The following is a 121,896-nucleotide window of genomic DNA, read 5'->3' on the forward strand; positions in this document are numbered from 1 at the left end:
AGGGCAGTACTGTATCCTCCGTTAACTCAAGTGTGGCGGAGTAAGTGAAAAGGCCATCAGCTCTGCCTTGGTTAAACCCTCTCGTCATTAATAGTCATGCATGTCTTCCCATCCTTCGCTGTGTGGGTTTTACTTCTCTCCAGTTGACAATTTAGACAAGTTTTTAACAAACTTCAGGAATTCTTCATGTGTTGATGGCGCCTACACTTAGAGATGGACCTTTTCAAGTATTTGCCCAAAATCTGTCAGGTGGGGGGAACAATTGTGATTTTAGGTTGTGTTCTCTAACTAAATGTGTCCCTTTACCCATCCCGTCTACTAGTTAGGTGTAACAAGTTCTCGTTAGCCATATGTTCCTTGTCTCAGCCACTTGTGTCATGTGTGCCTTGTTGCCTCATTGGTTTGCTTGTGTTTAACTCCCTGCATTCTGTCAGTCTGTGCGTGGGCATTGTTGCTGTCACCTGTCACGTAACTGCTGTTGTCTTTTTTTAGGCTTCAGTGTTGTTTTGGTTCTCTTGCATCTCTTTATTTATGAGTGATTTTTGTGACTTTTAATTCAGTTTTTGCACTGGAGAAAACCAATTCTCAATGAAAACCAAGAATAGCCTCAATACACAGTATGAATCACCTGACAAAATTCAAATATAATGTCTTTGATAAAGTGAGGTGTTCTGTCCAACTTAGTTTGTAATAGATAGGGAGAGCGCCAAAAACTAGCAATGGGAACTGCTGCTTGAGCAGATCCAATCGAGGTCTGCTTTCAGGTCCCCGTTTGAGCTGTCATTCTCCATTATGATATCCTTCAGGAGGCATTTGTGGGTGCGTTCAATGATGCTGCACAAAGTTCTTTTGAGGGTAGAGGACCTGACATGGTCATTCATACTAGATTTTTAAATTAAATTTTCAACCTACCTATTTGTTTGCATTTACAATATTTCAATGTTTTCTTCATTCATCACCGAGTTCCCACAATAAATGGATGTACTTTCTTACCTCCCTGATCCTTTTCTTTACCTGCTCGATAAATCTGTCTCTAAATTTATACCTGCCTTATATTTACTACCCTTAAAAGCCATTTGACGGCCCCACTATCAATTTTAGTGGCATTTTTATCAGTAGCAAACCACACCCAACGTTTAAAGGAAACTATCCTTAACAGATACAGCAGTTGTTGTTCGAAAATTGCCTGGACTCCAACTGTAAGAAATTCACAACAAGAGGAACCATTATCTTTTTTTTTTCCTTGGCTCCAAAGACACTAACATACAGCATGACATTAAAGTCCAAGACCTAAGGGGAGCATTGTCCTTTTTATAAATGCTGAGAAGGCACAATGGCACCCCCCCCCCCCCCTCCTCTCATATGCGGGTTGTTTACAGTAGGCTGAGTAACAGACTTTAGGATTTATTGGCAGTTGTGCTATGGCTGAGCACAAACACATGAAAATGTCACACTTTGTTAAATGGCTTGACCTGAAAAGAGAAAAAAGGGGTCGAGCAGTGGAAGCAGCACGGTGTTCATTATAGCACAATGACCACAAACAAATACCTTTTATTTGAATGCACTTTTGCATCAAAGGTTCACTAATATGCAAAATAGATGTATTTTCTCCGTGTGAATGTACTTCACGGTCCTCCAGCAGCTGTATGAACAAAAACACAACATGTAGTCTTTTGCATGAATAACCATTATTTTCCTGCCGCGTTAAATTAATGTAATCTTGCATGTGGACAGTCACTCATTCCACTGTCAACAGAAATAATACAAAACAAGCATATTCAAATGAAGCACAGGGCGCCACTTTCCTCCCAGCTTAACAGCATTTCATTGTGACAGAATGAATGGCACCTGCATGTGTTTAGCCCATTGCTTTGCAATTATCTTCTGTTATGATCCCCCCTCGGAAAAAGAAAACATTTCACTCTCAGCCGCTAGAATAAATCGTATCGTGTCGATACATTTTTTTTTTAAGTACACTTCTGCATAACACTGGATCCTTATTAACATTAAAGGGGATACAAATACAGATCAACAAAGATGAACTGCGTCAACAACTTTTAGTCTAAAATAGAAATCAGGTTACAATCGACATCATTAAGTCAAAATGTATTTTCACTACTTATGATGATGATGTGTCCCATTACTTTTGTCTAAAGCGGCCTGGGGTTTCATTCTACCTCCTGGATGTTATCGCTTATCCAGAAACTTTTGTCCACAGACTGGAAATACCGTAAGTAAAGATGATGCTGTCTTATGAATTATAGAGAATAAGAGTGCCGTCTTTGTATGCAACTGTACAGAACGACTGAGCTAGTGATGCTGCGTCGTGATGCTGCACTGCGATTTCTGCATTAGCACACAGTTCATGAACTTTTTCTTTTAAGTTTTACATTCCCCACAACAGAGAACAACCAAAAAAAAATGAGGTGTCATAATTACAAACTATCTTCATTTCAAGGGAAAGTAATACAGCGAGCCATTATCCAAGCATTAAATTGATAACTTCATATTGCTGTGTTCTGGACCATTTCTTAATTTGCTTGTAGAGATCAATTATGGCTAATGAATCCTGCTGAGTGGGCTGTGGCATTGAAGGAGAGACAGCTGTGCAAATCTTACGTTTGAAAAACTGATTGTTCCGTGGGAGGATCAGCTTGTTTTGCATCACTGTCATTTTTTACAATCAAATGATGAAAATACTGACAATTAGTTTGGTTCACAAATATTGCTTAGATGATTAGGGTCACAGGCAAGGTGTCCCTACAGACTTTAAACAAGATGTTTGTAGACAGGCGCGCAATGCACCATGTTAGCCATTTGTGATAGTCTACGTCTGTCTAATTCACCCGCACCGCTAAGTCTCCAACATACCTTTGTCACTTTTCTACCAAACGTCTTCTGCATATTTGTAATATCTATGATACTCGCAGGCAGGTATGCCATCTTGACATTTTAGGCCGGTATTTTCACATGCCAGTACCAATAAGTTTCTCTCGCCGTCTCCCCATTCCCACCTTCCGCTTGAAATTTGTACGCCCACATGGCTTTGAAGGAAAGTGAATGTCAAGACATTTCACAAAGCAACAATCAACCTCCTGGTTATGAGTGCTGCCTGAAGCGAACTTTCTCTGCGTTTATTTTTTCCCCCTCCTGCTGCTTTTGTTCCTGCTTGTCAACACCTTTCACCACGCTTGTCGAAAATAGTGACATAGCATTGAAGATGGATACGAGACAAAGGGTTCAAGTCCTAATTATCCATACCCTTATTTTTCTTTTATTCTAAAGCAGTATACATACGAGTACATGTACCTATTTATTGTATGAATGTATGCATTTATAGTACTGTATGTATGTGTGGCTGCAAATTACAAGAAGCACGTGCCCGGCAAGACAGCGATGTGCACAGATAGACCCCTAGTGGTGCTTGCACCTCATGTATGTCTTCTTTTTTTTTTTTTTTTAATATTATTCAGAAGCGGATATTCAAGATTTGCTTTTTGCAGATACTGATGGCTTCATGGTTCGTTTGTCTGACTTTTGTGCAGGTAAGTGTGAGTTCATTTCCCTCTCAGTGACTGTGCAAATGGTTGTCTTTCTCTGTGTGTGCCCTTTTGCCCAGTCAATTGGGATAGGTTTCAGTTCTCTGTAAATCTGGAAAGGAAGAATATAGTTGAGGATGAGTAGGTGGGTGGTTCATTCTTACGTTGAAAATGCAGAATATAGCAACACTCATTACATTTTACATTGAAAAAGAAAATGTCTTTTGAATGAGACTGGCAGAGTATGTTGTCATAAATGCATTGTGTCTTTACAACCACAAGATGACAGCAAAGCTCGTGGGTTTGACAACTGATTGTGGAGTGATTGAATGAAATTGATTTCTCAAAATGATGCAAATCAAGCCCAAAATGCGAATCAAGTGTCATCAAAGCAAAGTCACCTTGACCAAATGCAAACATTAATGTAGGGTTTAAAATATCAATTTGACGTGTACCATTCGTGTAGTTTTGAAGTGTACCTTTGCCTTTAATTTTGTTGAAACTGTACCGACAATCAAAAAAACAATCAAAACCCCCACCCAACCATGTGCATCTGCAAGATTGTGCGCTTAATATAATAGTCTGTAAAGAATGTAAGAATGAAACTACCTTTATTTTTGTGATTGTAGTTTGCAGTAGCGTGCAGAATCATGCAGTTCTCTTTGATAATGCAAAAAGAGTGTCTCGTGTCTGTTACATTGGGCAAACTACTACGTTTGACCACTTGATGGCAGTGCAACTAAAGGGATGAAGACGCTCGATTTAATGCCGGCTTTGTGATGAAAACGTAGTCAAACAAGATATATGAACGTGCATTCACTAGTCGTCAATCAGAGAGATAAAGCAATATGTTATTTGTATGACACAAATACAAATGGCAGCCTATGTTTGCTTATTTAATAGAAAATGGAAGTCTTCATTACGGAATATATTTAAAGAAATGTTTTGTGTTTTTTAATTATTCTTATGAATCTTCTTCCTCATACTTGGACACACTTGCATGTGCATCTTTCTTGTTCATTGGAGCAGAATTCCATCAGGCAAAGCTGTGTTTGAAATACAACAGTAAACAGCACCGCAGAGCTTGCGCCAGTGTTGGGAAGAGTCTGCAGCCTGCTGGCCACATTTTCATGTTAAACACGCCAGTGTTTACTATGCCCATATGAATATTTTACACTGCAGCAGCAAGCAGTCTGATGACCTCGGCGTTGAGCAGAATTTCATTATTAGCATTCTGTGTCTATCTATTTTGATTGCTATGATGGGGTTTTATAAGTCAGGTAGGCAAAAAGATAAATGTTGATAATGTTATGTTAGCATCTGTAAATGAAAACTCTTGAAAGCATTGAAAGATTTGAGGCCATGAATAAATTCCTTATAATTATAATTGCAAATTCGCTCCGTTTTTCCATCGCTTTTTAACTCCAAGAGAAATCAAGGCAGCTAGAAATGTACGTCAATCCAGTCGAAGAACAGTTTTCACATGCTTCTGTGTTCTGCCAATCACACGTCACCTAACAAAAACAACTTAGCACAGCAGGGCATGTGAGTTTGACCTCTGAGGTCAGAGTCCTTTACCCTCAATGAATTTCAAATCCTTTATTTTGAAATCCCAGAACTGCTCTTGCAAAGTCAGCACTCATGTCCAATACTCCCTTTGCACGCTGCCTCTATGCGTTGATGGCCTCTGCTTCCATTTTCATTAGCATCTCCAGCACAATTGACCACAGACATATTGACATTGTCTAAATGCTTTGCTCTGCCACTTGAGTATTTTCATTTTTTCGTGGTAGCATTTTATTGTGGCACAGAGTGGTTTGGTTAACTGAAAACCTCGGTGTGCACTTGTGTCAATGTTTAGGGTAAATTAACTTTTCTCAAGTTCTTCCTGTCATCCCAAGTTAGACTCTGTGGCTGTCATTCAGTGGGGAACATGGGCAAGTAGTACAAGGTGTGTCAGTGAGATAGCGCAGAGTCAAAAGCCCTCGGCGCCGCGTCTGCATTAAGGTTAATTTGAACTGATTAGATGAAGCAGGAGGGGGTTGTTGCTGTGGGGAGGGAAAGCATTGTCATGCGTCTGGCTGCGAACTGGGATTTATAGTTTTTTTTTAAGTGTCATGTTGGAATTCCCGTTGGAAAATAACAGGTTGAATAGGTTCACTTTTTGATAGCTGGAGTGGCAAGTCTGTGAAGGAGCACTTATTCCTCCATTCTCCCCTAAATGTTGATTGTATTGAGTTCCATTTCTCAGTGCATTCCCTTGATGTATCTCCAGTGAAGTCATTTCAAGGTGAATCTTTCATTCTCTCAGCACATATTTCATTCCATTTTTCTTCTTTGATACCATGCCACAGTCTTGCTCTACATGCTTATTTTAAACCATGTTTATCTTGTGCACTCGCAACCTTAGAAGATCTAATTTTCCCTTTTGAGGTTGGTGGTCACTTCATAAACACATTACTAGAAAGTAGAACTTGAATTTCTCCAAGGTTAAACGTGTCCAAACAAACCTCGAACATGCCACATTGCCACACGTGCACTAAAATTCCCTCACCAAGCGATTGTTACCATAAACTCAAGAGTCTGCCAAAAAATAAGACTAGGAGATAATTTATGGTAATCCATCCAGCAGTTGTCAAGACGGTTCACAAAAGACTCAAACGTCTGCCTGTGGTGGCAGATGAATTTACTCTGGTGTGAAAAGTCTCACAATGACCATTTTCTTCTTTTATCATTTAGAAGCTGAAAGATTGGGCACAGCATGTTGGGACAAAATTATCATAAACAAATATGTCGATAAAATATCAATATTTTCAGCATGCATGGTAATGATTTCTTTTTATTTCTTCTTTTGGCTCAGTTAAACTGTTTTATTTTTAAGGGTTTGTTGTGGTAATTACACATGAATTAAAAATGAGAGAGAGAAAGTAAGCAATATAAGTCAATACAGATCTGCATTCAGTAAAATGCGCGCGAGAGAAAAATCCTCCAAGATGCTTGAAGAAACGATTAGCAGCTTGGATAAGCTGACAGGTCTTAAATCTGTTTGTGCTGCGACGCTGTATGGTGGAATTTTGCTCACGCCTGCTCAATTAGAATGATGGGGACAGATGGGAGTGGCAGGAAGAGGCACAAAGCACAACAAATTACCTGAAATTATCAATATCGGAGAAATACGAAACATGAACTGAACACACTAATAATAGTGTTCATTTGGCTTGCATTAGGCTTTGTTAGGCTAGGTTTTGTTAGCATGTTTTCAAGGACGGTGAATTGAACTGTTGTGAAATTTGTTTTCGATTGTCTCTGTGGTTACATATTTCAAGCCTTCTATGCAGCAGGACACAGATAACCTGTTTTTGTAAAAAGTCAAAATTATCATTTTGTTGAGGTAAAGTATTTTCGTTGGATAGTAATGATAAGAACCCACTTTGAATTTCTTAATCCAAAAGTTTGAGGATTACATCTCTTGCAATTTTAGAATATTTCTCGCTCTGGACTTTTTCGCACCAAGGAACTGTATATGTAATAGGATGGCAACTTTAAGCTGAATTTAAAATCTTCCTATCACGAGAAGAAATGAAATCTCACAGCTACAGGGTGGATTTGGGTGGTTCACTTGCATTAATGTTAACATGCATTAATGTGAAAATTGCATCAGCCGGGATTGAAAGTGTCTACATTTTCTTTCCAACGAGGCTGCCTGTAGTACGTATTAACTGCTCAGCATAAATTGTAGATATTGTAGGATGAAGTTCATCTTCACTTATTTGCAGGATGATGACATCCCTACGAATTTAACTTTTTTTTTTTTTTTTTACAAATATAAATGTTGCAATGTATCTTCATAAAAATACAAAGTAGGTTCTCCTGGATTTTTTTCTCACTTTCTCGTAATTGGTTTATTACCAAGTTTTACGTTCCTTTTTAATTGATTACAGGACATGAAGTCAACCCCTTTAAAATTGTTGATTTTATGATAATTACTTTCTTCAAGCAAAAATGTTTGGATTTTTCCATGCCATGGAGTGAGACTGCGGATTCTTACGTATATGAGCGCCTTTGCTTCCTGAGCAGAACACCATATTTTATGTATGTGGAAGGAATATCATTTTTTCCCCCTGAATAATCTAAGAATAGTCAGATTTTCAAGCTAGATATGCAGCGCGCCTCTCCTGGGAACGAATGCAAATGTGTTGGATAAATTCCTTTGTTTTTTTTGCAGTATTGAGAGTGCCATCTATTTTATATTTATGTTTCAGCTTCTTGCGTGTCTGTTTGACGCCCAAAACAAAAGCACTGAAGTGTTGAGAAGCTACTGGAAACGCTAACATCTTCTGTCGTCTTTATTTTTGTACATTGTTTTGCATCAAATAGCAAAAAAGGTCTTGTATATATTTTAAACTTTCATTTAAAAAAAAAAACTCAGTATCTTGGCATTGGATATTTGTGAGATTTTTGAAGGACTGAAATAAACGTTTCATATGTTGCAGAGCTAGTCATAAAGACAGCGCTTGCAATCAAGTTGGACCAAGGATATCGCATGGAATTCACAAACATTTATTTATTTATTTTTTACTTGTTTTTATTTTTCAGTCATGTAGTGCTTTTATGGATACCCTTGGGGCCATTTGACGGACAGTCAAAGCTGGAGAAGCACCCTGCAGACTAGAGCCTGTTAGGTGGCCATCTGAGCCAGCTCAACAATTGCGTTAGCTTCCCGAAGGCCTCAGGGACTTTGTTGTTGATGCTTGGGTCGCTCAGGACAGCTAACCACTTGGGTGGGAGCTGAGCAGCCTGTTGGGGATCATGTGTGCAGTGCTTAACAACATCGCTTGTGGTTGTTTGGCATTGTGGAAACTTCCAGGTACTAGGTGTGGCCTTGTGGTCCCTTTGTCTCTGTCTACTCCAAGCTAAGTACTGTATGCTCGCTGCTCTTCACACTGTCACACACACACACCATCTGTCTCCTCAAGCGCTCCTGGCTTGAATAAACATCGTCATAAGTAGGTAATGGCCCAGACACAACTCCTGACCTTGACATTGTCTCCTACGTGTGATCAACACCGAGAGAGCAAGTGTGAGAGAGCTACATCAGATTGATGAGAGAAGTCAGGAGCCCTTTTGAGTTTGGCTTGTGTTTGAGGCAGCATCCCACGTTGCCTGGAAACCTGTCCACGGGTGATGAAAGATGAGGGAGTCTTATCTTGATGCAAATCAAATCACATCACTCAATACGAGACATGGGCTACACCATTTCTTATTTCAACCCAATGTTGGAAATTAAATGCCATCATGCATTCATAATTCCGACATGGAATTTTCATCTGGATTCATACATTTTAATGCAAAATTAAACCTTACTAGAGTGCACGTTGCTTGTTTTCAGTCAAACATAAGGGAGGTATTTGTGGCTCAAGCAAAGATGTCCCACATTGTCGTCAGTCAAGCGCTGCAGTGAGCACATATATTTATCATAAGATTTACATGTATACAATAGCTAAATCCAATATAATTAATACGAATGAAACAACATTGTAATCTCAGCTGAGTATGACGAGTGCAGATTTTTCCTCAAATGTCTGTAAGCCTCATCATAATGATGGCGGAAGACGTGTGGGAGTGGAAGACGATCAAGTGCTTATAATAACAACTCATAATACTGCAGAGCACTGGGTAGTTGGCACAATTAACATAAAGAAGTTTCCTCTTCATATTATTAAGATTCTCTTGGATTGATTTGGTGAGTCTTTATTTCTTTAGAAGCCAATTTATCATTCTCTCTTCTTGCATCACTGAAGAAAAAGACAAGATGAGCTTTGGGTTAAGGTCAGATAGAAGCGCCTTGCATACATTGACATTATTTTGCTTTAGTGCAGATCATGCCACTTAGCTGCACTTGAGATCTTGCAAAGGCGTGGACAATTCTGCTCAAAAGCCATTGAGTGCAAAGAGGCTTCCACCACATCACAACGTGAGCTGTCACCATAAGAACAATCAAAATGGGGAACGCTGTTGAACACATCGTTCCTTGATGAGTGAGATTGCTCCAATTTTAAAGACTGTATTCACTTTCCACCCTTAGCCACATGCATGACTCAATTTAGCTATTGTCTGTAATTGTTATTCGACCCACTGCCATGAACACTGTGCCAAAAATGCTTTAATGTCAGCTTCTGGATCAATAGCAGCTCATACAGCCATTCTTAAAGCTGGCTTTTGTATCATCATTGACAATATTGAGCGATATTGACAACCAGCACCTTGGGCAGTGGGAAAGACTCACCTGCCATTTCTTTTTGCTATACACTCTTAATGACTCTTGCTAGCAATATATTAAATCAGCAGTGTGTGAAGCCAAAGATTTATTTCACCTTGCTTATTTTGCTTAACCGACTGTGTGATTTGATTTTTCGTTTATAAATTAGTATTGGACTACTGAGAAAAGCTGTTACTCCAAGACCCCCTCCCCCGCCCCTTGTATACTGCGCTGCACAAAATATTGTACTTTCCAAAAGCCACCTAGCTAAGACTTCTATGTAAACACAAGGGGGGGAAAGCAGTAAACAAACTCATACGAGTTGGACGTGTTTCATTTCTTATTCACTTGGTTCCATTCTCCGTTTTTTGTTTTTTTTTCTGCTCTCCCAAAGCATCAGCGTGGAGAAGGAGGGGCTGTGCGAGCTGCTACGCGCGGTGCCCCTTCTCCTGCATAACCCCAACAGCGCTTCTCATCCCACAACTTGTCCCGCATGGCCAAGGTTGCGCTTCCCCGTCTCGAGAGCCGCTAAAAAAAAGTCCCGGTGGTTGAGAAGAATGTGTTCAGAGCCGGTCGGATCCGCCTTAAAGTGTAGCGCGCGGGGCGTCGCTGGTGTTGTTTGCAGTTGGTGACTGCAGAAAGAACACCAACGTGTCCACAGACCGCCGCTCACCGGTGCGCTTTTATGGAGAAGATGAATGTGAACGAGAGCGCTGCTGTTTTTTTCTTCCCTCGCTGAACCGAGTGTCTTGATGGCTAACTTGAAACGGTAGACATTTCAAAGTCACAAAGGTGAAGACAGGATTGATTGATGAATTGATCGCTTTTTTTCCGCTTGAGGAGAAGGAATTCATGCGCCGCTAGCTGAAGGGGTCAATATGCCAGAATGGGTCCTATACAATATTTGGTTCTCTGTGGACTTTTATACGCCAAAATGAGCAACGGTAAGACCAAAATTATTCCATTTGATTTGTATAATCGTTTGTCTCAAATGTATTGTTATTAATACTCCATTATGTGTATGGAGCCATTACAAATAAATCATGTTTTACGTGGATGGCATTTTTCTCATCACACGCGCTAAATTATATACCGTGCACACAAATGTGTCGGATCAGCTATTATATGCATATTTTTTTACCATAATGGTTTGTTGTGTGCGCTGGTAAAACTTGAATGATGACTTCATGGAACATTTTCACTCACTTTTTGCCATTACAAAGTGCTACAAATAAGGTCATGATTCAAATTATGCGCAGCTTTCCCCAATATTGCCTTGCATGGGTCATTACTGTATTATGTGACTCAACAATTCATTTGCACAGGCAGATGATAGAGTTTATGTCCTGCAGTAATAACGGCTAATGTGCTGTGGAGAAGGTGCTTAGTTTGAAAACTGTCCCCTTGAGAATTTATATCTACAGGTTACTCATAAAGTAAAAGGGCATTCTGGACTCCCAGAGTTTGGATTATGGACTTCTTCCTGGGTTCTACAAGTCTCCCCCTCGTCCACTGTGTGTTTGCTATTTCACGACTGATTAAATTCAGATGACACAGTTTGTGAATATGTACATAATAAAGTCATGACAATATGGTAATTTCTAACTAGCATCAACTTGAGAGTGACTCATCGGAACTGTATTGCTATGTAGAGTTGACGCCACCTCTATTTGAAAGTATCCCCAACAAGATTGCGACCCAGCATTTCAGCACCACGGATAGGTCCCGACAGTAGCCTAACGGAAAATCTGAGTTTGAATGAGAAAAAATGCGGTACTTGTGGACTGCAATGAGAGAATATTGCTTGCTCAAGTTTGGGTAACATTCCATCACCACAAATTATTGATGTTTTGATGGCTCCACTGCTTTCCTTGAGTTTGTACTCATGGCTTTACAAAATGGAATTGTACTGTGCCTTTTCAGCCCTGGAAGAGCTACAAAGAGTTCACTTTAATTCCAATAAATTATCTCTTTGAGGTGCATCAGTGTAGGTTGTAGCTTGAAGGACAGAAATTGCATTCTTCTGCACCCCTACTTCCGACAAGTAAACAAGCTAAATGCACCAACCGACTGAAAAAACGGATGCAAAAAGGTTCAGTAATAACATGAACCTTCGGTTTACCTTCAGACAAACTAATATGGCAGCAACGGATATTAGATTGCATTTCCGAGGTACACATTCATCTCCTAAAAGGAATTACATCACATTACAGATATACAAGAGCTTGCAAAGAATGACGGAGAGGCTTGCTGAGATTACTCTCCTTTAAAATGAGACGTGTACTGATCCCATCTGTAAATGAATGAATCAAAATGGGTCACATTCCGACAAAGACACAATTAACCAACTTTCAAAGTAGAGTGCAACTGCCAAAGTTGAACACAATGACAAATGACAATAGTGTAAAAAAGTCATATCATTGGTGAGGATTAAGTGTAACAATAAGTGTTACTACCTTAAAATAATTTAACAGACTCCAGCTATTAATTAATAACAAGCATCACAGCTAGCTGGCAAGCAAATGTTGTCTGTTTGTGTCACGTCACACATGATGTCAGTAATGATAGTGTGCTTGTATTTGATTGGATGCCTTTGTTGCCCAGCAACCATTAACCAGACCAACGTTTGCAGAGATTCAACAAGAACTACTTATGTACTATTTTCCTAAAGGTCCTTTGAATCATACTCTTGTTTACGTCATGAATACAATAATGGTCATGACGCGTTCACATATTCAAACGGAATGCTTCAACATTTTGGTCACCTGAGCTACTTGATCAAATAAATAACGCTATTGAATGATGACAGACAGAATGTAATGTTTCCTTGTGAAGACAGTCCATAATAGTCATATGCAGGATGCTGAATGTTGCAACATATCCATCAAGGACAAAACAAAGTAGGCGAAGGCATACCTCGCTATTGTTACAGTACAAAGTGAACCATCTGATGTACGGCTCGCTCTCTGTTGTACACTCACAGTGACAACATCTTTGATGATGCCAGCGTTTGATAGAACCCGTTAATGAAAAAGTTAATGAGACGTAATGACTTCTCAGTTCCTGCACGTGATGGCAAACATTAAAGCCTGTGTGTGAGAAAACTGCGCAGCCAAAAAGACCCCGATGCTAATTAATTTGGCTCTCGAGGACAGGACCCAAATGATCATTTCTTCCATCTGCAATTGGATGTACAAATTGGTATACATTGATTTACAGTCAAATTCAATCGGGACTGGATTTAGATTGGATGTTTGAAGTTATCAATAAGGAAGATGTGACAGTGATGTGACACCATTGACTTCTAACGGAGTTTTGTGCTTTCTTCTGGCCCTCAAGGGTCTCGTCTTCGCCAGGAAGACGCCCCTCCCCGCATCGTGGAGCACCCCTCTGACCTGATTGTGTCCAAGGGGGAACCAGCCACTCTCAACTGCAAGGCAGAGGGCCGCCCAACCCCTACGGTGGAATGGTACAAGGACGGGGAGCCCGTCGAGACGGACCGCGACAACCCTCGCTCGCACCGCATGCTGCTGCCCAGGGGGTCCCTCTTCTTCCTACGCATTGTCCACGGGCGGAGGAGCAAGCCGGACGACGGCAGCTACGTGTGCGTTGCCCGCAACTATCTGGGGGAGGCTGTGAGCCGAAACGCATCTCTAGAAGTCGCGCGTAAGTCTGAGATTTCCTCTTACGCTTCTGGACTAGTGATGACCTGGCTAACACAGCGTGACAAGAGTGCAACATGAAAATAAATGACAGTATAATAGAATCATGCAACTTGAGGATGTGTTGGCACTCTGATCTAAAGAGGTAGATTTCACACTAAATTAAGCATAACATTTTGTGGCTTTGGGATCCATAGATTCCATCTGTCATAATATGTGCAATGTCACCTATTCACTGAACCTACAAGTGAGTGAGTGCATGTGAATGTGTGCTCAGCATGCGTGTGCATATGTGTTTGTGTGTGTGAATATGCTTTCACCCTGCAAGTGAGACCTGTTTGGATGACCTGTTTGAGTAATGTATGGGCAAAGCTGTGAATTGCTCCAGGGGAGGAGAGAGAGAAAAAGGAGCCTAGATTTTAACCCGGCAAACTCCCTTTCACTATTTGGATTTGGAAAGATGCATCGTGCTCGCAGCCAGCACTCTCCCTGTGTGGGAGAGGGGCTTGGGGCTATTCACATTTCCATTATGTGCTAAACTGAGCTGATTTCTTGCCATGAACAAGATGCACTCACGCTCAGATGCGCACACACTAACACCACAGATACTTGCTTGCACACATGAACACCCACACTTATTTCTCCTGCTCTCAATTTCTCATCTCACAGTGAAATGAAATAGGTGGGAGCGGGAAATTCCACTCAACCAGCATTGTCCTGACTGAGAATGTGATTTAACCACACTGCCGGTGACTGCTGATGAATCCAGGCTGCTCAGTCAGCTGGGTTTCAACTTACTGCCACCCATAACAGGTCACGGTAGAAAACGGTGAGACCTATTGTGCATCAATCAAATGCAGTGTGTTCGCCAACCAGCCACAAAAACAATTGAGCAAAATCCTGCATCAAAAAAGGATGAACGATTGAATTGTGCTCCTGCTAAGATGAAGTCATACAGCTGGTTTTTTCACTGAGTTTATATTACATGACTGGAATATTGCTGGAAAAACCTTTTTATTTTTCTCTACACAAGTCCAACCTTTATGTTGTCATGACTTTTAGTTGGGGCACACACACACGCACACACACACACATGCACACGCACTCATGCACAGACATGCACTCACACACATTCACACACATGCACACATGCATACATACACACACACATACACACATGCACACAACTGAGAAAATGATTTTTAGTATAAGCAAAATTATCTGGCAACAGAACAAGAAAGATTTACTTGATGTACTTGACAAGATTTTGAAAAACAAGAAAATGATACTAGGCCCATATGTACAGCATTCTACAAACAAATTTGTAATTTCAAACTTACTAATTTCAACCCTAAGTAAAATATTTAAAATCTTAAAATAAAGGAAATCAACATGAAACCACATTTTAGGTTCTTTGTTGTTGGACAGTCATCTTGTTTGAAGCTTCATAGTAATTGAAATTTGCTTTTAATACTCATTAACAAGACTATAAGATCAAATAATATAATCAAGTAATAAGTATCTTGAAACAAGCAGAATGATCTTGCCTGACAATTTTATTTCAAGTAAAAATAACAACACAGCAAAATAAGCTTTTAGCTTGAATTTAAGAAATCATATCTTACTTAAGAGTTCCCTTTTTACAGTGTATATGTGAGTCTAGCATGCAGTAAATGATGTTTTTGTACTCAACAGTGCATCCTTTTCATATGGCAATATGGAATGGCACTTGAAGAAAATGGATAATCTTCCAAAGAAAGAAGCCAGAGAATCAGGATTTTACTCCTCTGATCCCTTTCAATGAATAGAAGCCAACTCTAGGCACGACTGCTATGTAATGGCTGAGACATTTTGTGGAGATTTCCTGGTTCTGCTCTAAAGCTAATTCACATTTGAAATTCAAAATATCAGTTAATCACCACATACCGTGCCTTGTCTGCCTACACAAGCTTCCAGTATTTTGCATGTTAGTTTTAGACTGTAAAGGGGCTTTCAGTATTGGATGAAATTTACAGGATGTAAATCCAAATCATGTTTGTTTTAACACAATCTGGAATTATGTAGCATATCCTAATGAATCATTTATGAGGCTTGGCTAACGTGTGTTAATGAATACATTTATAGTGTTAGGTTTATTTTCCCAAGAACATATTGTGAGAAGAAGTGGAGTGAAACCTTTTTCTCCCGCATGACAGATAAAGGCCTGAGTGCCCACATCCCCAGTGGACATTAATTTTCAAGCATCTGCTGATGACTATGTGGGAATTTAATTGTCATCTTTCATCAGGACGGATATGAGTGGATGGTAAAGCCCGTCAGTTTTGTTGCCGTAGTTTTAATAGATGTGTGTCAACACCTAGACATTGGAGGCTGCAGTACAATGTGAGAAATAAAAGTTGTATTCCAGGCATCATCTATTTTACGCGCTAAGGCTTGTCATAAATGACCTTGACCTCTGCTTGTGTTGCGTCTTTCCTGCCGCGTCTCATTCTCTTGCTATGATTCCTTGTCACTGCGTTCTCTTCAGCGTTGAGCATTCCTTTGAGTCGTTCAGTGCCGCGGACTGTGCAGTAAACAACATTAGCCTAATTGGCATAATCTGAGAGTCAACGCCATGCTTTCCCCAGGCATGAAATGGTGTTCGCGCACAAAACGCCTCGCATGGATGGAATCATTTAGGCCCACCTCCGTGCAGTATTTGTGCTTTAGAGCTGGCACACACCATGTGGGCGGTGGATTACAAAGTATTTCTGTTTGGTCTAGATTCCAATAGTCAAGCCAGACTTCAAGGCGGATGGGGATTGCAAACATAAGATTGTGGTCAATCCATGAAAGACCGTTTTGGTGGCTATCTGAAATTTTATACGCTACTTTAAAGTTCAGAAGGGCTTGAGCTGGGAATTGGTCTTTGGTGTTTTGGAAGGTGGCACATTGCCCTTCATCAGGCATTTCACTCATAGCTGTTGCAATAATCCAAAGTGTTCTGCCTGCCAGCTCTGTGTGTTTCTCGGCAGATTGTCAATGTTTTCTGTGAGTAGATATGTTGGCCACATTGCGCCATCTGTTGTCAGTCACAGACAGTCAGTCCTCTTGTGTACTTACAGTATCCACCAGACTTTATCATCCATCTTATAAACTCTTGGGATGGAAGTTTCGTCCAAAACGTTTGATGCAACTTTGTGATAAGAACTCATTGTAATGTTTGTGTTATTTATGAAGTTGAATCTAAACGGTATCGGAATTACTCACTTAACAACAGCTGTGCTTTAAGCATTTTTTACTTCAGAACATTTGGAGTCGAGTGAACAGCAGACATAGCACCCCGAGAAACCTACTAAGCTCGCCACTCAGGAAAAGTTTTCCAACCATGCAAATATTAAGGCTGTGATGGTAAATATAATCATATAATCGTGTCTGCGCTCATGTAGGTGGCAAGATAGCTGTTGCCTGGGCAGTCAGGAAGGACTCAAACATTCTTTTTCTTTTCTTTCTGTTGGCTCAAGACTGTGATAAGGGGCTAGCATCTGGTGATAACTGGACCATGCGTACTCCTTGGAGGCCTGCACATTATGAGAAATGGTAAGTTAGCTGAGGGCTAGCATCTGTTGTTAACTGGACCATGCAAACACCTTGAAGAGCTGAGGTGTACTTTCTTACAGTTGGTTGGGGATGAAAGCATATGCCGGATATAAAGAAGCATACAAAATGTTTTGTTGCTTGTAGCCTTGTTTCAAGTGTTGGGTAAATTCATTATGCAACACAAAAGGTAGCGATATATGTGCTTTTCATGTTTCTGCAGACAAAAGAAATCCCAGAAAATAATTTGGGTGTTTTTATTATATTTTGTGCAGCTTTTGCAACAGTATGAGACCTAGCAGGCTGTCAAACAGTGTAATGTACTGGTGACAGAGATAGAGCGATCCCTCTAGCACCAGAATTGTTTTTTTATTGTCTCAGCGTAACCATGCTGTCCATCTAAAAACACAACAACATTCACACGCAGAGGCACACGCAGGGACACACGCACACGGACTTAAGCTGAAAGTGAGCAGTATCTACAGTACATAATGCCCGACCTTTCCATGCCCTTGCAGATTTGTTTACTTTTTTCCACATTTATGAGACAAAAGCCACAATTACAAACCCACTTGACAGACAGAGTCATTGATTAATTCAAAGCATAGTTCGCCAATTGCACGCAACAAGGTCGGATCATGGATCAATAAGCGAGGCAGTCTAGACGAACCAAGCTTTTTCAGCAAAACACCCCTTTGCCCCCGGACTCGTTGCAAACTGGGGCTTGAGTGTCAGGGGCTGCATCCTATTTTCTCCAACTCCCACCTAAAATGTTTTTGTCTGAAATAGCTGCCTTGTTAGCCGTGCCATCAATTGTTCTTCAAATGCACTGACAACCCATTAAATAAACGACACATCATCCCAAGTTTTCTTAGCAAACGGAAACTTTTTTTCAGAATTGCTGATCTGTACAATCAGTTTACAAGGCGACTTTTTTAAAGAAATTAATATTCTATACTGCTGACTACAAACATGATGCCATACATTTTACATTACTAGGTGTAATTAAACGATGTAATATCCTAACATTATATTTTGAAATATGACTACATATCCCATTTTAGATGACTTGGCAGCGCCTTAAACTACTCCATTAGAACAACTCGGTGAGCCTTCATACGATACTGCGACGGCAATAAATCATTGCTGCCGTCATTGCTGGAAAACGTGTGGCACTCTGTTGCCAGGGACTTGAATCAAGTTATGTTTTATCCTGATTATGTATTCGGTTATTAAAATATAAAGATGTTCAATGGGGATGATGTTAAAGATGTAAAATGACTTTGGGAATATTAAAACCCGTGTTTGTCTGCTGGGAGGCAGGACACGGAGCACTCATGTCAACTTGCTTGGATCACGTCACTGGCTAAAAAGCCACGCAATGAAGGGGAGTTTGCCAAAAGAGAGCTAGAGAGTTTTATATTAAATGGGAACAATGAGTAATATGGTTGATGGGCTCAGTCATGGAGCGGTTTATACTCCAGGTACCTCAGGAATGTCTTTAGGAACGTAAATGACTGATCAGTCTGCCTTATTGGTAAAAGGAGCATCTTCAGCCAGTCAGAGGGTCTCCATAGTTCATTATTCATGTGCCCTATCCGACAACCAATATAATCTAGGCCAAAGCACTGTTAGTAGCGCTAAGTGTCCCATTCCAGACTTCCGCTTGTCCATTCATTCATCCCAAATGTCTCAGTTTGCCTTTAAAAGGTCAACCCCCCATCCATTGCATCTTTTGATTCATAAGAAGTCAACATCAAACGTAACAGCATATGCACCTCTGTGAGTGGACAACTATCGGGAACCTTTATTAATTCATGGAAACTAGTGAATGCAGCATCTTTCTTCAAAGGACATACACTAAAGCACCTGTTTTCTGGTGTGTTTTACCTGGATGCTTCATAAATGCATCCTTTATTCAAGACAAGAGTGACCTAGGTGGTCTTTTATAGCAGTGACTGTTCAGAGTGCTGCGGCTTAACAGCCCTTTATGCATCTTGGTGTTTGCGGCCATGCTATGCTTAATTCATTCTGGCTGTGGTGAACTAACGTGAGGTTGAAAACATTTCATACTTTTCCGCAATAACATGCCATGTAGTTGTATTTGTTGCACCCCCACCCCCTAAGTCTCTGAGGAAACTTTTTTTCCTATCAGCTATTTTTGTATCATGATTCCTCCTTTTACATTTTCATGGCTCTCTTTATACTCCAGGCACAGGCTTGGGAGCAAACCCTTAAAGAGTGTCAAGACCATTCATCGTATTTTAGCACTCATGCACTTAAAGGGGGAGCTGCAGTGAGAACATGACACGAGTTGAAAAGCATCCTTACAAATGAGGAGCTGAAAAAATGGAAGACAAAATGGAACTGGTCAGTTGTAACTTCTAGCTTCTAGTCTTTTGAAAATAATTTCAACAAATTTTAAAGTTTACCAGTCTGAATTTTGTAGATTTTAGCTGCTCATAATCTCAGGTCTTCAGAATGTCCCCAAATGTTTAAAACCTGGCCATCGCCGAACTGTGTATTATTTTAAACGTTGTGCCTCAAAACTTTTAGTCTCAGACTGTATAGTCCATAGAGTGTCCTACATAACTTTTGATTGGCTTTAAGTTTCAGAGACCAAGACTAAGTGACGCCTCACTCCTTTTAATTGGCCATCTATAATGCTGCCAATGACCTTTTGAATGTCTATTGGGTTTGATCACTGACACGGACAAAAACTAGCCTAAGGGAGGAACTTTTATCTTAGTGGAGCAATTAACTCTTGTAGATCAATGTTAAAATTGTATTTGAGTTAATGAGCTGTTCGATGAGAGTACTATGGATTTATTGAAAATAGAAGAAGACAGAAAATGATTTTGAAATGTTGACAATGAAAGAGAATGTAACACCACTTGATAGCGCCACGGTGTTTTGCGTGTCGAGGATAGCACCCTGGTGTTTTGTGGGATAGCTTGGTGTCATGCTCCAGTAGTTAATGTGCACTAGTTTATAGCTGCAGATGTTTTCCGCATTGGGGACCAGGACTGAGGAGTGACCAACACCGCTCAGCATGTGGAGGAATGGACCGTGTGCTGGAGAACAGATGTTTGCAGCCTCTGTGCGTTTGTCATTCGGGCTTTAATCTGGTCAGTGAAGGGCATCAAAGGCAATGTGCAGGGCTATTACATGCATGGGGACCCCACGTCTGCCCAAAGCTCCCAAGTCTTAAATGTAATGCCAAACATACAGACAAATCAATAGTGACCGTACACATGCCGAGCAAAACCATCTACTTTGTAATTGGCTCAGATTTAGGCCACATGTTGTATTGTCAAACCTGTGGAGATTATGCTTTATGGTTAAATCTGCGGAGATTATGGAGCGGGAGGATATTATGCCTCCATTTTCTCTGATTGCTTTCTTTGTGTCGTTTCCCCTGCATGTGAACATCCAGCTTGTTTCATCCCTTGCTTTCTCCCCTAATGGTGCACCTTGTTCTTTCTCAATTCCCATCTGTTGTTCTGTATCCCCAGCCCTTCCAACCCTGCTACTGTTCTCTTCTTCCCCACCTCCTCCTCCTCCCCTTCTTTCCACCTCTTCTCCTTAGGGCCTCTGGCTGTCTCCCCACAAGTGATGTTCTCCTGGCCAGATGATGCATGCATATCTCTTGTGTCTTCTTGACGCTAACTCACGTCGACATTTGCACAGCATTGTGGGATTCTGCTCTCGGTCATATTTTGTGTAATGATGAAAATGATGATGGTGATGAGGAACTTGGGGCGGGGGGTGGGTTGATGGTTATTTTTTGCCCTTGTCTTTTCTTCAATATCAGCCAATGCGCTCGGTGGAGAGGGAAGATAATGAGTGTTTGTGGAATGGTTAAGCTTTAACTCTGCATGTGCTTATTTTGAGGCCCAATATAGTACATGCGGAGTACGTCATGCTTGTCAGGCAGCCATTTCAGTGTTGCTCAGTGTTGAACATTCGCTAATGACAAGAACTGTTCCTTACACCGGATTTGCCTCACAGGCCACCGCATTTAAAGTAACACCATGTGACAGGGGAGGGAAATTATCGTAAGGAGAATATTTTCTTTTCTTGTAAATGTGCAAACAAGGGGAAATTTGCTCCCAGTAAAAACCAAGTGAGAATAAACACATTCCGGGAGAGACGCGGGGGCTATGATTATTTGACTAACGCTGGAAAGAGAGCACGAGTGGGGTTACGCCTGCCTTTTTGCCCTCCAGCGGTGTCTCCTCGATGTGTGTGTGCGGGTGCGGTTAAAGTGCGGGTGGTAGCGTGCATAATTCAAGCATCTCTCTGTATGCAAAGCTGTGTCAGTTGAATACGCCACCTATGGAAGAAAGATTTTTTTTCCCCCCCTGCAAACTTTGCTACACCCTAATTAATCTGCTTAAACCTGCAAGGCCCGTTTCCAGCACTCTTACACATCAGAAAAGCCAAGCAGCACTGAATCCAACCAGGATTTTCTCCATGGATGCTGCCAGTGGAAAATCACCCAAGCCTCACAGCTGACAGCTTTCTGTCAGAATGCGGCAAGACGCATATAAAGTAGAGCCAAGCATAGACCTCATCATTTCCCATGATAGATGTTGGGGGTTGTCACGAGGATCGTGAAGCCCCTGAAACTCAGGCTGTAGGGTTTATATTGCCTAAGTGCATCCCAGTGTTCACCGGGGAGGAGACACTTTGGTAGCCAACAGATGAAACAATTTACGGTCATCCGTGTTCCTTTGGTCTTGCCTTGGGCAATGACTGCGATCTGGTTCTCACACAAATGTCATGGGTTACAGCCATGTTGTGTCACTTTCACTCTCAGAGCTGGAATTGTTGGAAACAAGTCTCCCGGGGATAGCTAATGGAGTGAATCGTAAACTATGCAGTCGACTGCTTGTGGTTGCTGTTGTGGAGAACTCGGCAAGGATGATCTTGAATCGAGCAAAACCCACATGATTTTGATTCATACTTTGATTTTACCATACCAACATTTTTACGTGTGTATACGTATATAGTATATATACATATATGTGTGTGTGTGTGTATTTTTTGGCTGGTTTTACATAAAGGATCTCTTTTCTTCAATTACATTCGGTGCATATGTGTCACAGATTCACAAAGTTCCAATTAATTTCAATCATTTTAAGATATCATTTCCCCCCGTCTGCATGCTTAATATTTCCAAGCCCCCACAAAAACTGGGAAATCCTGTATGAGACGGGTTTACAATATAATAGCTATGGCTTAATCTAGGTAAGTGTGTTGTTCTCCCCCATTAAAATTCAATTTCAATAAAGCCTGAGCCATTTTCATTATGCCAGGACACCAAAGTGCCAACTTGCTGAATATTTGACTCCTCCTTTTTGCTTACTGAAGATGACACCACAACGTATTCACAGCACATAGTAATTGAATTAATGTGACGTGTATTCAAAACACGTATGCCCAACTAAAGAGGTGGATTAAGCGGCACCAAAGAGAACTAATCTGTAGAAAAAATGTATTTCATGCTGTAAGTTTTCTGTGAGTGTGCTGGCCTCAGATAACCAGCTTCTGTGTTGACTCAGCTTCAAATTTGGTCCCTTGCAGTCACTCACACTGAATGATTTTCAACATCAAATGTGAATATTCTTCTTGTCTTGTTATGCACATTTTACTGAGTTATTTATAATTGCATCAAGTATTTATTGTATTTTTTATTACATGATTTGATGACTTATTTAATCCCTCCGTGAGATACACACCCAAAAAGAGAAATTATGTATATTCTTGTCTGGATAGAAGGATCAAGGCGTATCAGTCATTGCTTGAGTTGTATACATCATTTAAGTTGCCAAACAGCTCGTTATTTTAGTGAATTTGAAGTAGAATGACAAAAACAAATTACCGTATTTTCCGCCCTAAAAGGCGCACCGGGTTATAAGGCGCACCTTCAATGAACGGCCCATTTTAAAACTTTGTCCATATATAAGGCGCACCGGATTATAAGGCGCATAAAATAGAAGCTATACTGCATCAAACTGAGGTTGACTAGGGTTGCGGTATGCATCCACTAGCCAATAACCAACGAGCCCTCTGTAAACAATCGCGTTTCTCAAACGATCTCCTATAAAATGATCAGAACTGACTAAAGTTCGATCTAACGCATTGGTACTACTTACCTATGTTTCCCTTCCACATCGATCCGTAGATTTACTCGAAACATTAACAGAGCAGCCTATTTTGACATGAAATAGCCTGGTACGTATAGCAGCTATCGCAATAGCATTAGCCATCCGCAAAGTCTCACGAGCCTCAGCTCGCAATCTCCCATGAGCCTCAGCAAAGTGTAAACAATCGCGTTTCTCAAACGATCTCCTATAAAATGATCGGAACTGACTAAAGTTCGATCTAACGCATTGGTACTACTTACCTATGTTTCCCTTCCATATCGATCCGTAGATTTACTCGAAACATTAACAGAGCAGCCTATTTTGACATGAAATAGCCTGGTACGTATAGCAGCTATCGCAATAGCATTAGCCATCCGCAAAGTCTCACGAGCCTCAGCTCGCAATCTCCCATGAGCCTCAGCAAAGTGTAAACAATCGCGTTTCTCAAACAATCTCCTATAAAATGATCGGAACTGACTAAAGTTCGATCTAACGCATTGGTACTACTTACCTATGTTTCCCTTCCATATCGGTCCGTAGCTTTACTCGAAACATTAACAGAGCAGCCTATTTTGACATGAAATAGCCTGGTACGTATAGCAGCTATCGCAATAGCATTAGCCATCCGCAAAGTCTCACGAGCCTCAGCTCGAAATCTCCCATGAGCCTCAGCGAAGTGTAAACAATCGCGTTTCTCAAACGATCTCCTATAAAATGATCGGAACTGACTAAAGTTCGATCTAACGCATTGGTACTACTTACCTATGTTTCCCTTCCATATCGATCCGTAGATTTACTCGAAACATTAACAGAGCAGCCTATTTTGACATGAAATAGCCTGGTACGTATAGCAGCTATCGCAATAGCATTAGCCATCCGCAAAGTCTCACGAGCCTCAGCTCGCAATCTCCCATGAGCCTCAGCAAAGTGTAAACAATCGCGTTTCTCAAACGATCTCCTATAAAATGATCGGAACTGACTAAAGTTCGATCTAACGCATTGGTACTACTTACCTATGTTTCCCTTCCATATCGATCCGTAGGTTTACTCGAAACATTAACAGAGCAGCCTATTTTGACATGAAATAGCCTCGCGGGTACAACAGCTATTCGGTGACGCCCCCTGACTACAGTTGCCGTAATGCTGGGAAGCGATGCGACCTTGTAATTTACTACTCGTACTAAAACGTACTGAAACATTTTGGCAGAGCACTGTGTACAACCAGTATGGATCAACAAATTCATCAGTTGATCCATATATAAGGCGCACTGGCCTATAAGGCGCACTGTCGGCTTTTGAGAAAATTTTAGGTTTTTAGGTGCGCCTTTTAGGGCGGAAAATACGGTAACCTTTGAATGAAATTGGTCGGATATGTACTGATTTGACCAGACAGACATGACATTTAAACAGATGAGGGTTCCTGCTTATATATTAAGAAATAAATCTCTGATCTTAAAGCTTTGTAAAATTATCACAATGATCTTATTTGATTTGAGTGACATTCAAAATAAATATGGTTCTTACAGTTTTGAAGAACATAGTACAGGCAATTGGTGCGCTGAGATATTCTGATTTCACATATAGGAGAGAAAATTACAGTAGTACAAGCTTTTCAATGTGGATTCCACATACACTTGCAATCATGTACAAACATCTGCGTCCTCGCTAATTTGCAGGAAAGAGGCAGGCAATCACTGTAATGATATCTTAATCAGACTTACAAGGACAAACGCGTGCACAAAATAATTCCAAAAACACCCTACTCTTTTTTTTTTTTTTTTGGTTCGATTAATCCTTGATTGGCAACTGTTCTGTGCAAACTCAATCTGAGGCAACACGGAAATTGGTTTAGCATGCTTGGCCACGTTTGTTTCACTTACTATTGCCAGACAAGTTTCTCAAGTGTCAAATAGCTTACTTGCTGCACCTTCCTGTCGGTCTTTGATTTGCCATCTTGGCAAGTGAATATTATGCTGACGTTAAATGCTTTAAGAGATGTTCCCACTCACTCCACTGTCTTGCTTTCCTAAATTTGCACTTGACGTCCAACACCCATTAGAACACTCCTGTCTTCATTCAAATAGGCTATTAGCAGTTCCTGAATGAAAACAAATGTAAGCACATGATCAGAATGCAATGTGAACTTGGTAGCAACACATTTAGCGACACTTAATTAATCCTAATGGCTTCTGAAATAAGCCAGCCAAACAAATATCTTAACCATAAATTACTATTCACGATTCCATACCACTCAAGGCCACAAAGCACTCCCCACGGGCACTTTAACTCCCGCATTAATGTATGTGAGTGTACCATACTCGATTCTACACAGTATGTATGCTCAAATGGACACAGCGGACATGACATGAAACACAGTCCTACAATCATGACAGTTTTCATCCCACCGAGTTAGATGAAAACATTTGATGAGTGTTTTATGTTGACTAGATTTAGTTTTGTTTCATGTTGTCAGGTTTTCGTCACCACCCATGTTCCTCGTCTTCTATCAGCTAACTCTGGCCACTCGTGCTTCGTCCAGATGTACCTCATTGTCTTGTCGGTTTGTTTGCATTTAGTTTCCTGGTTTCTTTCAGTCTGTGGCTGTTAGTTGTTGACGTCATATGTCACAGCCTTCATTGTCATGTTATCTCAAAAGACTTGAATGTTAAGTGATTTGTTAAATTTTTGATTTGAATGCTTTTGTTTTGTGTTTTTGGCGGCTACATTCCTTTTCAATTTGATCAAATTAGTTCCAATGCAGAATTATACAGGCATACCCAATGATGTGCCAGTGAGGAGAGACATTGTCCAAGTCGACATTTTTGTTGTCGATTCCATTTAAACGCAGTCACGCTTGAATAGAAGTTTCCGCGTTTTGTATTTCTTGGAGTATGTTTGTTTTTATGTAAGGTGGATATGTGTGTGCTTTTGTGCACAAGGCATCTGCTGCAGCTTCCTTATCACCTCCTCGCACACCCGCTTAACTTGAAGCCTGAGCTTTTCCTCTTCTTCATGTCTCCTCATCAAAGTCAGATCCCACCTTGTTTGCAGCACACCTCCCCCACCGCCTGCCTGCATGTGTTCGCTCTTCCCCTGCCCCTTCTACCTGTCCTGGCTTTCAATCAAAAGCTCCACCTTGTCGTCCAAGCAGACCTTGCTATCGTATCATCGCCGGGAGGAAAAGTCATGCTGCTCCGACGATTTACACCCAGGTGTTGTGGTCATCGGAAGCACTAATAAGGATTAGCAAGGATGACGACGTTGTTGGAAATGGAAGGAAGGACATTTTGTTGCACACTGTGTTTGAACTAAGCCCAGCAGAGTTAAAAATGAAAGTCATATACTGTAAATGTCATAAGTGATACAATCTTTTAACCCTATTAGTAACACCATCACTAGTGCCGGGTATATTTTATCCAATATAATATCCCAGTTTTCATCAATTCATGTATGCTAAATTGTAGTTTGCCAATAGTCAGATTCCCGTAAACAGATAAATAGATGCATGGCAGCACTCGTGCCAGCGTCTGGTAAGACATAAACAATATTATCAGACAATTTTTGAGAACTGATTGTCGGGTAATAATATTTGCACCACGGTCTCGACTTTCTGCTGTTTCCTTTATTGCAGCTTGGGACTTCCTTTGAACTGAAGACATTTGAGGGTTTGCCGTCATTCCCCTTCCCGGTTCAATATCAATACCATTTACACAAACCAATGACATGGAGGGGTAAAAACGGGAGAAAGGGAGCTTTGACGGCTCTTGTAAAGCCTTCCTTCAATCTGATATCCACATGCGATCATGTAATTTGCCTTGCCATTAGTGTACATACAACATGAAATTTCCAATCACTTATTTTCTAACTCGTGCTCTCGTATGTTTCCTTCCACACTTCACATGTAATAATTGGATGGCAAAAGTGTCCACATTTTTAATTAACTGTGGCCAAAGATGGAACGTCTTTGGATTTCTAATTAACAAGGCTGAGGTTTAAGTACATTGGAAAAGTAAAATGGAAAATGTTCCTTCTTTGTCTCCCTCTTTTAGTAGTAATTGTGCATGGGCCATTTTCCATGTAGTGCAGGGTTATCATATCTCAGCATGAAGCGCTTTTCTGCTGGAGTTGATTAAAAAAAATGTCAGTTAAAGGATTTTTTTTTTAGTTATGCTTTTGTAGTGAATGTGCTATTCCTCACTTGATGGGAACTGTTATTTTCTACTTGTGCCCCTGCAAATGACAGTTGTAGATTGGATTGTCAAAACAAAAATAAATGTAGAACTCATCACTGTACTGTGGGGAAAAAAGCTATGAGAATACTCAATGATATCAGATTCATTCACCACACAAATCTATTGTTCCTACACTCTAAAATTTAGAGTGCATGTTTATTTGTTATTACTTTATTACATGTTTAAATAAACATGTAAAAAGAAAAGCGTATTCAGACACCCTGGGTTATAAGGTTATAAAGTCAAACTTTATTCAACTTCACTTCAACATCCCTATATAAGGCACACCTGATTATAAATACAATGTACACCCCCACTCACACATTTATTACTGAACTTTGCATTGAATCCATGCATGGAATGCAAAAAAAGCAAGTCATAAAGCTTATGGGACAACATCTGTCTGAGCAGCGTGTGTCCCTTCCTCATTCCCTAATTCCCCCCTCCCCCCACTCCGACCCCTAGGGAACAGCATTAATAACTGTAAGTGGATAATGCCCTAGCTAGAATTCCGATCAAGGTTTAATAAGAGCGTGATTCAGTTTGCCGCTGGAGGCAGGAACCACTTGTGTGTGTGTGTACGTGCCTTATATATTGTAGCTGAATTCTTGCAATCTTTACTGACATTTTGACTCAATTACAAAACCCGGCCAACAACATAATGTGCCCTTGATAATATAACTGGGAAGATAACGTAGCCATATTCTATTTGGTTCCAAACCACAACAGTAGCACGCTTTGGACTCTTGCCAGGTTGACAATGATGATTTTGTCTTTGCTTGATCTTGCGCATCGACGCGCTGGCTTCGTGCTTGCGGTTGTTAATTGCACACCATTGTGACACTGTTGATGTAAGATACTAGATGTTATAGCTCTCTGCATACATGTAGTCTCCAGTGATGTATGAAACAGGCTCCCAAGGGTTAATTATAGCATCGCATGGATTCCATATGTGCATGTCATTAATCGAGAGAGACTGGTGCACCCAAATACAATTTTGTATTTACAGCAAGTTGAACATGAAACTAACAGCGGATGCCATTTCGATGCAGAACTATAATCCGTGTTGGGAAGAAGTGTTGTTTTGCTGAGAGTGGGAATCACTGTGAGAAGCATGCTCTCTGTTCATTGCCATTAACTCCAAATGATGCAAGAGCCAACCTGACTCTGACATCTAATCCTCTTACTCGGAAGAGGACTAATGCGTGCAAAGTATAAAGTACATAAAGTACATCCGACAAACAGATTCATTTTTTATCTGCGTGTTTCAAATGCTACAGTATTGACGAGCCGAAGACCTTGTTTACTTTGTCTCCTCAAACTCGTTGGACTCCCCTTCTCTGTTCCCTCAATCGTTCCAAGCAGATGGCTTCCCTCTAACAGAGCAGTGACACCAGATGTGCAGTTTCAGTGTCAACTCAGGGACCAGCTGGGCCGAGTGTGCCAGTGGTTCTTTTAATGAAAATGGCTTCACTGTTACTGTGTGCATGTGTGGGTGGGTGGATGTGTGTGTGCTGTTCACAATGCTTCAGTGGCATGTGACAGTTGTGGAAGTCTCTGTGGGTGGAGGCTTTGAGAGTGAGCCACAGCCAGTTGCACTGCAGCTCAACTCAGCCATGCAGTTGCAAACAGCACAAGCACTGAGCTTGAAAGAATCCAACTCGGGTCCAGAATAAACTCCACACCACATCCTCCTCAATATCACCTATTCCCACCCTATTAATATATTCTTACTTTTAACATATTTAGCAATAATGAGACCACTGGGCGTATTGCTAATTAATGAGTTAAAAGAGTTCAAGGTGAGTTTTCATTTCTTATGAATACAATAGAGTTGAAACGTGATTGCCAGGTACTTGATAATGAACACTTCCTACTGATACAATCTGGAGACCTGCCTAATAAAGTTGCCACTACATGCTGCGCTCTGTAATTTATGTCTTTGCTCTGAAACAATTCATTATTAAGCGTCATTCTTCTGATCAATTAAATGATAACGAAACACGTGCCATCCTGTTTGCTTGGCTATTATTCTGACTTCTCAGTATGAAGACCAACTCGTCAAAGGGGAAGAAAATCCTCCAAGTAATCCAAGGGGGAAAAAAGTGTTTCTTGGGTTGGAAAAAATAAAATATGTAAGTGATACATCTTGGTGAGTCAGTTTTCTCTACTGAGAGAGATGTGCCCTTATTTTCCAGCAAGATTATTAGGTGTGCTTTTAATACCCTCACCAAATGGCTGACCATTGTCTTTTAAAAGCAGGGCACTTATCATTAAGGTTTTAGCAGCAGAAATGGCAGAATAAAACTTGAATTTAAAAGCATTTGATTCAGCATATAACACCAAGAGAGTCCGGGTAAGGATTAAGGACATTTAGTTCTCGAGTAATCACTTTTGACAGCACCACGGAATACTTATCTATAGAAACGAGTAATTGGGTTTTTCCTTTGCTTCCCGTGTTTTTCTGCTGCACTGTGGAAATCTTTGGAGGCAGGATACACTGATGACCTGGTCTTGATGGTGCCACATGGACAACACAGTCAAACACATTTACACCTTCAAGCTGTTAAGAGCCTCGCTAACCTTAGAGTGACTTCTGTATCTTTTTGATAGCCAGGCAGAACATTTGAAAAACACCAGTCATATAGGCTCAGCCAAATAATACTTTTGCGAGAGACAACATGCTCCAGTGGGTGTGGTGATCCATTGCCCTCATCAATTACATTCCCCTGAGAGAAAACGCGTGGCGGTTTTCGGTTTCTTCAAGTACTGGATTTAATGGTGCTTCCATCAAACGCCTCTTCAAGCCAGTAATTGGTGCAGCAAAACAAACATACTCTTTCAGATGAAAAGGCTGAATAGAGCCTTATTAATAATATCCAAACCTGTATTGATCGTGTTTTCCCTTTTAAACCATCCGTTGACATGATTCCAGACAAATTCGAAATTACACTGAATATTTAGGAACTAGGGGAAGATTAGCCGGATATTTTGTTGTGTTCCATATGGGGTTGCAGTTTGATTATTCTCATCCACAAGATTAAAATGAGCTTTGTCAGTTTCCTTACGCCTGTTACCTAGAGAATATGGCTGGCTTGCATCTTTCAGTCATCCGTTGCGTGTCTTACACTACTGACCTTTCCTCTCGCAGAAACGTGACACAGATGTTGTCTCGTCTCTTTCGCCTGCTTGTTCATCTGTCCACAGACAATCGGGTTTGGCACGTGGAGTTGCATGCAGATCAGACGACAAGACTGGCTGCAGTATGTCACTGTCAATTTTGACAGTGATTCAAAGGACTTATTACATCGCCGGAAGAAGCCTCCCTGGGTGCACTATACTTTATTTCATGTCAGTCAGAAGTCATATTGACACGCTGTGGAACATCAGAAAAATGATTTGATGTTGATGAAATGTGTTGACGCTTGGTTAGTAAATCAACTGATAGTGATACTTTTTCGCTTAAATTGAAACTGTGCATAGCAGCAAGCATTTACACATTTCTGGAACATTGTTAATTGAGGAAGAATGGACCAAACCAGCTCCAATGATATAAATACCGTACATACGGTGTTTTGGTGATATCTAAAAGCAAAATAATTGAGGCTGCGCGTCAGGCTCCGCAGACCCACAGCTTATTATGCTGGGGGAAAAAAATGGGCACGGGAGCAGTCTGCTGGCTTTTTAGCCCAATTGGCAGCCTGGTGGCTGTTGCTCATCTGTCCCCAAGCCAACAATGAGCACATCGCAGATCTGGACCAGGATTAAAGGACCTCACACTAACAGCTGGCCTGAGATTAGCCGTGTCAGTATTTACAGTTATTTTGTTGACTTGCACACCGCTTTCTGTGCAAATAATGAACTACTATATCATGTTACTTTTTATTGAACTCGATTGGACTTGGTCTTATTTTTTCCCCCAAGGTTGTCGGATAGCTGGATGCAGGGGAACAGGTTGAGTATTTTCTTTGTTCATGAGCCTGGCTGTCTGAATTGGAAAACGTTGAGTGAGTGTTTACACAATCGCACAGTGGGACCTCATCACCCGATGATGGTCCATCTAAGAAAGGTTGAACACATTTTTCATACCTGTCTGTCAACACAAATATCACCGAGCGCAATTTGACAGCAGCACTGGCTGTTCGTCTTCTAGATGTTTGGATGCTTTATGAAATTGAAGACTTTGAAAGACATCCAGGGAAGCTGTGGGAGAGAAGGTCAAACAAATGCTGCTCCTTTACCGTCTCGATATGAGTCTGTTGGGTGGTCTTGTGCCTAGCAGAGGGGCTGTGCACGGATGTGATTAACAGAGATTTGGGGTGAATCATCTCCTAAGCTGCTCATTGGTGCTGTTGGCTGGCGAGTGCATGGGAGGAGTAGTGAGATACTGACATATATCCTCTGACACTCATTGAGCTCAGAAGATCACATGAAGGGAATTTTTAGATTCGTTAGATCATGTAGAAGCGTTGCAATACCACATTTCAGGTTTTGCAGCAGTGTGAATTAAACAGTTCCGTTTATTGAAATGAATTCATCTCTATAGCATTGCACTATGTAAATAGTGTGGCCCATCTGCATGTTTCCATGGAAAGCTAGGATGTTGTGCAAACAGAGCTCGGTGCCACAATCTCTGGTGGCCATCATGGAATGTGTTTGATCATGCTGGATGATGCAGATGCACAGATATTCTCATGGTTGAATTCTTTTCCAACGAACTATAATCAAGACAAAAGATAAAATGTGACATTGCCATTTACATGAAACATATTCAGACTTACATTGAGTGTAAGACAAGTAAAAATGTAATTACGGCATTTCAAACCTTCAGGTTGTGTGAGAGGTAGTGTTCTTTAAAAGCCGTGTTCAATTACAAAGTGATGACGACAAAGATGACTATGGAACAGAGCAGCATACATAATTTGGTTTGGAGAAGACGACTGCTTGTAAGACAGCACTTTCTCCCGCGGGTGACCACTTCTTCAGTGAAATAAGGCAGATAAAAGGCTAAATTCTCATCTCTGACTCACTCCTTCCCCAGCCCATGTACAATATTGCTGTTAGGGTCGATGATTTTCCTTTGTCTCACAGACTCGACTTGCGCTTTTATTTATGAACTCTGGAGAATATGTGCATCATATTCACGGTCACTCTCAAACAGTTAGATTAGCAGGATGGAACTTTATTAGGTTGAGTTTAGCATTCTTAAATGCAAAAGCATGACCTTTGCATAATGCTGTGCGGACGCCTGCATTCACATTTGCAGGTGTAACTTGATGAGATAGTCCGCGAGGCAGACATAAGCAAATTTACACAGTCTTGGAAGCGGCGGAATGTGCTCTCTTGAAAAAATACATGGAGACAGGAGTAATTAATTATAGATGTGGAAATGTGGTCCGAGGGAACGCTGTTACAGTAACTGGAGGGATGGCAAGCGAGAGATGTGAGGATGAAGATGAGGGAGGAGGGGAGCGGGAGAACCTTGGTCCTATACCATCCACAACTCCCATTTTCATTACATGACAGGAGAATGAGAGTTAATTAAACATGACAATGGTGAATCGTTTATTGTTAACCCTTGGTGGTGGCTTCACATGCAAAGGCCAAAGAATGCATACGAGATGTGTTGTGTTCTCGCCTAAAGTGTAAATCCACATTCAAATATGGAAATTGTGGGGAAATGACTCATTGTGCTCTATGTGGCACTGAACTGAAACTAATGATTGTGTTTTAATTTGACTTAAGATAACAAAATAATGTTTCTTGTCTTCGGGTGAGCCACAAATGGAATATTTGACTGTAATGATGGTCTGCAGAAATGAAACCGCTTTTAACTGATGACGAGAGCGACTCACCATCTTTTCACCTCATCTATTATGTTGATGCTGATTGAATTTGACACTAATGAGCCCAAAAAGCAAAAGCAAGCGGTGCTACTTGCTTACAAATTCGAGGATGTCTTATCCCCTTCCGCCACTGGACATTCCGGTTTTATTTTACTGGATTAAAAAATGTAGCACAGTAATAAATATCAGATTCTGAAATCGAGCTGTGAGATAAATATTAGTTTTAACCTTCATTATCAGCAGAATATTTTTTTTTCCCACAAGGCCAGGCTTTGTGATTTCTTGATTGCCCCTATCTTGTGTAAGATGCTGTTGTTGAATGCAGAATGATATTGGATGAGGTGATGTACATCTGCTGGATTTGTAGCCTTCGGGGGACGTTGAGTAAATGCTCCTCATATCCCGGCGCATCACCGTCCTGACTGATTGCTGATGACTTTTTTAGGGCACAAGGATGTTAAGTTGTTTATGTATTCAAATAAATAAATAACAAAAGGCCAGATATTTGCTACTCCCCCGATTGTGTTGGCACAACTGTCTCTCTTTTTGTTCCGACTTCCTGAGCTGGGATGATTTGTTGTGGTCATCAGCAAAGTTTGCGATAAGAACAGGGCAGCTGTTTTTTTTTTTGCTTGTGCATGTGTGTGTGTATGCATCAGTGTGTGTTTTCTGCTTGTGACAGATATGGGACAGCCTTGACTCCAGTTGAGAAAGTGACACACCCCTACAGGCTATCGTGTTAAAAAACAAATCTTCAGCAAACTTCAATGTACTCCTGTCATATGAAATCTCTCAACTACTCTAATGTGTTTAGTGCGACTGGATCGTCACATACCTGAAATCAAATGCATACATCGTCTATTGACTTAAAAAAGAAAAAAAAAAAAGGACTTTATTGCTTTTTAAACCTGCTGGCTTTGTTTGCACGCTGCATATCAATTCTTTGCACGAGATCCCCAAATTGAAATGCAGCCATCTGTTATATGCGGCAACTCACAAGGTGTCTTCATCTTTCCTCTCCACTCATACATTATTCTGTTTCTTTCTGCCTTTGCTGTGTTGTCGTACCAGAAAAACACAGTTGGGTTGGGCTGGGCTGGGCTGGGAGCGCTGAAGCAGTATTCCTGTACTGGACCACCCACCTTCCTTCATGCACATCAACAAACACGCACACACTCATAGTCAGTCACACATGAACGTGCTTGGGTAAGGAATTCCTGCATAGGGTTTATAAATTAATTGGGTTGTACATCTTTCACCCATAACCATCTGTTTTTCAACACATGGCTATTTAGCATTTTATGTTGGGAAGTCACTGCGGTATTCTTTTAATTAATAAGCACTGTTGCCCCCCCCCCCCCCTTCTTAAAAAAAATCCCTCTCTTTAAAGGTGCATAAAATGATTTGTTAGCCCGGTGCACATGAGCAGGTTTAAAGGTGGAAAGGGTAGAAAACGGCACTCGGTCTGTCTAGTGTACATGATTCACAGTTGCGCAATGGAATGGACAGAGACACAACAACAAAGCAAGGACATCAGGAGAATGCAGACAAAGGACAAAAGAACATCCACCCAGAATAGTTGACAGGAAGTTGCATGGAAAAAAATATACTCCACCACCACCTCAGCAGGTTATTTTGTTTATGTAAAAAAGGTTTAGTTTTTTTGTCAAATTTTACAATACAATTATACAATAAATTATACATTACTATATAGTATTTCTAATATTTAAATACTCTTCCATGGCCTATTGTGGACAAAAACAAAACTTGAGAATGGGATCCAAAAATCTATTTTAAGCTTGACCTCTGAAGGCAACAACACCTTATGTCTCTTCTCACCTTTTTTGAGGGTGTTATCTTAATTTTACTTGCCACCATTTTCCCTCTTACAGCCAATTACTGCTGTAGCTCTTTCAGATCCTTTTTGAACCATGATTACACGATTAGTTCTAAAAGCCTAAGAATATAGCTTTAGGTTTGAAACTATATATTTTTTCTCTTAAGAGACACGATGTAATATACACAACAACAACTTTGACTGATTGTCAATACAAGCAAGCAAGCTAATGGATACACCTGGCATTAATTGTACAAATGCACCGTCTGGTAAATGCAGCGTCTGGGTAGGTTGTCAACATGTTTTTAAAGCAGCGTCAACTTACTGTATATGATTTATGATGATCATCGCAAGAGCTTTCAAGCTTGCATCAACATGTAAAGTTGAGACCTCACGGAACATCAATAATGCTTATTCAGGGAATATTAATTCAGGAGACGATACGGAGGAAACTGTACCCCAATCCCCAGCACATGCATGGTGACGCTTATTTGTCATGGTTTTGCCCACCAATTTAGCCAATTAAAAGGCAACTGAGGCTGCCAATGGGCTCTCTTGAATAATTGACCACAGGACAATCAGACAAGCATTCTTGCATGCTCCCCACAGTCTGAAATTACCACCCGGCAGCAACCTACACATCAGTGCTTCCTGGAGTGGGGCTCAATAGATTGGAACGCAACCCCCCACCTCACGGCTCATGTGCCTCGGTTTGTACACACAGCGAGCACCTCATTAAGCACCCCTTTCTCATATTTATTTCCTCAAATAAAAGGAATTTGAGAAAGTGCGCTACTGTACACACTTGTGTTCTTTCACCATAGCAAATAACAACCGATAAATTAAATCACATTCTGATGACAATCGCACTGGCATGAGCATCGTTTTCAAAACATAGACTGCTATCACTACAATGCCCCCACCCCACACCCTTTTTAATTCACCATAGCTGATGACCAAGAAATTACATTATATCAGTCCCTCACTTCTCATTTATTAAAACATGAAATCGTATGTACATCATCAATCAAAATAGGAGGTAGGTGACAGAGTGTGATCCTCGCAAAGTGAGGGTAATCTCTTGAAATTGCTCCAGTGCTGACGAAAATATGACCTTAGATCTCAACTATCCCATACATTTATGGTTCCGTTAGAATACAAAACTATAAATCAAAATTATATTAATTCATGATGTATTTTTATGGTGCCACCGGTTCAATGTCATTGTATTTAGATATAGCAGTTTGATGGCTTTCATTTATCAGATTCACAAGTGTTACATTAGCATATTGTAATTTGGCATTGTGATTGCTGCAACACAACACTTAATACATACCAAAGCGCTGTTCGGCTAATACTGAAAACAGCATGTCAGAAGCTATTAAATAGAAGTGGAAATACTTCTTCACAGGAGCCAAATGATTTTTTGGGGACAAACATCCATGTAGCCACTCTGCAGAATTATCTTTGCAAATTATATTTAGGGTAACAGCTTTGACAGAATTGGGAAGATTTCAAGCATGTAACTGAGCAGCACATTCAGCGATGCTTCTCTAGACGCACCGGTGTGGCTGTTAAGTTGACAATTCTTGAAGACTAGATTTCTTTGAGTGCACCAAATAAAGTGCAGAACTGTTTGTAGAACAGAGGCACACAATTGTAAATGCTCATAAATAGAATTCTGCTGAACTGAATATGTCACAGCTTAGAAAAAGTACTATTTTTTGCTGGTAATGTTAATTAAGATGGGTCCTTATATTCAAATACTGACGCGGCATGTCTTTAAGAATATTTCCCAAGAGTGTGATGTGACATGCGGGTAGCGAGATCTGCCGAGGACGCATTTGAAAGCTATTTTACCAACAAATCCCTACACATTAGCATCAAGACAAACAAATGTATGTGATATATTCCTTAAGAAACAAGAATAATTGAAGCCTTTCCAGATGGACTCAATACATATTCATATTCTGTTTACCGCTACAATTACACAAAAGTGCTTGTACTTGCTCAGACTCTAAAATGAAACCGATAACTCCTTCACACTCCTAAGAGGATTTTTTTTTTTTTTAAAGATAGTTCGTTGGATATAGTGGCATTTATCTATGGTAGGACACTCGTTGTAGGGCTTTAGAGATGTAGCGTGTGAATTATTAATGCTCAATTTCCCACTTGCTCCTCTCAACTCCCTTTCCCCCTTGCTCTTTTTGCATTCTTCTTGCACTCTGGGTATCTCTTCCTTATATATTGTCGTGCTAATTCTGCGAGGCTGTACATCTCTCGTGCCTACAGTTACTGCTATAAGGGAACAACTCTATAGGCTTCCACCTAAACAATGTATTGTTTACTTGAATGTGTAATATGTCTTGTCACCGTGGGATAGTAGGAAACACAATTTCGATCTCTTTGTATGTCTTGACGTGAAGAAATTGACAATAAAGCTGACTTTGACTTTGACTTTGAATGATCACGCTTACAGTACACTTGATATCCACTTGTCATATTCTGGTTGAAAACAGTCAATACTGGGCTGGACAACTTAGCACCTTTGTTGTGCAAAAAATAAATAATAATTGGTGGTTTTATTGCCCACTGAAACTGAGACTAAATCCATGTTCACCCAGTCATTACCAGACTGCAAATGAGTTACGATTCCTACCAGTGGCTGATTAAAATAATAATATACCTTCACATATGAGTGATTTTTTTGGTGTCCTCTTTTGTATTTTAGTGTTACGGGATGACTTCCGACAGAACCCGCAGGATGTGGTGGTGGCTGTTGGGGAGACGGCCACCCTGGAATGTCAACCACCACGTGGGCATCCTGAGCCCACCACCTACTGGAAGAAAGACAAGGCTCGTCTTGATCTTAAAGATGAAAGGATCACAGTGAGTTGCTTGTGTGTTAACAATGAAATGTTAAAAAAAATTTAAATGGAAATTCAAATTGTCAAACAGTATCTATAGTTTCTATGCTTTTTTCTTCAGGTTCGTGGAGGAAAACTGACTATCTCCAACACTCAAAAGACTGATGTAGGGATTTATGTGTGTGTGGCCGTCAACATGGTCGGCGAGCGAGAGAGTGAAAAGGCTCAACTCTCCGTGTTTGGTAAGAACTCTGGGATATAAAGTTTTCAAAAGCAATAAAGCATGACTTTCTAAGGTATATACTGCTCACCATCCCATTCAGTATTTATCACCGTCTTACAAGTAAATTTAGCCTCCCTTTATATGTGCACATCCAGAGAGACCGGTGTTTGTGCAGCGGCCTGTGAACCAGGTGGTCTTAGTGGATGAGAGTGTGGAGTTCAGGTGTCAGGTCCACGGTGACCCACCTCCAACTCTGCGCTGGAAAAAGGAAGACGTGGATATTCCCCGGGGCAGGTGAAGCAAATGCGTGTGTGTGTGTTGCGCTCGTTTAATGAAGGCTTGTGTGCACATCAACGTGGTAAAAGTGATGACGTGGAGGTGCTGAAGCGAAGCTAATGAGTCCCTCAAGAAGCAATTTGACATGTTACTCGTGGACTTTCATCAGTGCGGCAGAAATCATTTATTAGCCACAGAGAATCTCATTATTTGCTCTGTGAACGGCTGTGCTCACAGCGGAGCATTTGATTGCTTCAAACTCTCCAAACAGCACTGTTCTTTTGATGTTGCACATAAGGCTCATTTTGGTCCGGTCAGACCCGACGTTATATTGGCCCTTGTTTCATCTGAAGTAATCCGATACCCGGCCCACAAGGATTTGTTTCTATATGAAGCGAACGTTGTCTCACTAATACAGCCAGCCAGATCTTTACTGCTCAAAGTTTGGAAGCCATTTGTCGAGGTGTGCAATGTTTCAACCGCAGTATCCACATTATAAAATACTTGAATTGCCATTTTCTGGCACTAGTTTGCCACTTCAACAACTTGCACTCATGTCACTTCTCCACATTTGTTGTGGTCGTCAACAAAGGATGTTGCAATCCATCACTGATCTAATCAATCCTAGACACAGACTATGATCAGCAGCAGGGGCAGTCTGGTCGTTGTCAATTTTTTTTGTGTGCCCTTTGACTGAAGAAACATGTCCTGTTTCTCGTCCAGCCTTCCACTTTTTTTATTCTTTTCCCGAACCTGTCGTCCTCATGGGAAGTGTGTATCTGGGTCAGAGATGTTCTGTGAATCCGGTCCTCGCCCAACTCTGGAATGACCCCACCCCCACATTGATGCCCCCCCCACCCCTTGCACGCTCCTTCACATCTGACTTTTCTCACCCCTTGTGCCATTTCTCTGCCTGACTTGTCTTCTATGTGGAAATCAACATGGCTGACTGCACAATTTCACAAGATGTCTCATGTCAAAGAGACCCCAGAGAGGTGGAGCTGACTCCTTTGCCCCTCCACTCATTCGGAGTCTAGCCCCTCTTATCAGAACCGGCTGAGATGTCCCTCTGAAGCAATTGTGCCCTTAAAGTAGAGAATTCTGCACTGGTGGCTGCACAATATGAATTTATAGAATTCAGTTTGTCAGAGTGAGCCACTCCTTTTCTCGCAGACACTCTGTCCGTCTGACTCTTATGTCCTTACGGCTTGCACTCTCCCTCCGTCATTGCAAACTGCACATCACAGTGGGTGCTTGATCGTTATAAATATTGAAAGAGTGGCACAGTCAGGGTTCCATCTGAAAGCCCCTTTAATTTTGCCTTTGTGATGGTGTAATTGCTTTGCTCATTTTGTTTCTGCAGTAGTATGTGCACGTCGGGGAGTCTTAATCTGTTCAGAAAGTGAGGTGCCTTCAAACAATCATAAATGACAAAACCTTTGGAAATAAGTTTTGGGTCACTGTGTTTGGAGAAGAAAAATAAGACTATTCCCATTTGAGATTGTGAAACTTTATCTGGTTTCACTATATCAACCAACATTTTTTCCACCATATCATTTATGTTGAAATGGAATCATTTAATTCGTTTTTTATTCCATGCAAATTGAAAACCGACTTTCTATCAGTTTTTGTCACACCCCTATGCACACTACTTACTGTGGATGTCAATTTATTTTTTTAAAAATTGAGGTTTCAGTGTTACCACTTTGTCACCAGGTATGACATCAGATATGAAAAAGAGGATCTTTTGCTGAGGATAAAGAAAGCCAGCGTGAGTGATCAGGGGACCTTCACCTGCCTAGCAGAGAACCGCGTGGGCAAAGTGGAGGCCTCCGCTTACCTGACTATCAGAGGTGCGCTCTCATCAATCCTATCTTTTATTGTCACTCCCAACTCACAGAACAATCACTCCTTTATTGCACATTTTACCAGTGTTATTGCCCCCCCGCTGAAAGGTTGGGCCTGGCCTGGCTTCAAGCTTTCTTTTCACAGACAGAACAAAGCACTTGACAGCTTTACATTTCAGACCACCACTAGGCAGTTTTAAGTGGGAGGTTTTCATTAAGCCCACTCTCTCCATATTTTTATTCACTAACTGCGTTTTTTTCGGGATATTTTTTGTATTCATTGACATTGATTTGTTTGTTTTTGACTATATTGAAAGGGAATGACGAACCTATCTAACCCAATTTCAATTTATTTCATTTCTACATGCAGATTTGTTATTGTTTGCGTGAATGTGAATTAAGGGTAAGGGTCTTTAAGGGTGCCAAGCCAGTGATAAGCAATTGTGACCCGAATTATGCTTACCATTAGGAATTAGTTCATGGCATTGGTTCTTTTCCTTCTACATACCGTGGCAATTGAGAGCCATCTGTCCTCCAAACACCATGGATGGAAACCCAACACCATCTCATGAATTTCTGATTTTCATTATTTTGCTTTCTTTCCCTCTACTCCTCTGCTTTCGTTCGCTCTGTGTTGTGACTTAATCTCACCCACACTATTGTTGTCACCAGTTCGCCCTGTTGGTAAGTAACAGCTGATCCCATTGTGCATGTGTTTTTGTTTTTCTTTTGGGGTTTCACCCATTGAGCACTGCTGTGAGATTCCATATACTCATTCATCAAAATGATATTTTACTGGCACATCTCTCAATCACTGACTTTCCCTGTTCTGAGCCACTCCATGGATGTAGTGTCACTTTAGGATTGTATTTTGACTTTGAGGCGTTATGGGCACCCTTATATATGTGATGTTCAGTTTACCGGTAGTTTGAGAAATACCCCTTGTGCATGACCGCAAATAAGCTACTGTATTGCATGCTACTGTAATATTCAGAGGCGCCCCAGTTTGTGGTGCGACCCCGTGACCAGATTGTGGCTCAAGGACGAACGGCGACCTTTCCCTGTGAGACCAGAGGCAAACCTCAACCGACTGTGTTCTGGCAACGAGATGGCAGCCAGGTGAGATTTTGGCGAGATGTTTTCTATAGTGTGCAGACAGCTCATGGTGAGAGATATATTTGGTGTCATGCTAGGAAAGACATCAATATTGCAACAGCTGTATTAAAAAAATAGAAAAAATGAAACGGTAAACTGATCAGACCAGGGTGACATTGTGGGTGGGTTTTTGTGGCTCCCACAGATAATAAAGCGGTCATTCATCATCAGTTGATGCTGTTCTGACCAGCCGGCTCACATTAGAGTCATTAATGAAAGCAGGCTAATGTCCTTTCCTGCCAGCATGTCTGCTTGGGGTGCAGAAACAGACAAAGCTGATGCCTCAACTCTTATAAGTGCAGTAGAAACACTGCGGGGGGACATTGAGGTCTGTCAGAAGCTTCTTTGCAACTTGATGGTGCATCATTTTGGGGGAATATAAAGTCTTGAGAATCCTTTTTCAACAAGACATCTCATAAAAGCAAAAGACATTGTCAATGTGGATGCCAACATGGATTTGTGTCATACTAGTCCTGGTCGTATTGGGAATATTTGTTTTTTCATTTGACAATATGCCCGTGCAGATTTCACAGATCCATAGAAAGAAACGATGTACCGTCATTTGGGTGTTTTACTTTCCAATTTCACCCCCCGTAGGATCTTCTGTTTCCCAGCCAGCCAACACAGGGTGACAGTCGTGTATCTGTGTCTATGAATGGAGAGTTGACCATTTCATCAGTGCAGCGTTCAGATGCGGGCTATTATATCTGCCAAGCCCTCACGGTAGCAGGCAGCATCTTGGCCAAAGCCCAGTTGGAGGTGGCAGACGGTGAGTAAGGAGACCAAAGCGTGCACACCCACTTCATCCGACACATCAAAGTTCATCAACACAAGAAACAGAACAAAATGTTGGCATTTTGCATTCCCCCAAACAATGCAATGTCTGTTTTAAACAATTGATTTTTTGTATGATTTCTTTCGGCGCTTAGTATGTCTTGTTTTACCAAAATCTACTGACAACACAACACAGACAACAGCATAGAACAAAGTTATGTTAGTTTGGCTGTATAAGCAATGTCATGTAGTAAAATGCATTATAGTTAATGACTTTTAATAATTTAGGATTCTTTTTTTTCATATTGCGGCAAATTGAGCCTTAAAATCGCATAAAACGCATAAACGGATCAACTTGAAGCCTTGTTTAGATAATTGATGACAGTATTTAAGGCCGCCCATATTTTCATTTGCAAGCCTCCATTTTCATGCCGCAAATGCCAAGCAGTCACCAACAATTATTATTTTTACAACCTCTCGCTGTGATAAATGTAAGTGGTCCAAGAGCACATAAAATGAAACTCTCCTTGATGGAACAGACACATTTTCGACAAATCTTTAATGTCAGCAGTAATTGCTAAGCTGTTTCCTTATCAGTGCGGTTGATGCCCTTATCCACTTTTGTGTCTTTTAATGCATATAAAGAAAGAGGCTGAATGAAACATGCAGGATGGATCGTTGCTAATGTACTTCTGTCAGGTTGGGGTGAGAGTTTTAACAAATCTGACGAATCAATTTCACCCAACATAGAAAGAAAGAAACACATCTCCAGCGTAGTCGGCGTGCTTGTAATTATACGACTACTTGCATTAGCTTTGCGTACGTTCACAGACTTAAAGGTTGAGAAGTTCTGTGCCACAAATGCTCTGGATATCTCTTGACTTGCTGTGCTGAAAACATACTCATTTTATGCAATAGTTTAAAATTATTGCAGGTTAGGAGCCATTCCTATCAACCACCATTCGGTTGTAACATTAACGTACACAATCTAAAATTAAAACAGCCAACGACAAGTACTGCAATTGTCACTCTGTATTTGCAAAGTGTTTCAATTTATTCATAATTAATTCCCCACACTGTTCATTCCAAATGCGGAATTAAGCAGTACCACATGTATTGATTAGAATGTCCGCTTGAACAGAGGAGTTAATCAATTGTTGGCGTATGTGATGGGTCAGTGAAGCATTTAATCTGAAATCGTTAATTATGATATGCTTTCATACTTACTGTGTAAAACGGTGTCAAACGATAATGATGGAGCCTTACCGAGGTGTGCATGAATATCTGTGTTGCTTTTAATTTGGTTCTCACGAGTATTCTGAGCTTGATTTAAAAAAAAAAGCAAAGGGACCTGTTGTAAACACTTGTGAATATGGAGACAAACCTGATAAGAGTTGAAAGCAATAGTGAGAAAATTGGAAGCCGGGGAGTTGTTACAAGGCCTGGAGAGAGCCAACACTCCAGAAATTACTGTTGCAGAGTGCACACGCTGTTTTCTGGATGATATAACATACTTTAAAAAGCTTTTAAAGCGATGCATTGTTGTCCTCCTTGGCATGCTAATTTAAGAGTTTAATTTGTTGTGGTGGAACGGAGAAAGAAAAGCCATGGTTGGTTGAGGGGAAGTCATTGTAGGCTTCAACCGACTGGATGTGTTGAAAGGCGTTATAAAGAAGGTACGGTAATTAGCGCCACAGGTTAAGCATCATTAATCCTCACCTAGTAATTAAAACTGAAAGGTGTGATGCAGTGCCATGAGCTCACTGCTCGACTCTGGAAAAGGCTCAAAACAGTCGCTTCCTTTTCCAGCAAATCCATCAGATTGAGTTTTAACATATTGGGACTCCAATTATTTCAATCACTAATTAGCACCTTTTTATGAGCTCTTGTTTTTTTCTTGCAATATTTTGCCATTGGAGAGAGTAGCAAGTCGACAATTGATGTTGAGACGGTGCCATCAAAATTAAAGTTTCAATGACGATAACGCCTCGTCCGTCATGATTATCCTCAGCCCTGAAGGACCGCCCACCGCCAATCATCCGTCAAGGCCCCTACAACCAAACACAGGCATTAGGGAGTGTGACGATACTCAGGTGTCAGGCTTCAGGGGAGCCACAACCCACGATTACCTGGCGAAAGAACGGCATCAGTCTTCTTGGCAAAGACACGCGGTTTTCGCTGCTGGAACACGGCAGCCTTCAAATACAGAGTGCCAAGGTGAGTTCATTCACCCTCATTATTTTTACAGTATTTACATTTCTACACTAACTGAGTAAACTCTGAGTCACACCTTTAAACGTTAAAATAGCTCAGTTGTCCGTGTCAGAGGAAATCATTAAAAATATCATTGTTGTTGTATTTGTGGGCTAAAAACATTCCACATCGTGCTGAGAGCTCTATCTAATAACTTGACTCTGATGAAGTGATATTTACATTTGAACTGAATTTACACTACGCAGCATCTCTGAATTGTTTCTGAATTATTCTTGAATTCCCTCTTAATTGCCTCCAAAGTGATGCAATTGAATCAAACCATAGATTCATTGTCCAGTTTGTATCGCTCATGTGACATCATAAAGCCACTTAAAGTTGACAATATCGAAATGATATTTTATTTTCTAATTAAAACGTTATTTAACAGAGCATTAGCATTATCTTTTTTTCGCAATTTCAACTGTGATCTGTATCAGTGTCTGTGAAAATCTAATCGCATTGTCTCTATAGGGGATGAAAGATTTATTGACACAAACAAAGAGTTCCTAATGAATCTCTTTATCACAAACAAAGTAGCTCGCAGCTTAATCAAGTCGATCTATTGCGCATACAAGCATAAGTTGTTAAAGACTGCCGTTTGGTGGGAACCGTGACGTACCAACCTGATTCAAGGACTCAAGGACAAGAACTGTTAAAGGCATTCTTACGGGGCTGATATAATGGAGGGACTTAAATATGCAGGGTCCTGTCTCTGTGTCAAAGTGCTCCGCTTATGTCGCTCACCTCCTCGAGAGAGTGAGAGAACCCAACTGCCTGCGGTCCCAAAGGCTTTGCCAATATGAGCAAGATGATCATATCACTGCTTCAGTATTTCCCGTGTCAGCACTCCTGATGATAATGTTGATGGTTCTGGGAATGGAGGACGACTATTATTGGAGAAAATCAATTAAGGAAATTAATGTCAGCTTTTACTGTGCTCTTCTTTTTTTTTCATTGGGTGGCTTTAAGGTTTTCTCTCATCCACTCTCAAGCTTGTCTCGAGCCAAATGCAGGCCAGTGAAGGTTAATGCATTTTTACTGTACTACTAGCCGCAAACCTCCTTCCGACTGATGCAAGAGCTTGTAGCAACCAACTGGGATCACAGTTGCAAAGACGATTCGATTCACGCTCGCACACCTACGGAACATGTCTGCAAGCTATGCTTTTTGCAGTTTGGATGCGCAAAGAACGCTGAGACATCTGCGATTAGAAAAATAGAGTACCAAAAGCTTAAAAAATATTTGCACGCCAATCCCAGCATCTTATACTATGTAAATTAAAATTTACATTCAAGCAAGAAAATGTAAACACTGTTTGATAATCATCACTTTGTTTTTCTTCTTAGCTCTCTGATTCTGGTTTGTACACGTGTGTGGCAACCAGCTCCAGTGGAGAAACATCATGGAGTGCTTACTTGGATATCACAGGTATGCAACAGAAAACGTTCAAACTGTTGCTATGTAACTTTGCTTCATTTGCATTTTGGGGCTTGTATTATTATTATTTTTTCTTCTTCTTTGTCAGATTCCACTGACCCCATTGACTTCCTGTCCACCAACCTGACAGCCCTACCGGGGCCGCCCTCCAAGCCAGAGGTCACTGATGTCACCAAAAGCAGCATCTCGTTGTCATGGGAACCGGGGCCAGAGGCTGGCTCCCCGGTGTCCTCCTATGTCATTGAGGCCTTTGGGTACGTCTGTGACCCATGGCCGTCAGCCATGTTTAGTGACCCCAAAAAAAAGCAGATGGGAGGGGGGGTTGTTTAAAGCAGACCTAATAGATAGTCCAAGTAGCGAAGATTTAACTGTTAAACAATAGTCCCATTTATTTGTTTTACCTACCTTTTGGTGTGCACTTCAATTTTCTGTCTGGTAGATACAAAAAAAGTATTCTCTCCAGTTCATGTGAATTAATCTTGCTTTCCCAACAGCCAGTCAGTAAGTAACAGCTGGCAGACAGTGGCAGACCATGTGAAGACCACCGAGTTCACCGTCAGTGACCTACGACCGAATACTGTTTACCTGTTCATTATCAGGGCAGTCAGTGTTCAGGGGCTGGGAGATCCGAGCCCCATGTCTGAGCCTGTGCGGACACAAGGTACCAAAAAAAAAAAAAATCTCAAGGATAGTCCTTAGAAATAAGACACACATGCTCTTCTTGCTATTGCAGACATTAGTCCAACTGCGCAGGGAGTGGATCATCGTCACGTACAGAAAGAGTTAGGGGACGTGGTGGTCAGCATGCATAACCCCGTAGTTCTCAGCTCCACTTCAGTGCAAGTCACATGGACTGTAAGGACACAGCGTTAAAATACTGTTCCCATCTACATGACGAGAAGCTAACTTATCTCTTCTTTCAGGTGGACAACCCATCCCGATTTATTCAAGGCTACCGTGTTCTGTACCGGCAGACATCGGGGCTGCCTTCCCCAGGACCATGGCAGATCCAGGACTTAAAAGTCTCCTCGCAGAGGGACATGACTCTTTTGGGCCTGAAGAAAGGAATTGTCTATGAGATTAAAGTGCGACCGTACTTTAATGAGTTTCAAGGCGCGGACAGTGAGTCCATGACTGCGCGGACTATGGAAGAAGGTAAATAATTGTGCACATCGCTCACATCTAGCGCTTATTATGTTCAGGATTGATAATGATTTGATGTTGAAAAATGATAGCTGACAATCCTTGGGCAAAAATCCAATCCTAACTTTTTCCTCATGTAAAAAGATCAGTATACATGATAACTAAGCTGGCGCTAAACTGGCTATTAGGAAAAATACCCTGGAAGGTTTTTTTTCAGTCGCATTTGATTTGATAAAATAGTATGTCCGACCGTTAATGCTGGATCAAATCAAAAGTGATGTTATTTCCAGTGAACAAATCTGAGAGCAGATCTACAGACTGGCTTTCTGGTGGGTGTGACGATAGGGAGTGTATCTCCAAATGTATTTGCAACCTGGCCAGGTGCTGCATCAGCCGAAGCGGGCAGGGGTCCAGCTCGCACTGAGAGCTTGTCAAGATAAGGCCATTAATGTGAACGAAATCTCCAACTTGCAGAATTTATGTTTCATGGCAACACATAAGAGGGTCTATCTGGGATTTTGAACACGCACGTCTGCAAAAAAAAAAAGAAAAGAACCTTACCTCACTGGAGCCCAATTAAAATGGCCACACGGGATTACTGAAGGATTTTTCCAACTGAGGTAGCAATTTTACTTCCTCTGGATCCTGGAAAAGGTATTAAGGAACAGAAAAAAATGTCCATTAATCTAGAGCCAGAAATGGATTGCACAGCAGAATCTTTTCAGAAAAACACTTATTATCTGCCTGTGGCAGATATTCACAGCATTTGTTGAACCTTGTGGGGGGGCTTTGAGGGCTAACAGAGAAAGCACATGGTCAGGTGTTCAACTGTTAAATCACAGTTTAAATTTAAATATGTCACGTGGCTAATGTTGGCAGCAAAGAAGGAAGACAATGTGATACTTTTCCCCATTACCATCACAAATGTGAGGGTGGGGGCGTAATTCACATCTCAAGTAGCTTGCGCGATGGGCTCATTAGCAGAGCAAGTTATGTTTACCAGATTGCATCCTGCAAAGAAGCAAATTAAGCAGCTTTCGCACATTTTGTTCTTGTGGCTACGATTTGGTGGTACGCATCATTTAGATCAGTTGTGTATTTATTTGCAGGCACTCCATATTATTAAGGAGCATATTTGTTTGGATTTAGTGATATCGTCCTGATTCAATGTTTGAATATTAGTATTTATTATGATTAACTATTCATTCATTGGCAGACAGACTCAGATATTCTATGTGTGGAGAATTCAAAACAAATCTACAATTTCAACCATTTAGAGATAATGAGCATTGGTGACATTCTCCCTCCCCCTTTTGTCAACTGCAAACGTCAAGTCACAGTGAGCATTTTGCCGTGCAGCCAGGTGGCGGACAATACAATCACAGCACGGCCCACCTCCTTTGCACATCTCTGCAATGTTGTACATATCAGAGCGTTGCCTAAAGATAGCATTATTATTTTCTATCTTTTTAATTGGGTTTTTGCTCATCAAAAGAGTCGAATGGAAAGTATGGGCCCCAAGCAGTTTAATGGTCCATTCTGAGAAGATAATGTGTTAAATTGCATAGATTATAGTGTTGGAACCCAGCTGGCCACAATCTCATTATATCTCATGTGGGTCAACAGTCCAGGTAGCAACATGTCGAAATTAATTTGAATTTTCCTTGCAAAGCATTACATGTCTCAAAAGATAAAGCACAATGACCATTTCTATTTATTTAATTTTCTTTTTGACCCGTCAGCACCCGGTGCACCCCCTCAGCAAGTGACAGTGTTGACTGTAGGAAGCAATAATAGCACCTCCATCAGCGTGTCATGGGACCCTCCACCCTCTGAGCAGCAGAATGGAATCATCCAGGAATACAAGGTAGAGTCGGTGTGATTGCACAAAAACGTCCCGATACATTTGAATATATATTGTAACCTTCAAATGGAATCTCTCAACCTCTTTGTCTTTGTCAGATCTGGTGTTTGACAAATGAAACCCAGTTTCATGTCAATAAGTCTGTGGATGCAACCATCCGTTCAGTGGTTGTCGGGGGTCTGCAGGCTGGAGTGCAGTACCGCGTGGAGGTTGCTGCAAGCACCAGCGCAGGGGTGGGGGTCAAGAGTGCGCCCCAGCTCATCACCTTGGGTAATCCACTCGTACACACACGCGTACACACAAACTCAAGTTGGGATAAAATGACCAAATAATGGGGAGACCAAGGTGTCCATCATGGTTTGGGGTCTGAGAAAATGATTTATCAATTTAGCACCCTGCAGAAAGAAGATTGCTCTTTACACTGTGGACATCTGCTGAAAAATCAATAGTGGTTCATTACATGTAGTGTTTGGTAACACTGCCAAGTACTGTTAGCCGTATCAATAATCCACTTCAATATATGGGCTGCAGTCACTAACAAAGTAGAATGATTTTTTTTTTTTTTTTTTTTTTTTTTTTTTTTTGCTGGAGCTTATCAGCCTATCACTCCTTATAAGATAGCAAAAGGATGCTCAGACTCTATAAGCCCAGAGTCAATATTGGAGCCCAGGACAGATGCTCCTCATCTATGACTCTTGACTGATAAATAATAACAGCCTTAACAGACAGGGGAAGGGAAACACAAGCCTGTGGGCTGCGGTTTAATGACGTGTGTGCGCGCGCGTGTGTGTGTGCACGTGCGCGCGCGCGCGTGTGTGTGTGTGTGTGTGTGCGTGCGTGCGTGTGTGTGTCAGTGTCAGGATTGGGGGTTCCTGCTGGAGACTGTGAATCTAATTTCACAGCACAGTAGCTGCAACATAAAATCAAACTCTGTCAGAGCTGCTCTGTCAATCTCGTGTCTTTTAGGCTCAACTTGATAAGTGCTCTGCTGAATTGATTAACTCTGCCTGTATATTGAATGCACTGATGCTGTTTATTTGTATTTAGTTATTTTATTTATTGTTTTCCAAGCCTCCAAGTTAGTTTTTTTTTTTTTGTTACATGTAATATTTTTGTCCAGTGACTCTACTGACATGCTCCACTTCCCATGGAAACGTTTTATTTGTATGTCTTCATTTTTACGTATTTTTCCATTGGGGGTCCCCAGGTGCAGAACAGAGGGATGTAATGACGGGATCGGAGGGCAACAATAGCATCTCAGATGTGGTGAAACAACCGGCCTTCATCGCGGGGTTGGGCGGAGCCTGCTGGATTGTTCTCATGGGCTTCAGTGCCTGGCTTTACTGGAGGAGAAAAAAGAGGAAAGGACTCAGCAACTATGCAGGTAAAAAAAAAAAATCAATTTACATGGATCCGCATCGATACGGAATCTCAAAGCTCATTTGGTCTCTCGCCCCAATGAGACTTGATGTCATCACAGATTTGACTCCATTTGAGCTGGCTAAAAGGCAGAACGATATGAATATATTCAACACTGGTGGAAATAGGCTGTATTTACTTTTACCCACTGTGCATTGGTGTGCATCAAATGTGCCACGCTCTATCAGTGGCGTGCTTCAGCACTGTCATACATTCATGCGAGATAAGTCATTTAACATCACCCCCCATTATCAGACCTTTGACAGCGTTGTTTGCACATTAACATGAAGCGCATCTAGGTTTAAAGATGAAATGTATATTTTTAGCCATTTGGTGAGCATGGCCATTATCATAATTTGTATTCCAGCAGTGACTTGGTTTCCAGGTTTAAGAGGGATTTACATAATTGAGTGATGCATCTGATCCCTTTTCTCAATCTCAATTAAATATATTATTGTACAACAATAAATAAATCAATGAATAAATAAAACGAAAAAATCTGACTTAAATGGTTTGCTTCATCGAAATGAAATGTCATACTCTGCACGGCGTAAACATGATTAATCCTGACAATACACAGACAGGCTGAAATTCCTCAATAGCTGTTCTGATTTGTGTATGAGTGGAATCTGTTTTGCCCTTTTTGATATGCATTACTCTTTTTTTATCATTGCAGTTCAATCTTTCACTTTTACCCGAGCAGGTATGCATTTACACTGTTATTTATATATTGCAATTTAGCTTTATACCAAAATGGCAGCAATATGTATGTATTCTTGTATGTGAATATCAAATTGACTTGTGTGTTTTTTTTCCCCTCTTTACTTTTAAGTCACATTCCAAAGAGACAGAGGTCTGATCAGAAATGGAAGGTGAGTTGTTTTTACTTTCTAGAATGACCTTCACTCTGTCTACCTTCTCAATAAGTACTTATTTTAATGCCTCAACACAAGTCATTTCCTGAATCCAGAATTAGAATTTGCCAATCTTTCCTTCTCAGACTTCTCAGTGTAATTTTCACTGATGTACTGTACACTCTATCATCAATCACCCCTTTCCTTATGAATGCTGCTAATTAATGAAGGCAGGCTGCCGTATTTCTTCATTGCTAATATAAGGGCGAGCGAAGAGGTCATGAGACGACGGGAGAGGTGATGAATGTGCTATTTAAAAAAATGTCAACCTATTTGACTTTGTGCTCCTTCATAAAAGTTTGAAAGAACAGAGTTCGAAACTCTCTGATTTATGGTTGAGGTAGCCATGAGCCAGAAATTTCCCTAACAATACATTCGTACAAAAAAAAAAAAGCTCTGGCAACTTTAGTTGGCTGCAAGAAAACATGCTCATGACAATAAAAGGGTCTTAATCTGAATCTCAATCTTAATTAGAAATATGTGCTTGCTAAAAAAAATCTTAAATTAGGCCTCATTATGAGTGTTTCAATTTACCCAAAAGTAGGCCAATCATTTGAGCGGAAAAGGAAATAGATAAGAAAGCACAATTAATGCGACGCCAGCTAAACAATCAGATAATTCCATAGCCATGATGGACTAAAATAAACATCCTGACAGATTAACAAACACACAAACACACGCACACGTTGTTACGGTAACATTGGCACGTGCTTCATGATGTATGCAAATGTGTATTTTACAATGGAAATTATTGATACAATTGTTAAACACCTTTGAGCTATCACCAAGTCAGCTGTAAACAATTCCCTTGGTTCTCGGCAAATCAGGCCCAGTGGAAAATTCCCTGCGTGTACGAGCGCATTAAGTCAACATGCGACCAGGACACGTGAACCATGCATATGTTTTGTCATTTTTACAGCATGCAAGTTTTTTTTCCTCCCTGATTTGCTGCTCACGACTTTTATTTTCTCAAGTCAATGCTTGTATACATTACCACTGTATTTCACAGCAACAAAGTCAGCGCCACATTTCCGAAACCCCCCGATGGTCCTTTTCTGTCTCTGTTGCCATGGAGACAATGCAGCCATGTAGTTGCTCTGCCAGAGGCGGTCCATGATTCTCAATTTAAAATGTAAATTTTTGTTGTGCTAAGGCTATAAAGCGGATTAAGTGTGTATTCAGGCCTGCCTGGTTTCTCCTGGGAGAGTTTTGGCTTGTGGAGTTGAAGGGGAGGCAAAAGTCTGATATATAGACCTGCCATGTTATGCCCCGCATGTTTTCTGCACTCTTGTTTGTGCTTCAGGCTTTTTTGATGGGCTAAAATATATTCACTTTGGGTTCATTTTATTTTTACCACAGTAGGAAAAACATTATTAAAGTGCATGCTGATATTTATTTTATTATATAAGCCTCTAATCTTCTAAGGTCTTCCTTTCTCTGTGAATATCCGTCCCTCAGTCGTCCAGGGCTGTTGAAAGCGGGTGACCCTGGTCTACCCTGGCTGGCGGACTCGTGGCCCTCCACAAGCCTTCCAGCAAACGGAGGATTGGGAAGTCCGAAAGGCAGCAGTAACTTTGGCCGAGGAGGTAAACATGGCTGGCTGATGGGAGTTCTAGCGCGCGTTGCCCGGTCCGACAGTTTTGATGTTCGTCATTTGTTATTCACAGTGACAAGGCCTGACATTAAAACAAACACGCAGAGAAATTAAAAGTGCCTTTGAGGGCTACACTTTGCTAATGTGATTTGACAAGCCTGATATTTGGGATTCAATTTGTGTTATTACATTGACTTTTTGCCCCCGATTTCTCTCCTGCTCTGCTTTTGTGAGACGAGTTTGAGACTTTAATAAGGCTTTACATGCATCCTGCGTTTGCATGTTCGTCAAGCTCAGGAGAGGTCTGGTCAGCTGCAGGGCTGAGCATCATCATGTGAGCACTCCACCGGGCTTCCTCAGCATGATGCATGTTAATTATGGTTGCAGACCATCACTTCCATTCAGATCAAGTCTATTTGCGAGCTGTTTTTGTTTAACAAATGGGGAGAGCAAGAGCAGCGGGGAGCGTTAATGACCTTAAAGATTTTTAAAATCATGTCATCTAATCTGTGGATGATCCCTGTAACGCCTGGCTTCTTTGTCGTAGATGTCTTACCATCCGCAGCGGTGGAGAAGACAGGCACCATGCTGTCGGATGGGGCCATCTACAGCAGTATTGACTTCATGGGGAAAGCTGCTTACAGCAGCCCGGTGCAAGACAGCCAGCCCACCCCCTATGCCACCACCCAGATACTGCAGTCCAACAGCTTCCACGAGTTGGCTGTAGACAGACCAGATCCACGCTGGAAGGCTTCTCTGCAGGCCCAGCAGGAAATAGCCAACCTGGGCTACTCGCTAACTGATAGACGCCCGGCCACCGGTACAATTTTGTGCTTTTGTTTTGCATGAGTGCTTGACAGAATTGCCCAGGAAGAAAATAGTGTGTGACGGTTATTTTTTTAGAAGTACAATTCCTGCAAGGGAGTTGGCAAACGGAGCCACAGAAAGTGCAAAATGGAAAAGAGTGTATTTATTTACATATTCACTGCAAATGAACCCTTAGGATAATGCTCTTAATTAGTCTGCCATCTTCATCAGAGTTCTACCCTGGGAGCTTATCTAGCCCAGAAATGTCAGACAATCATGACGCATTTCTTTGGGTTAACTTGATTGGCAATGCGTTATGAGTTATGTATAGGCTACTGTGTTCTCATAGTTAGTAGTATCATGGAGGCATTTCTGTGCGCGCCTTTGACGATTCACAATAAGCTTTGTGCTCAGCTAAATGTCACGACGACCAGAGATAAAGCAGAAGAAGCTTTACGGAAGAGGGTCGCCTCAGGTTTTGATGCCTATTTAAGAAATATCATAACATTTTGAAATCATCGTATGCCTTCAGCACACCAAAAGGTGGTTGATGAATACAAAAGGTTGGATGGAAAAATATAGACTAAAAGCCAATTCTTGGTGCATAGAAACGGGTTAACTGTCATCTGCTAGCATGGCACCAAACAAAAACACTTAAATCTTCTTACCCACCCTCAGGTGCAAAGGTAGGGAAGAAAAAGAAGGTGAAAGGTGGAACAAAGACCCCTAAATCCAACGGGACATGTTGGGCGAACATGCCTCTGCCTCCACCACCCATGCACCCTCTGCCTGGAACTGAGGTTGACCTTGACCATTACCCTCAGGAAAGCCACAGAGGAGGGTAAGATGTGTTCACATCTCATCAGTTGACTCACATGCAAACATGAAACAACAAGCACACTTCTAAGCTCACATAGAAACAGAGGTCAGATCTCCACCACCACCACCTGTGTCCCCGTCATTCCAACATTGATATTTTATGTTTGTTTGTTCCAGCGTTCATGTTGTGTGGTATTCTAACTCTCTACCTACCAGATACGACAACAACAGTTGGGCCCCGCCTCTCTCGCTCCCTTCTTACCGTCACCAAAGTTTGGAGAATGATGTTGAGGAAGAAAGGGGACCTACTCCACCTCTAAGAGGAAGAGCCTCCTCACCGGCGACGGCAGCATCTTACAACCAGCCTTCATCGTCGTCTCTCAGCTCAGCCCACCATGAGGAAATGCAGTCGATTTTGCAAGCCCATTTGGATGAGCTAACCAGAGCTTACCAGTATGAAGTTGCCAAGCAAGCCTGGTAAACAGCATGACCGGATTTAATTTCAATTTGATAGAAGGGAAAAAGTGCATACGTCTTGGACAGATGAGCATAAAACCTATCAGACGGTGGCTGTACACCTCCAGCCAATGTCGGAATCTTCCATCCATAATGCTTCTAATGGAACCTTGTAAAACAACATAATGGACATGCATGCAACGGAATACGTGGGTTTAGAAAAGCTCTCTGGTCTAACGTCAGTAAATAGAGTTGATAATTAGGCATGCATTGCCTTGATGGCGGGCGGAGAACTGTCATGCAGAACAGCTGTAGAAGAGATAAAAGCCGTGTTGGTGACAGCCTTTGACCACCCAGATACCCTTTATCCACTCCATTTAGAACCCCACTGTTTGCATACCACCCACCAGCACTAAGCATGTAATCAGTTAAGTGTCTGCAGACTTTTTGGATGTGCATCCTGGTCTTTTTGTTGCTTTATATGTAGTAATTCTTGTGTTGGGTTTCTTATAAGTCCTTTTTATCTATTAGGAACATGAAGAGCAATTCAAATATGTCCAACACTACCATTCCTCCGATGGACTTTATGTCTTCAACGCTGGGCTCAGATTTGGGAGACACCCGCCTCTCCGAGGATGAAGAGGAAGACAGATACGCTATGGTGTCAAAGAATTTGTGCAGCTTTGATTACACTCCTGGACAAACTATGGATAACCTTGAGGTCTCAGGTACGTTGACACTGTGAAGGCAAACCAACAACTTAGGTTGCACGTCTAACAACCTCATTTGGATTCAGTGCCGACATGGGATTTGTTTTGTTTGGGTAGACGTGTCTGTGTGTGTGCTGATTATGTCAGGGTCACATTAACTGGGTTGATTCAGTGTGTTAGTGTATTCGGCAGTCACATTGACAGCTTGTCACGTGGGGGATTTTGTTGTGGTGGGGTGCAGGCAGCAGGCAAGGGACATGAGCACAGGTAGTCCGTTTTTCCGTGATTGGCCACCCGTCTGTCATCAGTCCGTTGTTATATTAAGACAAACCAAAACTGCGTCTGTCATCGTTATCTTAACCGTGCTTCTATCATCGGAACATTTAGAGTTTGACACGGCTTTTTTAGGATTATTACCCAGCCTGTTAATCTGTCATTGTTGTTTTAACCGTGATTCTGTCATTGCTAAATCACATTTTGTCTCCATAATTTTAGGAATAGTCAGATATTGCTCATCTTTTTCTTGAAATAAAACCTACAATCATCTTCTAAAGTATCCACATTCAAATGAGGTTCCTTTCTGTCACTGTACAGTAAATATTTGTTAAAGTTCAATCTTGACGGGTTTCTAGAATTCCTTTGAAGTTATTTAAGAACATCAAAACCATATATATAAGTGCAGCGCTCTGCTGAAAAGTTTGATATTTTAAAGTTATAAATAAGATTCCTTTCTGCACAGAGAGACAAGACAACGTCTCCCACAGGGATTAAAATACACCATTTTTGATGCACTTGTTTGATAGGGTAGCAGGAGGACTCGTAGTGCATCTTAAATATTTGTTTTTATCGTTTAATATGCTATTGTTGGACAAAATACAGATCAGTGGGACTAAAAATAATCACATATATTAGCAATGCAAACAGTAATTATTGTTTGCTCGGCTGTCAAATTTGGTGCGAACAAAGCCACGATTGATGCGACAATTTTCATTTTTATACTTGAGCAACACTGACCTTGTTTTCAGTCAACGTCTAATCTTTCTTATTCAGAAAGACAAATATTCCTTTTTATTTGTAGGTAAAGGCACACAGTTGTGTCGTTCAGACAGCCCCGGTACAGCAGATTGTGGTCCGCAGAACACACACAGCCTTGGTCACAAGAGGGTACAACTAACCGGCCTCAAATCACAATCAAACAAGGTTGGGACACTGCCCAGACGAAAAGACACTCATCAAGAAGGTAAGCTAAGTCTTCCTAAATTTCAGATGCATTAGACTGGAACATTAACATGTCCCCGTTGTTTGCCAAATGTGTCTATCCGCTCAGCAACCCATGCACCTCAAGTGAAGGGCCTTCACAGTACCAGTTCCCGCATGAACAGCTCATGGGCCAGTGCGGCCTCGGAGCCTCCAGAGGAGTGCATGGTGACCGTTTCCACGCTAGAGCGGCAGCACATGGGTTCCTGGGGCGACACCTCAGCATCCAACAGGGCCACGCTGAGTCGAGCTTCCCACAAGAGACCTGCCGCAGAAGCGTCCCAAAACGGGCATCTTCTCTCAAACAGCAAAGAGAAAAGGGATCACTGTGAGTGTCAACTATAGTATGTTGTGTGTTTGTGGTGCTGCGGCTACCGTCGTATGTTGGAGTTGTCATATATGACTACCTTATATATGCATGCTGCCTATGTACGCTATATGGGCTGATGACTAACAGGTATGCACATAAAATTGCAGCAGACAAGATTTTTTTTCCATTTCAGCTTTTGCAAGTTTAATGGCCAGTTATTCCACTTTACCACATTGTGTGATAATACTGCACCCCAACCGCTTTTGAAGATGCAGTCAATGCAATATTCTTGCTGAGATTTTATACTGCTCTCTTGCTCTTTCAGAATCTGTTGGATACATTTCCCTGCACACCTTGTTTCCAAGTGCTCTGAGATTGTCTCTCTGTGAGTGACTCGCAATGATGATAGGAAGCCAGAGAGACGACAGGGTGAAGTCAAAGGAACATGCAAATGAAAATAAAGAACTGTAAATTTCATGTACAGGACACAGACACCAAACTCACAATGTTCCCTTCATAGCCCCTATTTGAAACGAGTAAACCGTGTGGCCACTTCTGTTACGTATCTCTCACTTGGTGTACAATAATTCACACAGAGGGTTGAAAAATCACAACAAAATGACAAATGAAAATGAAAAAGGACTTGCATAATTTGTAAATACATTTTGTATGTATCTGTATACTATTCTTTTGCTTTGCTATGCAAGCTACCCTAATGTCTGTCTTTTTTTAATTTATTTATTTATTACGTTGACTCATTTTTCATTGGCGCTCAAACCATTTGCTTATCTTGATGAAGCTACTGTATTATTGTACTTTGCACAGAGCGTTTTGGTGGAAATAAGCACAAACCCATTGTTTGCTAAGCCGAAGAGAAGAATCATGATGTTGGGAATACTTACTGAAAACACCTCCTATGTTGAGCATTAAAAAGAGAGCAACAAAGGTGATAATGCGGTTTTTAATAAGCCAAGAAACGGTGTTATGTAATATTTGCTGTGAATTTTATGATGCATTAACGACTACTTGCAAAATGTTCCACTTTTATGGTAACAAAGCGACACATCACCTGTGATATCCAAAGCAAGGCAAATGGGTATTGTATGTGTGTGTGTGTCCCTTCACGCCCTTTCCTTGAAAGTATGTTAATATAATATACAGTATATATATTTATTACTTTGGGTACTTCATTTTCAATTGCTTACAATGATATGATAAGAGTGCAATATTCAAAACACGATGCCACTATACAGTAGATTGTAATGCTCTGTTTTAAATACCGATATTTGGCAGAACAAAATTCTGATAACCGACTAATCGGTTAACTTTTTTTACTTTGCTTTATGTCTTTGTATTTGTTTAGTTTAACAACAGAGGGAAAGATCGTCAAATTTTTTTGTTTCTTTGTGTTCGGGGGTGTTTGAATGTCATATTTGTATTATGTTGTAGCTGTTAATGTGTATGAAAAAAAGAACACAATCGGCAAGTTTTGCTGATTAAAATGTCTAATATGGGCTGATTAAATCGTGTGAATCAGTCAGATGTATGGTACAAACCCCAATCCCAATGAAGTTGGGACTTTATAGTAAAACATACCGTATTGGCCCCAATATAACACGACCCTGATTATAAGAGGACCCCCTCTTTTTCAAGACTCAAGTTTGAAAAAAGACTTTTTGAACACCAAATTTAATTTTTATATAGAGAATAATTACATTACATCTGAAACAAATGATTATAAAAATATATTCGAGAGAAAAAGCATGTTATTTTGCCTCATTCAAATCATGCAAAAACTGTCTACCGCTATTCGTATTTTTCTTCTTCGTGACAGGGGTTCGCTTTGGCCTGGGGAGTTATGTTCAGCATTCGCTTTAAATATATCTGGCGCCATCTAGCGTTGTGAATGGGTATAACGTCTAGACCCCGAATGTAAGACGATCCCCACTTGTTCAGTCTTTTTTCAATGCAAAAAACACCGTCTTATATTCGGGCCAGTACGGTAATTAAAACTGGAATACAATGATTTGCAAGTTCAATGTTGAAACTGATGAACTTTATTGTTTTGCAAATATTCACTTTTATTGATTTGATGCCTGCAACACATTCCATAAAATGCTGTGACAGGGGCATGTTTACCACAGTATTCCATCATCCTTTTAAAACTGAGGACGTTACTTGGTGGAGCTTTGGAAGTGGAATTGTTTCCCATTCTTGATTCAAAGCTTAAGTTGCTTAACATCCAACACTGTAGTATTTTGGTTTTGGATTGTTTATTTCTGGTAATGGGAATCTTTACCTGCCAGACTGGTTTGCCCTCAGGAATACACAACCACACACAGTAGGGGCAATTTTCAATCCTTTGATGCAAAATAAAATGTGTATGTGAAAATGAGCAATGTTTCCTTCCATTTATTCTACTTGCCATTCAAAACTGTTGGAAATCGCTTTATTGTATACAGAAAAATACAAATTTAGTGATGTATTTGTATTTCGACAATCTGAAGCAAAACCTATGATGGTTAATCTTTATTCAAAGTAATTCAGGAGTATCTATTTTTTTATCATATGCAGTTAGAATTATTGTGCTGGGTTGGCCTGAAATTATTGATCTATTCTTATTTCATTCCTTAAAAGCAGCTTATGAAAAATTCATCCACAAGGTTGACAAATGCAAGTGCTATAGTAGAATTTAAAATGCATCATCATACGGTCACTTTGTAAAAGGCATCACAATGAATGTGATTTTGCACAGCCTCGCCCATTACAAGCTCTGACTGCCACATTGTATAAATATAAAAAGATAACCCAAAACACGATTCTGTCTCGGCCGTCTCATGAATTTTGTTTGGCACGTATGCCATGGCTTGGTTGAAAAATCACATTGTTTCTCGTTAAACGAGAGCCAGCAGAGATTTGCTTTGGTTAGCTTGAGGCTATCTGTGAAATCCTGTCTATAACAATGTCTCCAGATTGATCGACCGAGATCAGAGATTGTCTGCAGATATTGTGCAAAAAACTGGGAATTATTGGCTACACCTCACTAATGCTTTAAATCCAGGTGGGTTGCATTTTTCAGAAGTAGTGTGAAGGCACAGAGTGAGTATTTTTTTTTCTCTTTTCTTGTCACAACTTGGCTGAGAAAATAAAAATTGTTAAAAACAGTTGTCAGATGTGTTATCGATGTTCTGTTCCAAAGACAATCATTTGATATAAATATTTTAAACTTACAACACTTTGTAAAACCTTTTGGGTTATTTTGAAAACATTATCATAAAAGCCCATGACCATGGCGGATTTTTCTTTGTATTATTATCCCTGAATATAACAATGCTACCAAGAATAAATTATAGCCACTGAGAAAATAAAAATTGTTAAAACAGAGCTGCTTTCCTCCAAATTTGCTCTTGCTTTCACACACTATCCAAACTTGCATCTGAATTTAAAATGCAGTCCACAATCACAAATCATGAAATTCTTGCTGTACTTTGACAGACCTTTTAAACTTGTTTTGAGCACACGCACTTATTTTCTTTTATTTATTAAGTCGACGCAAAGAAAAAGATCAGTGGGCCAAGAGTGGGCACAAGTAAAAATAATGAATCCATCACATTAATGCATGTGCAGTATTTTTTTATACTGATGCTAATATGAGGATGTTTGTGGTAATCTTAGCAGTATAATTCCACAGCTACTTGGTTAAAAAAATGCGTTTTTTTTAAAATATATATATATATATATATATATACTATATATATACATACTTTTAACAGCATGTTTCTTTCTTAGACAGCAATACTGTCCACTTGGCATCAAACTATGCACACTCCCATTTCACAGTCAGTGACAGACAGCCTTATATCTCCTTAAACAAATTTAAATTTACTACTGCTGCTGAAAGCTCCCTCTCACCCAGCACATTGATTATCTCCGACACGTCTTAATTCCTCACCAACTGTCTGCTTGAACAGAAACTAATCTTTCTCAAACAAACCTTCCATCAAATTGAAGTCTTACATCCCAGCTCCATCACTCACCCTCTCGGAGACACATAACTCATGAGCTTCACACGCACGTCGCCACGTTGTCTATTGTTCTCAATGTTTTTCATTTGAATCACTTTAAATTACAGTGTTCCCTTGAGAAACGAGTCGCAAACATTTTCAAGATATGACCTGTCATTTGGCAGATTTTTTTTGCTCAAATGAGATCGCTTTACAATCAGCAGCAGTTTGGCAAATATTGAACAATGCAAAAGTTTCAATCTGTTCAATGTCCCGTATGGCTGAGTTCATCTGGTGGTGCAGAAGAACCATAGCTTACGTAGTTGTCTCATATAGAATGCAAAGAGTTGACAGCCCCCCACCCCCACACATTTCTGCAGTTCCGCCACATTTGCTTTGACTTGTCAAGGCCAGCTCTTCGTCAACAGATTGCAGAGAAGCTGCTGGATAAACTTGGTATAATTTGAAAATGAAACTTGGCAGAACACACACACTCAGATGAAACACACACACAGTCTCTCAGAAAACAAGCACGTCTGAATAACCGCCTGTAGACAGCTGTCCTTGGTGAGAAGCAAAACAAACCAAGAAAGCAAAATAGAGGCAGACATCCACAGTATAGTGAATTTCCGTAGAAGAATATTTCAAGCAACATTTGAACATTTCTAACTGTTATAAAGTGGTTAAAGAGTTGAATGGTATACAAATGACAGGAATGGGTTTGCACTTAGCATGCTAAGTGGTAAAATCTTATCCCTTCTTTACTCATCACATTCCTCACTACGGGTTTCCTCAACTCCTTTCACAAAAATGACTCAATACATATTGAGCGTGATGACACATCTGACAAAAAAATCCAATGGCATTGGTAAATCAGGTTTAATTCATAAACAGTGGGACAAAATAATTTCCAAGTAAATGTATACAATTCTCTAGAATACTACAGTGGTGCCCTAAGAAATGAACCGAAAATTTTCCACAAGATTGATGCTCCCTCTTCTACTGTTTACAATTCATAAGCTTTCGATACTGTCAGCTGAAGCATAAAATAAATAAACTTAATGAGTTGAATCTTTTGCACATGACTGGTTAAGGAAGATTAGAAAAGTAGAAAACGGGTGCAGACAAGTGTGTAGCTCAAGCAATCATTGATGAGCAGTCAGGACCGACCGTTGGTTGATAATTGCTTGAATGCTGTTAGAAAAGCGAAATTACCTTTACCCCAGTTACATCCCAAATCCGATAAAATTAAAAATGTCATATAACAAGTCGACCTTTGGCCTCAGTCACATCACTGTCAAAATACAGAAATCTCAGCGAATATATTAGCGTGATTTACATTCATGTTCTTGAAAAGATAACACGCCTGGTTAGCCATGATGCATTGGTGTGTGTGTGTGTGTGTGTGTGCGTGTGTGTCTGTGTGTGTGTGTGTGTGCGTGCGTGTTTGTGTGTGTGTGTGTTTGTGTTACATCCTTTTTAGCATCAGCAGAGAAAAACAACAACTATATAGTGTGTATGTATCCATATACCGTATTTTCCGCACTATAAGGCGCACCTAAAAACCTCCAATTTTCTCAAAAGCCGACAGTGCACCTTATAATCAGGTGCGCCTTATATATGAACCAATATTGAGCCACTACAGCAGGCGTGTCCAAAGTCCGGCCCGCGGGACAAATATATATATCTTATATATGGACAACGTTTTAAAATGGGCCATTCATTGAAGGTGCGCCTTATAATCCGGTGCGCCTTATAGTGCGGAAAATACGGTAATTTCTTTTGGTTCTAGATTATGTAATTTTACTGACCATTGTTTGCAGACAGAAGAAAATTGTAAGCATGTGACTTTATTCTTCAAAACCTAAAATCAGAGCACAGCACGGCAAATCACAGAGAGAGCGATCGAATGGAAATTAGAAACGATAACTGGGTTTACTTCAAGTGACAGAGTACCGGTAGTTGTTCCTATGTGCATTATAGGCATCAGACAAAAGTAGACCTGTTAGGTTTTGTTTTGTTTACCATTCTGGAAAATGTCATTCAAGGTGACTTATAGGTAGCATTGACTTTCATTTTTTTTTTCATAAATGAATATTGTGATATTGTTTAGATGCACTTTGATATTCACTTAGTTCTGTATTACTGTCATGGAGTACAGCGATTGTATCATACTGAGGCTAACCCTTCTGATTTCCCAAGCTAATGACATTTAATCAATTTACTGGCAAACTGTTTCATGAATCCATTTAGGTCAGGATGAGTAATAACAGAATGGAGACAGTAGATTTAATTTGAAGAAGTTTGGGACAAGGTTAAGTGAAGAGGGGAAAAAAAGCAGGTGAATGAAAATAATTATAATAATAAAATAAAGGTCCAGGAGCAGAATATTTTAGTAATCCATCCATTAGGATAATGTGCATGCAAAAAATACTCAAAAACAGAGATCTCACTTCTGAATGAAAGCAGCTTAAACTGTACGCAACTGGATGCACAATTGAGATCAACATTCATTTTCTTTGAATCAAGTCAAAAGATCAAATGATTTACACAATTCCACAAAATGCGTACAAGTATGATCATAAAAATAAGTGATTGTGCTTTTCTAACCCAAAGTAGAACAAACCATACAAGGACGCAAGATGTACATCACTAAGAAAACATTAACACTGTCACATAAAATTTCAATTTGAAGCACTTCTGTGGCAGTTAACAATTTACAAGCTGTCTGGAGATGACACAAGCTTTTTTTTAGAATACACAAGTAACGCTCATTATGAAGAATAGTTTTGTAGACAATCACATCAGCCATAACGTGCGCATTTATCTTACATCATCGGCTGAGCCTTTTGTTCAGGTCAGCCAGAATAAAGTCCACAGACATAAACATGAACACTTTTTTTTTCAAACCAACACTGAGTGAGAAATTCAATATAGAAAAACAGCATTTATTGTGCAGTAATTTACTAGTTGTGTTTGTTGTTTTAGTTTTGCCCACACCACCGACCCCAAGTCGTTCAGTGAGGCAGCTGTCGGAGCAGCTGTTATGGTGTCATCAAAAGGCTTCTCAGCTTCTCAGGAACTAGGAAAAGAGAGAACAAAACAAAGTGTGTTGCTAGACAAAATGTTTAACTCAATACTAGTTGTTATTAATTTATACTCCATTTATCTGGCACTTAGAATCCTTTATTTTCCCTCAAGAATCAGCAGTGTGCGTTTGGATGTTGACTTATTTGTTGTACTGGTCTAAATGTACAGAAATGTGCCTTCTAACCTGGTGTGCCTTATATCCCGTGCAGGCTAAACAATGGACATTTCCAAAAATACACCCGTTCATTGAGACTGGGCCCTTATAACTCACCTCACCTCTCTGCTAAATGTTTCTGTTATATCCTAATGTGTCTGTCTGTTTTGATTCCTGGCTTACCTCATCTACTACCGGAGACTCCATCTGTCCTCTGTGTTTGATCCTCGAGTCTTCACAAAGTATAAAGCTGGATGCATTGCGGTCATCAGGCTCGTTTTCAGCTGGACCTGATGGTAAAGCGGTACGATTGTACAGACGAATGTCCCCACATTCTGATGGGGGGGGGGAGCATTTTGAGGATGACTAATCCATAGATGCGACATGCTGAAACACTTTCCATCTGGTACCTGAGTGTTGCTTGCTTTTGCCACCTTCATTTCCGCTTGGTTGAATCTTGTCAATGACCTGGCTCTCTCCCTCCTCAAATGGAGCCTCTCTGACCCGGTGAGTCCCGGTGCTGCCTCTTCGGCCTCGGGTTTCTCCAGATCCCATCCGGGGTAAGGTGGCCCCCCTTACTCTCGAGTCGCTATGGGACATTTGACTGGGGAAATTCAGAGGCATGAACGAATCTGGAGAGGCAGGGGAGTAATGTAGAGCACAGGCAAATTAATTAGATCACATTTCCTGTATCAATTATTTTTCCGTGTTTTACCGTCATTGAAGACATCTTTGGGATGGTAGCTTGGTGGCACACACTGGTTCTGCTTAAACCTTCTGGGCCTTTTCTGCATTATTGCAGGACTCATGTTGCTGTCTGTTGACATGGGACTGCTGGGCCGCTGATGTCGCTGCCCTGAGGTGTAATTTAAAAATTAGTTTGTGTGGTGCTAAGAATTTAAACACGCAATATCATTGAGCCATACTAAATAGTTTGTGGAGCTATTTATCTTATTTTTGAAATCTGACCCAAAATATGCTTGCTTGGGCTCCATAAAGTCACCTCACCTGACTCCTCTGGGTATCTGCACATACGCACGCCTTCTGGCTGGCTGAAATCTCCATCCGTGAAGAAAGATCCTTCTGAGGTGCTGACAATGCTGGACCTGCCTGATGATAAGTTCTCCTCAGATGCAGAGCCCCAGCTGTTTACCATGGACCCTGTGACCGATCTATCCAGCTCCCCTGTGCTGGAGGCTGGGGTCTGTTCCAGCCTGTGGAAAAGCAGTTTGTGCGGGGAGTTATGAGGCAACTTTTGTTTGTGCTGTTGGTTTTTGTGCAGATGGTAGTGGTTTTCGGTAAGTGTTGTCTCGTCTTCCGCGTCATCGTCTTGTTCATCACTTTCCATGTACAGGGGGTTGGAGCTGTCAAGAGATGGCAAGAGTGATTTGTAGCTTTTAAAAGCCAGTCACTGTACATTTTCTCTATAGTGGCAGATTTTTTTCTTTATATTGGGTATCATAAAATGCACAGGTTGTGTTTAATCTCTATGTAATATTTGATTGTTTTGTTACCTGAGATGATTGTTTCCATCATGCACACCATTGCTCATGATTCCGTGTGGATGTGTGGCAGTATGGCAACTATTAGACATGTCAGGGGGAGATGATGCTGCCCCTCTAATTGGTGGAATTGGGCAGCCTTCTGTTCTTTTCTCTGGATCATAGCTGGGGAAAAAAGACTCCTTACATGAGATGTTGACCAACAGAGTAAAAATTGAGTGTCACTCAATATGGGTGAATTTAGTGTAAATCAGTACAAAAAGACTGTCTGCCCATTAGCGGTTAACATTTTTGGTTGCAAAGTGAAAACAACTTTCCTCAATGTCTCTTAGTACATCAGATTTTATTTGAATGCATCATTTTTGCACTCGTGCATCCGACGAAGAGATTTGTTAATAATGAAAATAGAAGTCCACCTCTTCTCCATGGGGAGACTGTACTCATCACCGTTCCAGGCAATAGCATGAGGAGGAGAAAGAGCATCTCCCCAGCTAACCGCAGTATGTTTTGGAGTCTTCATGGCCCGAGGTCCTTTCTTTTGGTTTTGACTTCCTGAGAAATTAGTAGAAGAGTCAAAGAGTGCACCTTTTGGCTTGATTTGTTTCAAAGCGGTATAGCCCTGAGCGTTCGTTACCTGAGGTGCTGTTGCTACCCCTGTCTGAGCTGTGATGCGAGCCTCCCATACTGTGATCTTGGTTATGGTTGTAGGGGCTGCTTTTGTGATGTACTAAGCCTTCATTTCCTTCTAGATGATCTGAACAAAGAGGAGTGTTAAAACGTGGTGTTAATTTTATTCTCTCTGTCAAATTTGATCCTACTTTACCTTTATTTCGAACGTTTTGCTCTATGATGTTGTATTGCATCTGTGTGGCCATCTCTTTTGGTAGTGGAGGAGGATTTGGTGGCTGATTCCAGCAGGGCATGTTCATAGACTCCGATGGATGAGTCTTGTTTTTAATATTGGCCTGAATAAGTTGGGTGGTAGCATAGGGGATCGGTTCATAGCCATCTGAGGAATCTCCTCCTGGACTTGCATAGCACAGGTTGGAATTGTTGAATGTCTTGATTTCATTGAGCTTGTTGCTGAGGTTGACATCCGTATAAAAAGTTGTCTCTGAGCCAAGCTGTCCCCCGTGTGTGTTGTCTGGGTGCTTTCCATAGTTGGCGATGCAATCGGCTAAATAGGACATATAACAGCAGCAATAATAGAAATGAAAACACAGTTGTTCCCAGTTGTTATGATTGATGACACAAAGCACGTCAGAGACCCGACACTCACTAACCTGGTCGGCTGTATGTTGTCATGTTACTGTCACTGGTGCCGTTACCGTTATTGCAGCAGTTGATGCTGCAGTCCTTATGATTGGCGCATGCATTCGGCCAATTATCCGGCAGCCACAACTGGTTCAGAGGTTCACCCATGCCGAGAAGGCCGGGCCTGCAACCCAGAGGGGCCATCACTCAAAACCTCCTTCTTTCATATCTTTAATGAGCATGACAACTTTTACAATAGGTAGACAACACCTCCTAGCGTTTCAACAATGCAGCTGCAATACAATTCCAAAAAGACTCAAAATACCACTTGCCTGCCAGCGCTGCACACAGATTCTCCTCTTTGATATGCAACTGAAAAATAAGGTGGAAAACATTTATTGTTGATGAGCTGTCACAAACAGGAAGTGCCAGAGGCAAAGAAGAAATACGACAGACAAGAAAAGTCAGGAGTTCATGCCAACTTTTTTTAGGGCATGAAGTCTGACTTGGTCGCATTGGAGGGAAAAAATAAACAAATTGTTTAAACGCAATGTCTTAATGTCACAATTGATCTGAACATCTTAACAAGTGATACAATTGTATTGTTTTTACCTGTTGGTGTGAAGGTGAATGATGGCACTGAAGAGAAAGAAAAAAAGTTAATTAATTAACATGGTAAGAAGCAACAATAGCTACTCATCCCTTCATTTATCTGATGCTGTGTGCCCACCATATTGATGATGAGCTCTAAGTCAAAGATTTAAAAAGCACGCAATCAATCATCAGTATCTATCTTAGGCATGTGAAAAGGTTAATCAGAGACTTGAGGGATAAGGGAAATTTAACACTGGAATTGCACTGAAGGTAATGGCAGGTTGACAGGTCTGTGTGTCCAAACACAGCAGTGAGAAAATGACGTTCGAGCATCGAAAGGTCAGCCTTCAAACGTCTGTGTTGCGTGCATGCGGCAGCTCTTAATTGTGTCTGAAGACTCAGTGCCAAAAGACAGATTAGAAAACATTATCCCCTCCTCTTTGACTGACTAATCACCAATTTGAAACGTGTTTTAATGTCATTAATAAAAATAGATATCGTGTTTAAACACAAGTCACCTCTAAAGGATGATTATTAGGCCAATTTCGTAGATCTCGCTTTCTGAAGCCTTGTATGTTCTATGTGGGTGTTAGTTTTTACTAATTATTGACCAATATTAAGTATTGATAAGGCCTTACTCTCTGATGATGCAACATCATTTGTTGAACGGTTCTTGTCTCCTGATAGGTGATTATTATGGAGGAACGTGATATGCACATTTATTTATCTAAATGTATCATCGACATAAAGATCACAGACCCTTGCGGATGCCGGTGTACGTGCTGCTGAGGCCACTTCTCTTCTTGCGGTGACGGTACAGCCACACACTGAAAATCATAAGAACGAACCAGCAGGTGGCGCCAATGCCTGCAATAAATGCTGGTTGCTTCACCACGTCTGAAATGTGTGACAATGTGTCCTTTTCCTCACTCAGATCCATCATCTGACCAGCAGAGTCTAGGAAACAAAAATACATTACACATGGGTCAAAATCTAGTAATGATGCTTCAGGTTGATGGTTATACAACACGGTGACTATTCTTTAGCATCTGCCAAACAGTTTTGAGGTTACTCTCGCTTCCTCCAGGTACTGAGTTCCCCGCCACACCTTACTTTTTTTTACTTTACAACAAAAACAAATCTCCTGTAAACGTACTTTATAATATGTTCCACACTGCCATACAAGTGTAATGGCTCGGAGCCAAATACTATTTACAATTCAGGACTCTTACCAAACTGAAAGAACATGACCTTGCTCTTGACCCCAGGTCCGGCACCATTGCTTGCCGCGACCTCTACACTGTAGCGAATCCCCGGTGCCAAACCGGGAACCAGTACAGAGAAGGTGTAGCTGTCGACAGATTGGTTCACGTGATAGCGACTCTCATTACCCAGGCACCAGATCTGTCAAAAAAAAAAAGACACGGTGAGAAAGAGAAGATAACAGTGATTGCCTTAGGGACATCAGTGGTACCTCAAAGACACAGTTTAGACTTTAAATTGAATACACATGACTGTAAGCGTGACTTGAGGGGAGCAAAGGACAGATATTCTTTTCATACCTTGTACTCCTGAATGACTTGTGCCTCCTCGGGGACTGGAGGTGCTTTCCATGATACGAGGATTGCAGTACCATTGGTATCGCTCTTTGTTACAGTAACATCCTGAGGTGCTCGTCTTGGTGCTACAAAAGAACAAATGTAGATATGTAAACACTAACCTGGCGATGATAGTGATAACAAAAATACACACCTATAATAATGAGTAAAACTAAAAATGAGCAATTCACCTTCTTCCAACGTTCTGATCACCTTCACCTCACTGTCGGCTCCCTGGAATTCGTCAAAAAAGGGCCGCACTTTGAACTCATAGATGGCGCCTTTCTTGAGCTGACCGATCAACACTCCGTCCTTATGTGGGGCACGTACATCCAGGACAGTCCACTGGCCCTCAGGTTGACCGTGCTCAGCTGAGGGCCTGTACAACAGCTTGTAGCCTTGAATGTACACAGAGTGCTGCTCAACCTGGTGCAGAAAAAAACCCCATCAATGTCAATTTCACACCACAACAGAGACTCTATATAAGGATCTCAGTCTATATTGAATACAATTAAAATAAAGCTTCCCTCCCATTTTATTTTTCATTCTGGAGAAGCCAATTAACCCTGAATGATGCTCACAAACGTAACTATGGCAACTGACGTAACGTCCTGTACTTTTGCGCCATATTCTGACTGTCTGCTGTATGCACACTTGCTCCATTTTTGCTCCTCTTATTTATTATGTTATTTGTTTATTTATTATTTATTCATCGCTCTTATTTATTCATCGTTTGTGCCTTTTTGTTTTTACTTTTTGTGTTGTTTACTTGTATGTATATTGTGTACTATGTCTTGTCACCATGGGATAGTGGGAAACGTAATTTTGATCTCTTTGTGTGTCTTGACATGTGAAGAAATTGACAATAAAGCAGACTTTGACTTTTGACTTTGACTTTGAAGCAGCGCAACACTCAACTGCCCAACAACGATCCGTAAAAGGTAACCACTTGTAAACATTATGCTTAGTTCTCACAACAAAGGCTGTGTCAAAGTTACTTCAGTCTACTTACCATCCAGTTCACCCGGACCGCAGAGGACGACACAACCGTGGGAGTGTTTAGGTGGATCACCACATCCCCCAACTCCCTCTGGATGTGACTTGGGTCTGTTCCCTCAGCTGTATAAGTGCTGTCTTTTAGTCACAAAAAGAGACAAAAACACTGTGGTTATGTTCAAATGGGAACTAAAATGTATATATTCCGAGAATGTTCCCACTGACCGAGCGTCCGGATTGAATCTGAAATGGTACTGGGGTCGCTGAGGCCGTAAGCGTTGACAGCTCTGATCATAAAAAGGTAAACGGTGCCAGGTTTCAGGTTCTTCAGGACAAAAGTCTGCATCTGCACATGCTCGGCTAAGGTCACCCATCTGCTGCCTAAAGTATGACTGCAAAAGAAATGAAAACATAATATATTTAATGTTTTATAGATAATGTGTGGGAAATGTATTGTGAGGTGATACTGAAGATATTTTCGAGGCATCTCACCTGAATGCCTCTATTAGGTAAGATGTAGGCGTTGCACCACCATTGGGGTTGGCTTTCCATGAAAGAGTGACAGAAGTGGGGCTAACGTCAGTAATCTCTGGTTTCGTTGGGGCACCAGGCAGCATGGCGGGGCCTGAAGGTCCACTGGTCTGGACAATGACTCCAAACTCTGACATGTACAAAAATATACGTTCCGTTGCTAACAAACTGGGTGAATTTGAGTTTTGCCGTATTTGTTTGTGACAAGGATATAGTATTGTGTTAAAATCCTTCATCTCACTGCTCCGAAATGGCGCAATATTAAAAAATCTATTGGTTTATAATTTTAAACTGTTTTCCATTTCTAATCCCGTCATACACCCTTAAGCAACATTTACATACCCTCTACTTGTAAATATGCTGTCCAGGAGGCCTCTCCATTGGGACTAGAAGCCACACAAGTATAGAAGCCGGTATCTCCAAGCTGAGGAATTAAATAAAAAATGTTTGCCACGGATAAGTGATCATTATCAAATCAAATAATTGTGCCCCACTGTACCTTTGTGTAGCGAATCTCAAGTGAGCCGCTTTCTGCTATGGACAAACGTGTGTCCAGTGGTGACAGCACGGCACCGTCCTTCTTCCAGTGTACCGACGGAGGTGGCATGCCAGCTGTATGGCAACTCAACACTGCTGTGCTGTCCACAGGAACCGTCTGATTGACCGGGCCCTGTCTAATTACAGGGGGAGGTAATTCTGAGCCAGCTATAGGAAAGAGGAGAAAGCAAGGACATGGATGAAAATACACTTACCCATTGATCCCTAACACAATAAATATTGAGGTTAAGATTTTTACTTATTACACGCAACAGAAACTCCAAACTGGCATTTTATTTTTTTTGCACAAGTATATTAACCATTAAAAAAAAAAACACAAAACTGGTCGATTAATCCTTTTATTGTCCAACTGATAAAGATTCAATTCTGTGGATAATATAGCTACGCTATAATAGGAATTTGAAAACTTCTAACTGATGTCCGAGCCATTCTGAGAGTGAAAACGCTGCCTCAAATTGAAAAAAACGATAAGATATGGAAGATATTTAGAGGAAAGTTGCTAAAGCGAGAGAACAATAGAAGGATGTGCAGCCAGTGGAGGAAAAAGAAATCAACTTCTCCCCTCCAGCAGAGCAACTAATCATTCGTTCGACAGTAGGTAGTGATGGAGGTGGCTTCGAGCGCAGCCTTACTAAGATAACACAGCCCTCCCTCTTCACTTCCCATCTTCCATTTTAAAGCCCGGTGAAATGGGACAGGGCTTCTAAATAAATAAGACTAACCAAAAAAAGTTGATGGAAACATGCCTTTAAAACCGCCAGAGGTATTACCAGCTGGTTATTTCCATACAAATGTGGCCCTCCAAATGGGGATGAAAGAGATGTAGCGGGATGGAGAGAGAGAGAAAGAGTAAAGTGCTAATAGATCACAGCAAAATGGGGGAAAAAAACCACCCTGTGTTTCTTGATTCGTATTACCTCAACCAGCTTTCATAGTGTAGATGCCTCATTTTCTTTTTAAAGCCATTGCAAGGGTGCTGACGAGTGAAAGCTGCAGTCTACCTCCAAACTAGCCAGTAAACCCTTGGGCAGTTTCTTTCATTAATTTTGAATATATACTGACAAAGGGACATGCTCATGTGAGCACGTGAGTCATTGAACAATGTTTAACCCTTTGATGCTGAATGCAAATCAGTAATGCGGCAGCCATGTGTATGTATTGTGATGGCTAAAAAATTATGGAGGTCGAAAGACCGGCTCTCGTCACTCACAATCGGTAACCTCCAACAGTGCTTTGGTAATAACGCTGCCAGCAATATTGAGAGCCTGACAGCTGTACAGGCCGCCATCAGATTGTTGAACATCGGTGATGGTCAAACTGCCCATCTGGGAGACTGACACACGGCTGAAGGGCTGCGGTGCCGAGAATAAAAGACTCTGCAGGGAGAGTTCGAATAAACCCATGAGTTCATTTCAATCATCTTCTTTTGTGAAGAGACAGAAAGGCTGAAGGTCATTCTTACTTCACTGCCCTCCCTCTGCCAGAAGATAGCGGGCTGCGGGTTACCCGTGGCCTCACACTGGAAGGTGACAGTCCTTCCTATTGCCGCCACCTGGTTTCTGGGGCGTAAGGCAAATGCTGGTCTCACTGCGGAATGACGACAAACAGCTTAAAACACTATTTTCAAAAACGTGTGTGCAATATAAACTCTCAACCTTCCTCTGAACAGAGTTACACCGTAAGAGAGTATATAAGCATGGACATACTGTTGCTGGCTGATGGTGGGTGAAGGATGGATGACAAACTTACCAGAGTTGACTATAAGGGGGAGAAAACACAGAAAATAACAATGTGATGAGTAATGGAGGCAGATGTAGTTCTAATCCTAGTCATGCAAGAGCTGTCACTTTGTTAAATGAGGAAGCACAATGGAATTAGAAAAATAGGTCACTGAAATGAAATAACATGTAAAAATGTATTTGGCTAAGAAGGTTTGGTGGCTGTAGCCATTGCATAACATTCACTTTTTGTTTTGTTTACATTTTGTGTTATAGTTTTAATCTCGTGAAGCACATTGTATAGGAAATAAAACTGCCTTGTTTTGCCTAGACTTTTTTTTAAATTACAGTCAAAATGTATTCAATTACAGCAGTAAATGGTTAGCTCATGCACATTTGTAACCCTAGAAGACAGGATTAGTTCTCTTCTCTGGCTTATAAGTAGTTGTCATAAATGTCAAGGATTTGGATTTAAAAAAAAGCCTTTTTGAGCTGCAGCAAGAGAATGTGTCAAGGGCATTAAATATTAAGGCGGACTGACCGTGAACAGTAAGCATAGCAGATGTTTCAGACTTGCCAACCATGTTCTCCACCACACATGTATAGGAACCCTCATCTGAAGAGGTCACTTGGCGAACAATCAAAGTGTGGTCTTCTAGGATTTCATATCTAAAAGAATGGAGGGAGGGGGGAGAGGTATTACTTGATGGAAGGGAGAGGTTGAACCATTGTGTTGTCATGTTCAAAAAAAAAAAAGGTGGGTGTAATTTACCTGCCCTTAGGTAGCTCCGAATCATCTTTCCTCCAGCGGACCGTCGGAACAGGATCACCTTGAGCCGCACAGTGGAACTCCACACTCCCGTCTGCCAGCACCACTGCACTGCTGGGCCGCTTGAGGAACGTTGGACGCTCTAGTGGCCAAATACTTCAATTCAATCTCAGAATTCTTGACATCATTCCTCTTCCACATCAAAATCATCTTTCACTACAGACGTTCCTTTTTACACAACAGAGTAGAATCTTCATATTAGGCCAAATGTATTTTTAAAGATCCTCGTAATGATTACTTGCATGTCTACTTCAAAGGTCATTAGTGGTGTATTACGTTTGGAGTATTTTCACCTTTGGAGTGCATTCTGCAAGATTATTCCCACAGCCTTGAATAGCTTTATACGGCTTTAGACGGTAGATTCCACACCCCAACCAAGGTCATCTCGCTGGGATACTGATAAGAGCTCAATTCCAATGGGAGATGTTTAGAAAAAGGGGTGGGAGGGATTGAGAATTAAGGCTGAAGGCTAAACTTTGGTTGTGGAAGGGAGTAAGATGCTCTTCAGGATTTTACCATCTTTAGTATTTTTAACACATTGACCGAAAGGATATTTGGACAAAGTGATGCATTCTAACATTCAGGGAAAAAGAATTGCAAAGGTGCTGATGTTACCAAGCACAGTGAGTTCGGCGATTTCACTCTCACGCTCCCCAACCATGTTGGTTCCAACACAAATGTATTTTCCTGCGTCGCTCTTCCTGCTGTTGGTGATCATCAGCTTGCCACTGCGGATCTAAACGTAAAAGCACACAGAATATTTACACAGCTGTATTTGCACAAGCCCCTAGCAGCATCTCTCTGCGCATCATTTGTTAGTCACAAAGTGTGCATGATTTGGCCATAACTGCGGAACTTTGTATTAAAACGTACTACACATGTTTAAATGTGAATAATTACTTCTTACTGTACCTTTTGTTCATGTAACCATACCTTATGAGTAGCTTATAGTGTAATAATATATCTGTGTACATCTGTATGCATCACAGAACGTAACTGCCTTGAGTCTTTTCCAAAGGTCAACCGATATAGTTACATAATTCATAACCGAGAACAAAGACCCTCCGCTTCTTTGTCGAGAGCCCCCTCTGATCTCCTGTCTGCTTACTTTGCCTTTAACAAACTTTTTAACTTTACTATTCTTATATCAGCAAACACACATCACGGTGTTTGCATTTTTTATATTATCCACTCTGCAACCCCGCAGGGCACAAAACCTGTCTTTATCTGAATGGAAGCCTTTGCGCAAATAGTCTTTCACTTCCCACTGTTGTAGATAATGCTTGTAGCACAACACAGCCGCAAGCGACTACAATAAGGAAGCAAACACACAAGGCCGAAGCAAGATGACGACAACCTTCTTTACAAAAATAAGCACTTGGCTTTTATAATAAAGCTTATTTAATTCAAGGACTTCTATTAATACTTAGCAGAGGTCAAGAAGTCAAAGGTCAAGGCTGCCCGCTGTGTCGCGCTAGCTAAGGAAGCCGGGGTATTCAGCGTCACGCTGAATAGCACCTGATGGCCACTCAACAGCATATGGATAGAAACCCTCATTAAATTGATGCTGCGGGGAGATATTCAACATATACCAGAACGAGCCCCTCACCCACAAAAATGATCTGCCGATAAAGCAGCTCTAGCATTTGAAAAGTAAAAAAACTGTGGTTTGTAAGCATTACGCGCATCTCTTGTAATTGAGTACATTGTACAGATTCAGTTAATCCTTCCAGTATTCAGTGGCTTCGTCAGAGATTTGCGCTATTGGAAAAATAAATAAATGAAATATTATGCAGGTATTTGTGGGAATTAGGTTTGCTGAGTCTACAACATTAAGATACACAAACCCATTTTAAAATTAGCAGCAGTGCAATGACATCAGCGAACTATCCCTTAAAGGCTGCTAAAAACATCTTCCACTAACATTTGTGGTGTGTTGTACCGATGCACTTTTAGCAACTGATTAAAGAGTTAGCTTATTTTTTTTCTCCAGGAGTGACCACTTCCTATTTTAGCTGCAATTTCAGTGGCAAGAAAATTGGTTTGTTGAGCCTTCATGTGCAACCCCAAAACCTCAACTTTCAGTCCTGTTCTGCATAAATAAGGTCTGTTGAGATACACGCACTCGGTGATAGCTTAATGGTGCGCGTTCAGCAGCTTATTGCAAAGTGCATAGTTGAAACGCAACTTTAATGAAAAACGCTAAATCGCTGTTGTGTGTAAGAGAACCTTGTAAATACAAAAACACCTTTTAAATGCACATGGACAATGGCGGAGCCAGGATTGTTTTTTCTTGGGGCGGGGGCTTGGGTGACCAAGGAGATCTCGGGGGTCTCCAAAATAATTTTTTTACAAACCTCCAAAAATTCTTCAGAAAATGCTGATAAGCTTTCATTACGATTGAAATATAGAAAAAAAATCCCTAAAGTGAATTATCTGTCCTGGCACCTGAGGGGGGGAGGCTCCTCCACGCATAACTCTGGAAGGGCCAGTGCCACCAGTGCACATACATCACAAAGGAAACAAGGTGGCGCTTTTGATCGACTTCTATTTTCTTTGAAAAGTAAATTGTCTTTTAGGTGAACTTTTGTGGCAAAGTCATATTTCCATAGTTGGGAGGACAAAGACAGGCGTGCAAGGAGTACAAAGCAAAAGAAGCCTTTGTATTTGTCTCACAGGAGCCTCTGCATGGTTCTGATCCCTGCCTCTCCTTAAATCACAGCTTTCTGCTGTGTCCATCACAACCCCCGAGAGACACTCTACCTGTCACTGTGCACTAACTGAACTTTCAAACATGCAACACATCAACGCAAAGCTCCTTGCCAACATTTATTAAAGACATGCAAGTTTGACGTCATGGCTTGTGGTGCACAGCGCATGACGTAATGCCGTACACGGCATCAAATGCAAAGTCGACGTATCTTACTGTAATTCGTTCCTCTCTGTCGTCTATGTTCAATCCATTTTTCCTCCACGAGATAGTGGGCTCGGGATGTCCACGGGGTGGCTGGCACTCCAGCACTGCGGGCTCACCCACTGCAACCATGACGTCGACTGGGTTCTGTCTGAAGTCATCACGTAGAACTGAAACAGAAAACATCAAAGCTGTATATGCATATCAGTTACAGGTTTTATTATTGACTTGTTTGCTTTAATAGCAGGTTGCCAACTTGCAAGCTGACATGTTAATTAGAATATTGTGAAATAATAACAGATGAAGAACTATAATCCTACTGTGTATGTCAGAAGGTTCCATACTGACCAATATCAACTCGTGAGCTTGAGACAGTTCTGTTGCTGGCAGTGGTAAGCCAACATTATCACATTTCAACAGCAAAGAGGCTGCACACAGAAAATGCGCTCGCCGCCAAAAGTTGAACTGAAGACAAAGGAAACTTGTGTCTATCCAAAGTTGTCCAAACAATGACTATAATTTGCGGTAGTCATTGGCAGCTCATTCTCAAGCTCAATGTACAACACGTGTCAAAAATCATACCAAAATAAAGTTGGCTAAAAATACCGCACTGGTTGAAGATTTGCTGATTTGTGCAGGATGGATTTGAACGTGAAGGAATCCTAAAGCGAAAAGCCAAACTTACTGAAGTGATTCTTGATAGTGACGAGTTGAAGAATGTATTTGAATGCAGGCGCCTAGGCTTGAGTGACTGCTCTAAAGCATGCCCGGTCTTAAATTACATGGGGGGGGGTAAGAACCTGAACATGCCAAGGGAGTTAAGCCAACATAGTCAGCAGACCAGCAGTTGAGTTCTCTTAGAAAAGACAGGAAACAATAAGGAAAAAGGCATAATCACTCCCAGATGGAGGCAAACACATTCATCCGTGGATTTGTACATGACACTGGGTTAGTTCAACCGAGATGCCAGATATGCTGTCGATATGGGAGAACAAATTGGGATGGCCTCGTAATTGGAGCTACTTTGACCCCTGTATCTTTCAGGGCTGAATTCTGCTGCTATGATGCTCTGGGCAGGCTTCTGACGGGCTCACTAGTACAGTTGACTGAGCGCTTATGGGAAACAGCTGTCCGAACAGCCCTTTTTCCATCTCCGCCAATAGCATTGTGTCACATGACAAAAGGCATTCCTCCTGGGATGCAAAAACATGGTTGAGATTACTTCAGACAGGAAGAAAGTGAGACTATTGCAATCGTGTGTACAGCAGTGTGCATCTTTGTACATGCTTGTTGATTGATCAAGTGATACTATGTATATTCTAGGGATGATGGAAATTAGGTTACACATCTTCTCTGATGTGTCGTCGTTTGTAGGACTGCTCCCGCAAATCTCAAAATGTATTTGTTTGTAGTCAAGTAAAGGGAGCTAGTAAATGTTGGTAATATACTATGTACAGTATACAGTATGTACTTTTTATATGTATATGTATATACGTATAGATATACGTATAGGTGTACGTATATGTATAAGTGTATGTATATGTATACATGTACGTATATGTACGTATATGTACAAACTACTATATTTGCACCTTTCCCATTGACAAATATAAACATTAAAGGCAGTGAAAAAGAAAAATAATCTTAGACAATTATATTGGCACTGCCCTCTCCTGAAATGTTCGAACCACTCCTGGTCGGATGATTGACTTTTCAGTATTTTACTTTTTTTTTCAGGAACATTTTCCCACATTTTCCCCTCGTAGGTATCATATAATGAATGTTTCTCAGCATTTTCTGAAGAATTTATATGCCCACCCCAAGGAAAAAATTCCAAGCTCCGCAAGTGTTTATATGATTCTCTTCATACAAGAGACAAATGCTAACAATGGATTCATTAATTACTAGATACACACTGTACGTTTTATGTTTCCATGTTGTCGACAAAATGAGGGCATGCTGACAAAGTATACGAAGAACAACACAACAAATTATCCCGAGCTCAAAAACATGTTTCAATATGCTTTGAAAGCAGAATTGCAGAAACCCACTTTTGACTTTCCATGAATGTTTTGTTATTCTTTAGCAACCTATCGCCACACCTCCCGAAGCCAACCCAATGTGCCTGTTTAGTTGGAGCTTTGCACCTCTCACTCTGTGGATCTGATCCCCTCCAGATGAGAATCTCATGGCCCACTTCAAAGCAATAGCCCTTGGCCTCGCTTCCCTGACTTGTTAGTCCTCTGGAGCTTGAGCCTACTGCAGCAGAGCGCCAATAATCCTCTCGGCAGAATCCAACTGGAGGAACACAATCTGGCCCACAGACGGTGACGGACAGTGTACACATAGCAACCTTGTCACCTGACATCACCGCATGAGGTTATCAGCTTTTGAAATTGAGCCAAAATAACTCTGCTAATTGCTCTTGAGCCCTGCATTCAGAGACTCGGTTTCCTTAAAATAAATCATTTTCAAAAGACTGTGATCATGAAAACACGATGCAACAAATATCACAAGACTCGATGAAATCGCTAAGTGTTACTGCTGGCCATATTTTGCCCACTCGTTTTCAGGTATATTGTAATCAATCTGCACGTGTTTAACAATAAGATTTTCAAATAATTCATATTAATCTAATATTTGCTTCTCTACAGCAAATGGCTAACTACTGGTTTATCATCAAACCTGAAGATTATACCTTACAAGACATTTCCAATGTCTTAGAAAAACATTCAAATTTCATGAACCCACTTTCAGTAGAACATTCCAGAGGAGTGAATGTCAATTATCCAAAGACAATAAATATCTGAAGCAATGGAAGCTTCCAACTTTAAACAGGTAGTTATCACGCAATCCCAGCAGATAAAACCCTTGAATTTATTCTGACAATCTATCTCATGACCTCCTTCTACCCTAATTTCTGCATCTGAGACCCCCCACTTGAACCTCAACCAGCTCCTTCTCTTCTCCGCTGCCTCATTTCTGCGGCAAAGCCGTCTGGAGGGACAAAAAGCTGCAGGAGAAACAGCTGCTCCACAAACAATTCAATATGTGCAGTCCATGTATACTGTAGGTGGTCAGACGGGCTTTAGGCACGCACACACGCACGCACACACGCACACACACGGCCGCTGGGAGGTGTAGCTCCTTTGCAAGCATAAACCAAAGCAAATAACAGATTATCAGCAGCAACCAACCAAATCCAATAAAAAAGCAAAGATCCCGCACATAAAGAGGATACAGCCGTCGTGTAGTCTCATAACGATGGCACATGAGATTTGTAAAATACACACAGGCTTCCTGAACACATCGCCTGCAACTTATGAAGGAAACAGAGTTCCTTGCCGGGCCTCCCCAAGCTCCACTATTTGAATATCATTTTTCAACGAAATGATATTTAAGACTCCTGAGGCAAACCAAGGTTTTTTTGCATGGATAACCGTGAATCTTTCAAACATTTGGCAAGTCAATTCATTCCACAGTGAAATGTCTGAAAGAACTTTGGTATTTTTTAGGTAGATTACCTCAGTAGTTTTACCTCTTTGTCATATTTTTAGTTCTGGGAATTTATAATGTCAACTTAATTGTTATCTTTATCATCATTATGTATTATTACCTCTGGCAGAAGGCTTGTTTTCATGACGGTGATTGCGTTTTGGATGCTTGTATCCGATTGGTTGGTTCTGATATAGTATAGCTTTTCCGTGTTGGATTAGTTAGGATCAGTTGCTATTACGCTTCATCCTGGTTCCATTCAGATCACACTTTTAATTGTAACTGTTATCTGTCAAAATTGATCAGCTCAGGATTTGATGGAAATTTAACTTTATGTGCATCTTATTCTTAAACCTTTGTAGTCCAAACACATCTACACATATTTCTCTCGGAATAGAGTAGGAGACACAAGAATAAAAATAAAAAAAATCAATAAAGAATTCTAGACGTAGAGGTATACCTCACTAACTGAGAAATCGGGTCACGGGAACTATAGAGACATCACCGTACGTGTGAGTGTAGTTTGTGTGTGTGGAAGGGGGGCGGGGGGTGTACATGACAGCAAATCTTGTTTAGATCCTTTATGTGCGAAACATAGCACTGGAAAATAAGCAGACGTTACTAAGCAGCTAACAAGGTTGCACAACAGTAGTTGTAAGAATCCTATGCTGCCAGAAGGAAAGCAGGTGAGACAAAGTGAGAGGCTGACAATATAGAAAAGGGTAGATGCAGCCAGATGGAGATATGAAGCATATTAAGAGAATTAGTCAAGTGGGACAAAAACTGGGCGAATCAGAAGTTGAAGAGCTTGCATCGATTTAGATATCGTACCTGGCTGCTAAGTATACACATTTATTGTCTAATGACCATCCCCCAAAAAATTTTAGTAATATACAGTCAACTGGTAGGTGAAGGTAACAGATAAAGCCTCGTTGAATGGTGCAACACGATAATACCGAAAAAGATATCGCTGACAATCTGTCCTTGTAGACCTAATCATGTTATTGTGCATAAAAGGCCAGCTCTTGGTGACATTTTATCGGAAACACTCCGCTCAATAAATTAGTTGTTGGAATTTAAGGCACCAGAATAATACAGCTATCAGGAAATGCATACATGCTAGTGAGCACAAGAATAATAGCAAATCAAGCCTATTGTGAGTGGTGGAAAGAGATAAACGCAGCTGAGATGTAGCTCTTTCTCTCTTCTGCAGAAAAACACACACTGTCAACCTTTAACCCTCTCATTAGTGTTATCCCACCAAAGCAGAGTAAATTGTCATGAATAAATCCACTTGGAAGCCACTGAATGAAAGACTTTCACTCTGACATAGTCACATTACCATTTCAATAACCGTGCAACACTGCAAAACGCCAGGACTGTTTGAGTAATTGGAAACCTTAACGAGTAGATAAAATATGCAAGACGAGTGTGCACGTGTGTCCATTTTTTTTTTTCACAAAGACAAAAAAGTCAGATTTTCTGGCTAATATAGAGAATGAAAATGAATGTGGGACATAGACGGGAAAGATGCTGTTGCTTTGTTTGGTAAAACAAAAGAACTAAAGTGCCGACAGCAGTCAGACCTTGAGACAAATGTATTCAGGAATACAACCCTTTAAGCAAACCTTTGTTTGAGCAGCGTAACCTCAGTGGAGGTGCCAAAGAAATGTCCTTGGGCTGTGTAAAGTTCGAAGAGCACCCCAGTGAAACTAAACCAGCATCCATCATCATTAAGGAAAGATGGCACAAACCTAATGTGTACATTTTAAACAACTCACATTCAAGTCATTCCAATCTGGACTATGTTTGCAAAAAAAGAAGAGTCCGTAGGAATAATAAGAGGGCAACCCTCACAAGAAGCGCACCACTGAGGGAATGCACCTGCAGGTCAAAGAAAGAGGCGGTGGAGAGGAGGATGAGGATGAGTAGGTGGAGGAGGGTGTGTTGCACCATGTAAGCCAGACAAAGACATACATGCACAGGGGAGTGAAACAGACAAAGAAACAAAGACTACAGAAAAATATAACTCAGAACTAAATCTGTTTTATTTACTATGCTGTCTAGTTTTGGTCTTTTCATTGCAGTGCTCATTTTGTTACCCTCAAGTGACCTAATCATTCCCCACTGCCATCAATCTGAGAGACAATTTAACACCCAGGAGAGAAACGGACTCTTGGGAGGTATCTGAAACTCTTCATGACGAACTGAGGCAAAGGTACTTCAGCCAAAACATACAGGATAGAACTGCATGGCACATAACTAACCTACTGAAATATCCGAGATTGTATCACTATTGTATTAGTATGCAAAGAAAACACTTCACTACAGAAACGGTATTAGTCAACTATGTAAAATGCTGACAGTGCGTACGCGGATAAGAGAATTGCATGACTGCAAGACATTTACTGAGGCTTCATTTGAAATCATCCTTTGTGTTATTTTCTCATAGTCGAGAGGACACATAGCTAACGGTTGAATGATCACGTCTTGGCAGCTATTTAATGGTATTAATGGACTGAGGAGCACAAGAGGTGATGTAAGAGGTACTCGGATAGATATTTGTCTTTGGTTCATCCTTTAAAGTTGCCAAGTGGATATAGGTTGTTGAATTTACGAGCTTGTTTGGTTTGGACTGCCCTGCGCAAAAGGGATAAATGAATGGGGAAAGAAAATGAACGAGGGGTGAAAGATGAAACTTTAATTATCTCTCTGGGGAAATCGGGTCATCAGCGGGCACGGTGCGAACGGAAAGGATGAGCGCCATTGTGGCTAACACAAGTAATTAAAACACAGCCTGCAATAATTGGAATCACTTTTTACATTTATGGCTATTAGACACCACTTCAAATATGTATAAAATGGCAGATGGGGGCTCTTTGGAGGTACGACACTTGTCTCCTGTGAGATCTTTGGCTCGTCAAACATCGAAAGTCGCAGATGGGGAAGACGATAGGAACAACAGCTTGAGCAGAGGAGGCAGACCGAGAGCCGAGGCGCTACTCGGCCACATTAATTGGTAGGAAGCAGCGAGCCTCTGAATAAACACGCGGCACCGAAGAGAGCCCGGCTCATTTTTCCTCCCCTTGCACTTTGTCTCCTGAGCAGTCAAAGCAAAGATAACTTAGAAGCCTACTCTTCCTTCTTTTTGCAGTGTATCCTTGCGTTGCTGGCGTGATAAGCCGAGCACCATCTCAGGACTACCAAATATGACAACATGCTGTGATCCCTCAATTCTGTAGCCAGTACTCTTCACCTCCGCCTTTTTTATATTCGCCTCACTCACAGGCCCACAGTCCTCTGCTGGTTTCTGCTTTTTCGTTCCCTCCCTAATTATCTCACAGGGCTGTGAAGGTAGACCCGACCATCCCCCTACGATTCCGCAAACGGAGAGACCCTGATGAATAATTTCACGTTTCTCTTGCCTTCTCTTTCCACATGTTCTCAAATTGATTATTGTACAGAAGGCCCAGCTAAGAGAGCAGCCCGCTGGGTAATTTGTCTTTCTGACGAACATCGTCAATGCGTAGGTGTGGGGGAGGGAGAGGCAGAATGTGCAAAGTGATAAAAAAAAAAAAAAAAAAGAGTAAAAAAAAAATGTGATTATAGCAAAAAAAAAAAGATTGGTTGGACTGGAAGATTTGTGGCTGCTCTTGGCTTTTGATTGGTGATTCTGTTTGATGTTGTGGTCTGAGGCACTAGTGAAGAGTGGACATTTGTTGAGCGGTATGCAAATGGGGAACATACTTTGAGAAAGGTTGACTCCAGAGAGGTGTCGCTATGCATGCGAAGCACGTTCTAAAAGAAAGCTAATACAGCATCATGCACGGCAGTGCACGTAAGCGCACCAGCACGGCAAATTGAATAACGCGCTCCAGTTCAAGTCTGTAGAAGAATGCAGCTCAGTCAGTCACATAGCTGTCAGCCAATTGCCTCAAGTCCATGGTAGCAAACCAAGATGAGGTCAAGAGTGCGCATCACTGACAAGTTTGGTTTCAGCACACGGAAACATGAGAATTTGTGTTGCACTCCAAGTAATAAGATGCTCAAAAGTTTCACATTTGCAATTCCGGTGCAAGCTCCACCAAGTGGCTTTGAACTCCACCCCCCCACCCTCTCCCAACCCCATCTCCAGCACATGCACTGTACACCCACATCACTTCCCATTCTCCTCCCCTGTCTTCTAACTTGAGTCTCTCATCTTCTTTGTTTCCTCCAAGCTATCTCAGCATCAAGCTTAGCACCTCCTGCATTCTGCTCCTCTCTCCTGATGTAAAATCTTTCGGCGCCACTCGATTTCCCTTACTAGTCTTTTTTTTTTTTTTTTTTTTGGAAGGGCCTTTTTCTTCCCTCTTTTACCGATCCTGTTGTGCATTCTCTTTCCCTGCCCCCACCTCCTCCATTCCAAAAAAAACTCTTAATGGAATCCATGTCAGCAGAATACCAGAGTGAACCGCACAACTTCACTGTGGCTTCATGTCTGTCTTTCTCTTCTTGGATGGCTCCCTCTGAGAAAAAAAAAAGCAGTTGGAGAATTGAAAGGAAGCAAAATAAAGTGGCGTATGAATGATGTTTAAAATGACTCTAAACACTATGGGCCTACTACATTCTTGGACAAACTCAGTCCAATCTTCATGAAATTTAAGAAGGGCACTTTTTGCACTCTACCTCCGAGTGTGTATTTGGTGAAGGCTTAATGTTTGGACTGAGATTTATATTGTTTGTGTTTCACATGTCCTTGAAAGACGGAATATGAGATGATATATGTATTATGTTGCTTCTGGGAACTACTCACTAACCGCCCCATTAATCTACTATCCAATGAAATCCAACTCAGGAGAATATAAAGAGCGGTTGTACAAAACAGAGTGCAAAAAGCAGGAGAAGGTGTAGCTTGTTCGCAATTGCCTTTACAATGAGTAACTCTTGAGTGGTAGTGTGACGGACGACCTGATAAAGGAGTGAAGGGAACAAAGTGGCGCATTGCCGCTTTGCTACGGTGTACTTGTTCCTGGAGAAGCATTGACAGTGACAAATTGAGCAGGTTTCCAATTATTTATCTATCTGTTGTTTACGCCACAGAACACATGCTGACACACACCCCCTATAAATCTTTATTTGGAGTACACAACACCAATCTACCAGTAGATTATTCTTCTAAGCAGCACGAACTAATCAAACATGCGCTTATTCGGTGAGTGCAAAGTGTTAAATGACGTTCATCTACCCATTCAGCGGATACTCATGGACATCTGCACACACTTGGTGCAAACGGAATGGAAGAATCCACAGAATAAAATCACCTTCACTTATAAACGATAATGTATTCTGTTCTGGGAATAGAGGGGAAAGCCAGGGGGAGTGATGGGATGGGGGCCAAAGGGGAGGCACACATTTAAACACTTTAGATCCGATAAGGCAGCTGGAAATTGCTGAGAGAGGCTTCCACTTGTACAGAGACGAGCCGCCTGCCAGTCTGTCGCGGAGATTCCAGACAGCCAGAGGTTGACCGAGAGAGCTCTCGCATGATACAGGGTCCCCTCTGCTTTAAAACATTGCTGACACCTCTTGCACGTCTCCATCGATGGAGGCCAACTCAGTGTGCCACACACAAACAAGAATGACACTTTACAGCAAACATCTGCATTCCCGTTTAAAAACAAATTGCCTACTATCACTTGGAATTTTAAAAAAAATTGCATCCTTTTGTACCAACTAATCTTTCTCATCACTCTACCTGATTTTGGCATTCACTTTGTAAATGCTCCAACTCTTCTGATTTTGTCAAATTAACTGACAGAATAATGTTATTTACCGCAAAGCAAGGTTACTTACTTCTGGGCAGTCAGTGGTGAATGGTTGAGCCTCTGGATTTAATTAGTCTAGCACCCATATGGATGATAATAAAAAAAAGAACGTGCATGTGTGTGTGTGTTTGTATATACACATGCACACACGCCCAGTCTGTCACACTCCTACCTGCACTGCCAAACACACTGCACGCCTGAGTGGCAAAAGGAGGGGCGGCTCCATAATCAGCTGATTCCGTGCTGTTAATTTAATTGATATTAGCAGTGGTGCAAAGCAAGACGTCGAGGTTCACTTCCTGTGCCATGTGCACGTGGAGAAACAGCTGCGTTGTTGGGCGGGGGTGGGGGGTTCGGAGAATGGGACATATTGTGAGATAAATTATTTTTAAAACCACCACCAAGGTTGATAAACACGCTGTCAAGAAGATGAGACGATGCAGATGGAAGAAAGGGCAATCGCTCTCAACTTGCTCTGTGACTATTTATAGATGTTTTTCCCATCCAGTGAATCACAAAACAGTGGCAAGAAAGGTGGAAAGCGCCATGGCAATCTCAGAATGATAGCAAATGTGATTGCGTGATGCTCACTGAATGAATTCCGAGCAAGTAGACTTTTGTCTTGGCTATAATAAAGTAAACACGTGAGGTGTGATGGTGCTCATGGTATTTTCTGTTGCTCAGATCAAAATGAAAAAAAGTGTAATCCGGCACTATTATAGACAGATATCTTATAATTAGCTCCCTGTAATCCTTCCAGCTGTCTTCCTCCAAGCAGACTGAGCCCTGTCTGGAACCAAATAAGAGAGAAAAAAAAAGAAGAGGATGGAAAAAAGAGAATCTGTTTGTCCTTCAGTCTATTGGACAATGTTTGGAGTAGACGTGAGGGTCAAGTTGAGGTCTCTGTTAATTATAATTTCAGGCGAGCGGATCTTCCCACACATCACTTCCACACAACAGATTGCATTGACAATTAAACATTTATTATTTTTTCAAGCAATGGTTGACTTACCGTTAATTCCTCTTATTAGTCGCAAATTGCAGCAAGCGTTTGAATTAATTGGGTTGGGTGATGCACAACCACTCGAGCTGCTAATAATACAGAATGAGGGATGAGATGAAAACAGGAGCACCTACGCAGTGATGTGAGAATGTACAGGTGAGCTTACAATGTTCTGATGACACCTGATTATACCTGGTTGGTGTGGGTAGCGAAAGCTAGGTCATGTTTGATGGCATCTATTGAAGCGTGATGACGAACATGCACGGCCCTGCTCTTTCTGCCAGTGTAGTTGAGGACACGACTATGAAACATGGCAGGCTGTATATACTGTCAACAGTGTACAGCACATTCCCCACTGTGTGTCCACAGGAGTGTGAAGCATTATAAGCGTCAGCCTCCCAGAGGTAATTTCGTTGGTCTTGGTATGCCGCGACGGGGAAGCATTTATATTCAACAAGGTTTGATGTTTATCCACAGAACACAGGCTGTGTTTGCAAACACAGTCGGGGTGAAAAACAGGGTCTTTTGCTTCAGTCAATTCCCCTTGTGCTACTTTCTCTTTGCTGCCATTTAAGCACATCGTACACAAAGCAACAAATTCCACATAACTACTTAGGTCTCATCTGTATTCCACAGCTAGTTTCCATTAGTTGCTAACCGTTTGTGCTATTACGTACCTCAATCACAAAAAACTTTCAACGAGGTTTTGTCTATCTTCGCAAATAGTGCACATCCAAATCCATTCCCCCACATAATCTACCTATTTCATTCCCTTGGCCTTGTGAGGGTTTGGAACCGTATGCACTTTTCTGAACCCTATGGGATTTCTTCACTTGTCAGTATGCAGGACAGCATCATGAGGAAACACACATGTAATACGAATAATGCAGGTCTAAGTTGAGGGCTAACAGCAAGAGCAAATGGAAGGAGACAGAAGGTTTGGTTCTAGAGAAGTGAAAATATAAATATATATCGTTGTTTTAATTGTTTCATGATGGTCCATTTCTTATGAATGAATGGATATAGTATTTACTTGCAGAGGATGTTATATGATATGACGTGGTGTCTCTCCACGTTGTCAATAAAGCTCAAGGAACACCTGCCAACCCAAGTGCAGGTTTCCATTGTCTATTAGAGCATAAAAAATGTCCTCCACTGTCAATAAAGGAGAGCCTGTAACAGAAGCATCTGTCAATTACAATGCTAATCTTGAGAAGCTTCCCGCAATTATAGTTCAGTGACAGACAGGTGAGTTACGCGGGAGCCTCATGTTTGTCGGGGTGGCTCTGGATGTTTGATTGTCTGCTGGCATTTTGGAGCAAGACCTTTGGCAAGACAACATCCTGGAATATGTGGCATGAGACATTTGGAATAAGGCCACCGGGAGAAGGGCTACAGCAGACAATAAAAAGGCATTGCTGATTGTTATGTGGAAGAATGTTGGAATCTGTTTTCTATGGTGGAGGATTTCAATTAGAGCCTTAACAAACCACTGCTGACACGCAATGAAAATGCCTCCAAAAACATTTCTCGATCATTTCTTTTTGTGATGAAACACCTGTGTTTATTATGTTAGCAGCCAGGCTTGAATTGTTTCCAAGAAACAAAGATAAAGCTAAAACCTATTTCAGATTTTTGATTCTTGCCTGTTTTTAAGTCTCATACAATAACCCTGTTGTGATAATAAGAATTCCAATTTACAGCTGGTATTAAAGATAACAGAGGAGAAAGTGACACTGATTTAGCTTCTAAATGCAGTGTGAAAAAATATAAAAGCATCACATTTAGAGTTTATTAACTGACACTCGTGGATGTGTGTTTGGGTGGGATTAAGTGTACGATGCACAAGTGCTACAGGCTATATCACCATGAAGATCAATTTAATGATCTCTTCAGTGTCTCCCGGTTATAATGTACTTCTCGGCTAAATCCTCCATTTCCGCAAGCGAATGGTAATATCACGCTGTATTTATTTGTTGCGCCGCATTGTTATATCCTGGAAATAGCCTTGGGATGTCTGTGATGAACAGCGAAGGTGCATTCCAGTGAGAAAATTGTGCAAACAGAAAGGGGGGTGCAAAATGAAATATATCACCGCTTTAATAATTCATGATGTGTAACGTGTTTAATGTTCACCCAAAAGAATAGGGAATATATCAATAGTGTATCTCCTACCTTGGAATTTGAGGGGAAAAAATTGAGGGGCATACACACTTGCATAATGTTTCAGTTTTTTGTCTTTCAAAGTAAATAATCATTCTCCATTTTCACTAATGGCATGTTTGGGTGTCATTTTGTCAATGTCGTTTGGACTAAATTCAAAGAAAATTCATAGAAAGAAATAATTAATTTCTTGAGCCACTACTGAAGCTCCCTCACAAACCTTTTCTGAAACATTCTGGGCTATTCCCACGAGAGAAAGATGAAGCGATGCTCTGCAAACAGGCGGATGTGTGTGTGTGTGTGGGGGGGGGGGGGGGGGGGCAGTAAGAGAAGAGGCTGAGTTGACAAGCAGGCGGCAACAGTAATGGCTGCACTGCTTTGGAGATGTTCCCCTCATTATTCACGATTCCACTGAGGAACCACTCCTTTTTCTCGCTCTTTGTTCTGTATGTTCATGTTATAAATCTCGACATCTATGCAGGCAATTAAAGAAGACAGCATTGATGTTAAGCAGTAGGAACTCGACAGTGTGTACATATTCATTTTATACTTATATACTACTTTACGTTGCTCTTCCGTCAAATATGCAGTCAGCTATTTTATTTTAGCTTGACAAACCGAATGACTGTGTTTTAGCTATACTTTATTCAAATTTGGCCTAAAGCGAAACATATATAAATACATATTTTCCAAACTCCTTTCTATGAATTGTGTTATGTGATGGAAGCCCCTCCCAAACTGGGTGTTGATTGTTCTGTACATAGCACATTCATGAGCCATGTGTTCCTTCTCAGAAGCTCTGGTGTCCTCTAGCCTCTCTTTTCACTAAGCTCCAGTCTAAACAAACTCTTCCAAGCATCCTGACACCATGTCACAAATCCAGCTCTTGGAACCACTTATCGTGGATCAAGCAAGTAAAATGCTTTGGATGACGCTCTGCACAAAATAAACACAATCCAGCTGTATCTGACGTGCGATTTGCTGAATGATCACATCGCATTGCAATGGTAGTAAGCAGGATGAGGTACAAGAGGCTCGCAACCATTCCCAGTCCTTCATCGGAAATGTGAACCAAACACTGCTTTGGTGCTTTTGGATCAACGACATGCAATTGCCTATCATTCCTCAACCATATGGAGGGAAAATAATTTTCTCAGCGATAACGCTCACATGGCGACTTAGGACTTTGCATTCATCCAGCGAGTTGACAGGCAGGATGTTGTCAGTGACAGCTATTTGAAGTCATTAGTTAATGGAGAGGCTGGCAAGAGAGGGAACCCTGACCTCGAAGAATCCGCCTCTCTCGCCGCCGCCTCCGTACGCTCGCTCATTGCCGCCGAAAGACTCCAATCAAAGAGGAGCGAACGGGGGTCCCAGCACACGCTGTCAAACTCACAGTCTGACTGAGCCGTGCATATCCCATGATCCACTTCACAGAGCGTCTTCACTTCACTGAACATGTCCATCACGTTAATGCATTCGCCTAATTACCGACATGTTTACCTCCTGCCTTCATTTGAAAGCTATTTTCAGGGTGTTCAAATAGAAATTGCATGGAAACTGAGCTGGAAGTATATTTAAAACCAGATGGTAATGAACTCCAAATGCAGTATTGTAGTTGTAAAAGGCTGATAAGCAATAATGTGACCAAACTCAATGAATAATCAAAAGAATAGAAATACAAAGGTAGGGTTTGCTCTGCGCCATATCATGTGAGTGTGACTCTCTTCTTCATGCTCTGCTCAGGTTGTAGCACATTAGAAACACCTGGCCCATGTTCCTGTTTGATTTATTTGTACCTCCTCAGGGGCTCATTGACGAGTGGGGAGCAGTTTGGTCAGCAGCCTCTCGACACAGCACCAGGTGTTAAATGTACTATTCCACAGTCATCCAGCCAACATTAACACACACATTCACAGCTAAGGGCAAATCTCCTGCTCATCAAAAATGCACATGGACAATTTTTTATTGCGGCTCAATGTGAAAATGCTAAAAAAATTCAACCTTGTGTGAGGAATTGTGCATTAAAATTTCATGAGGATGGACAATAAATAGGCAGAAATATATTTTGAGTGACTGTTCTTTTTTGTGTCACTCAGGCATCCTTGCATACATTGTTTAGATCTTAAATGTGGTTTAATATTAATAATAGATTTTATATGCATATAAATAGACAATTGCAATTTTCTGATTTGAGCTATTCTCATTTATTGCTAGCATATGTCTAAAATGCTCAAAGAAAAATTACCATTTCGGTGAGAGCCTGTTACCAAGGTAACACGTCCATGTTACATTTGACTTTGTGTGAAAAGCTACACATAAATAATAAACATATACAAAAACTACTTTGCTTTCTTAACCTCCAGTGCATTCATAACAAGAAGGTGGTCTTTCCTTGCAGCTTATTACTTTACTGTGGAGTTGTGCCTTGACCTTCATCCCTGGCATGAGCCACACTTTTTTCGAGCAAATGGCAATGTCCAATTAGTTTAAGAATAGCATTTATTCCTCTCTCTTCTCGAACCGAGGAAACAGTTCTACTATCCAATAACCTTTAGCGTACAGAGGCTGTGACTTTGCTTTCACCTCAATAAAGCTCTCTGTGATTGAATCAAGTGGCCGAGGTCAATAGGACATATGTTCATTTCCCAAGGTCCTCTAGGGTCTCTAGGCAGAAAAAAATGTGCTGAGTGTCTTCTGTGACATTTATAGGCTAGGAACTGAATTATATGTCTTTTCCACTTTTACGTATTCAATTCCAGTTTGATTCCTTCCGTGTGTTTCTGTGTACTTGCGTTGCATTCCGAGCCTGTGGTCATGCTTCAGGCACCGGCACAATTCACATCTGTCACTGGCTCTACCACGTCACCTCAATTTTCTGCAAACAAGTTTCACTTTCTATGCCTGGAAGGAAAGTCACTTCATCCTTTCGCTCATCTGCTTCTGTCTGCCTCTGTCAATGCCCTCCCGCTCTTGTTGTCTTACATCTGTCAGAGTCATAGACGGTCTTTTGTCAGCCGTCAACTGTCAGAGGACTACGATTCAAAAGAGAAGATTAAATTGGACTGTGGTGACTGTGCTATGTATAAGAGCAGGGTGGTAGACCACCATTTTGAAATCAACGTTTGCGGTGTGCATTTATATGGTCAATAATAAAACCTACCAAGTATGGGAGTTCCATTTATGGAGAAGATTCGGTTGAAATTAGGGCCCTACGTACATATACTTGAAAATTATTTAAGCATACAAAGTGCTGTAGCTAAATGGCAAATATCTGGACAAGTTGTCTATTTACAGAGTACACAGCAGGGTCACTTCCTACTTTAATCCTGCACTGATTCACACTCCCCTCTTTAAACTTCTTAACTCAGCAGAATTTACTAAAAAGCCGTCTGTGTTGCCCGGTCCCGTTGTGACCCGTGAATCTGCGCGACCTCAACCGGATAAGACAAGGAGACATAACTCATCCAGGCAGCTTCAACAAGTCCTCCTTGTGTTCGAGCTCAGCCTTAGAAGCTGCCGGTAAATTTAGTCAACTCCACAACTAATGAACTCTCACCCTTGGGGGCTTTGCTTCTCTTAGTTGGAGTGCTGATCGAGCATTATCCTGATACCGTTTGACCCTCTCTTTCATTATAATTCAAAAGGAGAAAGTGATACTAGAGCGGTATTATTATTCTCAAACCTTGGTGAAATATTTGCCCTGGAGACAAATTGAGATTAGAGCAGTGTGAGCTGACAGAGCTGAGAAAATCAGGGGGATCGACGCTATAGAATGAGATGCTTTCAAGCATGTCAGGGCTCTGACTGGGAAATCTCATCTTCGAGTCTTGCTTTAGTTGATTCTCAGTTGAGTTGAAGAAATTCAATTGGCTTTACCTTTTTCTTGTACTCTGCTGCTAAACATTTGCCTGTCAGATTCCCGCTTGAGACATACTGCGGGAAAAAGCCGTTTAGCAAGCGACAGCAGACACGACTCTGCAAGTCGACACTGTCACCTGTTAGGAACACACGCAGAGATTGGTAAAAAGTGCAGACTAAAGCTGATGCACAGCTGCTGCGTGACTGACAGGTGTGTCGCAAAGCCACCTCGCAAGTCTTTCCATCTACAAAGTTGGCTTCAGGGCATGTCTTCCAACCAGGTAGAAGGAAAAATAAAAAAAAGCCAGCATGAACAGTTTGTGTAATATTTTACAGCTTGTGAGTGTCCATTCACCCAAGAGGTCAGGCGAGGTCAGAGGCACACTCCATCACAGTTGTGCTGTTTCATTCCAAAGTGTTTCAAGATGACAACTTACTAGCTACTTCCAGCGATGCATTGTGACTGACTGCCTGGCCCAGATAGTTGCGGGCCACGCAGACGTAGCTGCCGTCGTCAGGCTTGCTCCTCCGTCCGTGGACAATACGTAAGAAGAAGAGCGAGCCGCTCGGCAAGAGCATGCGGTGCGAGCGAGGGTTGTCCCGATCCGTCTCCACACGTTCCCCATCCTTGTACCACTCCACCGTAGGTGGCGGACGGCCTTCTGCTTTACAGTTGAGAGTGGCTGGTTCCCCTTTGGACACAATCAGGTCAGAGGGGTGCTCAACGATGCGGGGAGGGGAGTCCTCTTGGCGAAGACGAGACCCTGGAGGGAGGGATGACAAAAACTCAGTTAAGCATTAAGTGCCACGCGGGTTCCATTGTAGTCACTCTTACAATCGTGTGCTAATGAAAACGGTAGCAGGGCTGAAAGGATTTGACAAGGCGTGTTATATATTGTTGTGCAAGTATTAACAATAATCTAGTTTGACAATATAATTAGCCGACAATTTATGTCGCTCATGAGGTGTTTTTCTTTGCTTTCAGCTGATGGAGCCCACGAGGCATTCATTGTAAATGAGTAAACAATGCTGAAATATGAAATCGTCTGGCTGCCATTCAATGTCTGCTTGAATGGAAGAAAATTATTCAGGTTGTCGGTGACTTCTTGTTTTTTTTTTTAGTGAATGAAAGGACGTTACATTATGACGGACAATTTGTAAGTCTTTCAATCTTCATGAAATAAGCAGTATAGGAAATTGATGGATGGTCGAATGAATGGATGGATGGTTTGTAGTCACCACAGCAAGCACAATCATTAAATCTGTCTGACTAGTTCACCAGAACTACGAACCATAAAATAACCTTTCATACTTCACTGTTAAGATGTCAATCCTTCAGTTCAGCTCGAAGATCACCAAGTGAGTTCCTTTGAGGCAGAACCTCCCTAATGAGGATCACCTTCAGATGCCCTGCCTGCATGTCCTCACAGCTCCTTGACATCGACTGTTCATCCAGCCATCCTTGTCGGATTGTTGGCTACTGTTGAGGTGATCGGGAGCCAGGCACTGTCCCCACCCTGCAGCACTGTTTGCATTTTTCTATTTACAGCAGAGTGCAAGCTGAATTTCGCTTTTAAGGATAATAAGGAGTCTAATAATTGGGCACTTAGACCTGCAGGGTGGATCCTACCAAGAATTCAGACAACCACACGTCATACCTACGGGCAAATTATATTCCCAAATTAACCTCACACCCAGCATTTTTTGAGAGCAATGACATGAGCTCTAGAGAACGGCTAAAAGCACAGGGAGAAGATGTAGACTCGACACCCAAAAGCCCCGAGCAAGCAATGAACCCGAATCGATCTTGCTGTGAGCTACATGGAATTGAGGTGCTCCATTAAGCCTCGATGTTTTGCTTTGTTTTTGCTCATAACAGTTTATTCCTTAATGTCACAGGACTGGTGAACCTTGCTGGAAGGATGCATACAAATGATTATGCATTATTTAAAACTTTTGGAAATGTAATATTTTGCCATGGAGTAAAAAAGTAGTCATCATGCAAATGAGGCTCAACTGACAAACATACAAAATAAGGAATAATTTAAACCTGTTGTCTTTCAAATGGGAGACACTAAATCAAATGAGGTTCCACTGGCAATGGATCACCTGTTACATTTTCCTCCCTCACCCCCCTACACTGCTCTAACAAAGGAATAAACAAGGCTACCCCTGTGGTCTCTTGTCCCTGTTTACGGCACACATGCTTCTTTCCGTGTTCTTAATTGTGCTGGGCTGCTGCCTGTGGGTTTTAGCAGCTCCCTAAGCTCTCTGGCTACACAGACAGGCAATATCAGCCCGCCACAAGTGGGGGGGGGCTCACAAAATCAGGCCTTATCTGTAAAGGGCCAGCAGCCAGCGGCAAAATCAGTATGCAAAAACATGCACACAGATGCACAATTGAGTACATGCATATACAAGGAAGGTCATTTGTAGCACCTGTGCCCCGACAAGTACAGTAAGTTGTTTCTTTTTAACTCAGTCATGCCTGAGGCAACAACGTTGGCTTAAAGTTCTGGGGAGAGGCAAGAAAAGAAGCGTAACGGGGAGAGCAGTTTGGGCTGAGTGGCAAAGAGGTGCAGAGATACTCAAAAGTCTGATAAAATGTACAACTTTGCTGCATTGCTTTTTATTAGTGTAGGCTGGGTGAATATTCGTGGGGAGGAGACGAAATTAGCTGATAAAGGGTCAAGGCAGAATCTTAAAAACAACAACACACGAGCACTGAGATCATGGCAATAACATGGGAGAAATGTTAATGTAATTTTCTAGCATGTTGGTGGTCTGGGCTCGACCCACCCCAGTGAAACTTGGAGAATAACACTGCGTGTATTTATACAGTATGGAAGAAGAGTACCATGTGACCGAGCCAAAGTGAAGTTATTGCGTTGAGGTCACAAAAACTGTCAGCTCAAGATGAAGAATCCCACAAGGCCTAACGCTTCAGACGTGGTGTCTGACACGGATGCACGCAGTTCCCCAAAATAACTAAGTGTTTTACAGCTGGTGGTTTGGAAAGGACACTAAAAATGCTGGATCCTGGAGACTTAAAACCTCGCAGATCATTTGCAGCAGAGCCCCAGTTGTGGGGATGATAAATCCCAGCCTGGGGCAACGTGGGATTATTACCTGAACTCGAGTACCAACGCCACCCTGGAGGACTCCAATAAACTATGTTCAAAATGTTTTGTTGAGGACATTTTTGCCTGAGGAGAAGTAATTTAATTTTCATTTGTAGTCACAATGGGATGGACATTGGCTCCAAATCCGCATTTCCTAAGAGAAAGACAAAGGTTTCCATATTCTAGCTAGTCAAGATCCTTATTTTGACAATAAAACGGGTAATTAATGTTTTTTTATCATGATTTTCAGTGTCTCTTTTTCATCTCGTCTACTTCTTTCAGTTTGTCCACCTGTTCTCGTCGGCCGTGTTTCTTGTGTCAACCAATCGGAGCCGTCCTGTCAGATCTTGCCCAGGCGTGTTTGGTTTCTCAACAGTTTTGTTTGTATATATAGCTCCTTGCTTTCATTCAGTTCAAGTTGGTTAGTGATGCTGTTGCTGTCATGTCATGTTGTTTTTTTTATGCCATGATTCCTGTGGAGTGATTGCTTTCATTCAACCACAGTACACCCGCCATGTTGGTTGCAGCAGGAATGTAAGTTTGAACAACCAGCAGAAATTATAAATGCAGAAAGGAGCAGAGACTTCTGAATGCATATGTCGTGGTAATAATGTAGAGTTAAAAATAACATCATGCCACAGATTTAAACTCAAAGTATTGTTTGAGCGACAGCTGGCACAGTGAGACTTTTAAGATTACTTGAGGGATTCAGTTAAGACAACTGACAAAGCTTAAAAACAAAAAATCCACAGCCAGAGGACTTGGACTGGCTCTGCTTGGTCATGTTCAATACTGAATCCTTTCAAAAATGTGGACTAAACAAGCGATGTATATTGTATGCTGAAAGATGCTGCAAGGCAGATTTTTCTTGCCCCTGGACAGAGCTAGTCTCTATTTAACAATCATGACCTGTGTTGTGATGAACATTAATAAATGCATTTCCCCGTTGTCCAACAACGGGGAAAAAATGTAAACACACATTGTGCTAACATGAATTTGTTGCTTGACTCAAACCTTGAAGACATGCACTTCAATCATTCACTCTTCAATTTGTGAGGCAAAACAAGGGGAAGCCAATAAATTCCAGAAATTCTTTCCCAGGTTGTATAAACTGCAATTTAGTGAAACAATTAAACACTGTCATTCACAAATGTCAGGGTGGTCGGTAAGAGCCGTCTACAGACACGCTTCTTGGCAACAATCGAGCCTTCCAAAATTGCATTCATGGAAGAGCTTTTTAATCTGGGTTCATCAATATTTCTCTCCCCTGGCATGCAGACTTTTAATAGCACAATGGCCAATACAAACGTCCCTGGAGATGAAAGGCAAGGTCATGGACATGATAACAACTCCCATTACTGTAGTGCAAAGCCAGATGTTGAGAGGAGAGTAAACCAAGTGAACATGCAAGCAGAAATAATATACAAACTGGGCATACTGCAGATGTGTAATTTTATGATGATTCAAGTCTTGCAACATTTTTTTTCTTTTTCACAGTGTTGTTAATACAAAAATTATTACCGGGGAAAAGAGGAAGGAATAAAATACTTGAATTGCCATCTGTTAAATGTTCACTGGGAAGGTAACATGCAATTAGGTCCCCAGGGCAGAATCAGACAAGAACACTGCTGGTACGTGATAAAAATCTGAGCCAACTAGGTCAACGGTATACTTAAAGAACAGAATCAATCCATCAAGCATATTTTGTACCTTACTTCCAATTCCTTTATGCATAAACAAGATGCAGAGGGTGCAACCTCCCGCTGTTCACCACTACCAGGAGGCCAGCACCGAAGCTGACATGCTTCTCCTCACTCCATTAAATGTACAATGGAAAGTCCGGTTTCTGCTTTTGTCATTGGGGTTTTCTCAAGCAGAGCTAAAAGTCAGACTTCCAGTGACGGACGCAGACATTGAAGTGGCCCGTGTGTATTTTCTAAGAAATTGGACATTTAACAGTGTACTTACTCTGAAATGAGAGAATCAGTTTAATGACGTGCATGATGTGATTTGTCCTCCTGGAGTGTGATTGTCATTTCCCCATCGTCACCATTTAAACAAGATTTTTTTTCTTAACAAATTCAATTAATACATATTTTCTATTAGATTTAAATGGTGTCATTGTGTGATGTATGTGAACATCTGGATGACCTCAATTCATTTTTGGACTTAATTAAGCCTCTGGTAGAAGCAACCCAGATGTGAGTAACTGTCATGATGACTCAATAGAACGAGACTTTGCTCAGTGAGTCTGAAAGATGTCAAATCCTGGCTGGATTGTTAATTTTCATCTGGACATTGTTGTCCATTTATTTGTGTTGGAATAGTGGTATCGGGTGCTTTGTATTGGTATCAAGGAATATTCATATGAAACAAAATTCATTCAACGAGATGAGATTTAACTTTGCGGCGGAAGATTTGGCCTACATGACTTCAGCCTGGTGCTTCATTTTTAGATGGCATACAGAATGTGTGGGGTGGTTTACCCTCCACAACCTCCTTATTACATGCTGGAAGAAGAAGCAACGCTGCCACAGCAATAAAGTAGTGCAACAGAAACTGATGTCAAGAGTTCAGCAAGGATGAGAAATGGCTGCTGGAAGTCCATCATATGCTGACCTTTCTTCCACAACAAACCTGCTTGTGTCAATCAGTTCCTCTGAGCAAATACTGTTCAAAATGTGGACGTACAAATTGCTTTTCACCCCCCCACCTCACTCGTATGATGGGATTGAAAAGATCCTTTTTTTCTCTCTCTTTTTACAGAAAAGACCACAGCCATTTCAAACCATTACTATTAGAACTCTCAACTTTCAAAAAGGTCTGCAAGAGGGTGATAAAATTATATGGTCAGACAGTAATCTGAGAATATATTATGCTTGTGTGCTTAAATGTGTTTTATTTGGCTGGATTGATTGGGGCCAGAAGGGGAAATAGTGGTTCTGACGAATGCAAGTTGGTAGTTGCTGACCAAATGGGAAAGAAAAACAAAAAATAAAGACATGTGAGTCCTAAAATAATATGGAGTTGATCAGCCAACAGATTGCACTTGCCTATGGTACCTTTGATTTTTTGGAAGTGCAGCATCCAAAGTCCAGTCACTAAAATGAGTCACGATTGTTGGATGGCCTTCTGCCAGCGGTTATCACCTTGATGCAGCCATGTGATAAGCGCCCCAAGCACAATGATTATCTAAACTTGCCGTGATTGGCAACATTTCCCAGATGGACCCGGAGGGACTCTCAAGTAAGGGGTCGTAAACTTGCATCCAATTTAAAAATTGTTGGCAACAGTTGATGTTGATGATTTCATTCATTGATATCTCAAATGTAACAAAATAATTGAGTTAATTAGAAGCTGTAGGCAGATTTCCTTTTAATTGGCCAGCAAAATGAAGAGATGATTGGAAGGAGCTTTAAACAAATGAAAACAGAAATGACTGCTGGTAGTTTGGATGATTGGAGGTGAAGCTTTCCGTAGTCAGATAAACTACGGGGACAAAAAGTCGAGTAGATTAATGGACTGCCTCCAGTTTTCTTTTTAATCTTTTGGTTCTTATTTTAAAAATCTGTACGTGGGGTAATTGCAATAATTCCAGCCACATATGTCTGTCAAAGACAACACAGCTCATCCAGACACTGATGCAATCCCCCTTCACTTCTTTTCCAATTTACCCACCTCATTAACCTGAAGCAGTTTATTTCAATCATGTGGAATTTTAATTGCTCGTCTTTCCACTCAACTTAGTTGACTGAAGGCTCTTGGCTCTAAACCATAATTCAGCTTTCTGTTCTTTTGATTGAAATTTCTATAAATGAGTCAATGTCAAGAGCACGCACTGACGGCTTTGAAACTTTTTTACCTCAGAATATACTTGGCTCTTCAATGCCCTAAATCAAACTAAAGCATGAGCCCTTAATAATGCATTATTGTCTACTGTGCTGTATTTACATTAATACCCTGCTTTCAAATCTACTAATAATACACAATCATCAATTCATAAGCTTTAGTCTTGCCTGTGGATTGATAAATGAATTCAAAGCTATACCATCTAACAATGGCTCTAATTAAATGCATTGTGGTTATTCTCTCTGTGAGAGAAGCTCTGGTGGGAAAAAGACTTTTTATCCCGCAATCTTGCCACATAGTGCTTTGAACATTGTCAGTAATGACAGACGAATTGAAGAGGAAAGATGAGAAGGATGGAAGGGATGGCAGAGAGATGAGCTGCACGACTCATGTGCTCCCTTTCTAATAGTAATCCATTAGGGTTTTCTTTTTTTTTTTGTTGCAATTAATTTGTGCCGACTTAAATGATTTGTGAGTCTGCATCCACCTCTGATGCGAGAATGTGTCCTCTTGCATTTTGCTGTGAAAGTGAAAATAGCGTGGAAGATTTTCCACAAAGCATATTGATGGTATTGATTATAGAACGCTCCACTGGAGAAGAGATGGCTCACACAGATGTAACCTAAAGAAGCATCTCTGAGGTCATACTATTTCCATGACCTTTAAAGCTGTCTTTTCAAAATATTAATTCGCTTGACGTCTGTTAAAAGCCACATCCTAGAGAAGTAGAGAGTGCATTCCGAGAGCACCTCAATCATCGCCAGATTCTCTTCAATCATACATGTACAACTTGCAGGGTCACAGGGGTAAAACATTTTGTTCCCATTTGAGGAATAACCACACATTAGAAGTCACTTGAACGACTTCAAAACACATGGCTATGAAAGCCTTGAATTATCCACACAAGTCGTAAATATGGAAATATGAAACCAGAAGTGTCTTTGGGAATTGAACAAATAAAAAATCTTAGACGGTGTTTGCAGACTACTTAAAATAATCAAATTTGTCTAATTTTAATGTGATGACAAGTAATTATTTTTTATGGATGTGTATTTTGAAATACTTTCATGCATAGATCAGAACTTTGACCAAAATGCTTTTCCTCTTCTTCCACAGACAAATGATGGACGCAAACGGAATACTACAGGTGTGGGAGGTTCCCTTAGGCTAGGGACCGACAACTCTTGGCATGGCAGGCAGTAATCGATCCCATTCAAAATTGGGAGTTATGTGTGCGTGTCGGAGTGTATGTGCATGCCTTTGTGCAAGTGTGATGACCTGTGAACTTGAACACCCGCCCCCTTACTCTCACAAGGGTTGGCAATCGTGCTTAGACTCCACAAAGCGTTGCAGGAAACCATCACAGATTTCCATAAAAGTCAAAAACACTTGGATAGCAAGCTGAGCTAACATCATTCCAAATGCATGAATGCATATTCATTTTCAACCAAATACTGATATCCACTTGGGTTTGACACAATTTCATACATTATCGTTTGTATAATAACGAGCAAATTTGATGACGATTCCATCCGATACGCCAAAATGAGTCCTCATCGGTTACAAAGATATCCCATATCATCCACAGAGGGAGAAAAAAAAAAGGCCTCATTAGCCGAAAGCCTCAGCTCATCACTGTCAACTCAGGAAAGACCCCGGGGAGTCTTGTTACCTTGGGAGAGGCTACGAGAAGCTAGTTCCCTCCAATCAGGCTATCATTACTCGAGGTCCAGCCTTCTGTAACAAGTGCCATGTCAATATGTTGGTCAACCTCTAGCAGCCAAGAGTGTCACTTGCCAAAACTGGAGGAGTAATAAGCCATGTCAACCCAAAACCGGTTTACTACCAATTCCAGTCAGCCCGATGTCTCCAACAGTTTGTACTCATCCAATTCCAATGACATTATGGGAAAAAAAACACGCTGGCAAAATGGCAAGCGGACTGTAGCTCATTGTAATGGAGTAAAAGTTATTATTTATATTATTCATTATATTCATGTCAAAACAAAAACTCAGTTGCCAAACTACCGTTTTTTTCCATGTATAATGCGCAAAATTTAACTAATTTATTGTCCTAAATTCTGGAGTGCGCATTATACATGGGTACAATCTTTTTTTTTTTTTTCTTTTTTTTTTTTTGTGAAGAAAATCATGGTACAACAATTTTTTAAGAAAATCTTGTCACGGATGGTTCTTTACAACGTCACTTTCCTCCCTTTTCATTTTAACCTAACTGATCGCGGTGGTGCCTTTCTGGGCAGTCGGAGAAATCAACGCCAACAAAAAAAATACATCCAGCCTAGTTAAGAAATCACCAGAAAGATCACCATGACAATTGTGAATAATAAATAAATAATTATTATATATATTATATATATTATTATTATAATAATAAATAATTGTGATAAATAACTGGAACATCACTCAAATATTGGTGATCCCGTTGAGAGTCTCACATATTTCTTCGCTATCGAGTTTGCTACTGCATGCGCAGTGATACTGACCGGCAGAATAACATCCGGTTGTTCCCAAAGATGATCTTTTTTCTGAAATAATTTTATGTTTACGGACTTAAGCAACCCGGCCGGGTCATACCAAAGACTATAAAAATGGGACCCATTGCCTCCCTGCTTGGCACTCAGCATTAAGGGTTGGAATTGGGGGGTTAGATCACCAAATGATTCCCGAGCGCGGCGCCGCTGTTGCTCACTGCTCCCCTCTCCCCCAGGGGATGGATCAAAATCACACGGGGATGGGTCAAATGCAGAGGACAAATTTCACAACACCCAGACGCGTGTGTGACGATCATTGGGACTTAAAAAAAAAAAAAAGAAAAAAAAAATTTAAAAAAAAGAAAAGTCAAAATTTGGGTGCGTATTATACATGGGTACAGGCTTTTTTCCAGCATCGACATGCCATTTTTAGGGTGCGTATTATACATGGGGGCGCATTATACATGGAAAAAAACGGTACTCTGACCAGAGCGTTTTTCCCCCCCAAAAAATATTGGATAATTGTAATGAAATAAAGGTCGCTTTTAACCACTCGTCTATGTCCATGTACTGCCCAAGCTTTGTTGAGATTGATATTTTTTTCCAAGTATTGAAGCGATCAAAACATAACCTCTGGCAGAAAATCATTCCTAATGGTACTGTAATGATCCTTCCTCTGCTCTGATTCTTCCACTTGTTTTTATTTGGCCTAATAGCAGCTTCATCTCAGCAATCAAACTCAATTGAAGAGCAAAATGTGTTGTACAGGCGTGTTGAGAGCTATTTCAGAGTCCCAACCACATCCTGATTCCAAAACATGACATTTTCTGTAATACGTAAAAAGAGCAAAGGTGAGAAAATGCTGCCATGTTTTAAAAACATTTGTTTGGGCCTTTTTTTTGCTCAACGACAGCATCTCAATTTTGGAATAATTGTAACGTCTACTGGTAAAAAGCTGTCAACAGGGAAAGCACATAATGGCACATTGATTTCCACCTTGTTTCAAAAGCTATGTTTACAGACCATCCAAACAAAGCAGGTGAAATGGCACGGCTAGTCACAGCATCACTCTGGGGATGTATAATTAAAATGTGCGGGACAAACGCACATGGGCACAAGTGCATGTTGTTGTTTTTTTTAATGATGGCCATTTAGACTGTTATGTATCATCTGGCATCCATTACTGGTGGTAGCTTTATAAAGCCAGAGATTAAACTCCCAAAGTAATTCCAGGTGGCCTGTCACGGCACAACAGAAATACTTAACCTCACACTTTAAGAGCTCGGTGTTATAATATTACAAACAACTTTCAATATGATGCACAAATACAATGCATACTGGCAGCTCTAAGAATTGACTGCTGTTTCCTAATATCGGTGATCTGTGCTACAAATGGATTTTTCCGAGTTGATCAGTGAGTGTTTGTAATACTCGAAATGCTTTATTCCAAAGAAGAATCTCACGAGAAGCCAAAATGTTAGTTTATTCATTGCTCAATATTATTGAGTCGTTCCTGTAGGGCATGACTTTCATGTCAGGCATCTTCAGCTGAATAAATCAATAGAATTACCAGCTTGTTGCCGACGGTTTCGTTAATTTTGAAGTAAGCGCATCTTCGATCAGGGCTGAAAAACAGATCTGAGGTCTGTTTCAAGAATAATTGGCAGAACATGGAAGAAGAATGACTTATGGAGAGAACTGCTGGAGCTCTCATAGTAAAGGTCTGTGGTCGGTGCGGTGAGACCAAAATTTGTCAGTTTGGAATTGTAAAGACAACAAAGCGGAAACCTGTTGTCGTGGGGTTTATTTTTGAGCTCTTGATGTGGAGAAGGTCTGCATTTTGTGTCTGGCTACATTGGAGTCACAACAAACATGGTCAGAAGAGCTCAACCCCACAATAGAGGCGCTGTTGTCGCCTTTTATTGCGCAATGGTATGCAAATCAAACCATTCCGTATTAACCTACAGCCATTGTGAAGTTGATAAATCCCCACAGTTCTACAATAGCTGCACTAAATAAACCCATCAGTCAATGTCTGACATTTACGGTGAATGAATGAATGAATAAATGAATGAATGAATGATATTGACAGCTGTCTTTGTCTGTACGGACAAAGTAAGGCAGGTGCAAACAAAACATTTGGATTTTTTTTCCCCTCTCTCTACTTTTTGGTTGACTATGAACTTTATTTTTACCACATTTTGGAATAAAAAATGATCTGAACATTAATTTGATGTGTTCTACTTTTTCTGTACACTAGGACACCGTGTTACATGACTCTTATGTACTATATATGCTTTAATGCCAAAGCAGTATATAAGTAGAAGTAAGTCCTTTCATATTACAACTAACTCACCAGCTTTGCATCTGCATCACCAGCTTTGCATTTGCATCCCTAACAATGTGACTTTTTACAGTCTACTACATGCCACACAAAGGTGACACACCCATTCTGTATGTCTCCCGATAAAGTACAACACAATCTCAAATAATGAGCAGGTAACCTTGTTGTTATTGTTAAGCGTCCTTTAGGGTAGGTAGCCCCTTGAAGATTTTCTTTCTTGTAATGAGCCCATCTACAGAACGAGTGACAGTGCACAAGGGCCTCATTTTCCATCCAGTTAAAATACCAGACATGTACTGGTTTGACTGGTGGGACTGTTCCAGTGCAGTCTTCCTCATTAACCGACAGCTCCTGTGCCGCATACGCCCACTGAGGGCTGAAGATGGTAGGCAGGCACACACATGCCAACGCTCTTATGGATAAAACCTACTTTTGCATAAATCCTCTCCCCCATTTTGACACCTATTATGGCAATTAACTTCCCCGGGTGAGATAAGAGCTGAATAAAAGAGGCTTACAAGAGATACCTATATGTACAGTAAATGGATACTAGGGAACACTTGAGGGCACACTTAGTGATGGAAAAAAAAGTAAAAAAAAAAAAAAGGTATATAGTACAACTTGCATCCACACTGGTACCTTCCACCTTCCTATCTGAACAAACTTGGAAATGGTCAAACAGTTACATTTTCAATCTACCATCTGCATCTCATCATAGCCCCTTTCACGTTGCCTTAGAACAAAATAAGAACATACCTGAACAAAGGTGCAGAAATGCCAAAAGCCAATAAATCCCCTTGGAACGGGCAGGCATCATTCAAAGAAGCAGCAGTCGGAGTATTCCAGACTTTGAATGCGCGTTGTGGTTACACTTAGTTCATCTAAATCCGAACTTGTGAGCCCGAGTTGCTGTCAGGCTTGGTCGAATTAAAGAGTCTCAGAGCCACTCCTCACGGAGAGATGCCCGCTTAAAGTTCAGATGAATTCTCGATGAAGTATCCCACTCGAGACAAAATAGGGGGCTTTCTCCACGCGGCTCCTCACTTCGGACCGGCGACGGCAACTTCACCGCATCCATCGCCTGAGTCCAATCGTCATTTCGCGCAAGTAGGAAATGACCTAATAGAAATATTGTGGCAAGCACTTTTTAGCGAGGTTTCAATGTGGAGCCCGTGCACGCCAGACTGCTGCAAAAGTGGAAGCGGCGTTGGTTGGGTGAGACGCTTGTGCGTCTGCGTCAGTGCGCACACGAGGAGAAGTGGGCTCGGATTTTACCGCTGCTGCTCAGGAGATTCCACCCTTGACTACCCACGGATTCCTAATTTGTAGCACTTAAAAAATGCCAATAATTCATAAATACTTGGTAAGAAGTGCTCACTGTGGATATTAAACGATTTTATTCAAGTGCGAGGATGGGGGTTGACTTTTTTATCATTTTTATTCATGCTTGAAATGAAAATTATTTGCACAATATATCCATGTTGCTCAAATGTGAACCTTTTAATCAAATAAACTAATAATTTATTACCAGTGGTCTCTTAATCCCCCACCCCCCAGGGCTGTAGTTCAAACCATTTGTGGACCAGCTCATGTTGTAGTGTAGGGGAGAAGGGGTCATCATAATGAGCCAGCCAGCAGCATTGTTTTTTTTTTTCAAGATGACCAAAAATCGATTCACTTCTCACCCCCTGACCTCTCAGCGTGCCATTGGGGAAATTAGATATGAGTGGAATTGCATTACAGTTGTGATGCTGCTGAACATTTCACGCCACGAAATGACACATGTTGACGAAACCGTCACACGCTGAATCCAAACAGTGCATATTTAAATGAGGAAAGTTATTTTCCCCTGTAACTAGAGCAAATACCCAGCAAGCGCTCAGAATATTATTGTCAAAATGTAAGCACGCCCCCTAGAGGATGAAGAGACTCAGTGCGGAAACCATCATGTGCCTATGTCGCCTCAACAACAGGTGCCGCAACAAAAGAAGGTCAGGTGAATTCTGACAAATATTTAGACCATTGCTCACATTTCAAAGCAGTGGAATATTTTCCAGGAACAGATGGTGAAAATATTGTCACAAAGACATGCCTGTCTTCATGGCAACACAAAGCATGCAATGGCAAAGCCAGAGACTGAGAACTGTTTTTCACTTCAAAATAAATATCAAGATGACAAATATCTCATACGTTTTCACCCTATAATGGAATGTGCATTGTTGCATGTGCATTTAACTCATAAATGCAGATGGTTATGATTAATCGAAGGCAGTCTGCCTTCCCCATTTCATCTCTCTGTCAGTTCATTGGGTTTTTCAGTTTGCTTCACTCATTCATATCTTTGCCTGTCTGTCACTGCACATCAATGCGGTTACTCTGCATCATACAAAGCCCTGTATGAATGAGAAACAACCTTCACGTTCTTCACCCAAATCACAGCAGTGGAATCTGATGCAATAGCTAGCTCCATCTCCTCTTCTCTCTGTCTCTCGAAATGAGCAGCTTGGTAGCCAGTCTCATTCCACTCTTTAAAGAATGAAGAGCCTTTCATGTCCTTACAGTCTCGCTGCCGTGTTTTTTTTTCTTCTGGCTGGAGCATAAAGACTCACATTTTTTGAGGGGAAAAAAAATGTTTTTCATCTTGAAAGGAGAAAAAGGGAGATCAAAACTATTTCATCAACCATGAAAACTAGCCAGTACAAGCTTCAATTTAGATGCAGTTTTTTAAATACTTGCATGCCTGGTAATGGTGCTATAGTATGTCACTTTTTTCATATTACAAATTAATTTGGAGAAGTACAGTGACAGCACATCTGTCTCTCGAATGAGCGGTATCGGTTTTGAATTCCATGATTTCCTGAGCTTTTTCCAAGTAGGGTTAGGGTGAAGTCAATGCCACATTATTAGTTGTGTGCCTTCCAGCTCACTGTTTTCTTGCAAAATAATTCACTTACCCTCCAAGAATGTCTCAGACCACGTTTTTGTTCCTTGAGTTTGAAATTCTTATTACATCTATTTTGAAGGGTTCCAATAATCCGGAGAATAATATTAAAAGCGGACATATTTTTGTGGGGCGTACCATTGTTGTGCAAATGCTTGTCTCGCGGCACAATGGGGGGCCTTTGTTGGCTTTAGACAAAACGCTGGATGTGTCCAGCTGCTTAACTGTTATTAAGCTACATTGTCTGTCAGCACATGAAAACAAAGTCCCATTCCTAGAAATTGGGGTCGCCGTTATAGCTTACAGTGGTCTAGAATTATACACCCATTACTCTAACCTGGAGCAACACTCTGCTTAGGCATATTTCTGAAATTTTCTGTGATTTAATAGAACATTGGTTAATGCTTTAAAACCAGTTATTATGTAAATGATGCAGATGGACCCAAATGTTGTCAATATTAAAGCGCTTGTACTGGACAGTACCTTTGTATCCATAGCTGCTGTCTTGGTCTGCTGCAGGTTGCATTTCAGGTTTTGGGGTGATTACGTCACGGTTTCGTCTGTATTTATCTGTTTGGAAATGAATCACATTGTCACTGTCTTTCATTTTTACATACTTGTCTCTTAAAAAAAAAAAAAATGCATAAATAAAAATCAGCAAACGTGAAGCGAGCAGCAGTTTTTGGATGTAAAAGTGACAGTAACAGTCTACTCTGTAGCTAGGGCTTGTTTCTTTTCAACCGCTAGAGGGCAGTATAACTGCATCGACCAACAGCTGTTCTGTTTCGAAGGATGGCGTTCCTCTTTCTCATCTTAGAAACTATTTGATGCACCTCTTGTTTTGGATCTAAACTGAATGTGCATGTAGCTGATGCTGAGCTGAAGGTATTTCAAGTTTGCTTTCATTATATAATGTGAAAAGATCTAGCAATTATTTCAACCATAATTAAAGGTTTAACACATCCTAGGTCCAATGAGTAATTTGATGAGACACGAGCACATGTACTTGCTCATCGGAACAATTTCTTACCTGACAAAATGTCCACAGCACTGCCGCACCCCACTCGCTCGACACCAAGCATGCTGATGAGAATGAATGTGGTGGCAAGTGCCAGCATGATTCCTGGCTCTGCCTTTAATTGGGACTTAATGCACCTGGAATCAAACACATTTGAATAATTAGCGAGAAATATGTGGTAGCATTTGCAAACAATCTCTACAATTTTTAAGAACCATTTGAGTGATTACAATGTCACGACGCAAATGCTTCACACAACCAATCCTGCTGCTATGCACCATGCAAAGCCATGCTCTTTGAGGAAGAGGGATGGGCTTCCTTCTAAATCCCGCACAGCATGTAGTCAAACTGTGATGCTTTCTTCTTGAGTCTGAGCACGTCCTTACGAAGTGAGAAAATGAAGATTACTGCAGTTTCAGGGTTAACTCCAGTATCTTTGCTTGACCCTACAAGTATGCCGTAAATCAAACAGTCTGCACATTTGAACGAAAATGAGAGCTGCTTTTATCAAGATATTATTACACAATTGTGCTTTCATACAGCTCTGACCAGGTGTCCCTAATGTTGCGGTTGGTGAATTTTAACTCCCAATCCAAGATCAAGTAAAATCCGCATCCTTCCCATTTCCACCCGGTCCTTTACAGAGAAACTTAACAGCAGAAATAATAAGTCGGTTCTTCTGATCAGCCATCTGTGCTACAAAAAGCCTTGCAACTCTTCCCGTCTGTCCGATGGACAGCCAGATTCCCGGGATGTCTTGGCGCCCACCGCCCACCATCATCATGTGCCACTTTAATTGTTCTGCAAAATGAACGTCCACAGCCAGAACTACAAATATGCCAAAACACTTGAGCAAAAAAGTGTCCACCCATTGACAAGGAGGGACCATAATTGTTTTGGAGGTGTAAGCAATGCCACAAAGTAGCTGTAAGCAGTTTGTATCCATAAAAATGTGTTGCATAGCTCAAACACAAGTCTGAGTCTGGTTAATGAGATTGTGTGGAGTCTTGTCAACGAATGTAGCGGTGTGGCATATCAGCATGCTCGACACGTCAATGAAAGAATCTCATAAAGATGCTTTGAGGCAGAAAGAATAATATCCAGCAGCTGTACCATATTCAGTATCAATGATATTAATATTCAGGACTACTGTCTCGAAAAAAATCTGCATGTAATATTTGAGCGAGGGATATTGCATTTTGCAGACTAGTGAAAATTAAATGTGATAGCAACATTATTGCATTATTTTGTTAAATAAAATGCATCGTATGGGAAATACAGACAGAAGAATGTCAGAATTGTTGTAAATACCAGTAGAATTTCTGATATACCTCTCACATGACTCTTATTATTCCATGCAGGTGTACCTAATACACTGTCCAATAAGAATGGAGCGTGTTACACTTCAAAGGCTCCCTGCTGAAATATATAACAATATCTGTTAGACTCATCTTCTCGCGCATTGGACCGAGGGGTGAGCCTTCCGATCAAAGGTGACGGGAGAGCTGATTTCCTTCCTCCCTCCGACTGCTGGGGAATAATCACAGCTCACCATCTAACATATTGTCAATAAGAAAGAGCAGAAGCTCCTCTTGTAACACTGCAGACAGATCACAATACTCCAGCAAGCAGCAGAGCGTGACCAGAATCAGCTTCAGGTGCACCCCAACCCCCTCTCCGAGCGCGCAAGAGCCGATAGATAGGCCATCTTCACTTGCATCCAACTTGCTTTCGTGCGGGCGCTGATAATATTCCCCATAGAAAATGATACAGGTTGTACGTAGAAACATGAGTGGCATTTGTAGGATGACATTATTCATCCCACATTGCACGTCTGTACGTTGTGAAACCAAATATGTAGTTTTATAAATGCCAGTGGATAAGTCTACACACCCCTGTTCAAATGCCAGGTATTTGTGATGTAAAAATAAGAGACCCAGATTCTGTAAATTATTTCAAAACTTTCCCCTCCTTTAATCTGACCAATGACCTGTACAACTTGTTTCAGCTTAATGTCCAGCTCTATGGCCGTCAACCTTTTACTTGGCATGTTTTATGAGATCCTCGTCTTGGATGATGGAAACCTTCATGGTTGTCTGAACAACCGTTAACTTTTTTGATTTAACCAGTCCGACTGAATGGGCTGTGAGATGTGACGTCTGAAAGCATCACCAGAGTACAGAAAGGCAGCAGGGGGCAGAACCAGGAAGTATGATTCACTGATAATTGAAGCTGGAAGAGGAGCTGCTGTGAGAAGGCAAAGCCTTGTTCTATTGAGACAAATTTAAATGTTTGATGTGAGCAAGAATTCACTACGCCAACTGTCAATCAAAAACTGCAAAACAACAAACGGGTGGTATTTTGTCCAGGAATGGAGGGTGACAGATACATGTTTTCATCACTGACACGACACGTATTGGGAGTTATCAGAACAAGACAAATGGTGTTCTAAGTATGATAGGCTTCATCTGGGGCTTTGTCAGAGCTCAGTAACAAGTTATAGTCAGCTCAGCAGCCATTGTGGAGGAGGGAAATCTAGCCTGAGGGGTAAGAGATGATCCGATGAACCGGCCACAAGGGGCACTGACCTCTGGTCCCAGAAGATGAATGACCCAATATGTCAGCAGCAGATCCCAGTATAAATACAGCCTATATGTGGTGAGATGAATCTGGAGATTTTGCTGGAAATAGGAATGTGAGTGATTCACGATCACGAGCAATCTGCCTTTAAGCACAGAGTATTTTGCATTTTGAAAGGGATTGATGGATGGGTGGAAACATTTGTGGATTTATGAGTCAACAGTTGCGTTGCCAGTATTGCGTGGGAGCATTGGGGGGGGGGGGGGGGGGGGGGGGGGGTAGCAGGATGTGTTCCGATGAGTCTGGATTAGTTTGAATGCAATTCCAACACTTCCAAAAACCTAATCCCTTTTGGGTTTTCAAGACCACTAAAGGATTTCCTATATCAGAAGTCGAAAATAGCAACCAAATAATAACCCTAAGAGAGACGAGGATCTTGATGAAGTTAGTGTAATTTTTTTTAATGAGTTAGAATATTCAAAGTTTCAAAACAAAATGGCCTCATTTCCTTAAACATTAACCTTAAACCTGAACACATGCTGTGAAATTTTTTTTTAACCCTGTGAAAATAAACCAAACTTTGATTTCCTGAACAAAAATACTGATAAATACTCCAGGCATAGTTAAACATGATATCAGATATTATTTTGGAAAAATTGAGTCTTGTGGAAATGCTTTGTCACTTTGTGCACAAAACAACCAGAATGAATCTGAATTAATAGGCAAGAAAAACAGTTAAAACACATATAATAATAATAAAGAGGTAACTCTAAAAAGAAAGACTCACAACTTCACAACTTACCCTCCCAGGTGATTCCTCCAATATTACAGCTCCATTCATCAGTATAACCAAATCTGCCAGTGTGCTTCTTTCAGGCATTCAACCATTTAAGCACGAGTGTTGAAGGAGAAAAAGCAAGAAGACCTGCAAGAAGATGAGCAGGAAAATCAAAAGGAGTTGGCCATACTAAATGAAAATCCTTCCTAATCCATCTGTGATCCAAGAGGCGCTATCGGATGGGGTGCATACAAATTGCAAAGCTACCTCTGCAGCAACGTAGGTCCACTTTTTCCTCAGGGTCCTAAGGCTGCACATTTACAGAGCAGATTCTGTGGCACTAGAAACATGTTAGCTTCTGTTGTGGCTTGAACATTTTGAATTCAATCTAATGGAAAAAAAATAAGCCCGCTGGCATTTCTCACAATGTTGTTTTCTCATTTGCGTTTAATCATGGGTTTAACAATCACAGTTTTGCATATTGGTGTTTATCCACAGATAAAGATGGTGTATGGTTGTTTTTTTTCCTGGTTTCCTGCAGCCACTGTTTTAATATGGATAGCCACTGCTGCACAGACTGCAGAAATGTATCCCACTGTGTTCTGCAACAAAGCAATCTTGCCACTGTCTTTTTCACCAAATTAAACTGAATTCATTTCTTTCCTTACCGCTTTGTTTCCAATTGCACTGACAAAAACATACTCGGGTTATACGCTGCAGAGCGATCATAGATAAAAGCCAGACCTTTTACGCATTTCTTCGGCTACATGTGGGTTTGACCACAGAATTATATTTTTCTAAGTTCTCTTTTTCATGTTGGGTTTTTGCTCTCCTCCCCGATATACTAAATTGATTGAATCACTTTATAATTGATTGGGGTATTTTCTTATCGGCTAGATATTATTGAGGAAAACGTGGCCACGATAAATGATAAATGCATCCTCTGCTGTGTAATGATGTGTGCAACAAAAGAGAAGAATTGATCTGAAAATGCACTTCGATCTAACCTCACACGCACGCGCACGTACACACAATTGATGGGCTGAAATGCGGAGAATGCTGTCTTTTTCATGTTGTCACATTCTCAGAAGCCATTGAGCAATTAAAACCCAGTCTGGCCGACTTGTAAAGATGATTCAAGTAAACTGTTTATTTTTGTGTGTTTTTTTTAATAGCAGGTTGAGAAGCATTCAAGAGAGCTAAATAGATTTCCCCAAAAGTACCACAGAAAATAACTACATTTAACAAATACCGACCTAGATGATAAATTGTTTCATTATTCTTCAGTTTGAGTAGTATTTGTATGAACACCTTTTGCCTTAAATTCCTTCATCTCACTCAGCAGTCCAGTTTTGAATTAACCTGAAGTCAATAGCATGGCCATCTATCATTCTTGCTGGAGTGGGCTCGAGAGTGTGCTATTGGACAGATAATCATCTCCTGAGGAAAGAGGCTTTTCTTTAGCAAGATTCTCGCTTAACTGGTCTGAAGTGCGTGACGATTTTTGTTTGATCACAGGGTGAAAAATGAGCAAGTCGTGGCAGTTTAACATAGTTTGGCTGCCCACAAATACTCTCATTTATTCAGGCCGGGCCCGGATTCTCTCACCCCATTAATGCAAAATGTACAGAAGGTCATGACGAGCCTGCTACTTTGACAAATAACCCAAAACCAAATGAAAAATGTCATATATTTGTTTGTCTGCTCTACACCTGGTACCTTACTAATTCATCATTTCAAGTTGTTTTCATGAGGCAGGGGAAACTTTTTCACCAAGCGGATGTGTGATCCTTCTCTCATAGTTTTAAGTTTGATTTGCTTCCATATTTATATATGGTAATATTCAAATCCCCATTTCCACTTCCCCTGCTTTGGTTGTGTTGACTGACACTTCTGCATTTACGCAAAAAGCCAAACAAAGCCATTTTTATGGATGGGTCATTATACAAGAGCTGCATGGGGAATCAGTAAGAATGCAATTCAGGTGTCATTGCCCCTTTTGTAATGCGTTTCATCTTCAGGAATTCATTTTCTCCGCAGCTTCACTTGAAAATGGCATTCTGACACCATTTACATGGAAATCACTTTGCCTCTTCATCTCTAATAGCGGCCTATGTGCAGACAGGACCTCAGAGACCTGGCCTATTAATAAGAGGAGGAAGAACGAAAGAAAGCGATGGAGTTTTCAAGGCAAAAGTCAAGGTCTGGGTGAGGATGAAGGAAAGATTTAAATGTTATGTTTGTTCAGCATGGACAGTATCCCCCTCACTTTCACTTTGGTGTTCTTTCTCAAACACTTGTGTGAGCCCAGGCATGCAAATATGATCAGGATATAAAAGAAAGAACAAAGGTTTTTATAGGATAGCACAGGTGTTAGGTTAATGACAAGGGTGTGATACCGTTTATTGATTGACGCACCAATAGCTTTACTGTATGTTAAGTGAATATAACTGTGAAGTGTCTATTTCTAAAAGCGAGGAAAAAAATATTTATTTGTCTGGATTAATACTGCCTCCACATGGCACTACTGCAGCACTGCTCGGTAAAAGACTGTACCTGTCATGCATAACACTGTACCTGTTTTAATCAACATCATAGTCATGCGATGGTTGGCTGGATAAAATTTTGTGAGCGAATACTAACTGACTTTGTAACTGACATTAATTACAAAGCAGTTTTAATGATGCAACATGCGAAATGGAGATTTAAATAAAATATGAAACATACCATGAACCTTCTTGTTATAATATTTAAGTTGCGCCAAAAACAAATATTCTTCTTCTGTAAAATAATGGAGAGGGAATCAGGATAGGGCAATAGCAGAACGTTAGTTTAAAGAGTATTTTAACTCCAGCAAGCATTGCATCAATAGAATGTCATATTACTTTGAATTGGAAAATTGTAAACATTTAACAATTCTGAATAAGACATGAGTTACTGTCAAATAACTGCCGAACTATAGACCATTTCCCTACCAAATCATAAAATGAAAGTGCTTTGTTTTTATACAAAATGTTGTTTCACATTATGTATTTATACGGAGAAAATAAAATGTAAATAATGGGACTACAGACGAAGCGTGTCGGAACAGCGTCATGACGTCATGACGCACAGCGTGACGCGTGACGTGCGAAAAAGGATAAACAAAAAAGGAAGGAAGCCGTCGGCCATACAATCGCGGCAAAATCGGTTCAAAATTTTAGCCCGTGAGCTGCAGTTAGCCGCTACGTGCACCCTTTTGTTGTCTCACTAGGCAGCATTTGGTGTTAGCAATCATGGACGATGCAATCATATTTCGTATGAGTGCGTTTTCCGAGCAAGGAGGGAGGAAATACATGGAGGATGTTGTCGAGATCAGAATCGAATATGAGCCGACGTCGGCGGCTAGCGAAGACTACACAAAGTCACACGGACATGTGGGACAGGACAACGCGGAGAGCGACTCGCCAAAATCCAGCGAAAGCGAGCTGCAAGCGAAAAATGCGGCGACCGAGCCTGGCCCGGTTTCTGCGATGTGGGTTGAGAGCCTGTCTAGCAAGGACACCGGCGACCACGGCGCGCCGCTATCAGACGAAAAAGTCGAGGAGCGCCTTGTGGACACTCGGAGATCCGTGGCGTTTTTCGCCGTGTTTGACGGTCACGGCGGCCGCGAAGCAGCCCATTTTGCCAGGGAACATTTGTGGGATTTATTAAAAAGACAGAGGGGCTTTTGGTCAAAGGATCATTCGGAAGTATGCGCGGCTCTCCGGAAAGGATTCATCGCCTGCCACCATGCAATGTGGAAACAACTCCGTAAGCCTTGCCTTATATTTTGTTCATGTAGGCGGTCACGCCTTAAACATCAACCTACACTGTTTATGGAGGCAGGAGCTTATTCAGCTGAGCTGGTTATATGACATCATTAAAAAAAAAAACACCGATGCCACCTAGGTGTGTTTTAATGATTAGGGAACGTCCGCACACCGGCCAAGGGGGAGACCCAATACAGAACAGTCCAGAACAATGGGCGATAAAAATATGCACCCAATTGTTTACAATTATTATTATTAACCTATCTGTTTAGTCAGATTTGTTTTGTTCTCTTCCTTTCTTTTGGTGTCGTTTTTGTCGTGTCCGATGTTTATATTGTCTGTTTATTTATGTATTTAACTGCAGGCAAGTATCTATTTACCTATTTTGACAACTTGGCACAACGGGGGAAAAAAACGTACTCTAATTTGTTTTCCTCGTTTACTAAGTTAAATGTGCAAACAGTGTTTGGTGTTGTTGCAAATGGATGGATGGATGTGCAGAAACCAATAAATATTAAGGAAAGAAAAATAAAAGATTAACCCGACAGCTGACCCAATTGTTAAAACCATGGCAAACAGTGAATTCGGTGCGTAGAAGGTTTAGTTACTGCAAAAGGAGATGAAACAACATTAGTATTAGTGGTGACCCCTTTCAAGTAAGCTAGAAATACCATCTGGGAGAAACCAAACGGCCAGTAACCATGCTCAGATTAGAGCTGTCCATGAGAATAGCGTTCAGCCTTCTTAGTGGGAGTGTTCCTTGTGTCCCTCAATGGATGGAAGCAATATTTTTCATGATCACTTCATTTTGCAGGTTTACCTGATAATCAAATTTTCCAAGGAAATTTCTGAATTGACTTCTGCTTCAAGCGATCATTAAAATGCATGAAACTATTGAGAATATTGACATTTGCATTGCAATGCATGTAAGAATAAGACATTTTTCCCTTTTTATTTTATTTGCAGCGGAATGGCCTAAAACAATAACAGGCCTGCCCAGTACGTCAGGCACCACAGCCAGTGTGATTGTGATCCGTGGTGTTCATATGTATGTTGCTCATGTGGGAGATTCAGCGGTAGTGGTTGGAGTGAAAGAAAATGAATCGGATATCACACTTCAAGCACTGGAAGTCACACAAGACCATAAACCTGAACTACCGAAAGAGAAGGAAAGAATCGAGCGATTGGGTGGAAGGTGAGTGGGGCAGGATGGTTTATTTTGCAGGATTCAATACTTTCTGTCATATCACATAAGTAGTAGCAGTTGTTTAATTCAGAAGGATTTTGATTTTTCTGGCGACAAATGCTTATTGGCCCCTGTGTGACATGCTGTTATTTATTTGACTGCAGTGTAATGAAGAAGTCTGGGGTGAACCGCGTTGTGTGGAAGAGACCCCGACTTACCCACAACGGGCCAGTGAGGAGAAGCACGGTCATCGACCAGATCCCCTTCTTGGCAGTGGCACGATCGCTTGGTAAAGGCACTCACCCCAAAAAATATCCCGCTTAACACTGCTGCAGTTTATTTGACACGCTATAATGTTAATGACACATTTTATTCTCTGCTGAAAGGTGATTTATGGAGCTACGATTTCTACAGTGGAGAGTTTGTGGTGTCGCCAGAGCCCGATACCACAGTGATGACCCTCGACCCCAAACGACATCGCTACGTTATTCTTGGCAGTGACGGTTTATGGAACATGATGCCTCCGAAGAATGCCGTCAATATGTGTTATAGCCATGACAAAATGGTGGTGCGTAATTAATGAACATATCCTGTAGCATTTGGTAGCGTGCTTGCTTTTTTTAACTGTAATTGCAATTTTGTTTTTGCTATTTAGGGGCCAAAAGGAATGTCTTGTGCCTGCCGGTTGGGATGCACCGCGCTACTCTTTTGGAAAGAGCGCATGCTTCGCGCTGACAACACAACAGTGATTGTACTGGCGCTGCAGGAGCGCGGTGGCCCTACTATCCCGACGCATCGAGACGAAATTATGGTGGATATGGCTCAAGGAATTGACCACATTCCCTTCCCGGGAACCCCTTATAACGTATATGAGGTTCCAAAGGTCAGTGAACTTAAGTTCGTCCAAACTGAGACAGGATCTGTTTCAAGAATATATTGTTGGTTTATTCTCCACCTTTCCCTGTGTCGCTTTTTAAAAAAAAATTGCGATATGCTATTATGCTAGCTTCAGAGACACAAGTTCAAAGAAGACTTTCTCAGTGGAACAGTGGTTCATCGTATCATTCTTTTGTTTTCGGGGCTAACAGGCGGAGCGCGAGGATGGCATGTTTCATGAAGAAGATGAGATATATGGAGAAGAACATGAGGGATGGACATGCCTGGAGTGGTAGTCAGGTGAATGCTCATAAAACTGTGTCAAACTATCAGTGTCCAAGCTAGAGTAGCCAGTAGCATATGCACTATTTCTCACGAATCAAAAACAAATTGACCTTAAAGTTAGTTGACGTTTCCATTTAAAAATAGAAAAAATACTCTTTCAGCAGATTGGCATACTTAAAATTTCATCTTGAATTCCAAAATATTATTTCCTTCAGTTTATGGTCAGAAAAATATGGTATGTTCTTAAGGTTTCCCTCCATCTCATTATTGAATTTAAAATGATAAGTTATTTGTATGGTATTAGTTGAGTAATGGAATGCAATGTTTTTTTTTTATTTTTTTTTTTATCATGTTCTTGTTGTTACTGCCTTTTTCACCAGCATGAAGCAAAGAATGCTTCCTGTCTACGTCCTAAGACTTTGGAGCAGGCATTTGGGACGTATGAGGCAGCTTTCTTTGCCAGCGCGCATGTCTTGCCTGACGTAGACTCCGCGGGAGCCCCGCTGTCCCCCTAAGACAGGCCACTGAATGGGTTTCAAAAGCAGGAGTCAGCACTTCAGATGGACCGGACTTCTGAGTCGCTCTTCGGCCGTTGCTCCTGACGTCGTCGGTCATTGTGGTCAATCCCAAAATAAAAGTTTGCCTCATAAGACTCCTCGCAGCAAAAGCGAACAATGGTGCGATATTCACAAGCGACAACACGGCCACAGTAACACCAGGCTTTCTTGTGTGTGTACTGAGTGGACAAGCCTCTTTGGACATATTTTGACTTTATTTGTATAGACATTTATTTGTAAATATATGGAAAACGATGAGATTTTCAATGTGCTTGCTTTTTATAATTTTATCATTTGGCTAAAGTCCCTGCCCCACCTTTAAATTTTAGTGTTTACGGATCTTGTAGATTATGTTCAATGTATGCCGTCTATTTTCATACTTATACATGAATATAATGACAATAGTATATATCGACAGGATATTTTGATGGGTAAATTTAGAAGGATTTTCCTCTTTGGAAATTAAAGTCTATTATAGAATTATTGGGATTTTATCAATTTTTTTATCGAAGGTGTCTAAAATTCAGACCAGTCTTCAGCAGGACCCAGACATTCTGCTGCGGATATTTTAATTTTCCCCTCAGTACTGCAAAGCTATTTTTATGCCCCATGAGCCTCATGAATTGTGGGAGCGACTTCCGGGTGGGTTTTGCTGCTTGATTCATATTCCACAAACGCAATATTAATCTGAATACCGTGTTTCGACTTTTAGGGATTATAATCATTTAGAAAAGGAAAAAAAGAGTCTTGGAAAGAAATCCAATTAAATTTGTCTTAACATGTTTGTGCTCTCCACCAGTGTCTCATCATCTTCCTCTATTGTTTTAATCGGTACATATAAGCTATTTAAACGATTTACACTCGGCTAATGAGATTCAATGACCTCTTGTGTACATTTGTAGGAGATTTGTGTCTTAATCCACCCCGATATGGTACTGTCTTAGAATGAGTACCCATTATTGCATCAATTCCATCTTGATGTGGCAGCTGAATTGTTTTAGTTGATTCCGTTGCCTTTTTCGTAACATGAATTGTTGCCTTAGCACAAACAAGTTGGTGCTTTTCATACAAAAAATCAAGATATGTAAGACGTTCCCTGATACTTTGACCTGTGGTTTATTTTATTTATCGTGCACCTTCGATTTTCCACACCAACGTCACAGAACATGAACTTTTAGGCTGTGACATGGAATCTCCTACTACAGCTGCAGGCATTTTTGTTTCTTTTGTACAGTATGTCATTATGCAATAGGAGTTTGTACAGTACATTATTATGCAAAGTAATCGGATTTCCAGAAGTATGGCATGCTCAGATCAATTCTGTGTTCTCAAGTTTCCGGGACTAATGGGTGTTAATGGACGTGCTGTGTTTTGACAATTGCAACACTTTTGTTTTCCTGTCACCGCCACTTCTCAGGACTAACTATGTGAGATACATTCTTCAAAAGTGACTGGATATACACGCTCTGTGTTGTAATAAAGTTTCCATTTTACAATTGGAGCTTTTGGGTTTGATGAGAGGGTTTCACTGCCTGACACTTGCAAAGATGTCTTCTACCAGTAGATGGCAGCAATTGTTCTGGGGAAAAAAAAAAAGTTTCATCTTTAACAAAACGCCACTTTTTTTTTTAGCTGAGCTTCACTGGCATCTCTTTTGTAGTGTTTTAGTGTACCCTTCTACTACCCACTCTTGATTAACACTAAATGGGATATTTGATTTTTATTGATCATACAGCGAGTTGAGCAATATTGCAACATGTCTTGTATATGAAGGGGGTAAAAAATATACGTAAATGCATTAACACTTTTAACCTTATGTTAATTTAAGGGGATGCAGGGTGCCACTTATGTGGTGTTATCTACTCATCCTATAAATTCATTGTTCTTTCACCATCAGCCAAACCTGTGGGTTAAACAAAGCTGAAAATACTTAATCCGTTTTTAAAAATTGTTTTAATGAAGCCACTGCCAAGTGGATCTGAGAGGTTCCAATAGATTGTTGGCTAAAAAGTAAGAAAACGGCATCTGCCGCTGTTTTCAAACCTTGCCTTAAAATGTTTTGAAATGTTTACCATTTATTTCCATTGCAAACATACGGACAAAGATTACAAAGTGATGGTAGTGGTGTCTGGCCCTGAATATTTCATGCACTGTCAGCCCAACATCTGCTGACCTACCTCGCACGCAACTACCCACTCTTGCTGCATAAACTGTCACTCTCCATTAGCCGACACATCATCACCGGTGTCTCCCACTTGTCTCACGACTCTTCTGCTCGTATTCCTAACAAATATGCATCTACAGCAAACCGTGTGGGAGTTACTTTAACACTTAATGTTTTTTTGCATAACTTCATTCCCACCTGCTTTCAACTCCCACTCGCACTTTTCAACTCAACACGGATGTGCCGCTTTCCGTCTCGCCCGCATCCTTAGGCGGAGCCTCGGTTCTCCCCACGTCTGCTGTCCCCCTTCTGACAGTATCAGTGATGTTTCAACAGGGTTTTAATGGTCTGTCGTTTGGTACACTGGGGAGGCTGTGGGCTAAGTACTAAAAGGAGCAAGACCGCTCAGGATAATGGGAGATGACGTGACCTTGTTTCCTCTCTCGCCTTGATCGAAGCAGTCTCCTTGATTTCATGCACACTGATCAAATGCGATTTCGAAATAATCACTCTTGGAAAGGAGTTCCCCAAAAGGTTTTGTGATCCTCTTGTCAGCTGTTTATCGCTGGCTTCATTGGACTCACATTTATGAGCTGATCCTAATGACAGCAACAA

General features: G+C 41.1%; 3 protein-coding genes across 8 annotated transcripts; 2 read left to right on the forward strand and 1 right to left on the reverse strand.

The window, feature by feature from the left end:
- Positions 1–10,230: 10,230 nt before the first annotated feature.
- Positions 10,231–58,896, forward strand: LOC119133637 (roundabout homolog 2-like). 2 transcript variants are annotated; one of them, XM_037269653.1, is made up of 28 exons: positions 10,231–10,742; positions 13,138–13,464; positions 37,835–37,992; positions 38,092–38,212; positions 38,349–38,487; positions 40,186–40,322; positions 40,989–41,000; positions 41,311–41,435; positions 42,069–42,240; positions 44,257–44,462; positions 45,845–45,926; positions 46,024–46,189; positions 46,430–46,596; positions 46,669–46,790; positions 46,859–47,090; positions 48,821–48,945; positions 49,041–49,212; positions 50,150–50,326; positions 51,038–51,064; positions 51,194–51,233; positions 52,734–52,861; positions 53,417–53,689; positions 54,355–54,517; positions 54,712–54,972; positions 55,483–55,679; positions 56,740–56,901; positions 56,989–57,246; positions 57,554–58,896. In XM_037269653.1, coding segments are annotated over exons 1-28 (4,209 nt in total). In that variant the 5' UTR covers positions 10,231–10,684; the 3' UTR covers positions 57,556–58,896. The 2 variants fall into 2 exon arrangements, with proteins under 2 accessions (XP_037125548.1, XP_037125551.1); XM_037269656.1 differs by lacking the exon at positions 40,989–41,000 and having other exon boundaries at positions 10,232–10,742.
- A 4,170-nt stretch (positions 58,897–63,066) lies between these two features.
- LOC119133596 (roundabout homolog 1-like) lies at positions 63,067–112,652 on the reverse strand. 4 transcript variants are annotated; one of them, XM_037269587.1, is made up of 32 exons: positions 112,447–112,652; positions 109,077–109,201; positions 108,530–108,616; positions 93,737–94,063; positions 76,983–77,140; positions 74,672–74,792; positions 74,000–74,138; positions 73,769–73,896; positions 73,259–73,267; positions 72,972–73,096; positions 72,720–72,885; positions 71,451–71,656; positions 71,294–71,375; positions 70,913–71,081; positions 70,646–70,812; positions 70,437–70,558; positions 69,616–69,850; positions 69,389–69,510; positions 69,059–69,230; positions 68,586–68,783; positions 67,845–67,871; positions 67,565–67,604; positions 67,262–67,416; positions 66,802–67,155; positions 66,613–66,732; positions 66,395–66,530; positions 65,991–66,143; positions 65,485–65,840; positions 65,192–65,332; positions 64,887–65,108; positions 64,660–64,766; positions 63,067–64,314 (listed from the first exon to the last, which is right to left on the reverse strand). In XM_037269587.1, the coding sequence occupies exons 2-32, from the start codon at positions 109,162–109,164 to the stop codon at positions 64,300–64,302; spliced, it is 4,647 nt and encodes a 1,548-aa protein (XP_037125482.1). In that variant the 5' UTR covers positions 109,165–109,201; positions 112,447–112,652; the 3' UTR covers positions 63,067–64,299. The 4 variants fall into 4 exon arrangements, with proteins under 4 accessions (XP_037125482.1, XP_037125480.1, XP_037125481.1 ...); XM_037269585.1 differs by having other exon boundaries at positions 64,660–64,811; XM_037269586.1 differs by lacking the exon at positions 73,259–73,267 and having other exon boundaries at positions 64,660–64,811; positions 112,447–112,651.
- Positions 112,653–115,543: 2,891 nt separating this feature from the next.
- ppm1db (protein phosphatase, Mg2+/Mn2+ dependent, 1Db) lies at positions 115,544–120,699 on the forward strand. 2 transcript variants are annotated; one of them, XM_037269881.1, is made up of 7 exons: positions 115,544–116,214; positions 117,180–117,408; positions 117,564–117,688; positions 117,786–117,967; positions 118,055–118,282; positions 118,488–118,575; positions 118,938–120,699. In XM_037269881.1, the coding sequence occupies exons 1-6, from the start codon at positions 115,698–115,700 to the stop codon at positions 118,569–118,571; spliced, it is 1,365 nt and encodes a 454-aa protein (XP_037125776.1). In that variant the 5' UTR covers positions 115,544–115,697; the 3' UTR covers positions 118,572–118,575; positions 118,938–120,699. The 2 variants fall into 2 exon arrangements, with proteins under 2 accessions (XP_037125776.1, XP_037125777.1); XM_037269882.1 differs by having other exon boundaries at positions 118,941–120,699.
- Positions 120,700–121,896: the final 1,197 nt, after the last annotated feature.

This window comes from Syngnathus acus, chromosome 14, assembly GCF_901709675.1.
Source record: "Syngnathus acus chromosome 14, fSynAcu1.2, whole genome shotgun sequence".
Taxonomy (NCBI): domain Eukaryota; kingdom Metazoa; phylum Chordata; class Actinopteri; order Syngnathiformes; family Syngnathidae; genus Syngnathus; species Syngnathus acus.

Excerpts from the sequence above, each read along its gene's own strand:
- LOC119133637 (XM_037269653.1), top strand. The coding sequence starts at position 10,685 with ATGGGTCCTATACAATATTTGGTTCTCTGTGGACTTTTATACGCCAAA. Across the intron at positions 38,488-40,185 it reads GTGGATATTCCCCGGGGCAG|GTATGACATCAGATATGAAA; the intron begins GTGAAGCAAATG and ends CTTTGTCACCAG. Across the intron at positions 46,190-46,429 it reads TATGTCATTGAGGCCTTTGG|CCAGTCAGTAAGTAACAGCT; the intron begins GTACGTCTGTGA and ends CTTTCCCAACAG.
- LOC119133596 (XM_037269585.1), bottom strand. The coding sequence starts at position 109,164 with ATGCTGGCACTTGCCACCACATTCATTCTCATCAGCATGCTTGGTGTC. Across the intron at positions 71,082-71,293 it reads AGCATATTTACAAGTAGAGG|AGTTTGGAGTCATTGTCCAG; the intron begins GTATGTAAATGT and ends TGTACATGTCAG. Across the intron at positions 69,231-69,388 it reads AAGTCATTCAGGAGTACAAG|ATCTGGTGCCTGGGTAATGA; the intron begins GTATGAAAAGAA and ends TTTTTTTGACAG.
- ppm1db (XM_037269881.1), top strand. The coding sequence starts at position 115,698 with ATGGACGATGCAATCATATTTCGTATGAGTGCGTTTTCCGAGCAAGGA. Across the intron at positions 117,689-117,785 it reads GGCAGTGGCACGATCGCTTG|GTGATTTATGGAGCTACGAT; the intron begins GTAAAGGCACTC and ends CTCTGCTGAAAG. Across the intron at positions 117,968-118,054 it reads ATAGCCATGACAAAATGGTG|GGGCCAAAAGGAATGTCTTG; the intron begins GTGCGTAATTAA and ends TTTGCTATTTAG.